Source organism: Haliotis rubra, unplaced genomic scaffold (assembly GCF_003918875.1).
Source record: "Haliotis rubra isolate DU_JTF1 unplaced genomic scaffold, ASM391887v1 Scf68, whole genome shotgun sequence".
Lineage (NCBI taxonomy): Eukaryota > Metazoa > Mollusca > Gastropoda > Lepetellida > Haliotidae > Haliotis > Haliotis rubra.
This window is the reverse complement of record NW_025767390.1, coordinates 700,712-844,890: the sequence shown is the minus strand read 5'-3', so window position 1 is coordinate 844,890 and position 144,179 is coordinate 700,712. Positions and strand designations below refer to the sequence as shown.

The window sequence follows — 144,179 nt, the reverse complement described above, 5'->3', positions numbered from 1 at the left end:
GCTCCTTTGATTTTGTTGCAACTATGTTGGCGCAGAGGCCTTTTTTTCTAGGTTTGGTGGCGTACTCTCCAGCGCGGCGGCTGTTATCTCGATATATTTTGGGTTCGTTTTCGCTCGGGTCTGGTTTCTCCGTATCCCCGTTTCCTTATCAGCCTGACAAATGGTTATGGCATTCTAGATTAATGACAGCAGGGCTGTTTGAATTAAGCATGAAACAGAGTGTGCTTGAATCACCTTTGAGTTACTGTAGAAAGTTACTGTTGAGTTACTGTAGAAACACTCAATTATAAGCACTGACAACTGATAAGCTTGCTGGTCCAGTTAATGTTGACCCAGTAGCCAGTGAGTGCAATAAGTCCCTGTCACTCCGTAATATGATCGGTATACTGTTCAAGCATTGTACCAACACAATTCACTCACCGTGGAGGGTACAGGGACTGCAATTCGAACTGGGTCATTTATGTATGGCCAAAAACTGTGATGATGGGATCGAATTCCATAACTCGCCACCATTATGTTTCTTTGTTGTCAGTATTTAATCCATGACGATGGAGTGCAATATGACGAAGCATGTCCTGCACTCACTCGATATCAAGCCGACACGCCATTATGCAACAAATTTAATCCAACTCACCTCACTCATTCACCAAGGCCATGTATTCCTTCTTGATATTACGACAGCTGTGATCTATATCATGTTATGAAAGATAATGTTCCTTCGACATGTTATATATGATTACTATTACTCTATTTCAAGGCTGTAAAGTGTATGGATTGTCACTGATGTCGTATGAAGGCTACAAAATGATGGTGCATGCCGAGATGACATTCAACGGTATGACCAGGTGGAACTGTTGTAAAAAATGCTTAAGAACTGCCACGTGCCTCAGTTACCAATACGGGTTAAGAAAGAAGACGTGTCAGGTCCACGCTACGTCCTGGCTTGATGCCCCGGAAGTAAAACGTGTCAAGGTCTCCCGAATGTGGTACTTTGTAACAAGAAATTGTGCTTGAAGACTGGTGCTTGTCGTAAGAGGCGTCTAGCGGGATCGGGTGGTCTGGCTCGCTGACTTGGTTGACACATGTCATCGTATCCCAGGTTGCTTAGATCGATGCTCTTGATGACAGAGACAAGGTTGTCTGGTCCAGACTCGATTATGCCAACTGCCTCCATATTGCGAGAATATTGCTGAATGCGGCGATGAGGAACACTTAAATAAAATGATCATTGCCTCGGCGTTTCTACGTTTGCTTTCTGATTGTAATCGGGGCGGTGGGGTAGCCTAGTGGTTAAAGCGTTCGCCCGTCACGCCAAAGGCCCGGGTTCAGTCAGTAAGGCCTACATAGGAAATCGTTTTGAATCAGATTCCCATTTGCTTACTTTAATATGTGCCTACATGTGTGTGCCTTCACCACGACAAGAAACATTAAAATCATCAACAAAGGGCAACCCATCACTGAATCGTGTAAAACCTTTGACAACCTATACATTTGTGTGCTGAATAATGTTGTATAGAAAATACTGCATGGATTCTAACTGCAATAATCAGACAGGGACGAACCCACGCATACTTCAGGAGTTAAAAATGTACATCATGTCGGCAATATTGCAATGAGAACAAGTTGAATAATATTAAACATCTCTCTACAAAGGATAGTAAAACAGTATGTTCAGTATCACAGTTTGGGTATAAAACAAACAAATTCTTTATTAAAAATATACTCAAAGGCAAAAGTTATTATGATTGATATATATATAAGTTAGATATGTTTGCAAATGGCACATTTTTAACTTTTCTGGAGGACACATACTAATGAGGTCACAGTGAGAGAACGGTCAAAATTTAATTCTCTCGGTCAATATGTCCACCATGAGCATTGACACATCACAAGGGACACTAAATGGAGGATCTTTACCATTGATAATGAGTGAGTGAGTTAATATTTATCGTCACATCAGCAATATCTTAACGGGCTATGGATGGGCAGCATCTGAAGACAGATCACCATACTTGGGTCCACGGGGACTGGCAGTACTTTTGCTATCTTCATGCACCCTAGCTGGATTTACATCATACATTCAGGTGTTGGCAATTGTGTTCGACATATTAATATGACCTCTTCAAATCTCGACTGACAACCCAAGAGGTTGTAACAGATAGTTGTTGTAATGTGGTGTAATTTATTGATACCTACTTGGGTGTCCCACTTCTTTTGCATTCCTATTCCCGGATGTAACTGGTTGGTTAATTGCTGGGCCTACTTAAATCATTTGTTTGAGCTTAGTCTTGGAAAATAATGAAAAGTCTCAACAGTGAGTGAGTATTTTAATTATTATCACTGAAATAAGAGAAATACTTTGAAAGTTGCATTAAACAAACACACAATTACTCACTCACCTGCACACGCACGTGTATCTCTGCTCACCAGGCTCCTTTGCCTGGTTTATGCATGTATGTGCATCCCAAATGCGTAGATCAAGGATCATGATGACGGTGACAACTCCATAGCTGTTACATCTGCTACAGACAACTGTTCCATCGCAGATACATTATTCTGTGTGGCGCTGTACAACAAATTTACATGAAACAAAGAAAAAACACTCATCAATACTAGATGCTGAATCTATCACGTTCCCTAATTCATTCAATGACATCCAACAATATTGAACTACGTCGACATGATATTTCTAATTAGGAAAAACAAGGGTCGATTGAGCGTCTCAGTAGATTATGCCACAATTACAAAAAGAACTAACTCTACCACTCCCATATAAACGTATAGTCCACACCTTCCAACTCCTTAATACTGTTTACAACGAAAAGTCACATTGTTCCATTTAAGCATCCTTGAATGTGATCGCTTTGATGTTTTGTTTTTCATGCCAGGGTTTTTCATGACGCACAATTTACTCTGCACATTTCGTTTATAAATGGATTCATTTTATGGATTAAATACGTTATTACCTGCGATCTGCCCTTGATGTGATTTGAAACCTTTCTCTTTACGGTCATCATGTCTCGATTTACACACTGTTCTTTTGTAAAAAACACTGTTGGATCCCGTTCTTAACATGAAAATAGAAAGTTCCCAATTTTTCTGATTATTACTTTATACTCCGAGACAAAATATCACCTTTACTTCTTTAACATCGGTTGTGATCTCATTTCCTCATCTTATTGGTCTCATTTTCACTTTAAAAGATGTTTGCTGTTATCAATAATATATATACTGAACAACAAAAGTTCTAGTGACGCCATTCAAAGTGATATAGAAGAAAAAATAAGAAACCAAATGCAAGACAAATACATGTAATGTACAGAACAGACATCTGGCTTGTGAATTTGCTGATGTCGATGCCACAAGTTCCATACAGTGTTCCTATGGACAAATCGATGAGCAACTTCTCGTTGTGTGGTTCCAAGTGCCCGCTACCGTTCATTTTCAGAAAGCCTTAGCATCAAAAGAGTTTACTTGTGGTTCGAAATTCACTGTAACACTCAGGTAACACTCAATGAACGTGTCTTTATCCATAATGAAAGAATCTATCCGCAACTTATGTTTACAGAGACTGACTCGTGTTATCGTATTGTGGACGTGTTTTTTTATGGTTTTGGTTACACTTCAGCAAATTTTTCCAAAAAGATATGTGTCACAAGAACTTTTGGTGTTGAGTATATATTTAGTGATTGAGGTTTAGTCTAAACTAAACCTTTAGGCGATGCATCTCTTAAACTAAATTGATTGATCAATTAATTCATCTGGTAAGTTTTTTCCTGAATGGGGAAGGTTTCGATCACCAGCCGCGTGAAGAAGACGTTAAAAGATTGAAACTGATGCCCTGTGCTCGGCAATACGGGATTACTACATGGACTGATTGACTGGATGTCAGTAACGTGTATCTGAGTAGCGTGTCAGTGTTACACTACGGCTTTGAGATCGCACAACAAACCAAGCAAAAATGTTAGGCTGTTTGTGTGTACGTTCTTTAACTTTTATGGCCCCCATATGTAAATAATCGAGTCTAAACCAGGAAATCCAGAGATCAACATCATGAGCATCGATCAACACAACTGGGATGTCGACGCAATGACAGGTGACCACCCGATCCCGTTAGTCACCTATTACGGCAAGCATGTTTGACGGACACCAATTCTAACCCTGATCTTCTGGTGTTGGCAATTTATTGGTTTTTCAAAATTGAAAATCGGATTGGAATTTCTAGGATGGGAACAACCATGTGAAGGGTCGACTTCATGGGTAGAGTGGTTTCTAAGCTCAAGGGGGAGCTGGAGATATAACTTGTTTGAACTTTGTGCAAAGAATATATATAACGGGGATCACACAAGATGCAAATACCATGTAGACTTATTCTGCAATGAGAGAAAGTACGTGAAAAACTTAATTTGGATATTAGAGGAAAGACTGCATGTCTGCAGACAATAACCTTAACACAATAGGTCTGTAGTCGAATGGTCATCTTGTTTGTGGGAAACACAAGTATGGTAATCTTGTTTTTACATAACCGAGAGGAGGACTTCATACAGAGTAAAGGCGAAACTATGCATGCAGACAAATGAATATACAAAACAAATGATATGATGTAATGTAACGAGTACTTCGTGGGAACTTGAGCGTGTGAAGATGAAGAGACATTCATTTCATGAGGAAGGCGACGTTTTAGCCACAAACACATATGCGGGAGATGCTGTGCAACACTGCGGACGATGAAGTAAAACTTATTCCAGGTGGGTACGTCAGACTCCCTTGTTCCCTTGTTTCTTGTCTTCCTATAACATGTTCGCGAAAAAATGATGGAACATATTTGGTAAACACTGTTATCACGTCAAACAATGATAGCAGATAAATTCTTAATCTTCTGATGAATGTTCTCGAAAGGACAATGGAAAGATCTTCACACAGTGATAATAGGTGTGTCTAGAACTATTCTGGGTCGTCTTATGAATATTGCCATCACATGTTCACGAAAGGATAATGGAATGTGATTACTTACTGTCAGACAGTGAAATGAGCAAAACGTTCTTTTGTGTTGTGTGGAACAAAAATCATTAGCATAGGGTTGTTCTTTTTCCCAAGTGGAACAAATGTATTTTAAAAGCATTTAATCGTTTTGATCAGCAATACCCCTTCTGAATGAATATATTTGCAACAAAGGTTATATTTCTTCTTGTAAATCTTAAAACATAAGAGTATTTGCAAAATTCTTCGGAACTTGTGAATGTTTTTACGAATGAAATCTGATTTCAGGCGTCAGCTAATTTTCCCTAACTGTGGAATTCTTCCCAATTCGGACCCACTATGTATGCATAAGACAATCCTGCAATATGATCAGGTGTGCGATATGATAGTGCGTTGTCAGCCTGTCCCTTGGGTGACAAGGATTGAGGACCCACTTTGTCCTTTAGACTGACAGAATAGCTCATCAATACGAGTAGCTACAGAAGGCAAATTCACCATACATTAGGAGGTGCTCAAATTCAAACTGAATCTGAAGCAAGCAACCCCTCGATTTATTAACAGGATTTTGGTAAAGAAGATGTTAACTGTTTTGTCATGTGTACCTTGTACACCTTGTAAAACCTCTACAAGAGACACAAGTCAATCTGGATTGTATGCCGAAAGCATTAAAAGTGATAATTGTTTGAATGGATCAGTGAATTATGAAGAATCAATATGCTCTCAAATATCTCCAAGGGGTATGGCAGTAAGGTTCGCTGTACACTGAAGTAGAGGCCTTAGCAATCTTCCAAACCATTCACAAGATATGAAATCGGATTTTCAGTTTTTAACCTTATCAGAGAAGTTACATTTTGCCGCTGGGCAGAAAATCATATTACAAGATCAATTCCATGCAACACGTACCAACTTTTTTGCGATTTGTTTGCCACTGGTGTACAACGTCAATACTTCAGAGATCCCGCATACATGTATTCACCATACGATGGAGGAACGAACTGTTGGCGAGGGATACAGACGAAGTGCACCGCAACCTAAATACAATAGAGCCAAACATCCGATGGTTAAACACAAATTCCAAGATACCAAGACCACCAAGACAGATATTATTTTGGTCTGAAGCGATGTATGCAATTGAGACAAAACGGATCTGATGTATGACGTCAATACTTCAGGGATGCTGCATAGACACCATCTGATGGAGGAACGAACTGTTGATGATGAGAGATAAAGACAAAGTGCACCGCAACCAAAACACAATACAACAAAACATCCATGATAACACCAGTTCCATGATACATTGTACTCAGAACAACGTTAAATGACATTATTTTGGTCTGAAGTGATGTGTGTAATTCATATAAAACTGTTCTTCAACTCCAGCCTGGATGTCCTACTTCTTGGCATGCTACCCTATGCAGGAATAACGTCCCTAATTTTAGATACTGATAACACTTATTGCATGACGATACAAAATGACGCCAGGGATATGTTTTGGCTCCATAATGACAGATAGATGCGACATGCAAACAGGAAATTACCATGAGACAAGAAGCTATTCTGCTCGTGCTGCACGACAAATTGTATGTAATTGATTGTGTGCAATACATTGGTCGATTACAACTATCCCTTGTGAGATAACTGGAAAGCCTCTAAGTGGAATGAGTCGGAGATATCAACAAAGCACTTACATCTACTTAAGATATTTGTCTGACATTAGGGACGTCTACACCGTGTTTTGTTATAATGCTATAATGGTCTTGCTGCTCAGTACAATTTAAAATGTTTTACATGTATGTTTGCCTATGTATGTCTGTGTCAGTTTACTGATAGGAATAAGGACGGATCAACTCTGATAACTGAGCCCACCGCTCTCGGTCCTCTCTCAATCATGAATATATGCCAGTCAGTCCAGGTTAAGCTCTTCTTCATAGACCTTCAGTCTGTACGTTTGAACAAATTTATATACTCTTTATGGTCCCCTGATAAAGCATGTCATACTGTATAATGAAAGCTAAGTATGACACAATATAACATGCCAAGTTTGTTAGACCGAATCTTAATGTTGATGGTGATTTTTTCAATGTCGTTGTCCTGCCGGATAGTGCAAAGATGGGTATAAGCCAGGTGTTGACAAAATTCAAAATTGCTCATAGTGTGTTCTTGGGGGAGCTTTCTCGGCAACACCTGAAATACCCAGACGCCTTTTCACATCATTTGGGATGACGTGGTGGGGCATCAAACAACCACTCTCCGGGCGGACGCTGTAACTTCGCAGGCGGTCAGTAACGAAAATAGAAATAATGGTAGAGTCAACATATCACAATGCGTACAACCAAGGGTACATGTCAATGCTAAAAGGTGCTAGGTTACATAGTAGATGGACTCAGCACTATTCCATTGTCATTGAAGAACTAAAGAAGAGACTGTAAACACGAGTAACAAATCAACGCCATGAAATCAACCATGTCAAAGATATCCTGGCACCCCAATCCCCATCTCGGTCAGCATGGGGTCAGTTTGACACATAAGTCTATCCCATTTTCTCTAAACAGTGAAATCCCTTTCTGGAATGTTTGTTAACGGTGTAAATTTAGATCTCATGCCTTATAGCATTGATATGACTTTATTTCATTTAGCTAATTTCACATTGTGTCAAATGTTACATGTATCTATCTAACATCTTTGAACATTTGACAGTCGATGCAGCCCAAGTCTAACAATTAAAAAATCTGGTTCCGATTTATTTTGGACATTAAGATATAAGGTTCCGATATATTTGGGACCTTCCAGTGACAAGGTCGAGCTTCATTCTTGCCCATTTTCCCAAGTGTCATGAACATAATGATTAAATGTTGAGGTATGGTAATATCGTATACAATGTACGTCATTTCGAACAGACAGCCAGACCAACTGACGACTGTGGGAAGGGAGGCTATTGATCACACGATGTAATCTGAGATATTGTCATTTATGCTGTGTCGGTCTTGGGATGAAAATACTGAGATTCAGAATGCATGTATATTGCAACGGGTTGGGGCACGGATGGTTTCTGATAGTGCATGGTTCACGGGGTCGGAATGTGGGAAGTGGTGTGTGGTCTTTCTGACATTTAGCTAAAAGAGATTTGGTGTTGAAGGACTGATGGGTGATTGGCCAGATGTCATATAGTTTAACTTACGCTTCAGGTAAATCGATGATTTGATATCGAATAACTGTTAATTGCAACTTCCTTCCACTGACCCACCTCAAGTAGAAGACCAGTGAGACAGAGCTCACCAATAATATTCTGAACCCGACTGTATGACAAGAGGGATGGCTTCAAGTGTCCACTAGTCAACTCACCTTACGTAGATCGATGCTCACGATGTTAGTTACTAGATTGTCCGGTCCAGGATAGAATATTTACCGACCTTATTGATATGTAGTTGGAGTGCGGCGGTAAAGAAAAAATAAACATATAGGACAATATGCAGAGACAATTTAAAAAGCTCTGCGCACATATAGTTGAGGAAGCCTTTTAGGAACATTTGGGTTTGTTTGGGGATTGTTTAGGTTTTTATCATAATTTTTTTATTTGTTTTTTGTTTTGTGTTGTAGTGTCAACTTAGCACCTTCCAACTTCAACTTGGTGTCTTAAAATGTCAAGAGTAGAGCAAAAAAGCAAATGAACCTAAAAGGCTTCCGTAGATAATCTGCCAGAAGGGCTGATTTTCGAGATATTCAGGAAACGTTTTTACTGCTTCTTTTTACTTGAACATGAACATAAGAATATGATGATTTACCAGATATAGGAACATACATTACATATTACAACTGCGAGGTTAGGTGACATTTCGCCCACCCGGTCATTAATATTCTACTGAAATGAAGTAAAAGAGGGAGGGAGGGAGTTTAGTTTTACGCCACACTCAGCAATATTCCAGCTATATGGCTGCGGTTTGTAAATAATCGAGTCTGGACAAGACAATCCAGTGATCAACAGCATAAGCATCGATCTGTGCAATTGGGAACCGATGACATGTGTCAACCAAGTCAGCGAGCCTGACCACCCGATCTCGTTAGTCGCCTCTTACGACAAGCATGTGAAGTAAAAGAACACCCGATACTGGTAATTTGCCATGAGATGACAGGCTAACTGTAGTAATTACGAAAAAATCAGGTTTTGTTTACCTTCTAAGTCGTATGCATGGGATGTAAAATAAAGAGGAAAATACTCCTGTTTAAAACACAACTTTCGCCTTTGCTTTCCACTAACTCAATCTTCTAAAAGCTAAAAACATGCTATTAATTTTTCAGAGAATCATCTCTTCGTGGAATTATGTATTAGAAATCAATCCACGTGGACCGTATTAATGAACATTTCATGAAGAAAACATGTTTTTTCCTTAATTCATCCTCATTGCATGCAAGGAAAAGATTTAGTCTGTGTGATTAGTTACAACATGTCAATCTTTTTGCCTTGAAAGTTCCAAAACATATTGATCTCCCAGTATTTAGAAACAGACGGAAATGGTTCTTATCTTAGGAAAGCTGTGCTTAGTGCGTCTGCACTTGGATCACAGAAGTGTGATAAACGCGTGTGACATCTCACAGAGGCAGTTGCTCGTGGTTATCCTTGTGTTCCTTCTTCAAGTCATCTTATCTTCCAGTCTGGCTGTACTTCAGTCTGCAGTCTTACAGACATGTGATGATCGCTTGTGGACACTCTTCAAGTCAACAGCATCACTCAATACAAGCGAGCCACCACCAGTATTGCTATGTTGGAGTTTCACCAAGTGGAAAGGAACGTTCTTGGGTTTCCAGGATGTTAACACGTGGTCTGGAGGTTGAAATATTTGTTGACTCTCCTTTTGTACCTCAAGAGCATGTGTGATGTACTTTTGGGTACGGCTATGTTTATACCAGAACAAATAGAGATGCATGTACTATCTAAATGAATGGTAGTGAGGTTGCAAGGGGTTCGATTCCTGCCATGGTCACAATGTGTGCGAACATGGTTGGATGTTGGTGGAATCAGTGAAACCACGGTACTCCGGACAATGTGCGTGTTTTGGGTTGTTGGGTTTTTGTTTTGTTTTTTTGTTTTTGTTGATTTGTTTTGGGTTGTTGTTAGGTTTTTTTGTGTGGTGTTATTTTTGTTTATTTGTTAGTTTTTTGGGGGGGCGGTTGTTGGGTTGTTTTTTGCGGGGTGTGTTTACGCTGCGACTACCGTAAGTCAATGTTGTTGGGGTTTTTTTGGGGGGGGTGTTTTGGGTGGTGGTGTTTTGTTCTATTTTATTTGTGTGTGTGAGCGAGAGAGACAGAGAGAGCTACAGAGAGAAAGAGAGAGAGTTTGTTTCTCAGTGTGTATGTATTTACTGGGTGGGTTCATGTGTGTGTGCGTGTGTGTACGTGCGTGCCTGTGTGTCTGTATTTTTGTGTCTGTGCGTATGTGTCTTGGCTGTGGGTTTGATCACTGATTCTAGTAGCGTTCGCCGGTTCTGTTTCCTACAAAGTGACAATGTGTGAAGCCCATTTTGGTGCCCCCCGCCGTTATATTGATGAATGTGGGTGAAAGCGTCTTAAAACCATACTCAGTCACGCTCATTCGCCCCAGATATATGACAGTTGTTTCACGTGTACCCAAGCACACACCTTGGTCAAGCAAATAAGCTTCATTATATGGGTGATTAAATTAAGTGTTTTCCTGTTTTAAAAAAATCGCAGTTTCGTTTAGTTGCTGCGTTTTCATATAGGGTATGATTAACAATTGATTTTCTCAATCAGGGATTTTCTTTAAAGACGGCCAAAAGTAAACCTTGATGTTACTCTTGATATGCCACGGCTTGTCTTGAGGGAAAACAGTGATGCAGGGTCTTAGAAAGCTGATATGTTAGTGAAACCAAAGATCTTGGGTAGCGTGATGCAAGAGAAAGAATCTAATCTTTGATTCGTATCCACGATCAGTGGTCCCCTGACAGCCTAAAGTATGCAGTTTCTACACATTGATGAGCTTGTCACGACACCGTCACCCGCTCTCTGAGTGTGTATTATCGCGTATTTTACGACTGATTCGTTTGCCTGTTTGCCTGAGTGACTCACCGAGGACTTTAAGACAAGGAGAATATTTCGGTTGGTCGGTTGGTTGGTTGTTTAAAGCCGTACTCAGCAATAGTCCAGCTATATGGCGGCGGTCTATAAATAATCGAGTGATCAACATCATGAGCATAGTTCTATTGGGATACGATGACATGTGTCAACCAATTCAGCGAGCCTGACCACCTGATCCCGTTAGTCGCCTCTTACGACAAGCATGGGTTACTGAGGACCAATTCTGGCCCGGGCCTGTCGGTCATTGCAAGTTTTCTGTGCGAAGAATAATTACAACAATCCTATTATCTTTAAAGATTATTGTTAATTCCGTAGCACCAAAACATATCATCACTCATAATGAACTGTACAATACGCATGAATTTCTATCTAGTGTGTGTGTGTGTGTGTGTGCGTGTGGTGGAGAGAGAGGGTAGACGCCACAGTGATAAAGTCAAACAATATTATTATTTTAACGCCAGATTCCGGCGGTTTTTCATTTACATGTAGGTTGTATTCTACATGAGCACAGCATAAGAATCGTGATAGTTGAGTGGCGCTTGATTTACGCCTAAAGCTTTGAGAATGTTAATCGTAAACCTTTAAAAGTATATTTTTTTCGCATTCCAAAAGCCATTTGTACACGTTTTCACTCTTTCCTACAAGGGACGCTGGGGTAGCGGAGTGGTTAAAGCGTTCGCTCGTCACACAAAGACGCGGGTTCGATTCCCAGTTGTGTGCATCAAGTGAAGCCTATTTTTTGTGTCCCCGCCGTAACACATTGCTGAAATATTGCTAAAAGCCGTGTAAAATCATTGTGACACACTCTTACTGAAAACATCATATCCCGTTGCTCAGGATTAATATGTTGATTGAAGCGAATGTAAAATCTCAGGTTATCGCGGAGCGGCGAAACAAATGAATTCTGCATGACTTGTAATGACTGACTGACTATGGTTTTACGCCGTTTTTAGCAATATTCCAGCAATATCACTGCGGGGGACACCAGAAATTGGCTTCACACATTGTACCCATGTGGGGAATCGAACTCGGGCCTTCGGCGTGACGAGCGAACGCTTTAACCACAAGGCTACCCCACCGCCCCCGACTTGTAATGATAACAGCATAAAACGTTGCACATGTATTACCTGATGCATAGTGAACATTTTCGTATGTGGAGTCACTCAAAATAACTCCATTTTGCGCATGCGCAGGTTTTGCTTGTTGTTAACGCCACACACAGCAATATTTCTGCTTCCTCCTGCTATATGGCGGCGGTCTGTAAATAATCGACTCAGGACCAGACAATCAATTTGGGATACGATGACATATGTAAACCAAGTCAACAAGCCTGACCACCTGACCCTGGGTCCCCATCCACAAAGCGTTCGTAGCGCTACGACATTCGTAAGCCTATGGTAAACTATAGAGTTACGACAGGTCGTAACGTTACGAACGGTTTGTGGATCGGGACCTGTTGTCTAACCTAAATCTTCATGGGTCTAAACTTTGACATCAGCCTCCCACACAACCTCGATTTACACAAACGCGCCTTCACACATATACCCATGGCAAGCCTACAATAGAATGGTACACTCAACATAAGGAAACGTGCTGAATTGGCTGTAAGAGGATGTGCATTGCTGTGGAGTGCTTGAAGAATGTAAGTGAGGGTGACGACCTGGGCCCTTATTCTCGAAACGTTCGTAGCCCTAAGAATTCTTAACTTTGATCGTAGCCAATGTGTTAAGAATGGGTTTAAGAAGTTCGTAGGGCTACGAACGTTTCGAGAATAGCTAGCCTGATCTCTTACGACAAGCATGGATTCCAGAAGACCAATTCAAACTCGCATCTTCACGGCGGTTGCAGGAGGTATATACTACTTTGCCTTTTCTCGCTACTGTTTTAGCTTTGGAAAGGCCATCAATGCATTACAGGGAAATTTTAACCACAATAATAATTACCCACATATTCTGGTTAAATATCTGGAGAGTCCAATGCATTTAAGTGAGGACTGTTCGCATACGTTGTTACACCCCTTTCTGCAGCCACAGAGACGACCTCCTGACAAGACGTTGATGCGTGGTGAAGTGCTGTCCAGGTGCATATCTACTACCTTCCTGCTGTATCCAGAGTTAAGACTCGGAAGAAGTGACTTACCTCACATATTTTCTGCCTGGTATGCTTGCATGTTCACATGCTGTACAAGAGCTGCATGCGTTGGCTGGGTTACATGTTTTTAGCGTTTCTGCAAGGACTACAACATCTGCAGCTACTGTTCGTAACATAATCTTTTCATGGCCATATTTTGCGGCATGAGCAAAATGGATGATGATGTGAATATCGGTGTGTTGATGACTGCAGGAGACAAGTGAAGACATTCATCAAATGTTTTGACAGTACCAGGTTTCAACTTCTGAACAGTGACAGCTCCGTCAATAATTAAAGTGGAAACAGTTGGCTCTTCTGATGTTGCTGTAATATGTGCTTCTATATGTGCCAACAGGTCGCGTTTTGTACCAGTGCGAAAGTATCCATTTTCTGAAAGGGATGGTGCCTGCTTCTCATGCTGATCAGAATCATCTAAGTTTCCCCACGTGCTGACGCTTAATGTACACTCTGATAAGAGTTTTCTACGTCCCTCTATGTCGTTTTCAGTTCTTCTTTACCCCTTTTACGGCGTTTTTTAATCAACCTAAATTAAAATAATACGTAATAGACACATACTGTTACTCGGCTTTGTTCTGTCCTGAAACTTTGTAAGGTAACCCGTGATGGTCCGGGTTAGAATATTGATCTTCAGTAACCCATGCTTGTCGTAAGAGGCGACTAACGGGATCGGGTGGTCAGGCTCGCTGACTTGGTTGACACATGTCATAGGTTCCCAATTGCGTAGATCGATGCTCATACTGTTGATCACTGGATTGTCTGGTCCAGATTCGTTTATTTAGAGACCGCCGCCATATAGCTGGAATATTGCGGCGTTTAACAAACCAACCGACCAACCTTTGTAGAAGTTTCAAACTGCTCTTTTCCTATGGGTCCAATTTTCACATGATGCGATGGTCATGAACAAAGTGGAGAATACATTTCAAAATTGCAGTACGTGCGCTACAATTCACTGAAATAATTTAAAAGTATTAAAAAGTAGCTTTTTAACAAGACAAGACGCAGACGCTCAGATTGTTTTTATACATGATGACAAGCTATTGGCTTGCATGATGCAGGGATGTCTTGTCGCAACATTGGTGCTAACTTGTACATTAACCACAGAGCTATTAGTGCACATAAGAGGAACCTTGTGGCCTACGAGAAACCACGTGGACACCGGGCAAGTAAAGTGTCGTCCAAGTCCTGTCAGACTGAGGAACACCAATGACCATGATGATCCGATGTAAATTCGCCTGGCACGACATCAGTATGATAAACCATGCGGAAGAGCTGCAATGGGGAGTGGGAATCTCTCAGACTCTCCATCAGCACCATCGGAAGGAGGCTGCGTCCCTTGAGGGTATGTCGTCTGATCAGACGTACCTTCCTCACAGATAGGAACAGGCAGTTCTAAACGTCTGGTGCAAACTCCAAAACTGCAACTTGAGGAAATGGCGTAGGGTTCATTGGTCTCATGAAAGTCGCTTTCTTCTACACGTTGCCCACGGCCGTTGTCACATATTAAGACATCGTATGATCAGGAGATGATCTGTGCAGCTGAACCCATCAGCGATGGGGTGGGGTTGCGTTATGGCTGCAAGTTGGATCTTATTACAGTACCTGGGGAAAATAAACGGCAACGTTTTCGACAGGAAGTATGATACTGGTGTGGTCGCCTGTGGTGGTTCATACAATCAGAACAACCATTGTTTAAAAATTGTGCTGTGCGACGATCAGATTTGTGGGTTAGTCATGGTGACCATACTTTCCAGCATTGTTGATATTAACGTTTTTGTGTATTCTTCTCAGATTGCAGTAATGTGTTACCATGTTTCAATTTCAATTTTGTTTCTGTTGAAATCAGAGTAAAATGTGTCATAGTTACCATTTTAATTCGTGTAAGTTTGGTTTTCCAAGCATATGCACAAACATGTGTCTTTGTACTCATCTAAAAGGGTGGGTTATTGCACGATTACTGCTCATGAGCATGACGTCCAAATTCAATATCGTAACTTGTCACTTGTAGTACAACTGCCACAGGGCTTGTAAGCGAAGAAGATTATTGTGTCACCATAAGTGTTCAATATCTAATATCATATTTTATGAACATAAAAAACCTTAGTGTATTATCATTAACAATCCTGGATACCGAAACCTTACAACTTAATTGTCCTGAACTGGTATTTTCTAAAGGAAACGTAAAGAAAGTATTTGATCTGACATTTTTAAAATCGACAGCGGCAAAACTCACTGAAATGGAATAATTTAATTGGTTTTAAAACAAATATTAAACAATAATAGTGCGGTTTAATAGGGAAACGTAGTAGGGCCACGGTGATTGTTTTTAGTCTCATTATCTCCTACGTAGGTCATAGTGTCTCCTACGTAGGGCCTAATATCTCCTACGTAGGTCAAAGTGTCTCCTACGTAGGTCATAGTGTCTCCTACGTAGTGCCTAATATCTCCTACGTAGGTCAAAGTGTCTCCTACGTAGGTCATAGTGTCTCCTACGTAGTGCCTAATATCTCCTACGTAGGTCAAAGTGTCTCCTACGTAGGTCATAGTGTCTCCTACGTAGTACCTAATATCTCCTACGTAGGTCAAAGTGTCTCCTACGTAGGTCAAAGTGTCTCCTACGTAGGTCATAGTGTCTCCTTCGTAGTACCTAATATCTCCTACGTAGGTCATAGTGTCTCCTACGTAGTACTTAATATCTCCTACGCAGGAGATGAGCGAACATATTGATATAATTAATCTGAAATAGTCGACTTAAATCCCCAGACAATGTCCTGTTTCACTGTGTCCTTCGCTGCTAGAGTCTACCATCATGTGTTTCATTTTATCCTTAGAGTCTACTATTTCATTCACTATTAGAGTCATGTGTTGAACTAATTGCTGCACATTTCTGTCATGTGTTGGACCGACTGTTATACTTTACTGGCTTGCGTTCAGTTTGCCCTACTATTACGCGTTGCAGTTAGTTCGCTGTTGTGTTGCACTTTCTTTTACACTTTACTGTTATGTGTTGGATATTTCAGAGGTCGTTGCATATGAGTCATAATCTGCCTGCACCGACCTTCTTTGACTATCGGTGGCAATCTATGCATGCTTATTCCTACGATTCAGAAGCCGGTAGAGAGTAGTACTTTGAAGTCTACACAGAAAATGTTTGTCAACAATATTTTTCCTGACCTTCCTCCAAGACAATAGACTACGTAACCATCTTCTTGTGAATGAATATTACAGCTTGTTGAGTTTGTGGCATTTCACATCATGGGGGTTCTGTGTTAGAACAAGATCCCATTTACCTATGCTTCTGGTCTGGGAGGACTTCAAGTGGATCGGGTAGGTAAGCTATGCGCGTTATTTTTATACGAGTGACATAATGATTGGTCATTCATTATATGGCTTTTGTGTTACAACGGTATACAAGTAGGTAGAATGACAGTTATTTGCCTAAGTAGGAGATAATAAGTCCTACGTATGAGATAGTAACCATGTCCTACGTACGAGATATTAAGTTTTGTTTCACCGTGACCCTACTACGCTAAAAACATTTTGTTCTCACTATCTCCTACGTAGGACATACTTTCTCCTACGTAGTACTTAATATCTCCTACGTAGGAGATTAGCGATATATATTAATAGACATTAATCTGAAATGGTCTACTTAAATCCACAGACACACAAACAATCATTTCCGGATGCTTGTATAAACAATGCTCAGTGAGTTGTAAAGGGAAACTGAAAAGAATCACGCAGTTATGTATATATACTCTTTCTTTTGAAGTTTAATTGTTTGTGGTAGACATGACGTCATACATATTTTTATGATAATATTGAGACAGTTCTGCATTTTTAGAGGATTCCTTCATCTACACTTGACCCAAAAAGTTGGGGATCTTGGATATGTTTTGGGATCATTTTGGGGGAGTTGTGTGCTCTTTCTTTACTTCGTAAATTGTCCCCAAATGTCTCTAGTTTGGTTTCTTGAATATGTTTCCTAGATTTTCTGATGAAACAAGTTAAGGTGGGTTGGCCTTGTGGTTAAAGCGTTCACCTGTCACTCATTAAGTCCTGAGTTTGGTTCCCGTCATGGGTATGATGTGTGCTATGTAATATTGTTAAAACTGCAATAAATTCTCACTCATTCATATTAAATAAGGATGCAAGTTTTGTAATAAGATGCTTTTTTAAGAACTAATCATTTTGTCACATTTTGTTTTAATTCCTAGCCACATTCGCCAGTACAGGGTTGGTTCTTGGTTGTGCAGTTCTGGGAAAACTTAAAACATAAATCTCGTAAATTCAAGTATTTGAGTAAATGTTTATGTGAGCAGTGTTTGATAAAATACCTTTTTCCTTTTCTAGGGTACTTGGGTATAATTATGAGAGTATGGTCTTTAAGATACAGTCATAAGTAGAACATAAACAAACTTTATGGATAACAACTTCTTTATTTCGTGAGTGCGACGTTTTGATAAAGATTCATGTTCCGTTGTCAAGCAGGAATGAATCAAGAATCTGTATCAATCCACCGTGACAACGGTACAAGAATTTGTATCGAGACGCCACACTCATGAAATGAAGAAGTTGTTATCCATAAATTTTGTCTATATTGTACTTCCTGGATTCTAAAATGCCACTCATTGAAGTCAGCCATAAGTGAATATTTTACTTAGGTTAAATATGCTTATTACAATATGAAGCTTTGTTTTGTAATTTATCTCAACTCATCAGGCAAGACCAAGCGGCAATATACATACTTCTGGCTATGCAGGATTTCTCCCACATGGAAGAGGAAGTTTCGATATAGGTAAAATGTGTGAAACCCACACAATTCTGGTGTCCCCTGCCGTGATATTGCTGACATTTTGCTAAAAGAGTAAACTGAACTCACTCACTACTTCGTTAAGTCTGACTCTAATCCACTATGTCCACTCATCCACTAAGGCGGGTGGTGGGGTAGCCTAGTGGGTAAAGGGTTCGCTCGTCACACCAAGACCCGAGTTCGATTCCCCACATGGGTACAATGTGTGAAGCCCATTTCTGGTATCCCCCCGTCGTGATATTGCTGGAATATTGCTAAAAGTGGCGTAAAATCATACTCACTCACTAACCAAGTTCACACTAACCTGAATGGATGTAGCAGAGACTCAGTTCTCATTAAGACATCCATGGTGACAAAGCCTGTATGACAACTTCAAAAGATAAAGAATTTATTTTTGATGACAAGATTTCTGACGGACATGGAGTACATGCAAAACATTCAGATTGGGTAGTACCAAGATATGCATATACCATCTACCTACCAGACTAGAGACCGCCTCTGTGCTGTAGTGGTTAGAGCGTCCGCCCGGAGAGCGGGAGGTCGCGGGTTCGATACCCGACCGCGTCATACCACAAGACGTTAAAATATGGTACTTGTTGGTCCCTGCCTGGCGCTCGGCATTAATGGGTACATCAAGGACTGGTCGGCTCGGAGTCAGTTTAATGTGTCTGAGTGGGGTATTCATGCTTCACTGCGGCATGGTATCTCAGTGGGCTAGCACTATAAAAAAAAACAGCTTCAGTCTGGCCTAGTACAAGCAGCCGCACATACACATACACACGCATGCACGTCGTCATATGAGCGAAATATTCTCAAGCACGACGTTAAACCCAATTTCACCTCACCTCACCAGACTAGATTTAAATAAAATATATTAAACTACAACTGTGGAGACTGGCGTGAGGAAACGGATCATGCATTGGAAGTCCAAGTGAACTGATATCGACGTCAATATCTGAAATAATATCGAATCAATGCTGCCAAATATTCAAATATCAATTTTGAAATGATATCTAAATATCAAGTTATGATCTATTACTTGCAATTAATCAAACATCATTAGGCAAATTCTTTCCGTTGTATCAGCCATTATTATATGCTTAATATGTTTGACAGGACACTTCTATCATATGAAGTCGTGTCACATATTTAACTAAGTTACATGCTATTTCTTCGACCGATGTACTAATAAATAACAACATTCATAGAGGAATACATTATACATCGTACTGTATTTACAGTTGGAGACAGTTTGGCCACCCATTTTGAACAATTCATAAATACTAACAAACACAAATACTTAAATACTAAAGTTTACAACGCACTAAGATAGAGTTTCTGGTAACACAATATCGAGTCTGGACCAGACAATCCAGTGATCAACAGCATGAGCATCGATCTACGCATTTGGGAACCGATGACATGTGTCAACCAAGTCAGCGAGCCTGACCACCCGATCTCGTAAGTCGCCTCTTACGACAAGCATGGGTTACTGAAGATCAATGCTGTTGGTCACTGGATTGTCTGGTCCAGACTCGATTATCTACAGGCCGCCGCCATACAGCTGGAATATTGCTGAGTGCAGCGTAAACTCTCTCTCTCTCTCTCTCTCTCTCTCTCTCTCTCTCTCTCTCTCTCTCTCTCTCTCTCTCTCTCTCTCTCTCTCTCTCTCTCTCTCTCTCTCTCTCTCTCTCTCTCTCTCTCTCTCTCTCTCTCTCTCTCTCTCTCTCTCTCTCTCTCTCTCTCTCTCTCTCTCTCTCTCACACTCCAACCCGCCACCACTTATTTCTCAGCCCCAGTCAGGCTGGTATTTAACATGCTCCGATGGGTTGTGATAAGACACTCCGCACTAGCACAGACCCCAACCCGGGCCCCCAAATCCTTTGTTTGTATTTCAGCAATACTTCCCTCCTTCTCTTGTGTCCTTTTCAACCCAATAAATCAACAAAGCACTGTTGATACCAACGGCAGTCACGTGACACAGATACGACCCAATGACGGCATGGCGTGCAGACAGCCCGGTGTTTATGTCAGGTATACCTGGGTGTCAATCAATCAAAGAAACGTGTCTATATCTTTCTCAACGCGTCAATGGTAAAACGAGACTGATAGTATCCCTTGTACATTCCCACCGCACTGCTATACACACAGTATGTGACACTGGGTGTGAGATTAGTTATTTGATGAGACATGTTTACTGTCAAAAACAGAAAAATCACACATATTTATATTTTATCGATGTCATTTTGTATTTAGAACTGGTTAAATTATCCATAAAATTGTTCAGATATAAAACAATCACATTTACTCTAACAGCGACGATTGGCGGTGGGGTAGCCTAGTGGTTAAAGCGTTTGGTCGTCACGACGAAGACCCGTGTTCGATTCCCCACATGGGCACAATGTGTGAAACCCATTTCTGGTGTCCCCCTGCCGTGATATTGCTGGAATATTGCTAAAAGAGGCGTAAAGCCAAACCCACTCACTCACTAATAGCGACGATGCGACATAGATCCCTTACCGTTGTCAAGCAAGGCTGTAAAATCTGAGCACTGTTCAGACATGTACAATATCGACTTAAAAAATGTACTAAAAAATGTCTGGCCCGACATACTGCCTATTGTGGAGTATCGAAGCGCATCCACCTTGGAGTTCAGGTTATCAGTATAGCCCATTACTGGGTGTCGATTGCCAATTATGACTGTGTATCGGTGTATCAAGTACACTGTAAATGTCAACTTCACAACCGGCTTGTATATCACCCAGGCACTAGAGATAAACCTGTCGCTGTTTAAGTGAGTGAATGACTTTTGTTTTTCGCCGCTTTTAGCAATATTCCAGCAACATCACGGCGAGAACACCAGAAATGGTCTTCACACAGTGTACCCATGTGGGGAATCGAACCTGGGGTCTTCGACGATCGAACACTTTAACCACTAGGTTATCCCACCGCTCCCGCTGTCCAATAGACTAACAACTAGTCTCTGAAATGAACATATTTTACTGAAAAAAGTTCATAGTAAAAAAAAAAAAAAATATAATGAAAAGGAGCCCTGAGACTTTCTTCATTTTCAGCTGAGGAAATCTAGACTTGCCACATTTTCTAGACTTGTGTGGGCTTTCTTGGATATATTTGCTTCAGGGTCTGTACGACAGACTAGCTGTCTAAGTACAGTTTAGTTTAGTTTAGTGTTAGACGTCACATCAGCAATGTTTCTTCAATGGCAAGACGGTCTGTAAATAATCGATTCTGGACCAGACAACCCAGTGATTGACGTCATGAGCATCGATCCACGCAATTTGGATACGATGTCTTGCACCAACCAAATTAGTCACCTCTTGTACTAAACCTTGTTCACTTGCACCGCGTGTTTACACACACGTATTCGTGGGCACTAATTGGGTGCGTTAATGAATTAAACATCTATAACTTCCACATATTTCCAAATTCCATATTTATTTGTTGCTAAACGCCGCACTCAGAAATATTTCAGTTGTTTGGCGGTATTGTTGTAATACAGTGTAAGATGCATTGAATAATTAATCGGGAGAAATTATTGTATTTCTTCTCATGTATTAGAATATATTTCAAATAAAATAATTAATATGTTTTAATAATATATGTACATTCGTTGTAAAAGAAATCGTCATGGTTCCGATTGTGAAAGAATTCGACATGTAAGCTGTTTCAAGTTAAATCATTAAGAGTAACCCCCCATACACTAAACTACCTTTATAAAGAACACGCATATAACGAAAGGTACTACAATAATGTCATGCTATAACAGTTAACCACAGTAATTGGAAAGAATCGGGTTTCCTTTTACATATCATGAGTACTTTGGGGTCTGCTTAAAAAAATTATAAAAAAATGCAAAATAACGCGGGCCTTCGAAGATATCTTTGTCTCATCCCAAGCGTAATGCTCAGCACAGTGATAGTCTACATACAGGGGTTTGATAATACATGTTAAAGCACGTCTCGCGCTGTGCATTGAAAGCGTTTGTGTTGGATTAATATCTGTCATTCAGTGTCTCTGCGCAGAACATGTTATTCTTAGCGTACACACAGCTCGGGCCCTCCTACCGACACCATTGTGTAAATAATTAGCTCTCTTATAAACGTACTGCTAGAACACATGAAGAAATTCCGAGGCAGATTAATACAGACTTGATATTTTAACCGGATAATTGACTACTGGGCTGTTTCAAGCCTGGGTTCCGACGCTGGGATCGTGGTGTAGTGTGGGTATTGACAGAGCTGTTTGTTTGTGTGTGACACTACCGAGAAACAGTTCGTGATCAGGGTGACAGCCCGTACTGGTCTATTGGGAACTTTTCATGTGGTACGGGAGAAACATTACGGATACTGGCGTTTCGCGTGTGGAGCAAGTTCTATCGACATGGTATGTATGTTGATGTTAGATTGACGGCTGTGACACACCCTGGGGGTTAATCAGACTTAGCCAAAAGCCATACAAATATGGCGCTCATGTCTTCAAAGGACCTCATGTCCGAGGATGAATTAATAAAAAGGCTGGAGAAGCTCTCTCGTAACTATGACTTAGCGACCATGAAGATATTCATAGCAGTGGAAAGTTTAGGTGAAAGTTTAGTATACAGTACTTACAACAACGAGCGAAGGAACAAATGGGAGTTCTTTCTCACAAGGAAAGAAGCATGTCGGTTAGATCTCAACCGACATGAGCGAACGCAAGAGAAGTACAAACAGTTTCTGTACAACACTCCGAGAGAGGAACAGGGCCGGCAGTTCCACGCCGCGGTGCTCGCCATGATGAGGAAGAAAGGCGCCGTGGACATGTTTCGCCAGCTCAAGGCCTACGATGACGTCGACACGACGTTCAGTGGACATCTTTGTAAGCTTTTCGACCGGAAGGTGGAGACATGGTTTGATAGTTTTGCAGCACTTTCGGTCAACCTGGTGTCCCACGTCAAGGTCTCCACATATACCAGGGTCCTGAATGGTCAAATTGATGCGCTGTGCAGACGTGATGGTCATCTCTACGTTGTCAATGTGAAGGTCACGGGGCAGGAGACTCCCCGACCTATAGACATCGCTGAACTGTGTATGTGCAAGGCATTGATCATTCAGAACGGACTGGAGACCCCGGACAAGGTCCGTCTGTCTCTTCTAATCTGTCATCTGAACGAAGATCGTCCAGTTCTACGTCTTTGGTCATACAGTCCCTCGGACGAGATGGAACAAGCAATCAGGGAAGGTGACATTGACAAGATGATCGACAGCGGGAAGACGTCCCAGTATCATGAGTTCTGGAAGGCCAATGTCCATCTTATTGGCGAGGTCAAAACGGACCGAATTTATAACATGTGATGATCATCATGCTTGTGGCTCAAGGATGGAATATACATCCGGGCAACGCCACTTCCGGCATGGTGGATCGTTGTGATACATAGTCGCTGTGGTTTACCAGTGTAGTCACTCAGATTATTGATGGCCGACTGTGATACGTTAACACTATGGGAATTTCGGGTGAAGGTTCGTGTTTTTGTTGTTTCAATCGGAACATCCATCCCATATGTCATTAAACACGGACGGAAATGAACAGTGCATGCGTAGAGATTCAGGAAACTTACACGTGTTTCTGTGAAAATATAGAACAATTATCTGTCAAGATGGATACGGAATGCTTGGTACATAACCCAGCTATTAAACGTGAGCAATATGATCCACGATATTGTGTTAACAGAAAACTGTATGTCAGTGCATTGTGTTAGTATTTAAGTATTTGTGTTTGTTAGTGTATATTTATTTTACCTTTTTCAAAATGGGTGGCCAAACTGTCTCCAACTGTAGATATAGTACGATATATAATGTATTCGTATATGAATGTTATTTATTAAAGAATAACATGTAACTTAGTTAAATATGTGACATATACCCCATATGATAGATGTAGTATGATGCCCAGGGATTAGAGGTTGCTAATTGATATTGACATCCAATGATTGAGGGGAAAATCCAGCGACTTGAGCATGTACTAGTTGTGTGGATATGTGCGCCATATTAATATCCTGTCCTAGGTGACCAGTGAAACATTTCAAGTATATAATAGTGGCTGATACAACGGAAAGAATTTGCCCAATAATGTTTGATTAATAGCAACTAATAGATTCATAATTTGATATTTCGATGTCATTTTCAAAATATGAATATTTGGCAGCTGTGATTCGACATTATTTCAGATATTACAATATTATCTGTTCACTATGACTTCCAGATCATGATCCGTTTCCTCATTCAGTCTCCAGAGTTAAACTTTTATATACGTTATTTAAAGCTTGTTTGTATGTAGATATATATGTATATCATGGTACTATTCAGTTTGAATGTTTTGCATGTACTCCATGTCCGTCAGAAATCTTGTCATTTAAAATAAATAGATCTTTATCTTTTGAAGTTGTCATGCACGTTTTGACACAGTGGATGTCTTAATGAGAAGGGAGAGAACTCTGTCTTTGGTACATCCATACACCACAGTTGATGAGTCAATCTTCACGAAGCAGTGAGTGAGTGAGTTTAGTTTTACACAGCTTTCAGCAATATTTGACCATTGAATATCACCATGAGGAATCTTTCTATATCAAGTATCCTGAATCACCAGAAATGGGTTTCACACATTTTACCCATGTGGTCAAGTATCCTGAATCTTTTCCATATCACATAGTCTGATCTGAATCTTTCTATATCAATCTTCTATATCAAGTATCCTGAACCAAGTATCCTGAATCTTTTCATATCACATAGTCCTGAATCTTTTCTATATCAAGTATCCTGAATCTTTTTCATATTTTGGTCTGTGTCTGAATCTTTCTATATCAAAGCTTTAACCACTAGGCTATCCCACCACTCCTCTTCATTTCATATTACATACCCTGAATCATTTCATATTTCATATCCTAATTCTTTAAATAGCTTTTCCTAAATCTTTGTATATCACATATTATGAACATTTCCATATCGTATATCCTGAAACTTGGCTTGAATATATCCTGCATATCCTGATCACTTCAAAACACAGCTTCTATGTAATTGCAAGCTTGGTCTTGCCTGATGAGTTGAGATAAATTCCTGATGAGTTGAGATAAATTCCAAAACACAGCTTCATGTTGTACTAAGCATGTTTAACCTAAGTTGAAATATTCACTAATGGATGACTTCAGTGAGTGGTATTCTGGCAGCCAGGAAGTACAATATAGACAAACTTTATGGATAACAACTTCTTTATTTCGTGAGTGTGGTGTCTTGATACCGATTCTTGTACCGTTGTCAAGCAGGAATGATACACATTCTTGATTCATTCCTGTTTGACACCGGTACAAGAATCTGTATCGAAATGTCGCACTCACGAAATAAAGAAGTTGTTATCTATAACTTTGTCTACATGGCACTTATGGCTGTATCTTAAAGACCATACTTTCATAACTACATGTATACCCAAGTATCCTAGAAAAGTAAACAAAAATTTCTTTTATCAAACACTGCTCACATCAACATTTACCTACAGAGATAGTAACTTGCCCTTATCAGGGGGCATTAAAATGCAATTGAAAGTTATCAGCAGTTAGACAGCCTGGATATAGCTAAAGAACAGGCAAACACGAACAATGGCAGTGTAATCCCCACAGAAGATAACAGAAGACAGAAAGCTTTCAAGTTTGTGAGCTATCAGCCATGGTGAGAAGGTTGGACTCAGGACACTACTAAGTGAGACCAATCTGGAGGTGATAGATGGCAGCACTGGCAAGGGGGGTAACTCATGTGGGTGACAGATTTAGGGGTATTGGCCTGGGGCACATTGCTGAGATACTGGGATTAGTGTTTATACAATGAAACACTTTCTCTTTACACAGGTAAGTTGCCACAGCTGGTATTAACCTTTCCTGAAAGGGTTATAGAAATATTGTTGTAAGAGTCAACAGACAGTCAATATCGACAAGAAAGTTTTAATAGTAGTACTGAAGATGATTTAGTCATTTTAGACTGCAGGAATTCAACTCAGGTGGCACTTAGGTGAAGGGGCAATCTTGGGTGAGATAACTGACTGACCTACTGAGTTTAGTTTTACGCCGCTTTTATCAATATTCCAGCAATATCACGGCGGGGGACACCAGAAATGTGGGTGAGATACCACTCTTTGTCTTTCCATTGAGACTTACTAAGAGTGAGTGAGTATGGTTTTACGCCGCTTTTAACAACATTCCAGCAATATCACGGGGGCACACCAGAAATGTGTTTCACACATTGTGCCCATGTGGGAAACGAACTCGGGTCTTCAGTTGGATGAGCGAACACTTTAACCACTGGGCTACCCCAACGCCCCTCTTTCCATTGAGACTTACTATGAACTGGAAGGTAAATTGAGATACAAACTTAGTAAGTTAGACAGCTGACTTGTGCTGATGATATGGTGCCTCGCCCTGAGTTCAAATACTGTATGGGTCAAAACCAAGATAGTACCAGAATTTGTATGAGAAAATGCAATCCCAAAAGTAACAAATGTTACATTGGACCACACCCATGAAGAGGCAGGTTAGAATTGATCTTCAGCAACCCCTGCATGTAATAAGAGGCGACTAACGGGATCGAGTGGTCAGACTCGCTGACTTGGTTGACACATGACATCGTATCCCAGGTACATAGTCAGATGCTCATGATATTGATCACTGGATTGTCTGGACCAGACTCGATTATATACAGACCGCCGCCATATAGTTGTAACATTGGCGAGTGCGTCGTTAAACAACAGCCATCAACCAATGCCAACCATCTTCATAGACTCTGAGCGTTGATGTTGTCAATGATGCTGTACTGCTGGGCGGTATGGAGATAGTGTCAGCCTACATTATAAAACTGCTCATAGTTGGTTCTTTGAAAAACATTTTTTTGAAAAACCATTGGGATACCGTGCCACGGTCTAACCTGAATAAGTCATTGTATAAATTGCATCTGGACCAGACACTCCAGTGATCAACAGCACTAAGCATCATTCTACACAACTGATTGAGTGAGTTTAGTTTTTCGCCGCACTCAGCAATATTCCAGCTATATGGCGCCAGTCTGTAAATAATCGAGTCTGGAACAGACAATCCAATGATCAACAGCATGAGCATCGATCTACGTAATTGGGAACCAATGACATGTGTCAACCAAGTCAGTGAGCCTGACCACCCGATCCCGTTAATTGCCTCGTACGACAAGCATGGGTTACTGAAGATCAATATTCTAACCCGGATCACAGGTTCTACACAACTGGTATTCATTGAAATGCATTAACAAAGTCTGCGAACCTGACCACCTGATCCCATTAGTTACCTCTTGTGATAAGTAAGGGCTGCTGAAGGCCAATTCTAACCCAGATTTTTAAGGTTTTGGGAACGTAGCGAACGTGAAAAATAAGCCATTCTTGAGGATGAGTTTATTTTCATTGTACCAGATGAACCTCTGCCACGGTGAACACCTCGACAATGTAACAGGTTTTGACAACAGAACAATGTCAACATAACAATAATCACAAGGTGCACTTCATTGTATTCAAAAAAGACCTTAAGGTATTCATTCTTCACAATCATTATATCATGATGATATCTACACCTATATAACCCAACCAGTATAATATCTATAGAAATAGTGAATAAAACAAAGAACTATTCAGATCATATTGTAAACCAATTTCCTTTTCAAATGTTGCCTAAGGAATATTTTCTCTATAATTTTAATATCATCAAAACAACTGCTCATTTGTTAAATACAGCCATAGAAATTTGGGGAATGTTTAAGACTAGTCCATAGGACAAGTGGAAATCTTATTTCACTTTGTAGCCAGTCGTGCTTGAACGAGACAAAGGTACTCACTACTGTCAGTTTTATCAGTACAAATACCTGGTGAGATTGAAGCATTGAGAACTCATTTACAATTACAGCTGTCAATGAGGACAGCAATTCCTGGATTTTCACTTGTCCTCTGTACAATTTAGTAGTCTTGAGCTAGCAGACAAGCATGAATTTCAAAGGCTGAATGTATACAGTGACTCCTTCTAAATCTGGTAGTACTAAACCCGGAGTTTTCAGATTATCAGTAACAGTTTCAGACTAACAAATCAATGAAAAGAAATATTGCCATTAATATACTGGACAAAATAAGTTAGGGATATTGGTATTATTATGATTTATATTTTATTAGTGGGTCAATGTATAAATAGATTATTATACATAATTTCAAAATTTACACATATCCCTAACTATTTTTGTCAGTATATATACTGATAAGAAGAAGATAAGGAACACCTGACTCTCATATAACTATAGTTAATCTGTCATGGCATAACAGTATAGTAGTACTGTAGTACTGTAGTGTGTAGTACTAAGCGTGTCCGTTATAAAAGTAGATTACTGTATAAGCCGTTACTCTTTAAGATCTAACAGATGTTGACTTCTCCTCATGTAATCGGAGCAATGACAATTCTTTTACAAACAATGTAATTATATTATTAATCATATTGTTTTATTTGATATGAATAATAATTCCATAGCATGTCAATTAACTTTAATTATATGAAAGAACTATGTGTTCTATAACTTCATTCATAAATATTTTTATATACTGGTAGGCATAACCAACAAGATGGCCGCCAGACAACCATCAAAGTTTTACTGTGTAACAACGACACATGGTAACTTGAATGATTGTATCAGTAAAACTTGTATCTTATTATAAATGCTTCGTCACAAACTATGTGCACTCACATTGTTCATTGTTAACAAACATTGGAAGAACATTTTACTTTACATAATTAGACAGGACAACAAATAAACGTATTCCAAGTCTGAAGATCCCCAATCCCAAGATTACTGTATATCAGTATAATCAACACACAAAATTTAAATAAATTTGTTGATGTAGTTTAAAAGTCATTTTTGTAAAATAATACTTTCTCTATTGTCAAAATTGAGATTCTTTACTCAAAAAGTTGAATGTATGAGATTTATGAAGTTTTGGCAGAACTACACAACCAAGCACCAAACCCTGTACTGGCGAATGTGGCTAGGAAGAAAACGAAATTGTAACAAAATGATTAGTTCTTAAAAGATATCTTTCTACAAAACTTGCATCCTTATTTAATATGAATGAGTGAGAATTTATTGCAGTTTTAACAATATTACATAGCACACATCATACCCATGACGGGAACCAAACTCAGGACTTAATGAGTGACAGGTGAACGCTTTAACCACAAGGCCAACCCACCTTAACTTGTTTCATCAGAAAATCTAGGAAACATATTCAACAAAACAAATTAGGGACATTTTGGGGACAACTTATGAAGTGAAGAAAAAGTACTCAACTCCCCAAAATGATCCCCAAAAATGTCAAGATCACGAACTTTTTGAGCCAAGAAAAGATGAAGGAATCATCCAAAAATGCAGAGCCATCTCAATACTATCATAAAAATATGCCTGACATCATCATCACTACCAAAAACAATTAATTAAACTTCAAATGAAAGTGTAAATATATTCCCCTTGTTTTGGCAAATTACTACCATAATTAAAATTTTCAAAAATAGAAAACATGAAAATCAGACAATAAAATATGCTAATTATGCAAAATATCTGGAAGGTGGAATGTTGATTGTATATTGGTGCACATAATCACAAGAAATAAACCTGCAGTCAACAAAAAGGAAAGACTGAAATAGGTACGGTAATACAGAATACCCTCAACCAGGAATGTATTGCACACAAAATCCATCATGAAATAAATACTGATAAGAGACCAGGGTCCCTATCCACAAAGCGTTCTTAGAGCTACGGCATTCGTAAGCCTATGGTAAACTATAGAGTTACGACATGTCGTAACTTTACGAACGCTTTGTGGATTGGGACCCTGTTTCATAAAGTGGTCGTACAGTCGCCACAGTAATTAAGTGTTGTAGTGTTTGTACATTTTAGTGAAAATTATTTGTACCCCTCTTCAAACACGGCATGGGAATATCATGGTCAGCGTGGAGAACACACAGCTTGTGAAGGTGACAGGTGACAGAAGCCTGTAACAGAGACCTGTAACCAAGGTCTGTAACAGCAGAGATGCCAACCCTAATTTAGCCCAGTTAGTATTTTGGCCAAAAACTATTGCAATAATTAGTATTTTTGGGGCCAAAATTAGTATTAACTTTTTAAAGAATTTTCAGATTTCATAAAAAAATATATAGATATTCTAAAAACTTGTAAATTAACATTGTACCTAAATCAGTAGTCGGTATCTACATATAGCTTGATACTGAATAAAATGTGGTTGAAATTTATTGTGTATGGTATGTATGTTACTTGATAATTTTATTTTTTAAATTCGTATATTTTTACTGCTATCGTAGTCGCGTATTTTGTGTTTTTTCGTAACAAAATCATATGGGTTGGCATCTTTGTAACAGCTATCTGTAACAGACAAATGTACCAGCGACCTGCAAACGTATCCATATAATGCTCCGTATGCATCTCTTGTTGAGTGAGTGAATGAGTGAGTTTGGTTTTAGGCCGCTTATAGCAATATTCCAGCAAACATCACAGCAGGGGACACCAGAAATGGGCTTCACACATTGTACCCATATGGGGAATCGAACCCGGCCTTTGGCGTGATGAGGGAATGCTTTAACCACTGGGTTACCCCACCGCCCCTTTAACAATGAGACTTAATGACAGTAAGATAGCAAGTGAGATTGTCATTGTGTAGACTCAAACATGGCACTATCTCAAATAATAGAGGCCTTACAACTGCTTTGTGAAACAGAACCCTAATAATTCACACTTTAAATAACAAAATTGCATCAAAACATAACAAAATGGCATCAAGATTTCATCAAACTCAACTTAATGTTGTGATTGTAGCGTATATAAATATCTAATAATCAGATGTGGTTTAATCTTAAAATAATATATTTACTGTTATACTGTATTTGTTTTATACATAATAGTATATTTTGGCAATGAATGTACATGAGATTAACCAAAGGAGCTTCACCCTCATTCGATATATACATGATATTATACAAAGACACATGCTAAGGAAAAAATATCAGCTTTTCAGTTTTTTGGTCTTGGCAAAATTGTTTTTTTCCTTAATGGGAATGCAGAACAAAGACTACAAGAAAAGTTCGCATATAATTAAAAAAATGTTGCTGTAAATGTTTGTTGGCTATGATTGAAACTTAGTTTCAGCCTAATAAATACATAGATTCACTACAAAAGCATTAACCAAAGAATCAACAAAATGGGAGAAAACAATAAAAAAAGTATAACGATTTCTGTAAGTTATAATATTGCACAACAATAGGATTTCTGTAGTTTATGAGAAATAATAAGTAAAATATTCAAAATCAACGGAAGTATTTCCAACAATTTCTGAAGATGCTGCAAAATAAAACCTATCTTGCAGAGAAGACAAATCCCCAATATCAACACACAGAAACTCACATACATTAAAGCCTTACACTTGTCTTGCATTGACAAAACCTTACAAAGCCCATCTTAACACAACACAGACTGGTATAGATATTGGTTCAACTAAAAATATAAACATTTGAAATATTTATCACAATGACACTTAACAAAGATGGACATTTACAAAAATCAGTTTGATGACGATCACTGCTAAATTATACGTCATTGATGATGATCCGAGAAATATGATGAATCTCACAGCAAGAGAGCTCAAGGGACTTTTCACAATGGAATGAACAAGTTGAGCTTAATGTTCTTTGTGTCAGTTTTCCCACTGAGTGAGTATGGTTTTACGCCACTTTTAGCAATAATCCAGCAACATACACAATGTAACCATGTGGGGAATCGAACCCAGGTCCTCAGCGTGACAGGGGAACCACTATAACCACTATGCTACCCCATCATCCCGGAGGGCTTGTACAATTTCCAACCCTTTACATCCCCACATATTACTCTACAGCCTCGAATGTATGCATTCACATGGACCTTAAACATCTGCTGTGATCACTGTGTAGAGTGAGTGAGTGAGTTTAGTTTTATGCCGCTTTTAACAGTATTCTAGCAATATCACGGCGATGGACAGCAGAAATGGGCTTCACACATTGTACCCATGTGGGGAATCGAACCCATGTCTTCGCATCACAAGCTAAGCTTTAACCATTAGGCTACCCCACCCCCCCTTCAGTGTGGAGAGACAGAGCATCTTCCCCTCACAACCACGACGTTGATGATGCAGTACAGATGATGTTGTGTGACGCTGATACCACTACCTCTAACATCTAAAGTATAAACAAAAACTACTGAGCAGAAATATGACACCATCAGGAATAACATACACAAAACACATACATTACAACACAGATACAATAGGAAAATATACTTTAAAATAGTTTCATAAGTTCTTCATTTGTCGTCAACTGTGTCACATGATGTAACCACAGCGAATGTAACGTAAACCAAGTCGTCAAGACCCTGTGTCCATCTTGGATATCCATCTAACAATGAACTCAGCAATATTCCAGCTATACTCCCCATCAAAAGTTTAGACTCACAAGTGTAAATGTAGCCACTTAAGTCAACTCTTCTAAACTAGATTTTGCAAAAATTTTCATACTGTTTAAAGGTTCTGTTTTCACATGAACTGATGTATTGTAAAACAAATTCGTAACATTGAAAAGATTAATGTCATGGGCTAAAAAAATGTTGAAACTGAGTGAAAATTGGCGAATTTATAACAAAATTTACACAACACAGCTGTTCACATGCACGATATTTGCACATGCTTTTAAGCAATTTAATGCATGATCCTCGTGCAATTCATCTGCATAAAGTTTGCAGTTGGTTCCCCAAAGTTAGGGGAGAAATTCATCTTTGATGTAACTTCACATATATGCATAACATATAGTGAGTGCTTTAAGTGAGTCTAAACTTTTGATGGGTAGTATATATGAACTCAGCAATATTCCAGCTATATGACAGCAGTCTGTAAATTATTGAGTCGCAACCTGACAATCATGTGATTGATATTACGAACAAAGACTGATCTGGCCATCACCAAGCCTGACCACGGGATCCAATTCTCTACCTGTTTGTATCAGCATAGGTTCCAATTCTAAGCAGGAATCATGTACCCTGTAACATGTTCTATAATCAGTGAAAGCTGCTAATGCCACGGTCAGCAAGATTCCAACAATATCACTCAAGCCTGTGAATAAGAGCTCCGACAATTCCGTGATTGAAAGCACGAGCAACAGTCCACACCAGGAAATGTTGTCAATAACATTCATGCTATTAGTAGTTCAAGCAACCCTTCACTTTCTGCTGGTAGAATCACAATACAAACATTTGGCATAGAAATATGATTATTTGATCTTCCAACAAAATTTCAACATTTCCATAGAACAGGAGTGAGTGCGTGGGTATGGTTTTACGCCGCTTTTAGCAATATTCCAGCAATATCACGGCGGGGGACACCAGAAATAGGCTTCACACATTGTACCCATGTGGGGAATCGAACCCGGGTCTTCGGCGTGACGAGCGAACGCTTTAACCACTAGGCTGCCTCACTGCCCCCCATAGAACAGGAACCCAGACACAGAGGTTGCATTAAATAAATCCACATCACCACATCTCCAGATTCTCTTTGGTTACAGATGCTTTCCATCTGTGTCGCTCCAGTAATTACCTAGAAGCTGGGATTCTGGATTACTCAACAAATCTGGTATCCCAATATTGACATTTTCCAATCTAAAAGTAAAATGTCTGAAACGACTGTCGTATTTCCAAACACTTCAAAGGAAATCATGAATACAATTCCTTGACAGGAGACCAACGATAAAGATGACTGATAAAATATGCAAGACATATGTAACCTTCAAAAATACATCTTGTAAACTGATGCAAAGTCTCAGTCAATCTTAAAATGGATATTCCCCATCCCCAAACTAAACATTAGAGCTCACATGTCCTTTAAGACTAAAATCACAAAGGAATTAACAGAAAAAGTACTATTTCATCATAAGACTTCCACAGACGGCTAAAAGCCTATCTCTTCCCTGAAGCCTATCCCTCCTACACTTTGTGCTGCTCCATTGATACCAGGTGCCATAGAAATCCATTATTATCATATAAGCCTTTAAGCCTGCAACCCCAAACCAGCTTCATCATTTTAAACCATTTCCCGGCTACCAGCATGTTTTGTGTGGCATGTTAATCTTATCACAATTAAAATGATATCACAATTGATGAATACAACCAAATCTTCAAAAATAGTCTCCCTGCTAGCACGTGCTGACATCACTCTGTGCTGGCTCCGAATCTTTCGGCTTCAAGTCAACAGGTTTCTCCAGTGAGAAGCCATACATGCTCCCGAGTCTGTAGAACCAGTCTGCCAAGGTTTCTTTCAGCTTGGGGTCGTCAGCGTGACATATGAGCTGGTTGACACAGTTGAAGACTGCGGGGAGCAGGGCACGGAACTGGGGCTGCGGAAGCTGGAGGAACAGACGGAGGATAGTGCACAGCATCTCAGACCACGACATCACGTGTGCCTCACTGTCCTGGAACAGACAAATTGTTACTTGTTAGAGAATCTGGCTGCTGCACTGTCTGGTGTTAAAAGCTGATACAATACCTGGCAGCAAATATGCAAATGACATTGTATTTTGTGTGTATGTGTGTGCTTGTACATGTGTCTGTGTCTGTCTTTCTCTGTATCTGTGTCATTCTGTCTGTGTCGTATGTGTGTGAGCATGTGTCTGTCTCTGTGCCTGTCCGTGCATGTGTGTAGGTTTGTCTATGACTCTGTGCATCTCCTGCTATAGCTAGAATATTGCTAAATGTGCAGCATTAAACAACAAAGCCAAACTGTTTACATCTGTGTATGTCATTCTGTCTGTGTTGAGTTTGTGTGCATATGTGTCTGTCTGAAGGTCTGTCTGTGTGTGTGTGTGTGTGTGTGTGTGTGTGTGTGTGTGTGTGTGTGTGTGTGTGTATGTGTCTGTCTATGTCTGAGTGTATATGTGTCTCTCTGAAGGTCTGTCTATGTGTGTGTGGATATGTGTCTGTCTGAAGGTCTGTCTATGTCTGTGTGTATAAATGTCTCTGAAGGTCTGTCTATAAGTGTGTGTTTATAGTGTGTCTGCCTGAAGGTCTATGTCTGTGTGTATGTGTCTGTCTGAAAGTCTGTCTATGTCTGTGTGTATATATGTGTCTCTGAAGGTCTGTCTATGTCTGTGTGTATATGTGTCTCTGAAGGTCTGTCTATGTCTGTGTGTATATGTGTCTCTGAAGGTCTGTCTATGTCTGTGTGTATGTGTCTCTGAAGGTCTGTCTATGTCTCTGTGTATATGTGTCTGTCTGAAGGTCTGTCTATGTCTGTGTGTATATGTGTTGGTCTCTCTCTCTCTCTCTCTCTCTCTCTGTGTGTGTGTATGTGTATGTCTGAAGGTCTGTCTATGTCTGTGTGTATATGTGTCTCTGAAGGTCTGTCTATGTCTGTGTGTATATGTGTCTCTGAAGGTCTGTCTATGTCTGTGTGTATATGTGTCTCTGAAGGTCTGTCTATGTCTGTGTGTATATGTGTCTCTGAAGGTCTGAAGGTCTGTCTGTGTGTGTGTGTATGTGTTGGTCTGAAGGTCTGTCTATGTCTGTGTGTATATGTGTGTCGTCTCTGAAGGTCTGTCTATGTCTGTGTGTATATGTGTCTCTGAAGGTCTGTCTATGTCTGTGTGTATATGTGTCTCTGAAGGTCTGTCTATGTCTGTGTGTATATGTGTCTCTGAAGGTCTGTCTATGTCTGTGTGTATATATGTGTCTGTCTGAAGGTCTGTCTATGTCTGTGTGTATATATGTTGGTCTCAAGGTCTGTCTATGTCTCTGTGTATATGTGTCTGTCTGAAAGTCTGTCTATGTGTGTGTGTATATGTGTCTGTGTGTATATGTGTCTCTGAAGGTCTGTCTATGTCTTGTGTCTATGTATATGTGTCTGTCTGAAGGTCTGTCTATGTGTGTGTGTGTATAAATGTGTCTCTGAAGGTCTGTCTGAAGGTCTGTGTGTGTATATGTGTCTGCCTGAAGGTCTATAAATGTGTGTGTATGTGTCTGTCTGAAGGTCTGTCTATGTCTGTGTGTATATGTGTCTGTCTGAAGGTCTGTCTGTGTGTGTGTGTATAAATGTGTCTGAAGGTCTGTCTATGTCTGTGTGTATGAAATGTGTGTCTCTGTGTGTCTATAAATGTGATGGTCTGTCTATGTGTGTGTGTATATATATGTGTCTGTGAAGGTCTGTGTGTCTGTATATGTGTCTGTCTGAAGGTCTGTCTATGTGTGTGTGTATATGTGTCTGTCTGAAGGTCTGTCTATGTCTGTGTGTATAAATGTCTCTGAAGGTCTGTCTATGTGTGTGTGTGTGTGCCTGTATGTCTGTATATGTGTCTGTCTGAAGGTCTGTCTATGTCTGTGTGTATATGTGTCTGTCTGAAGGTCTGTCATGTCTATGTGTATGTGTCTGTCTGAAGATGTGTCTATGTCTGATATGGTCTGTCTATGTCTGTGTGTATATGTGTCTCTGAAGGTCTGTCTATGTCTCTGTGTATATGTGTCGGTCTGAAAGTCTGTCTATGTGTGTGTGTGTATATGTGTCTGCCTGAAGGTCTATGTCTGTATGTGTGTGTGTATGTCTGAAGGTCTGTCTGTCTGAAGGTCTGTCTATGTCTGTGTGTATATGTGTCTCTGATGGTCTGTCTATGTGTGTGTGTATATGTGTCTGCCTGAAGGTCTATGTCTGTATGTGTATGTGTCTGTCTGAAGGTCTGTCTATGTCTATGTGTATATGTGTCTGTCTGAAGGTCTGTGTATGTGTGTATATGTGTCGGTATGAAGGTCTGTCTATGTCTGTGTGTATAAATGTCTCTGATGGTCTGTCTATGTGTGTGTGTATATGTGTCTGCCTGAAGGTCTATGTCTGTATGTGTGTGTATGTGTCTGTCTGAAGGTCTGTCTATGTCTGTGTGTATATGTGTCTGTCTGAAGGTCTGTGTATGTGTGTATATGTGTCTGTCTGAAGGTCTGTCTATGTCTGTGTGTATAAATGTCTCTGAAGGTCTGTCTATGTCTGTGTGTGTATATGTGTTTGTCTGAAGGTCTGTCTATGTCTGTGTGTATATGTGAAGGTCTGTCTATGTCTGTGTGTATATGTGTCTGTCTGAAGGTCTGTGTCTGTGTGTATATTTGTCAGTATGAAGGTCTGTTTATGTCTGTGTGTATAAATGTCTCTGAAGGTCTGTCTATGTGTGTGTGTGTATATGTGTCTGTCTGAAGGTCTGTCTATGTCTGTGTGTATAAATGTCTCTGAAGGTCTGTCTATGTGTGTGTGTGTGTATATATGTGTCTGCCTGAAGGTCTATGTCTCTGTGTGTATGTGTCTGTCTGAAGGTCTGTCTATGTGTGTGTGTATATGTGTCTGTCTGAAGGTCTGTCTATGTGTGTGTGTGTATATGTGTCTGTCTGAAGGTCTGTGTATGTGTGTGTATATATGTGTCTGTCTGAAGGTCTATGTCTATGTCTGTGTGTGTGTGTATGTCTCTGTGTATCTGTTTATGTCGTTCTCTCTGTTTGTGTCCCATTATTATATACTGAGGGAAACAAATAAGGGAACACATGAAAGTACAAGTGTTCCTTTATTCTTTTCCAAGTTTCACAAGCTTTGTATTGCACTGTGGGTGAGGATCTTAGAATAAATAGAGGAACACTGTGTTGAAGTGATGTTCCCTTGTTTTCGTCAGTATATTATAGACTATTAGATATTTCAAACTCAGTTAAAAACCCTCACCTTTAATATTGAGTTTTTCTGCTGCTTGTCAATCTCTTCATCCACTGCTTCCTTCCTCCCGAGCTTGGACAGGTCCTTCTTCCTCTTGGTGAACTTGACGAAGGATGGCATGGAGTGCTGCTGCTTGCGTCGCTTGTACTGGGACATGAGGGACTGGATGAACTTGTCCGTGGCCACCGTGTACACCTTGCTCTCGTGCTCCTCCCTCAGTTCCCGCTTGCTGCGGGTGTGTACCGGGGATGGGGTGTCGGCTCGCTCCTCAAACGGGGGAGGTGTCGTGGCATCCACTGGGCAGGTCTCCACCTGGGATTCTGAAATTCAGAAAGTTTTACGGAAGGTGGATGTCAGTGAGGGTCATCTGTGCTTAGACATATACTAGATTTACACAGAAAAATCTAGAAGCTAATACAGGGTACTACAACCATATAGGTTGTTGGAGAACCATCTGGAGTATGGAGGGGCTATATAAGGGGAGCTAACTCTTGCCTCTCACCTCACATCTCAAGTTACACGAGTCATGTGTTGCCATGGTATTAATGGACATATTGTTTTGGAATTTAATTGCATGTTTATATAATATACCTTGGAAGAGTGAGTGAGTTGGGTTTTACGTCACCTTTAGCAATATTCCAGTACTATCAATGTGGCGGGGACACCAGAAATGGGCTTCACACATTGTGCCCATGTGGGGAGTCGAACCCAGGTCTTCAGCGTGACGAGCTAACACTGTAACCACTAGGTTACCCCACCGCTCCTCAAGTTACATGAAGACAGCGTCGTGTGTGATGAACTCTGCTTCAGCAAGATGGATTAATGTTGCTGAAGGTGAACATAACCATCACTGTCTTTATTGCTCAGGGGTGGAAATAACCCATTGCCCGACATCCGAGTCCAGTGTTTTTTTCTGTCGGGCAAGCAGATTTGTATATCACACTGTACCGGTGTCCAGTTGACTTTCCAATTTTAATTATGTTGTTTATTTAAAAAATCAGCAAGAAAACGGTCGGTAAATTGGAAAAAATATCAGGGCAAGTGACTTTACATGTGCCACTATACCGGGGTACACTATCAATTTTAAAGTTATTTACACCCCTGTTGCTATAATCACTGCTTTTGTAATATATCCCAACACGAGTTGAATTTGACGATTGCATTGCTTGCGCTATATCGGGTGAGTACGTGTGCGATCGGAGTGCACAAAAAGTTTCACTGGTAGGGCGGATGCCCAGTCGCTGACGTGAGAAGTTTTATTGACAATGGAAATCGGGAAGTAAAGTTATATAAAAAGCAAACAAACATAAATATTATTTACCCGAGATCGTTAATACCACTTTTGATGCAAAATCAGTTGCCTTTATAACAAAAAATAGCAAGCGAAAATTCAGTAAGATCAGTCGTCTGCTGGTGACAGGCAATTTATAAATAGGAAGCCACGTGATCACAACACTCCCTCGCAGTGCGGAGCAAAAAGTATGGCTCATCGTCGAAAACCCATACAAAATACCCGGATGTTACAAGCGGCCACTGTTTCGCCGATATGATGTCATCAACGCTATTTTTGTAGGAAACACTTGATATTTTTGTGTGAAATAGATGAATATATCCTTTATCACTCGAGGTTAGTAAAATAAAAACTTTAAATGATATCACAGATAAAAATTACGTTTTTGTCTTACATCGTCGAAAACCCCCTGGCACCGGGATACTGCTTGAATCTGTACTCCCACTTTATTTTGTTCTGTCATAATGATACCTTGTATTGATTTGTGAACTTAGTGATTTCCGAATACAATTGTTAATTACATCACGTAGCTTTGTTGTTTGTTGGTATTACACTTAGTTCTTTTATGGACTGATTCCCCGTTAACCTGAAAGTTTCAACTTTGGAAGGGCCGGTGGGGTAGCCCAGTATTTAAAGCTGCCATCATTGCATTGAAGACCCGGGTTATATTCCCCACATGGGCACAATGTGTGAAGCTTATTTCTGGTCTCACTCAATGTGATATTGCTGGAATATTGCTAAATATAAAACTAACCTCATTCACTCAACTTGGAATCAACTAGTGTTGGGATTGGTAAACATCTCACAATTGATAACTGGTTCATTACAATCGATCAGTCATCGAAAATAATAGGTTAGCGCCATTTATCAAATTCTCCTGGTTATGTCTGTTAATGCACAAAAATATAGAAAAAACGTGTAGTTCTTTCGGTTGTTCTTTTTGCAAATTGCACAAAATGCATTTACAAATTTCACATCTTCAAGGATGACTAGTATGGTATGAACCTAAATTTCATGGATAATTCAATCAGGACAAGGAATGAGCTTGTAGTGCTTGTAAAAAGTAACAGACAAAACCAACCTTGTGAAAATAGTTGTTAATGCAAACCAGTGATCCAAAATTGTTTGTGTTCGATTATGAGAAAACATGATCGATTGCTTGGTCGTTTAGTCATTGCGACCAATCTTCGATTATTTCAATTAATCGGACCACCACTTCAATCTACATGTAACAGGAACAATGAGTATTTTTGGACTTATCCAACACAAACACAAACTGAAATCTCTATATAAATAATAACACTAACCTTCCTGTGTCTCCACACCAACTGTTGTCATGGTGACAAATCCATCCGAAGTCACTTCAGTTTTTGTTTCCTCCTCGGACGTCTTCCGTTCGGTTGGTTCATTGAGGTCATCGGGCTGGGCAATCAGGAAGAACAACGACTGGTCAGCCATGCGGTCGAAGCAGGACAACCCGTCCTTGTCCAGCAGGATGTCCACATAGGTCTGACACAACTCGTCACAAGTATTCTGCAGCAACTGGATAAAAGCTGCCGGGTTGGCATCAATCGGTTCCACAGAGCTCCTGCTTTTGATCTTCATGTCAATCTCCCCATTGTCAAGGCTACCCTGTTTGAGCACCTCGTCCAGGAAGGAGCGAGTCCTCTCTAGGGTGAGACTGTTGAGATGGGCACAGATCTCCAGGAGGGAATGGATGTAGAAGATGATGCTCGACCCGGCCTGCTTGTACAGGTTGGCAGCCACCTCCAACCCTGCCACCTTCTGGATGAGGAACTTGAGGCCGGGCCGAGTGTCAAAGTCACAGGCCAGCTTGTAGGAGCTGTACAGCATATCCAAGAACTGGAGGACATTGCGGGTCGACATGCAGGAGATTAGACCTGGTCACAAAACAATGACAATCAGTTCCGCCTAAACAATTTAGAATGTTGCCTTCTGATTGGTCCACCAGTGAGTGAGTGAGTGAGTTTAGTTTTACGTCGCACTCAGCATTATTCCAGCTATATGGCGGCGGTCTGTAAATAATCGAGTCTGGACCACACAATCCAGTGATCAACAGCATGAGCATCAATCTGCGCAATTGGGAACTGATGACACGTGTCAACCAAGCCAGCAAGCCTGACCACCCGATCCCGTTAGTCGCCTCTTACGACAAGCATGGGTTACTGAAGGTTCATTCTAACCCGGACCTTCACTGCTCTGGTCCACCAGTGATATACCTATCTACATTCAACTGATGATGGCAACCCCACAAAGAAACTATTCCTTAAACACTTCCTTAACATTCAAACATGACGAGAAGGCAATATCAAATACTGATATTAATAAACAAGGTGAAAGTTGCTCTTCAGTGTGGCAATGTAATTAACGAGTGAGTGAGTTTAGGTTTACGCCGCACTCCGCAATATCCCAGCCATATGGGGACGGTCTGTAAATAATCGAGTCTGGACCAGACAATCCAGTGATCAACAGCATGGGTGTTACATGTGTCAACCAAGGCGGCGACCCTGACCAACCGATCCGGTTAGTCGCCTCTTACAACAGGTATGGGTTACTGAAGATCAATTCTAACCCGGATCTTCACAGGTTGGCAATGTATTTACAGAAAAGAATCCCATGAATCGTGATAATGAAATTGCATTTAGAAAAACACTGATGTCAACACAGCTTGACACTGATTTGAAAACCTTGAAACCTGAACATGTTTCGATACATTTGATGGGATCAAACTACATTTGAAACCTCTAAACAAAAAATACTGTAGGTTTATGTTTAACATTCGTCATTTACACACTCAAATTATATTTGTGTCAAGATACACCAATGACAAATTATACACAAAAGGACTGGTTCTAGGATTAAAAACTTGAGAAACTTGAGGGGTACCTGTAAGGCCAGAGCCCTTTCTGTTTTCTGCTGACCGGCCTTCAGTGCCCTCTAGCAGCAGGTAGCCGACGGTCTGCAACAACAGCTGGTGGGACAGAAGACCCACTACCACGTTCCGGAACGGCACTCTGGAAATATACTCTCGCTCTCAACACACTAGTTATAGAATGGAACATCTGTGGTCGCTACCTGTCAAATTATTCTCTTCCAGAACCTACAGGTATTACTGAGAACGTTTCAATACAAGGAATCAATTCCTCTGCAATCACAGATCAAGTCGCAAAGACTTGGTTTCAACATTAACACTATTAAACAGCAGAAATTGTTTACATCTGTGGTAGTCGTCCACAGTGCTACCATCACCTCCATGTCTTGGGTAACACTTTGGAATAGAGATGTGAGTTCATGATTTCTATGCAATCTGTGAACCCCATGAACATCTCTGATGTACTCAGCTTGTCCTGCTGCCTACCTATTATCTGAAATTACTTGTGGATATGAGGTCAGGGTACTGGTCAGGGTACTGAGATGTGGTCAGGGATACCTGATGTGGTCAGGGTACTGGAGATGTGGTCAGGGTACTGGGTGTTACCTGGTGGAGATGTGTGGTCAGGGTACTGGGTGTTACCTGGGAGATCAGGGTGGTCAGGGTACTGGGTGTTACCTGGGTGTTACCTGGTACTGGAGATGTGGTCAGGGTACTGGGTGTTACCTGGTAGAGATGTGGTCAGGGTACTGGGTGTTACCTGGTAGAGATGTGGTCAGGGTACTGGGTGTTACCTGGTGGAGATGTGGTCAGGGTACTGGGTGTTACCTGGTAGAGATGTGGTCAGGGTTCAGGCTGTCCTTATGGTTAGGTGGGTACAGCAGGAAGACATATGACTGGTCCTCCTCCATGTCAAACTGTATCTGCGGCATCTGGCACATCTGGCTCTCCAACAGGAACACCTGAAACATGGACAGTGGAGTGCCAAGATACATACAAGCACCTGCTCACACAGACTAAACAACAGTTACAGAGGGACTGCAGTTTAATGGTAATTTCAGGTGACTTCAACAATGGGATTCATCAATTATACCCAAGAGGGTTATTGCACATCAGAATGACAACTTCTCCCTACCTGCTGAGCCAGCTGTTTGAGTCGGAAACATTCCATCTTCGTACAGTCCTTTCTGGTGGCGACCTTCACCTGGCCGATGTCGCCGTAGAAGTTTTCGGAGTTGGCGTGGAAGAGCACCATGAGTTGTCGGATGTTGAAGGTGGTCACGTCCAACGCCCTCTGTAGGGCTGCTGCACTCATCTGCCACATCTCCTCCGTCAGCAGAGGGCCCCCGCTCAACATCACATGCCTGCAACATTCATAGAGTGAGTGAGTTGAGTTTGATCCCACACTGTATGTCAGTCACATCATAGCGTGTTAGTGTGGGAGGAAGCCTGAAGTTATGTAGGTCTTCACCACATGGTAAAGCTCACAAGAAGCAATGGAAAACAAACACTCCTTGTCTTAAATCAGTCCTTAAAATGAAAACACGTAGCAAAACCTTTAAAATAGCAAACTTTTAATTGCCCTTATATTACATTAACTGTGTTGATCAGTGGATTGTCTGGTCCAGACTCAATTATTTACAGACCGTCACCATATAGCTGGAATATTGCTGAGTAGAGCGTAAAACTAAACTCACTCACCTTAACTGCAGGCCCTCTGTCTCCAAATGAGAACTATAAGCCAGGAATATACATGTGGACTTTGCAAGCTACAGGCCCACCATCAGCAGTGACACAACCAATCCCAACAACAAGTGACATGAGTCAGATTGTGACTAAAATTATCATGAGATGACCCCTCTTATGCTGTCAATCCCTGTACCATTGTGTAGCATGGGCAAGTTTGTGCTGTTCCTAATACCGTTGTGAACCCCAACCCCTTTCCCTGCCTCCATTAAAGACGTCAACTTGTACACATTACAACATGTTTCTTAAACGACTTTTTCCAGTGACTCCGTAAGGACGTCCAGAGTGTCGCCGGATACAGCCCGAATATCGTGACTCACCTGACACAGGAGCACCCAAGGCGGGAGATGTTCTCCACGGGCTGAGCAGCACACTCCGTAAGGACGTCCAGAGTGTGCCTGGATACAGCCCGAATATCGTGACTCACCTGAGACAGGAGCACCCAAGGCGGGAGATGTTCTCCACGGGCTGAGCAGCACACTCCGTAAGGACGTCCAGAGTGTGCCTGGATACAGCCCGAATATCGTGACTCACCTGAGACAGGAGCACCCAAGGCGGGAGATGTTCTCCACGGGCTGAGCAGCACACTCCGTAAGGACGTCCAGAGTGTGCCTGGATACAGCCCGAATATCGTGACTCACCTGAGACAGGAGCACCCAAGGCGGGAGATGTTCTCCACGGGCTGAGCAGCACACTCCGTAAGGACGTCCAGAGTGTGCCTGGATACAGCCCGAATATCGTGACTCACCTGAGACAGGAGCACCCAAGGCGGGAGATGTTCTCCACGGGCTGAGCAGCACACTCCGTAAGGACGTCCAGAGTGTGCCTGGATACAGCCCGAATATCGTGACTCACCTGACACAGGAGCACCCAAAGGCGGGAGATGTTCTCCACGGGCTGAGCAGCACCTCCGTAAGGGCGCCCAGAGTGTGCCTGGATACAGCCGAATATCGTGACTCACCTGAGACAGGAGCACCCAAGGCGGGAGATGTTCTCCACGGGCTGAGCAGCACACTCCATAAGGACGTCCAGAGTGTGCCTGGATACAGCCCGAATATCGTGACTCACCTGAGACAGGAGCACCAAAGGCCAAGGAGAATGTTCTCCACGGGCTGAGCAGCACACTCCGTGGGGCGTCCAGAGTGTGCCTGGATACAGCCGAATATCGTGACTCACCTGAGACAGGAGCACCCAAGGCGGGGAGATGTTCTCACGGGCTGGGAGATGTTCTCCACAGGGCTGAGCAGCACAAGGCGGGAGATGTTCTCCCGGGCTGGGCAGCACAGGGCGCCCAGAGTGTGCCTGGATACAGCCGGAATATCGTGACTCACCTGAGACAGGAGCACCCAAGGCGGGAGATGTTCTCCACGGGCTGGGCAGCACACTCCGTAAGGACGTCCAGAGTGTGCCTGGATACAGCCGGAATATCGTGACTCACCTGAGACAGGAGCACCCAAGGCGGGAGATGTTCTCCACGGGCTGGGCAGCACACTCCGTAGGGACGTCCAGAGTGTGCCTGGATACAGCCGGAATATCGTGACTCACCTGAGACAGGAGCACCCAAGGCGGGAGATGTTCTCCACGGGCTGGGCAGCACACTCCGTAAGGACGTCCAGAGTGTGCCTGGATACAGCCGAATATCGTGACTCACCTGAGACAGGAGCACCCAAGGCGGGAGATGTTCTCTACGGGCTGGGCAGCACACTCCGTAAGGACGTCCAGAGTGTGCCTGGATACAGCCCGAATATCGTGACTCACCTGAGACAGGAGCACCCAAGGCGGGAGATGTTCTCCACGGGCTGGGCAGCACACTCCGTAAGGACGTCCAGGGTCTGCTTCAGCATGAACTCCAGGTGAGGGTGCTCCTCCTCCCGACCTGCACCAGTCATAATAATAATACATTTTAACAATAATACATTTGTAAAGCGCCTAATATCAACCTTACAGATGCTCAGTGGCGCTAATACAGTGATAAACCTGAACTTATATACATAAAACAGAGAATGATTATCTACTGGCACACAGACAGAAATAGGTGAGTCTTCAGCTGAGATTTAAAGGTGTCTTTAGTGGTTGTATTTCTGGGGTTTTGGGGAAGCGAATTCCAGAGTTGTGGGCTGACGAAAGAGAAGGCGCGTTCGAAAAGTCCATTTAGTGATTTTGGTTGAGTCAAGAGAGAGTCACTGGAGGATCTGAGCTTCCGCTGAGGTGAGTAAGGGGAGATAAGTTCTTTGCGATAGGATGGAAAGTTTTTATTGTAGAGACAGTCGTGAGTGAGGGCGAGGAGTTTGAAGGTGATTCTTGCAGAGATGGGAAGCCAGTGAAGTGACTGAAGCTCAGGAGAGATATGGTCATAGTGGGAAGAACGGGAGATACATCGGGCCACTGAGTTCTGAATTCTTTGAAGTTTCAGAATTGATTTGGCTGACTATATACATATATACATTTGTTAGTCATATATACATATAGTCACATACAGTCATACACAGTCACACACGTCACGTAGTCATATATGTACATATAGTCACAGTTACCAACAGCTTAATATAGTCTGTATGCATACCATCAAAGTCTCAGTCACATACAGTCAGACATTTACAAATATAGAGTCACATACAGTCATTTACATATTCATATACAGTTACAGTTATATACATATATAGTCATATAGCCTCATACAGTCATAGGCGGTGGGGTAGTCTAGTGGTTAAAGCGTTTGCTCATCACGCCGAAGTACGGTTTCGATTCCCCACATGGGTACAATGTGTTAAGCCCATTTCGGGTGTCCCTCACCATGATATTGCTGGAATATTGCAAAAAGTAGTGTAAAGTTAAACAATCTCACTCACTCACTCATACACAGTCACATACCGGTAGTCACAAAAAGCCATATATAATCACAAACCACAGTATTCAGATACAGTTACATGCAACTACACACAGCCTTATAGTCACAATATACATTACCAAACACACACAATCACATATAGTTACATTGAGGCATTTAGTCATATTCACAACCAACAAACCGAAAACAAACTCAGAAAATACTGAAAAGAAGGCGATTCCTGTTTGAAACCTAATTTCAGCAACAACTATGACTTGCCTATGAATTTAGACAGATATTCCACTACTAGGTCCGACATGTTTCCACAACACTGTTTGAAGTTCACTGCTCCGATTTCCCAGTAACCATGGATACGAGAGCCTCTTCGGAGCCATGACTGCAGCATGGGCAAGAGCAGATGGTTGATGTTGTAAACAGCAAACCGAGGACCTGAAACAACGGACACAAATCAAACTTTAGCTATTTACCTCAATCATTATTATTACAACCAACAGTAGTCATTTGTCTTAAACGTGTCCCAGTTCACTAAATGGAGTGGATATTCCAGAACCATTCTGCAGCTAAAGACCATATTATGATGCCCAAATCTCATAAAATACCGTTCAATCTAGTTACATCAACTATTAATAGTCCACATAATGATACCAATATCTAAAATGATGTTTTTGAACTCTAAAGTTTTTGGATTTTTGAAAATACCAGAGTCCCTACCTGGAACATCAGCAGCTGACCTGAGCAGCTCGAACAGCATCTCCATGGTCTGCGGCTGGAAGGTCTTCGGGCAGCTGGATATGGAAGTGGCCAGACCATCAAGCAAGAGAAACCACACATGCAGGATTCGAGAGGGATTATCCAGCTCCTCCAGAGGCACTGGCCGCCATTTTGTGTCAGCAGACGTCAACTTAATGCCTGAGTCAACCAAAGCGGGATCTGACTGAGACTGGTGTGTTTCTGGAGAGAGAGCATCTAGCATCCCTGAATCGGCTGACGTTATGCTTTGTGAGTCAAACACTGGGTCCGACAGTTCAGATATGTGAAATCCTTTTGGCTTATCATCATCTTGTGAGTTTTCTTTCTGGAAGACGTGTCCTGTTTTAGTTTCATCTGACTCTGTGAAGCTCTTGGAGAAGGACTCAAAGTTCATGTTGGGGATTACCGGGTCGACGAGTCGGACAGTGGAGCCCAACTGTATCCTGGGAACAATTCAGTTTTCTTAATACAATAAAGACTTTTTAAACAATTATTTTTTGGGGTTTTATTATTAAAAAGAATTCAATATTACCACCATTCCTGTGCGGTCATTATGCTTTTTACATGAATGTTGAGTAACACAACACTCAGCCGACAATAATAATCAAGTCTCAACCAACAAACCAGTGATTGATATTACGAGCAACAATACATACTGTTAGGGTAAGATGACGTATGCAACCAAGCAATCAAGCCTGACCACCTGATACATAATGTCACTTCCAATGACAAGCACAGGCTGCAGAGGACCAATTCAACCCAGAATCCCCTTGATACTTATTTTGTACAGATATATCATTTTACTTGTTCTCGGAGAGATGTCACAAAAAAGAAGTAAAGATCTATGACATGCACTTTATTTCCCACATCACACAAACAATGCTGTACTATAACCTGTACTACAATGCTGTACTATAACCTGTGAAGATCCGGGTTAGGGTTGGTCTGCAGCAACCCATGCTTGTCATAAGAGGCGACTGACGGGATCAGGTGGTCAGGACCGCTGACTAGCTTGACACATGTCATCGTATCTAAACTGCGTAGACCAATGCTCATGATGTTGATCACTGGATTGTCTGGTCCAGATTGGATTATTTACAAACCACTGCCATACAGCTAGAATATTGCTGAGTACGTCATTAAACGACAAACAAACATACCCTGTACTATAACTGAATACGGTTTTACACCTAACCCTCGCTTGACTACATCCTTCTCACCTCTGAGCACCTTTGAAGTTGGGGCACGCAGGCATCTTCCACATGGAGGCCAGGATCTGGCAACACCGGCGCAGATACTGTAGCGCGGGGATACACAAGTTCTCCCCTGTGGGGCCACCCAGACCCATGTCACTGCCCGAGTCAGACCCATCGTCACTCATTTCCTCAAACATGCCTGAAAATACACGTTCATTAGATTGACCTGACAAGAGCTCTATTGATGTCCTATTGACCTTCCCATGCACGCATAGAATCAGAGTAAATGATTTGGTTTTAATGTGATTTTTTTAAACCCTCTCCCCTATACATGAGGTTAAGATTTTTTACACCCTCAATTCTGTGAACTTGAGTTTAAGATTTTTTTTAATCCTCAACCCTGTGAACATGTGTTTAAGATTGTTTAAACCTTCACCCTGCAAACATGTGTTTAAGATTTTTTAAACCTCAAACCTTTGAGTTAAAGATTTCTTAAATGCTCATCTCTGCAAACATGAGTTGAACACTTTTTAACCCCTCACTCCTGCGAACATGTAGGATTTTTTAATCCCTCAACCCTTCGAACATGAGTTTAAGATTTTTTAACCCCTCATCCCTGCATATATGAAGTCATCTCACCTGGGCCATTGACATATTTCAGAAGACAGAGAATACAGTCGACTGTAGCATTGGCAAACACCAGCACATTGTCCGTGTTGAGATACACCTCAAACACATCGAGCACGGCTGCCACATGGCTCTGTCTCTGTCTGGCCTCGTTCACTTCCTCGTTAGCTGTGTATTCTATCTTCACTGAACGGAGAGCTCCAAACAAGGGCCGCCACCCTGACTGGATCTGTGCTGTGCAGGCCTCCACCAGTTCACAGATAGAACACACGATCTAGATGAATAGAACACATTGCCATTATTCAATAGAACACACAATCTAGATGAATAGAACATACTGCCATCATTCAATAGATCACAAGATCTAGATGAATAGAACACATTGCCATCATTCAATAGAACACACGATCTACATGAATAGAACACATTGCCAACATACAATAGAACACACGATCTAGATGAATAGAACATACTGCCATCATTCAATAGATCACAATATCTAGATGAATAGAACACATTGGCATCATTCAATAGAACACACAATCTAGATGAATAGAACATACTGCCATCATTCAATAAGATCACAAGATCTAGATGAATAGAACACATTGCCATTATTCAATAGAACACACAATTGGGATGAATAGAACACACTGCCCTCGTTCAATAGAACACACGATCTACATGAATAGAACACACTGCCCTCGTTCAATAGAACACACGATCTGGATGAATAGAACACACTGCCCTCGTTCAATCAGAGACCCAGATCAGCTGCGTATTTGGGTAAAATACGCATAGAAAATTTCCAATTACGCATTAAAATATAATTGTTGCGTACAAAGTACACAAAAGGTTAAAAACAAATGCGTAGGGAAAATATTTATAAAAATCGCTTGCGTAATAAAAGGACATCCATTGCTATCAAGTTGTATTGTTAGTATAGGATGAGTGATTATTTATGAAATCATAAGGCAGAACATACCTGCTTAGTAAACTTACTCAATGACGTAATACTTAGGTGAGTAAAATGACTGAAATACGCACATATTTGAAAGCAGTGGGTAACGGAAAATGAAATACCCACTCAACATTCATAATACCCACTCCAAAAAATTACAGTGGGAACAGTACCCACCTCAGCTTAATCTTATCTGGAGCTCTGTTCAATAGAACACACTATCTGGATGAATAGAACACATTGCCATCATTCAATAGAAAACACAATCTGGATGAATAAAACACATTGCCAGCATTCAATATAACACACTATCTGGATGAATAGAACTATCATTCAATAGAACACACAATCGGGATGAATAAAACACTTTGCCATCATTCAACAGAAAACACGATCTAGATGAATAGAACAAACTGCTATCATTCAATAGATCACATGATCTGAATGAATAGAACTAACATTCAATAGAACACAATCGGAATGAATAGAACACATTGCCATCATACAATAGAACACGATGTAGATGAATAGAACAAACTGCTATCATTAAATAGATCACACGATGCTGATGAATAGAACACACTGCCTTCACTGAATAGATCACACAATTAGATGAACAAAACAGTGTCATCACTTTTTGATCCAGTTCAATAGATCATACTGGCATCAATCGATAGAACAAAGGATCTAGATGAACAGAAGACACTGCCATCATTGAATAGAACATGCAATCTAAATGAACAGAACACAGTGTCATCACTGCTTGATCCAGTTCAAGCGAACATACTGGCATCAATCGAAATTCATTGGTGGATGAAGAACACTTAATATTCATTGACACAGGACACTATATCAATACATGAACTTAAGCCTTATTGAGCAAAACTTTAAGTTTATCATGGCATGAGTCCTTAACATAGGAGGATAGCCATATGTGACATGTCATTGATGGCAACCTGCCTAGTAAAACGCCCATCTTATTTTTATTTTTTTATTTTTTTTATTATTATTCTAAGCATTTAAACGGTTTGGCATGGCAGCGTATTTAGGAGAATAGAGCATGGCAGTTTGACCAAGCCTCATTGACATAGTCTCTAATACAGTTAATGGCAGAGGTATACTTTGTTAACTTATAGAATTCAGTGAGCTCTTTCTGTATGAACTGGAATGTTGGTGGGTAATTATTTACGATTATTTACGATTATTTTTGTTTATGAGATAAAATTTCACAAAGCTAAACTGCACATGAATACATGACATGTTTTGTGGATAACAACTGGTTTTCTTCTTCATGTAATGATGTTTCAGAGCTAGTTCTTGTATTCATCTTCGTGCAGCTTCTGAATGCCTTTCAAGAATTTTAAACTGCATACATGTATACAGTGGAAACCGCCTAAGTAAAGACCGCTTAACTAAACATACCGGATAAGTAAACACTTTTCTTTGGTCCTGGCAAATTTCTTCATTAATTATCACTATTAGAGTTCGGTTAACTAAACTCGGATAAGTAAACGATACCGCTTAACTAAACGTCTTCTCACAGTCCCTGGAAGTAAATTACTTAACAAAAGAGACCGGATTACTAAATTAGTGATTATCACATAATCTGACATGAGAGGCACGTGTCAGTCTCCAGCTAAACAAACGTCCTACTTACAGCTCGCTGGCATTATGCAGTTGACAATACACTGACAACTGGAGGCCAGCCCTGATAAGTGGTTCATTGTTACAACTAAACAATTTTGGCAAGACCCTTGAAATTTTACTCATCAGGTTTCCACTGTAGATAGCATGTACAGACTAACAACAAGATCGTACAGGGCAAGTGGTCACATCTGTAGTGTAACCATGGTTACCTGGTCTTGTACATCCCCATCACACAGGTCCATACACAGCATGTCCTCAAACGTCTTACACAGGAACTCGTTGATGTGGAAGTGTGGCCGCTCCTCGCGGTTACTCAGCATTGCCACAATGAAGTCATGGATGCAGGTGACGGACATCTTGGATATGCTCCTGTCCCGACTGCCAGTTGCCTGGCAACAAAGGACAAGCATTAGCTTGGGTCTGCTCATTGTGTATACTATCGTCAGAGACCATATACCGGTATATGGTCTCTGCTATCATGTATCAAAACATTTTTATTCATAGCCTTACTTTTATAAGTTTACCTCATGAATGATTTCCATTCTGTGACAAGAACTTCGATCTGTGTGACGAGTTTATATTAATAAGAAGAATTTCTATCAACAATGGCACACCTTAACATATCTATCTTACCATGTTTTAAACATAACAATATATATACTAGCCACATAAAGAAACTGTGCACATAGAAAAGGCCTTCATAATTGGAATACAACACAGCAAAGACGAAATGATGTAGACACTTTATAAGCTGAAGTATCGGACCCCAAGAAAATGTCAAAAGAACGTGAACAATATCCATAACGATGACACAGAAGTTCAAAATCGAGTAGGGGGTCACACGACGAAGTCACAATGTGGTATGACCACAGCAGTGCATCAACGACGTATAGAGGCTACAAAATGAGCATTGGAGGCCTGGGAAATGGTCTGGGGCGTGGTCACTGCTGTCTGGAACCTGTATCTGAGATGAGTCACCCGAATCCACCTGTCCTGTCTTGGCGTCGTCACGTCGGGAACGCCCAGAACGTGGGTGGTCGGCGACTACTTTAATTTCGTTAACGCCTGACCCATGCAGATATCGTGTTACGATGGCATTGGAAATGTGCTGCCACCTGTTGTTGGCTCATTCCTGCTCGAACCATTCCAATGGCTTCATGACGTTGAGCACATGTTAATCTTGGCATGATGTGCATGTGACTTCTCATGTGAATTGGTGAACGTTTGAATGACCAAAGATCAAGCTTTCGACAGTGACAGCAATTTCAGAGTTTCACATGTGTGCATCTGTACGGGATGCACGTGCAGTAACACATTGCAAGGCCTTAGGCCACCGTCAATGACGTCACGTTGCCTGGCACGTGCATGAGCGTTTGATTGTCTCCAATACTTGTTATGTTCACAAATGTATTTATGTATAAATACGCTGTGTGCCTATATTTATATTTTCTGTGTGCACAGTTTCTTTATGTGGACAGTATATATGGATACATGAGATAGGCACAACATGACATCCCTATTCACCTCTCGTTTAGGCTAGGAAGGTAGTCCCCAAATTTGAAAACAATCCAACCAATAAGTTACTGGTTGGACAAACTTTTTAAAGTTCATATTTTACATTTCTGTAATTCTGGAAAAAATTAAAACACCACAGTCAAAATTTGCACTGCACTGCTCCATCTGACAAGGAAGTTGGTCACCAAATTTTGAAAAATGGTTTAAAAGTTATTGGCTAAACACAAATGTATTCAGACAGATGGATGCACGGACAGAATTCCTTGGTATAAACTATATAACCTAAAATAGTTGGGGGCATAAAAGAAATGCAGCACAAAAACTAGAGGTACTCACATCGACCAGGTAGGGTGATATGACACTCCACACTCTGACAAGATGCTGAAGAGGTCGTGAACTGTGGACGACCTTCATGAGGACGTCCTGCAGCCTGTAAAGATGAAGGGCATTGGTGGGGAGTCGGGGGACCCCTCCATCCATGTCTGGGCCAGCATGTTTCTTCAGCTGAAGTCGACTTGCCTCTCCTAGCTCGGCAAGGAAACTCAGCAGGGCCTGCAGGTTGAGCTTCTCGGCTGCATCCTCAAATATCCTGGTGGGAGGAGAAAGCATACATGGGCTAGGATACAGAAGTTATTATCACCAGTCTCTCAGAATCATCAGTTTTGCGTTATGCTGATTGGATAACTGCACAGGTATTGTTCCATTGTTTGGATGTGAGGCTACATTGTTGAAATGGGTTCATTTCAAGTTTATGACATCAAAGAAAACATTTCTCATACACCTAATCGTTTTGATGAACTGGTTTTTTTTGTTCTGCTCAGCTGCTAAACAATTTCAGTCAGAATGCATATAATGAACTACAGCCATAACGAACAAAACTTAGTGATCCTTTTGAGTTCATTATAACTGAGGATATTATAGAGTATACTGTATTACATGCTTGGGTGATATGTATAGAACTACTTTCTCTCAACCTCAACACCGATTAACTGTCCTTCATAAACAGATAGACCTGTGAAGATCCGGGGTAGAATAGGTCTTCAGCAACCCATTCTTGTCATAAAAGGCGACTATGCTTGTCGTAAAAGGCGACTAACGGGATCGGGGTGGTCAGGCTCGCTGACTTGGTTGACACATGTCATCGTATCCCAATTGCGCAGATCGATGCTCATGCTGTTGATCACTGGACTGTCTGGTCCAGACTCGATTATTTACAGACCGCCGCCATATACCTGGAATATTGCTGAGTGCGGCGTAAAACTAAACTCACTCACTCACTCATAAACAGATATTGAAAGACCTTTGCTACAAGAAATAGCAAATGTTTGAGAACTAAATTACAAAAATTCGTCCATTCAGGACAGACAGATAATTCCACAGGTTATTCTTCAAATAGGTCTTCTTATCCTTGAACATTATGCTGATCTTATCTCATAGTATTTTGACATCAAATTGTTGAAATGATTGAGAGAAAGTTCTATATACTAGGAATTACATCAACTTAATTTCATTACTCACCTGTCCACTTCTTGTGACAAGCCACACAAAGCTTTGGATGCCTGAGCAGGAGTCAACACCCCTCCTCCTGACAATGCACTGTCCCAACCTGACTCTATACTACTCTGTCGGATGAGCTCTGCCACGTTGATACGAGGGGCCACAGGTATAACAGAAGCCACTGGACTGGCATACAGGTCACACCTGAAATGAACAACGCCAAAAGATGTGTGACAGTTAGTTGTTTTACATCTAGTAACACAGCACTTAACCTCAAGTCAAAACATGGAGGGATAGCCTCCCAGCCTCTGTCAATACTCTCCCTGGTGGCTTCCCAATTTCTAATAATCTCAGATCCCTGGAGAGGATACAGACCAAGCTTTAGGTGAGGATTTTGTATTCTTATTTGCTGGAGGTGCATTTAAAAACAGGCCACTTGCTTAAGGAAACACCTCATCTACAAAGCAAACTAGAAAAGATTCTCAGAAGGGAATAATAAACAATAAAGTCCCCAAATTTGAAAACAATCCAACCAATAAGTTACTGGTTGGACAAAGCTTTTAAAGTTTATGTTTTACATTTCTGTAATTCTGGAAAAAATTAAAACACCACAGTCAAAATTTGCACTGCACTGCTCCATCTGACAAGGAAGGTGGTCCCCGAATTTGGAAAAATGGTTTAAAAGTTATTGGCTAAACACAAATGTATTCAGACAGATGGATGCACGGACAGAATTCCTTGGTATAAACTATATAACCTAAAATAGTTGGGGGCATAATAAACAATAAAGGTCCCATAAATTACATGTTACATTACTCCAAAGTCACGATTATCAGATGTGAATTACATACACAACAAAAGTCCACTAAAATTTTATCATCCATTACATCACTCCTAATCTAAGCATACATCCTCAATTTCAAATACACTGGTGACCCCTACCTCAAATAGCGTTTTACAATATGAAGACACTGATAAATAAAAGACTTATCAGTTTATTTCCCAAGAATTACTCTTTCTTATGATTCTTTCAAAAATAATCTTTGTATATGAACAGGTCATTTATTCATCGTGACAGCGCCTTGTAGAAGATTATATCTGGCAAGATTACTGTACTTACTCAATCTCTGTGCTTGCGTTGAGTTCAGGGTTTTGTTCCTGGTGCACCTTTGGGAGGCTGGACTGGTTGTTGCCACCACTAAAGTAGGTGTGCTCCAGTTCAGAGATGTGTGCACAGCACCTGTAGTCACAGATGTAGCCAGTCACAAGTACAGTCACAGAGAGCCAGTCACAAGTACAGTAGTCACAGACAGCCAGTAACAAGTAGTCACAGATGTAGCCAGTCACAAGTACAGTCACAGAGAGCCAGTCACAAGTACAGTCACAAACATAGTTTACAGACACAGACAGTTCAGGTCAGATTTTTGGCTCTCATCTCTCATCTCAAATGCTGTGGTAACTTCTGCTGGCCCTCTTATTCTGCTATGACATTTTCAAGACACACCCTCCCTATATTCTCATATGCTTGTGGTAGTTGTTAGTGGCAGCAAATAATTGAACATTAAGTTAAACAGTACTGGGACTTCCCAGAATGGTACTGTACTAGGATCAGAGTTATCTGCCCTTGTTGGGTACATGCACTTGGCAGGCGCACTGTACCTAATAAGACTGATCAGAGGTGAATTCAAGCATTTGCAAACATGACTGTTACTATTCTACTTGTCAACACCAAATATCTCCCAGCTGCTAACATTATTTTGGATTCAGGAATAGAGACAGTGCTGTTTCAAGACATTTAAAAAGACAGTTTGCACTAATATGAATTCTCGGGCCTGTTTCTTAGTGATGCTGGCATTTATTTCATCCATTGTAGTGTCATTTGGAATATAGACCTACAAATGTGTGTTTTGTAAAATAAATTATTGAATATTCAATGATCTTGCAAAGGTTAATTACTGATTTCACAATTTATATATGAGCAGATTTCTTGGTTAACTCGGAACTACGCATTAAATCAACACCAACCTATCCCAGTAAAAGTGAACCAACCTGAACACATGTTTCCAGCAATCAGCAGCATGGCTGCCCATCTCCAGCCCAGTTGTCATGACAACATCCATACTGAGGACATGAGCTGCATGCAGTCGGACCAGCTTCGGTTTCCCTGGCAACACAGAGGTCTTTCCTGGAACCTTGGCATCACTGGGCTTAGGTCCTACTCTCAAGTCCTCCTTCACACAGGACGTGTTTGCCAGCTGGGTGAAGGCGCTGCCACACAATTCCTGTAGACCTGCAGAGGAGTAGACACAGAATAGTGAAAACAGTACTTCATAACATATGTACTGATCAACTTTGTCTAAAGGAAGTCAACAGGTATCACCAAAAGCCTGGGAGACCTAACATAACATGTTAACTAAACGCATTGATTGAACACATCTCGCAAAAGAAAGATTCATAAGAAGAAAACCCCTCTGACAATAAACATAAGCTTAGTTTTGGATCAAGCAGAGCTTGATGGCCACCTGTAAGGATATCTTCAAGTAAGTCTTCATATTCACTGTGCAGCTCCAACAATCATGTACCATAAGTGTGGTGAAGGTATATTTCAAATCAATCAAGTGCTGATAAATGATTACAATAAATACTTAAAAGTCACATTCATGACAGAGTGCTTTCCAAAAGACAAGAGTATTAGTTCCAGTTTATTTAGAAAACAAATATGATGCATCTATGATACAACATGGACACTGTAGTGGATATCGCAATGCACCTGTACTGCAAACAGTATACCAGTGAAGCATACGAGAGACTGACCGACTGACATTTCAACACCCGTGACAGACACTCTATCCACTATACCTCCAAATCTGTCAAATAATGTGAAAGATATTCAGTAGTCTATGTGTAACCTGGTTATGATAATATGTAAAGACAGCTTTCAAGCCCTGCGTTCCATTTGATTACATACCCATTTGTCATCATCAATACAGCTGTGCAATATGGAAACTTCCATACAGCACACTGAATTCCGTATTGCGCTCGCGCGGCAGACGGATATGAAAGACAGTGATCTCTAAAGTGTGTCCCAAATGAAACTTTTGAAATAATTTAGTTAAATCTGTGTCCTTGAACTCCACCATGACATTTCCTCATTCAATGCATAAGGTCTAAATGCACTTGATTGACGTTCTATATATGTACAATCCCCTGCTACAACTTACCCAGGATGCAGCAGAGTTTGGATGCTCTCTGGAGTCCACTGAGACTGAGACAGATGGCGTCCCGAGCCCTCATGCTCTCCTCCTTGGCCCCCTCCGTACCGAACATCAGGGCCAGGCTGCTGGACACCCCACAGGAACTCTTGCCATTGAGCAACACCGACAGCACGTCCAGCACCCCTTCCCAACACACGGATAGGATGCGGCGAGACAACTTCTTGCCTGCACACAAACACAAGGATCTTACAAGGGGTAGGACCTGGCTCAGGTATTTATTGGCTGTCTGTACATCTGTCATGGTAGTAAAACTGTTAAAGCAGTCCACATTACATATCTTACACACCGGTGAGATAACTGGTACCGAACGAATGTGTCTGATCAAATTCCAGCTCCGTGATTTGATACTCAATGGTGATGACATCCTTTTTTCTTTTTTTTTTGATATTAATATTGTATTTCTGTTACATGCAGAGCCAGACATCCAGGGTAGTGCATGGCCCAAATCATGTAAGAAAAGATAGGCAAATTTAAAAGAAACAAGAAAGATTACACCATAGTTGAAAAGGCAATTGTTATACATATTAGTTCGAATACTGAGGTTCATATTATTATTTAAATGATGGAATACTTTCCTGATTGTAAGTTATTGGTAAGTTCTGTCATATTCACCTACACCTGTGTCAAAAGATTGTGGTTTTAGAGTGTCATAAATGTTCTTTAATCTTACCTTGTGTACATTATCATCACTCCTTGATATCCACAGATATTACGGTAAGTAAACTTAATGGAGGATAACTCTAGTCATAAGCAGGCTTGATGACATCACAAATGACCATTGTGTTAAGCATTAATGCTCATCTGTAATCATGAGAATTGACACAACATGCACTGGTTCTATGCTTATGATATTAGAGTCTGTGATTTTCATTTATTAGATACCCTAGGAAACAACTCAGTATAAATAAATAATATTTGATAGACACTCCTGAATTAATTTCTCAACATGAACTTGTCCACATGACCAAAGAGGTTACCCCGTCAGGAAGCTAACAAGGTAAGGATGTTATCTGTGAGATGACTCCATGCCTTGCTACATAGTATGGTGTAGGGGATGTACTGACCTGCCTCGACCTGGGTACTGTTGACCTGTTCGTGTTCCACACTGAGCATGTTGTCCCCACCTCGACAGCTACTCATCATCTGGCCGCCCATCTCGTGGCTGCCCAGACCATCGATGTCTGAAACAGTCACAGGTTATAAACAGCTGACAAAACAAGCACTTAGATACTGGTAACAAGACATCACAAGTTTCAGATGATGAAATCATTTCAGTAAAGAAATTCTATATTCACATGGACAGACTTTTTCACTGTACCCAAGGAAGGAATCGTACCATGGCTGTTAGCGTGATAAGCGTCCAGGTGAGAATATGATACATAACACGATACACAGACAACCACTTAGAAACTTGTGTGAGTGAGTGAGTTTTATGCCGCACTCAGCAATATTCCTGCTTTATGGCGGCGGTCTGTAAGAAATCGAGTCTGGACCAGACAATCCAGTGACCAACAGCATGAGCATCGGACGACACAACTGGGATACGATGACATGTGTCAAATAAGTGGGCAAGCCTGACCCAATGATAACCAGCACTGTTGTATCTCATCTCCACTAATAGTGTCTCCTGGTTGTCCACCTACCTCTCAACATACACACTAGCTGTGTGTTCTGGTTGTACACCTACCTCTCAACATACACACTAGCTGTGTGCCCTGGTTGTACACCTTCCTCTCAACATACACACTAGCTGTGTGTTCTGGTTGTACACCTACCTCTCAACATACACACTAGCTGTGTGCCCTGGTTGTACACCTACCTCTCAACATACACACTAGCTGTGTGCCCTGGTTGTACACCTTCCTCTCAACATACACACTAGCTGTGTGTTCTGGTTGTACACCTACCTCTCAACATACACACTAGCTGTGTGCCCTGGTTGTACACCTACCTCTCAACATACACACTAGCTGTGTGCCCTGGTTGTACACCTACCTCTCAACATACACACTAGCTGTGTCCTGCCAACTGGAGTGTGTACCTGTGTCCAGGATTATACACCTTCATCTCAACATACACACTAGCTGTGTGTTCTGGTTGTACACCTACAATCTCAACGTACACACTAGCTGTGTGTTCTTGTTGTACACCTACCTCTCAACATACACGCTAGCTGTGTGTTCTGGTTGTACACCTACACTCTCAACATACACACTAGCTGTGTGTTCTGGTGTTGTACACCTACCTCTCAACATACACGCTAGCTGTGTGTTCTGGGTGTACACCTTCCGCTCAACATACACACCAGCTATGTGTTCTGGTTGTACACCTACCTCTCAACATACACACTAGCTGTGTGTTCTTGTTGTACATCTGCCTCTCAACATACACACTAGCTGTGTGTTCTGGGTGTTGTACACCTATCGCTCAACATACACACTAGCTGTGTGTTCTGGTTGTACACCTACCTCTCAACATACACACTAGCTGTGTGTCCTGGTTGTACACCTACCTCTCAACATACACACTAACTGTGTGTTCTGGGTGTTGTACACCTACCTCTCAACATACACACTAACTGTGTGTTCTGGGTGTTGTACACCTACCTCTCAACATACACACTAGCTGTGTGTTCTGGTTGTACACCTACCTCTCAACATACACACTAACTGTGTGTCCTGGTTGTACACCTACCTCTCAACATACACACTAGCTGTGTGTCCTGATTGTACACCTACCTCTCAACATACACACTAGCTGTGTGTCCTGCCAGCTGGAGTGTGTCCCTGTGTCCAGGATATTTCTGTAGGTCACCTGGTTGTACACTTCACTCAACCAAGACGGTGACAGAAACAGCATCACCCCACAGCTGAGGACGTCATCCATGAACTCTTTCTGCAAAAGTTGGTTATTATGTTTTGACATACTGAAGCATACACACATTTCTTGAACCTAATTTCAATTTGGAAATGACTCCATCCTCATTGGTTAATCAGCTTGTAATCAGAGGGTATCAAATCCCAATTCTGGCTGATTCAAACAGCCAATCTGACAACAACATCTCCACAATAGCACCATCTAGTGCTAAGATAGCTATGTGGAATATGGCCCTGGGCCTGGATTTTCGAAGCCCTCTTAGCGCTAAGATAGTCGTAAGTGCCATACATTAACATTAACTTACGACTATCTTAGCGCTAAGAGAGCATCGAAAATCCAGGCCCAGGGCCATATTCCACAAAGCTATCTTAGCGTTAGCATGATCTTTAGTCCCATACTTTATTATAGGCATATGACAATCTTAGCACTAAGATCAGTTTGTGCAACAGCTCCCTGGGTAATAACATTCAGTGAATTCTTCCATTTGGGATCTTGGGATATATTTTCAAAACACTTCCTATCTGAATGTAGCTCCCCACCTCGGACAGGACGAGACTTGCAGGATCCCGCGTGGTGTAGTAGCCGCTGACGGTAAGTCTGAGACTGAGGATCAGTGTGACCATGGAGGCGATGTAGACACCATCAGCGTTCAGGATCACGGCCGAAATCACTTCAGGGTCGTCTTCAGGTCCTTCTTTAGACATCAAACCTGAAACACCAAACAGTCATCCATACTGCAGCTGCTGATGTCAACGATCCGCTACATGAGGGTCCAGATGGAAGGAACCAAAATAATTCGGGAACTTTATTATTATTTTATTTTTTTTATTATTATTATAGGATATTTATATAGCGCACATATCCACGCACTAGTGCATGCTCAAGGTGCTGGTATTTATTCCCTCGAAATCATTGGATGTCAATATCAACTGCACATCGTATTAGCAATCTCAACTCCCTGGGGAGCATACAACCCTTGCTGCCACTAGGCACACCGAGTTATTGTGGCTTTCTCATCCTAACTTTAGTGTGTATGTGCACTTGCCCTTTTCCCAGTACAAGAATGGTCACTGTGGCGACAGCTGGAATGTTTGGGTAAGGTGTCTTATTTATGTTTCTAAAAAGGACAGACAGAGTATTCATTCAGGGATCGAAAAAATGTAATTTTCTGACTAAAAATGATATTTTATACTTATCCTGACTCATGCTAATTTTGCTTGTTTCCCTTCTCTTGCGAATGATAGTGGAACACTTGAAATCCCTTGAAGTTTCCTTCTAAAAAAGCGGACGTAAACTCACTCACCCTCGAGTAGTCTCCCTTTCCTCCGTTTTGACGCCCTTTTTGGTCACATGACCAGCCATGTTTATCACTCTCTCCGTATGTATGCCCGACACCCGGATTTACAGGGAAATCCAGAGTGCCATAAGAGGGGAGGTTGGGAGGGCTAACCTCATGAGTCAGGATAAGTATAAAATATCAATTTTAGTCAGAAAATTACACATTTTTCCTTATCCTGACTCATGCTAATTATGCTTGCAGAATCCGTCGGAAACGGTGGTGGGTCAGGCCACGTTCTGGATTCCCTGGTTGTAGATTTACGTCCTGTATTACCCCCCATGGGAACTTATGACGGCACTGTTGAAGATTCTTTTCTTTCAACTTCTCTCTGATGAGTCTGGGGGGGAACCCAAACTTGTCAGATTTCTTCCGAAACTTCTGACATTTTCGTGTGGATTTTAGATATACTAATATTCCATCAGTTATCTATTGCAACTACATCTCTTGATGCGCACATCAAGTGGAGATGCGACCCTTCTTCATGTACGAGTATGTCCTATACAAGTACAGGGTCTATCACTCATGCTAGTCTGTCCTAGACGTGTGCATGGACTTATAGCCATTGCTCTCCAGAGCGTTGGTTTTCACAAGTCACGTGATAAAAGGGGGTGCTACACCAAGTGGCCCAAACTGGTGAATGCCTGAGACGTCTTCGGTGGCAATGTCTCTGAGGTAGTGGTTGGCAAACACTGTGTTCGATCTCCAAAAGCAGCCCTCCATTATAGTTGTAATCGAGCAGTTTCCATGCAGAGCAAGTGTTGACGCCAGGGCTCTGACTTCGTGTGGGTTGGAGGCTCGTGGAGGCTCAAGTCCTGCTGCTTTACAGGCCTTTAGTATAAGGGCTCTCATCCAGATCGATATCATTGTCCGTGAGTCTTCCGTGGGCGTCTCAGTGGATAAGGGGATGAATAGGCGCTTGAATTTTTGTCTCCTTGTTTAAGTTCTCTGTAGGTAGACTTTAAGTGCTCTGACTGGGCATAAGGATAGATCCTGCATATCCTGTGGCCCAATGACTGTAGATAGTGCTGGGATGTGGAACTGTCTGTCAGGCTGACCGGGCAGTTGGTTCTTGGATACTGTTCAAATCTCTGCCACTTGTCGTCGTACAAGTTGCAAGTTGATCTACGTAGAGCTAGTGTAACTGCTTTCGCTGCTCTGGCGGAGCACCCTCTGGTCTTCAGGCAAGCTTTAATACGCTCCACGCGTGTAGCTGGAACAGTGTCGGGTTCCCGTGAGTTTGCTTGGTGTGTGGATGGACGAGTAGGTTCGACCACTCTGGTAGTTTCAGGGTTGGACTTCCGAGTTCTTGAATGAGGACAGGAAACCATACCCTCGCTGGCCAATAGGGCGCGACCAAAATCAGTTGCAACATAGTCGTCTGCTTGAGTTTATGTAGTACTTGTGGTAGCAGTGCAGGAGGTGGAAACGCGTAAGCGTTTAGTCCTTCCCATGAGATGCTTAGAGCATCTGTTGCCCATGCCTGAGGATCTAGAATCGGTGAGACGAATGTTGGTAGCTGTTTGTTGAACTTTGTTGCAAACAGGTCTATTAGTGGGGATCCTATAGTCTGTATGATGAACTGGAATGCTTATGGATGCAACATCCATTCCGTCGGGGATGGTTGTAGTGGACAAGATAGGGCGTCTGCTATGACATTATTTGCTCCCTGAATGTGGCCTGCCTTCATGTAGATGTTCAGGTCGTCGACTATGTTGAACAGGAGAAAGCTGAGTTGTAGCAGACTTGTTGATCTTGTTGACCCTTGTTTGTTGATGTAAAACGCCACTGTGGAGTTGTCCGTGTGTACCATGAGTCGTGCGTTCTTTAGTACGCTGGTCAAATGTTGTAAAGCGTTGATTACTGCTTTCATCTCCAACAGATTGATGTGGGACTTCTGATCCTGACTCGACCACTTCCCTGCTGCCACTTTGTTGTTGAAGTGCGCACCCCATCCACGTAGAGATGAGTGTTGCAAACCGGCTCTGTCAAAAAGGTTCCTCCGCAAACATTCGACTTCCGAGTCCACCATAGGAGATATGGTTTCAGGCTGTCCGGTAGTATTAACGGATCTAGGCTGTCTAGGTGGGCGTTCACAAATACTTGTAGTGGGTGCAACTGTAGTCTCCCTCTGCGAGTCATGTCTTGAGCTGAGGTGAGTAGACCGAGCATGCTTTGCCAAGCACGTAGTGTCAACAGAGAGAGCATTGCTTGAGATATCATCTGTTGTATCTTGACCCAACGATCCTCTGGAACGACTATGAGATTCACTGGTATGATGAGTCGAATTCCTAGAAATTGCAGATCTTGTTTCGGCTCCAGTTCCGACTTGACGAGATTTACTAGCCATCCTAGTTGAGTGAGCAGCCTGATGGTGAAGTCTAGTTGCAGTCTGAGTTGACTGGGATCTTGATGAGCTTGAATCCCGTCGTCCAGGTCGAAAGCACTGCGTAGACCTCGACGATGTAGATATGTGATGATGGGCTTGGTCACTCGAGTAAACAACCAGGGAGCCGACGATATTCCAAACGGTAGAACCTTCCACTGGAAGTGATGTCCGTTAAAAAGGAATATAAGGTATTTCCTTTGAGTCTGGATGAATCGTGATGTGGAGGTACGCATCTTGTAAATCTACGCTGGCGAGGTAGTCTGCTTGACGAACGAGATGTCGGATCTGAGGAAGATGTATCATCTTGAATTTTGCTGGTCTGCGTAGATACTCTGTTGATTTTCCTCATGTTGTAGATGAGCCGGAATTTCTCTTTCGAATTCTTCTTCGATACCAAGAAATTTGGGGAGTAGAACCCGGGCGTGATGAAATCTTGATCTATCTCTTCTACTGCCTCTTTGTCGAGTAGGGTCTTGATAGTGTCGTCCAGTTTCTCTATCTGGTCGGCTGCATAGTTGAAGGCCATCGGGTTGCTTGTGAGCGGCGGGGTGGCTTCCAACTGTATCTTGTACCCTCTGCGTAGTATCTGGGACACGTAGTCTTCTTGTAGGATTCCCCAATTTTCCCAGTATCGTTGAAGACGTCCACCCACTGTCGAAGGTTGTACAGGAACGGCTGGGGGTGGAAGACTCCAGTCGTTCCAAACCTGGCCTTCAGCGCTTGATTTCTCTTGCACTCCTAGGTGCTCGGTCTCTTCCGGGGTTACCTCTAGGAGCTCCGGTTGGGCGACGAAAGGAGCCTCTTCCTCCTTTCATGCTGGAATACTTCTTTTCTCTGGCTCTCTGGACTCCTGCAAACTTGGATTTGTTGGAGTAGCGTAGGGACGTCTGACACATCACATTAGCCAAGGTGTTGATGGATTTAATCATCATAACCTCCCTTGAGTCGTGAGAGACTTCTCTGGCGACTTCTTCAATTCCTCCTCCGAAGATGTAAGATGCTGACCATGGGGCTCTGTATAAGGACTTGGTGAAGCGTTCACTCCAAGTGCATGCTGAATAACCCTTGTCTTCTCAGGAGAGTCAGGCCCGCTGATGTGGATGCTAGGTGCTCCGACATAAACTGATGGTCCCTCTTCTGTATTAGTAGAGAGGAGTATATCATCCGGTCTTCTTCGGCAGAGGAGTTCTTGAACTTCGAGATGAGTGTTTTGTTGATAGCCCTCGATCTGGCTAATCCGAAGAAGATACGTCTGGTGGTTGTATCCAGCTGCGCTAACTTCTTATCCTCAATCTTGTAAGTTCTCTGACGGGAGTTGGTGATAATCTTGTAGTCATCATCAACCTCTGAAGCCTTCAGGAAGGGTTCCATCCTATGTAGAGGGAATTTCCTGGTGCTGAACGTCGGGATGTGCTGATTCTGAGACTTGGTGGCTTTATCAAAAGCTCCGCCGAGGTTGTCTGGTACTTGAGAGATCGGGTCGATCGGTGGAAAGGTGAGCGTGTCGAAATCATCGTTGGACATCTTGTAGGTAAACGCCTCATCTGTGTCCTTAGAAGGTGATGCTAAGTCCAAGCCATTGGCGATCCATGAGTTAACTTCCTTATCGGAGAATATGCCTTCACCTTCTTCCTCTGATTTGGACATCTCTCGCTCTATGGATCCACGACGACTTGAGTCTCTATGGGATGATCTGTATGATGAGCTTCACGCAGGCAAGCGATCGCGATCCGATCGTGTATCCTTTCTAGAGTCTTGAGATGATTCTCTAGGTCTTCGTGAAGGTGGGTTTCTGGAAGTAGCTTCCCCTCTGTAGGAGTGTCTTCGCACAGGTTCTTGATGGGCTTTAGAGTTCGATGGAGATGAAGACTCATATCTGCGACGTCTGTGGGGTTCAGGAGAATGCCTAGATTCCTTCCTGCGTGGAGACTTCTTAGCAGCAATCTCTCGAGCGTCTACGGCTCAACTGACGTTGGTAGCGGTGTCCAGACTCCTCACTTCAGATGGGGAAGATCGTTGTGTCCGTGAGCCTTCACGCAGGCTTCCCTCTTCATCCGGATGCGGTGGAGAGACTGTAGAACCTTCACGCAGTCTAGTAGTCGTTGTAGAGGTCTTCATAGCAGCCTTCTCCTGAGCGAAGCGACGTTCCATCATCGACATCATCTGGTCTGTAAACTGTTGCATGAACAGTCCCGGGTTGAAGTTCTTCGTTGTCTGAAGAGACTGCTGCAGGGACGATGCATCTGATACTGAAGAGACGTCATCTAAGGCTCGCTGCACTTGTGAAGAGTTGATGCCGCTGCTATCTCTGGTCCCGATGTCTGCGTTGATAGAAGGTCTTCTGTCAATGTCTGTGCTGATAACAATGCCAATGTAGCTGTAGAAGCACGTTTCGTGTTCTTACTGACGATGGAGACTTCAGGTATGAGGATGGGTGGATCATCATAAACGTCTGCTTCTTCCGGAGGAACAATCTCGGCTGAGAAAGACCTCGTCTTCTGCGTAGAGCTGAGCATAGACTTGATGAAGTCTTCATGATAGTAGCCTTTTTCTTCTGCGTAGAAGATGATTTAGCCTTCTTCATCTGCGACGAGGTCAGCTCAGTAGACAATGATCTCTTATGGCCTCCGGCGTTCACCACTGGTACAGCGACCTGCTCCCGAGAAACGTTCGGCAAATCACTGGAATTATGAATGTCTGCAGCAGTGGTTAACACACGGTTATCAGCGCAATCACTTGATTTAGACATGACTTGTGAATACCTTCGTACCCAGTCCTTAGCACGTCTATGGATGGAAAAAAGGTATTTAGTAAATTCAACAGAGGTTAAATTTACACAAAACTTACAGCGAGAGCTGAAAGAACATGAAATAGTGCAATTAGGACATAATAAATGAGGGTCAGCCGCAGACACTCGGTACCTACAAGGAACACAGGTTTTCATCAAATGTAAACACACTGAAAAAACATATCAAACAACGGAAAATTAGATCAAATTTCAAACCGTAATGTAGAATATAATCCTAAAAAACATAAACAGCAATAATTTTGATGTAAGGTCCGAAAATATAAAAGGATATTTGCCGTATAGGGACCCAGGTGCTCTCACAATCGTCCTCAAGGGCAATGAAGGAGAGAGTGACAAACATGGCTGGTCATGTGACCAAAAAGGGCGCCAAAGGGAGGAAAGGGAGACTACTCAAGGGTGAGTGATTTTACGTCCGCTTTTTTAGAAGGAAACTTCAAGGGATTTCAAGTGTTCCACTATCATTCGCAAGAGGAAGGAGACAAACACAATTAGCATGAGTCAGGATAAGGAAAAATAGAACATTTTAAGATGGTACAAGTTTCAAAGAAATTGGAGCACATAGTAAGTAAGTTGTGAAAAAGTAGTGAACAATTTTTCCACACAATATTTTTTTGTTAAAAATGTTTCCTACATGAACATTTTGTGAAAAATCATCTCAAAGTGAATGTAGATCATGTAAACACAAGCATGTTACATCTTTTAAACACAACCTCCTTACATGTGTTAGGGTTAACAATGTCAAAGACTCTACCTGCACAGAAGTCAGATGCGAACTTCTGCAGCGCCTCGTCCACCTCAAACACGCTGCCAAGAGTCAACAGATGAGGCAGGATACCCTGCAGCTTCTGCATAAACTCCTGAGCATTCTGCCGCTCCACGCTCTCGAACCTCTCTCGCAGCAGCTTCTGTCGCCTCACCATCTCCTCCTTCAGCTGCGTCTCCAACTGGGACTGAATGGTGGCCTGGATTTCCATCTCGCGGTCACTCTCGCTCTCATACTCCTTTACCCCGTCCGAGGTCTCCGAGCTGGTTCTCCTGGTGACATCAGTCTCATCTTTTTCCTGATCAGGTTTCTCGATGGTAGCTGAAGCGTCTGTGGTTTCCGGGACGACCGGTTCTTTGTCTGGTATGTCTAAAGTTTCCGCTGATCCTCCATCACAGCTGCTTGAGTCCTTCTTATCAAACACTTCTGTGGAAGGTGCATTTAAACATGAAATTTATAGAATCTGCAGGAATATTACACAACATTTGCAGTTATTTGTGTCTGTATAATACTATGGCTGATACTCGGATTTACTCATTGTTGGACAAGTGAAAGATATAATCCTGAAATTTGGGAAATTGTTTCAAACATAGATCCTGAAAGACAGCTGAAGAAGCAGAAATATCTCGCAGTCACAAGCATGTGTGAACTAACAGGTACTCTTCATCATCATCATCATCATCATCATCATCATCATCATCATCATCGTCGTCATCATCATCATCGTCGTCATCGTCGTCATCCTCGTTGTCATCATCATCTAATACCATGATGAACAGCTTGCATATTGCCCACAATAATCACTTGCTCGACCTAAACTAAAACTTATGTTGACTGTGGTGATGTTTCCTAACAAATCTTACATCATAATTTTGAAACCACTAATGACCAGCAGTGATTGCTGGGAAATCTGCCACAGGGAGATTTTCAGTGTGAGAGCTACAAACCTTTACTAAAGGTGGGGTAGAGTTTGTTGATGTCTTCAGCCACAGACAGAGACAGGTTCTCCCCTCGACTCAGCCTCTCCAGAGATCCCAACAACTGGTCTACACACATGACGCTGGTGAAACACACACCGGAATCATTGCAGTGGATACACTCCTGCACACTGTCAACTATCCTGCAACACACGGTAACCATGTAAGGGGGGGACCTACACTACAGCAAATAAAAAACTTGTAAGGGACCGTTGATAATTTATGGCTAGGAGGTGATGATGATAATTTCAAGAGAGAGAGTCATCAATTTTGTACACATGTACAAGGGGTAGGTCAGCAATTTTGAACATGACATGCAGAGGGGTTCACTTACTTTGTACAATTCACTTTGTACACGCCTCTCCATAAAAATCATCATCACACCCCCTAGCCATGAATTATGAACGGTCCCTAGTGAACCACTGTATTTACTTGAAAACATATAATCCATGTATATTACATAAGAAATGATCTTCACACATTGTACCCATGTGGGGAATCGAACCCGGGTCCTCAGCGTGACAGGGGAACGCTTTAACCACTATGCTTGTACAATTTCCAACCCTGAACATCCCCACATATTACACTACAGCCTGACATGCATACATTCACATGGACCTGAAACAAATGCAATGCTGTGATCACTGTGTAGAGTGAGTGAGTGAGTTTAGTTTTATGCCACTTTCTGCAATATTCCAGCAATATCATGGTGGAGGTCAACAGAAATGGGCTTCACACATAGTACCCATGTGGGGAATCGAACCCGGGTCCTCAGCGTGACAGGGGAATGCTTTAACCACTCTGCTACTCCACCACCCCTGAGGGCCATGTGGGGAACTGAACCCTGGTGTTCAGCAAGAGAATGAATGCTTTAACCACTGGGCACTGCCCTCAGCTTCAAGCAGTTTACTTCTGTATACCACTGACTGAATGTGCAGACAAACTGCTTCTCCCTCTGAGCCACAAAAGAAAACAGACAGTCACAGATTCAAGACAGTCTACCTTTCAATGTGTGTTGAAGGGTTTTGTCTAAATGTCCCATCACTAACACAATCAACTTACAGTTTGAGCAGCGCTACATCGGAGTGGGTGGCCTTGCCTGATGGCTTCACTTGGTTGTCTTCTTCTGCCAATGGAGCTGACAGATCTATCACTCTCTCACTGTCTCCTAGCAGCTGGAAAATAGAGTAACATGGAAACTATTGAACTCTGGAGTTCAGATTTCCCTAGAATATGAAAGAGTGATTGAATGAGTACATGAGCATGAGGGAGTGCTTGTACTTAAGTGCATGAGTGAGTGAGTGAGTTTTACGCCACACTCTGCAATATCCCAGCTATATGTCGGCGGTCTGTAAATAATCGAGTCTGGACCAGACAATCCAGTGATCAACAGCATGAGCATCGATCTGTGCAATTGGGAACCGATGACATGTGTCAACCAAGTCAGCGAAACTGACCATCCGATCCCGTTAGTCGCCTCTTACGACAAGCATAGTTGCCTCTTATGGCAAGCACATGGGTTGCTGTAGACCTATTCTACCTCGGATCTTCACGGGTCCTTAAGTGCATGAAAACTTGTGAGTGAGTGGGGGGAAGGAGGAGGGATGTTTTGGAGTCAACAGATTTTATAAAGCAAGTTTAAGGTCTGACCCAAGTCTCTACTGAAGTATTGTACAGGGCCCCGTTTCACAAAGCTCTGGTAAGCCCAAGGTCTCGTAACTTTTCTCGTAGCACTTTGTGAAATAGGGCCCTGGATGGTAATGTACTGAATACTGGAGACACAGACATAAAACATTTAAACTTTCACTCACAGTCAAACCCCACTGTGTCGAAGGTGGAAGTACGTAAATACTAGTTATCAATGGTTTGACACTAGTGCAAAATGATGACCAAATGATGAATACACAGGGGGCAAACAGGAACAATTAGAGAAAGCCGAAAGCTCAACATTATCAAAGTTTGACACATAAGTGTTTGACAAAATATCAACAAAGGAATAAAGTCTGAAATCTTGGAATCCATCCATCTATCTTTCATGTACAATACAACAACATGACTGTAACCTAATTCTGGAAAACACATAATGGTAATCATGGCATCACAACTACCAACCTCCTTCATGACCTTGAGAGCATCGAGTCTGTGCTGAGGAGGGGGGTACAGCAGCATCCTGTGGAAGAGGGACTCCAGCACGGGTCGCAGTGACCCGATGTTGCCCACCAGTCGTACAAGCTCCGCAGCAATACTGGGGAGTGGACAATAGCGAGTGACGAATTAGTCAGATAATGACATGGATGGAGCTCCAGTATCTGGAATCTGTGTGTAATGAGTTTTAGTTTTACACTGCTTTTAGCAATATTTCAGCAATATCACGGTGGGGGACACCTGAAATGGGCTTCACACATTTTACCCATGTGGGGAATCGAACCCGGGTCTTCAGCATGACGAGCAAACGCTTTAACCACTAGGCTACCCCATCGCCCCCCTGTGTGTAATGAGTTCCTGAACAAAATGAGTGACACATCATAGTGTTACATACCGAAACAAGCTTGATACTATCTTTGAAGGGCATTTAGAAGTGGAATGCATAAGAAAAGCAATATTCATGGATGTCAACTTTCTTATTGTGAATAACACGATGTTTCAGAGTGTATGCTTGCTCCTTCATCAGGTGAAAGGTGATGAAGGAGCAAGCATACACTCCGAAACATTTGTGTTATTCACAATAAGGAAGTTGACATCCATGAATCTTGCTTTTCTTAAGCTTGACACTAGACTAATTAAATGCCACATGTACATCACTGGAAGTAAAAAGTAACACACCCTTTTCTGACTGAGCTTACAAAACAAATCGCCGGCCACTATTTCAGCAAGAGAAAGACATCTTAATGTCTTGTTAGTTGATATGTTTTCATCTATAAACCATTTCTCATCAGGCGATGTAACAGATTTTGAAAATGTGTATTGTCATAGCCCATGGTACATTATGACTCTTCCACTGAGGTTGTTGGGCAGGTGCTATGCAACCAATAGTGAATAACTTTCCTGCATATGACTTCATCTTCTAGAATGTTGGTTGGGTAGGTGCTGCGCAACCAATAGTGAATAACTTTCCTGCATATGACTTCATCTTCTAGAATGTTGGTTGGGCAGGTGCTATGCAACCAATAGTGAATAACTTTCCTGCATGCACATGACTTCATCTTCTAGAATGTTGGTTGGGCAGGTGCTATGCAACCAATAGTGAATAACTTTCCTGCATGCACATGACTTCATCTTCTAGAATGTTGGCTGGGCAGGTGCTATGCAACCAATAGTGAATAACTTTCCTGCTTATGACTTCATCTTCTAAAATGTTGGCTAGGTACAATACTACCAATAACAGACTCACCTGTATACATATGACTTTATACACTGAGAATGTCGGCTAGGTGCTGTCTTGTCACTATTTGCCTGCATATGACTTCATACACTACAGATGTTGGCCAGGTGCAATGCCACCGATAACAGACTCACTCACCTGTATATGACTTTAGCTGCTGAACTGAGAATGTTGGGGGCTGAGGAAGAGCAGCCCGAGCCCCGCCCCATCTCGTCAGCCTTCTGCAGGAGGGAGCTCTTCTCTGCCTTGGGGGTGCCCAGCAGGGAGATGATGGTGGGACACAGGTTCTTCCTGAAATCAGATGGTGGCAGGTGAAGTATGGTGAAACAGGATTTGTACAAGTCCATTGGGGACGAGGAGCATGCAGGCATGAGAGCATTGTGTCAACAATGTCTGGACTATCAACTTACATTGTCCAATAACAAGATTTCCCTGTATGGGATTATTGGACATAAATCCTGGAGTTGATTCTGGGAACCAAATAAGGTAGTGAGTATGGTTTTACGCCGCTTTGAGCAATATTCCAGCAATATCACAGCAGGGTCACCAGAAATGGGCTTCACACATTGTACCCATGTGGGAAATCGAACCCGGGCCTTCAGCGTGACGAGCTGAAGCTTTAACTGCTAAACTGCCTTCAGGGCCTGACCTAGAACAGAACTCACCATACCAGTTCATGATACAGGGGTGGAAATAACCCATTGCCCGACGTCCGAGTCCAGTGTTTTTTTTCTGTCGGGCAAGCAAATTTGTATATCACACTGTACCGGTGTCCAGTTGACTTTCCAATGTTAATTATGTTGTTTATTTAAAAAATCAACAAGAAAACGGCCGGTATAGTGGAAAAATTATCAGGGCAAGTGATTTTGCATGTGCCACTGTACCGGAGTACACTAGCAATTTTAAAGTTATTTCCACCCCTGTGATAACTCGAGTCTATTACAGGACTCACCACACCAGTTCCTGGAAGCTGTCGTTGTTGCGGAGGGTCTGGGGGGCCTGGCTGAGGATGGCATGGATGCCCTCCAGGAGGAGGGGGGAGAGACTGCTTTGTTTGGCTGCCACTGTACAGGGACACACAGAATAAACACCACTCAAGACAAGCCAATTACCACAACAAAAATCAACACAAATCTCCACATGGATCATTGACAAAGTCAAACACAAACAACAGGGAGTTATAGAGTGTTACTACAGCTTACCTGTCATGCAAGAAAATGTTAAATTTCTTTAACTTATTTTGTGTTGTCCAAAATTCATGTTATGGCCTGTTTTCAACTACATCATATTCACGTTTCACTTAGCTGCCAAACAGAAACATTCTCCAGAAATCCCTCTGCCCATTTAAATTATTCAGCTACAAATATCAAAACTGGAATATGTAGTTCATTGTTCCCTGATCACTAAGCAGGTTCAAAAGCAACTGATTGGGTTAGAGTCCTCTGAGTGTGAGTGAGGGTACCTCTGCAGCCCGACAAGCTTGTCACAGAGATATTTGAGAATAGACACCACGTCGTCCATCAGACTCTCCGTCGTGCTCAGCTTCCCTCCAGATGGTCTGAAGTCGGCCAACACATCATCTCCATCCTCTTCCTGGAACAAAAGTGTGATGCATTTAAAGAAGGAGCTTACCCGTGAAGATTCGGGTTACAATTAAGTGAGTGAGTGAGTTTAGTCTTACGCCGCACTCAGCAATATTCCAGCTATATGGCGGCGGTCTGTAAATAATCAAGTCTGGACCATACAATCCTGTGATCAACAGCATGAGCATCGATCTACGCAATTGGGAACCGATGACATGTAAATCAACCAAGTCAGCGAGCCTGACCACCCGATCTCGTTAGTCACCTCTTACGACAAGCATAGTCGCCTTTTGTGGCAAGCATGGGTTGCTGAAGACTCTACTCTACTCTACTCTACCCCGGGTTACAATTGACCTTCAGTCACCCTTGCTTGTCGTAACAGGCGACTCATGTGATCGGCCATATAGCAAGAATATGGCTGTGTGTGGTGTTGAACAACAAACAAACAAAGAAGGAGTTTGGGCATGTTTCCAGTGGCCAGTATGTCAGTTCAGTCTACGCTGCATCGAACAGCGTTTCAGTTCACAGTGTCTCAGCTAAATTTAGTTAGAAAAAAAAAACGATGTGATACAGGTATCAGATTTTTACAAGCGAATGATGCAGAGAAGCCAGGGATCTCAATAATGGCAAGCCTGGGAATTGAACAGATACTCATAAGATTCTGGTGCATGTAAGGGATACAACTGCACAGGCAAGTACAGCTTTTTGGATGGGCGCAAATAGGCCTCTTACTGGCCCACGTCGCCCTAAAACTATAAAACCAACCAACCAGCTTTTTGGACAGTTCATTCACCAGGTGTAGAGGTTGTAATTTGTGCAGTAAGTATCTGCTTAATGTAAGGGATGAATTACTATGAATCACACAATATAAAGCAAGAAAATGAATTTAAACTTTATATTTTGGACAGGTTGAACTTACCACTGTTTCCTCAGCATCGGAGAGTTTTTCAGAGAACCTGGAAAGCACCTGTGTCATGTTGGCCTGAATGGCCCCCTTGACACCTTGGGAGCTCTGGACATGAGTATCAATATACACCTGCAACCAGCATGAAGCACCATGTGAATGAATTTGACTTGCACCAATATCTAGCTATATTTATATCAGCCATAACACACACAGCTTCCTGTAAATTTGGAAAATATCAGTATTAATCTATGACACCCACCCATCTGGAACCACATTAAACTAGTGGTTGATACCAAGAGCATGGATCCATGTCATCTGGGAGTATTGAGACACAATTATCCAGCTAATACATGAAAACAAGTGATTGATACACTGAGCATTACTACATGCCTTTTACATAAACACAAAATGCATCAATAACAATGGTCCAAAATATTTTAATGCAACAATACTGAGATGAATTACTTCAGCCAAACATATATGATGTAGTCACATGAAAAAATTAAACACAACGCTGAACATGTAGTCTCTTGATTAGCATAAACAATTGCAATGAAGGTCATACAGACTATGTTAATAAATTTAAACAACAAAAAAACACAATTAAAATGCAACTCCAAAACATCATATTGAAAGAGTCTGTTTCCAGATGTATTAATGAAAATAACCCACAAATGACAACTGGCAAAATATAAATTTCATTATCATTAATAATATATTCTAAAATAGAAAACTGGGATGCATTCATGTATTATTCATTATTTATTATTATTGGATATTTATATAGAGCACATATCCACGCACTAGTACATGCTCAAGGCGCTGGTATTTTTTCCCTCGATCATTGGATGTCAATCTCAACGGCACATCTTATTATCAATCTCAGCTCCCTGGGGAGCATACAACTCTTGCTGCCACAAGGAGCACCGAGTTATTGCATCTTTCCCATCTTTACGAGGTATCAATTCAGATGCATCAAACACTCTAGTCTGTATCTTCCTGAAAATTCAAATATTTCTTTTTTAATTTTAATACATTCAATCTCACTAACCGATATAAATGTAAGAAAAGAGCATTGTATCAAAATACAAATTTCCACTTTACACATCCAGCCTGCTTCAGACATAGGACATATGACTAATAATCACACCATATACAGTATATTAATATATCCAGTTTATTACTCTGCAAAATGAAATAGATACAAAGGCGCCTTTGTTGCAGAAGATAAAAGACAAGATTATCTGCTCAGCCAGCCATTATTTGTTCATTCTCATAACATACTACAGTCTGACATTCAATTGACACTGCAGTTGATATTATACTAACTTATGTGATATGCTGAATGTTGTACTAATGTATACACTGTCAAAGTCTCGCAACAATCAACTGGTAACAGCTGATGTGAGTGGTTTAGAATCCATAATGTCGTGTCCGGTGTGGATAGCAGCCCGCAGATGGTGCTGTAGCCTTTTCTTATCGGCGACACATAATAATTTGCAAGCTTTGCTGCTCTGCCTGACAGAGCATGTTCTAACAACAGCCATTACAAAGCCCAAGGGTTAAAGGAACACTTCTGCATGAACAGTCAATATAACCATATATGGAACACTCTATTCTGCTAGGATGCCATAATTTGAATAATCATATGGATGTATACGCATTTAAATTTATTTCCTGTAATTTTGTTACTGGATTTGGCCTGAAAGAGAATATGTTTAATGGGGTGGCTATGGGCCCCTTGGTCCAATGTCCTCTGTGAAACGGACAGATTTTTTTCTGTGCAATGAGTGAGTAAGTAAGGTTTTATGCCACCTTTATCAGTATTCCAGCAATTTCAGGGGGGTACACCAGAAATGGGAATTGCACCTTTTACCTTTGGGGGAATCAAACCCAGCTCTTCGGTGCAACAGGCAAGCACTTCAACCATTAGACTACCCCCACCATGCCCTCTGTGTAACAAGGGTTATAATTATGTTCTAAATTTATTATCAACAAAAGAGTGTGTTTATAAACCAAATCTTGAATGACCCAAATCAAGTCACTCAGGCTAGAACCCATTTCAAAATATTTTTATTGCCCTGACATGACTTTTAGACTTCATTAGATACAATGACATTATTGCTAGAACCCTTATTTGGTTTGCAACGTTTCATCTCCCTAAAGGCAATCAAAGATAATTATAAACATAGAGATTTCCAGGATTCTCAGCAATTAAATACACCTCAAAGGTATCGATACAAACATAATCATTATGAATGATGACTAAATGGGCAAATTACTGTTGTTTGGATCACTACCAGAAATTATTGAGAATTTTAGGAATATGTTTAATTGGATTTCTAGTATAAACAACCTTGACCAGCTATCAAGTGCTTGGTTTCATTCAAGAGAGACAACTCAGTTAATCCTTTTCCATTAGTTTGTGAAGAGTTATCCCCCTTTGCTTACTTGCTAGCAGACGACATTTTCAGTGATCCTCAGTATGGATGATTTAGAGAAGAGGAAGTTGATTTTAGAGTATTATAACAAGGACATCAGATCAGCTAAAGTGATTTCTAGTAGAACAGGCATCCCTTTGTCCACTGTTTATCCTGTTTTGAAAAATATTGCAAATGGATATGGCACTGAGCACCAGGGAGGCGCAGGTAGGCCCAGAAAATTAACTGTCGGTGACAGGAGGCGGCTTGGTATTCTTGTTTCTAAAAACAAACGAAGGAGTTTAGAAAACTTAAGGCTGGATATGATTGATAGAGGAACTGTGGCTGTCTGTAAGGAGACAATTAGAACTGAGCAGCATGCAATGGGTTGGCAGAAAAGTCGAGGAATTCCATCACCGATCATGAAACCTGAACAAAAGGAGCGAAGGTTGAACTGGTGCTTACAGCATAGAAATTTTAACTGGGACAATGTGATTTCTCAGATGAAAGTTCTGTGTGGCTGGTTCCTAATACACTGAAATTCTGGACCAAACAAACTGAAAAACCTTTGTATCAGCCCCCAAAGTACAGTCCGAAATTTAACGTGTGGGGTGGCATATCTGTGTAAAGGGGAAACGCCCATCTGTGTATTCGAAGGGAATATGAACAGTGAGCGCTACACAGATATTCTCGAAGGACATTTACTTCCATCTGCTCACATGTTCTATGGAAATCTTTTGATTTTCCAGCAGGACAACGACCCAAAACATCGTTCAAAGCATTCACAGGCCTGGTTTCGGACCCAAAATATGACATTATTAGATTGGCCAAGCTATAGCCCTGACCTAACTCCAATAGAAAATGTTTGGGGACTTATGAAGGAAAGTGTCAATAAGAAAAATCTGACAAATATTGCTGAAATGAAAGAAGAGGTGGTCCGATATTGGGACAGCATGAACCACGACTTTCTAACTTCTTTGATCAGTAGTATGCCCCGCCGCATTGAAGCCTGCATTGCTGCCCATGGTGACTTGACAAAATACTAACTGTTCACCTGTCTTTGAATCTGGAGTTATGTTCTGCTAAAATTCACATTTAATACGTGAGTAATGAGTGAAAAAAATATAAAAAATTACAATCTTAAATTCTCAATAATTTCTGGTTGTACTGTATTACCAACAAATGGAATAATAACATCATCAGTACTTGTCATAGACAAGTTTTTAAACTTAACAACTACATGTATAGATTCTTAATCTGTAAAGAAAGAGCACTTAAGCGAAAATGATAAACAAACTTTATGAATCATCATCCCTGCGACCTTGACCCTATACAGAGATCATTCATTTAAGAATTGACTTGCGTGCCTTTATTGGAGTATAAACTTCCTAGAGTGGGGGCCAGTTTGTATGAATGTTTGAGTTTGCAACATGGTGACGTTGTGATGTACCATGATGTACCAAGTTAAATCCTCATTCAAATCACCCTTCCTTCAGGCTCTGACCTTAAGGATGACCTTGACCCTTGATAATGACTACTTATTATGTCTAAAACACTCCCCAGGTCAATAAAGCAGATATAAATGATATTGTGATACAGCAGATACCCATCACAGCACTTAATTGTTTCTTCAACAACCACAAACCCATAGTCACTGATGAAAGTCACGGCTTCTGGAAACTGTCTTTTCAGCGTTCTATTTAAATTTCTTGCTGACTTTCAAGTTGTGCTGTGAAGGAGACAGCCAACATGAACAGATTATTGATTGCTGCATGTATAGCCAGCTGGCACACCTGTCTGATAGGTGTGAAGGTGTATGTGATGTATGTACTAATCATTTCTACTCCATCTGCACAGCTCCCATCTGCTCCCGGCTGCATCCATCTGCATCACAAACAGTTCTGGCCATTGCCTTCCTTGTGTATACTGTATAGTGCCTGCATTTGGCACAGAGCAGATATTTTTTCCAACCATAGTACAATAGTTCAGTTAAACTCCATCTTGATCAGTGAGTGAGTGAGTTTAGTTTTACACCGCACTCAGCAATATTTCAGCTATATGGTGGTGGTCTGTAAATAATTGAGTCTGGACCAGACAATCCAGTGACCAACAGCATGAGCATTGATCTACGCAATTGGGATACGATGACATGTGTCAACCAAGTCAGCGAGCCTGACCACCTGACCCTGTTAGTCGCCTCTTAAGACAAGCATGGGCTACTGAAGATCAATTCTAACCCAGATCTTCACAGGGACACCAGAAATGGGCTCGCCACATTGTACCATGTGGGGAATTGAACCCTGGTTTTCGGCGTGGCAAGTGAACGCTTTAACCACTGGGCTATCCCACTGAGATGAAACAGTAAAAATATTTGAGGACAACCTCCAAAAGCCTGAAATTCTACAAACCCTCAGGATAACTTCAACGTTAGACTAGCAGGCTAGTGTCATTCCTGATTTCTTAAAACAAGACATAAATAACATTTACACAATAACGCATCTTCTCCCGCTGTACTGATCAGAATCAAGGAACTACAGACTCCATGGCTGTATTTGAGTGTTACCTGACATCCCACTGAGTGAGTCAGATTTTATGCCTGTCAGCAATTTTCCAGCAATATCATGACTGTGCACACCAGAAATTGGCTACATTGTGGTGGTGGTGGTGGAATTGGGTTTAACGTCGTGCTGGAGAATATTTCGCTCATATGACGACGTGCATGCGTGTGTATGTGTAAGTGCGGCTGCTTGTACTAGCCCAGACTTAAGCTGGTTTTATAGTGCTAGCCCACTGTGATACCATGCCGCAGTGAAGCATGAATACCCCACTCAGACACATTATACTGACTCCGAGCCGACCAGTCCTTGATGTACCCATTAATGCCGAGCGCCAGGCAGGGACCAACAAGTACCATATTTTAACGTCTTTTGGTATGACGCGGTCGGGGATCGAACCCGCGACCTTCTGCACTCCGGGCGGACGCTCTAACCACTACACCACGGAGGCGGTCGGTTACATTGTACCCTATTGGGAATCGAACCCAGGTCTTCAGAGTGATGAGCTAACGCTTTAACCACTAAGTACCCTACCACTCCACATCCCACTGACAAACATGTCACAATATCATGACACTTTCATGACACCTTGTCAAACATTCCTTCACCAGTCGTTAAGCCTTCTCATCCCTGTAACACATCAGGAAATATTGGCTTGACAATTAACGGTAAGCATAAGCACCATCACCATCCTGCACACCACTGACACCCGCAGTGAAGTCCCACACGTGTATAACATTGTCATGCAACACCAACCGAAGCTAGGTCCCAACACATCAGCTGCCTCATCAGATGCAATTCAGTTTGTTTATGAACAAATTTCCTTTTCAATTACTTGATTTATGCAACTGTTTGACATTTCAAAAACATTGAATAAAATTAAAATTTGTATTAGTCTCATTTTCTGTCTCAAGAGTTTACAAAATTTGGTCATGACAACAAATTTTACTGGGTATAGTATACAGTTAGCTCTTTGACTTACCATTTTGTATTCTACACAATTATTCAAGATGATGTTTCAAAACACAGAAAAACACTATTTATTAAAGATTTCTTTGACCAGCAACCGGTAAGGTTTTGAAAAAAATTCAGTGCCAAGTGAATAAAAAAGGATACATGTTTCATGAATGCTACAGTGACAGTTATTTCTGGGGTTCAATCTGTTATTTAACAACAATAACAGTGATCCAACTATTTACATGTTGAGAACTGTGGAGTGCTTTAGACTGTCTTTGTTACAGTTTTACTCTCCACTATCAACAATCGAATACCAATATTCACTCATTTGATCATGAAAAAAAAATGAATCAATGAAAAAGAAATAAAAAATATTTCTTTTATTAAAAAACTCAAATATATAAAAATTGGGGAAAAAATAAAAAATTGAAAAATATTAAAATGATCAATTCACATAGAACAGCAAAATATTCAAAAAATCATAATACTTTCACCTTGTACAACTGTAGAATTAAACAATTTAAGAATGAGATAAAATTCCCAAATTGACTTGATTAAACAAACATGAATTGCTGTTCCTTATTACGCCCTGCAGCCAACAAAGGGAGGGAAGGGGTACCAGGAATTACCCACGTAACCAAGGTTACCTCCTGTGCGTGGGTGGTCATGCTGGATTTGTTTTGAAGTAGGGCAAGTTGTCGGCCATAATAGCCTCCCAGAATGTGTACAAAGTTGGAGGCTGCTTCTTGCCCTGCTTCACTTCTAGGAGAATCTTTATAGCAGTCTATATACAGCTGTCAATGTAAAACAACAACTGGTAGCACACAACCTTGGCACAGGACGAGAAACAGAGCAGAGAGATTGGGATAATATCTACAGTCAAACCCTTCATCCAAAGGGGAACATTCTGGCTAAAATTGTCTGGGTGAGGCATTTCCAGTTGAACACATCTTCAAATACATGTATTTCAATATTAATGAATCAAAGTTTCCAAATGGTCACATGAAACACGTCATGTCATGACAGGTTTACAATGGTCACATGAAACACATGTCATCTCATGACAGGTTTGCAATGGTCACATGAAACACGTCATGTCATGACAGGTTTACAATGGTCATATGAAACACATGTCATGTCATGACAGGTTTACACACATGAAACACGTCATGTCATGACAGGTTTACAATGGTCACATGAAACACATGTCATGTCATGACAGGTTTACAATGGTCACATGAAACACGTCATGTCATGACAGGTTTACAATGGTCACATGAAACACGTCATGTCATGACAGGTTTACAATGGTCATATGAAACACATGTCATGTCATGACAGGTTTACAATGGTCACATGAAACACGTCATGTCATGACAGGTTTACAATGGTCATATGAAACACATGTCATGTCATGACAGGTTTACACACATGAAACACGTCATGTCATGACAGGTTTATAATGGTCATATGAAACACATGTCATGTCATGACAGGTTTACAATGGTCATATGAAAGACGTATCATGTCATGACAGGTTTACAATGGTCATATGAAACACATGTCATGTCATGACAGGTTTACAATGGTCACATAAAACACATGTCATGTCATGACAGGTTTACAATGGTCACATGAAACATGTCATCTCATGACAGGTTTACAATGGTCATATGAAACACATGTCATGTCATGACAGGTTTACAATGGTCACATGAAACACGTCATGTCATGACAGGTTTACAATGGTCACATGAAACACGTCATGTCATGACAGGTTTACAATGGTCACATGAAACACGTCATGTCATGACAGGTTTACAATGGTCATATGAAACACGTCATGTCATGACAGGTTTACAATGGTCACATGAAACACGTCATGTCATGACAGGTTTACAATGGTCACATGAAACACATGTCATGTCATGACAGGTTTACACACATGAAACACGTCATGTCATGACAGGTTTACAATGGGCATATGAAACACATGTCATGTCATGACAGGTTGACAATGGTCATATGAAACACATGTCATGTCATGACAGGTTTACAATGGTCATATGAAAGACGTATCATGTCATGACAGGTTTACAATGGTCATATGAAACACATGTCATGTCATGACAGGTTTACAATGGTCACATAAAACACATGTCATGTCATGACAGGTTTACAATGGTCATATGAAACATGTCATGACAGGTTTACAATGGTCATATGAAACACATGTCATGTCATGACAGGTTTACAATGGTCACATGAAACATGTCATGTCATGACAGGTTTACAATGGTCACATGAAACACATGTCATGTCATGACAGGTTTACAAGGGTCATATGAAACACATGTCATGACAGGTTTACAAGGGTCATATGAAACACATGTCATGTCATGACAGGTTTACAATGGTCATATGAAACACATGTCATGACAGGTTAACAATGGTCATTTGAAAAGCATGTCGTGTCATAACAGGTTAACAATGGCCATGTGAAACACATGTCATGTCATGACAGGTTAACAATGGCCATGTGAAAATATCAGGGGTTCTTTAACATCTTTTGAGTGGTATGCATGTAAACCTTCTTAGCAGTAACCATCAGCTGGGTATCCAGATTAAGAGGTCCAGAATAAGGAGGTATTACAATATAGTGAGTGAGTGAGTTTAGATTTACTCCGCACTCAGCAATATTCCAGCTAAATGGCGTCGGTCTGTAAATAATCGGATCTGGACGACACAATCCAGTGATCAACAGCATGAGCATCAATGAGCGCAATTGGGAACCAAGTCAGCGAGCCTGACCACCCAATCCCGTTAGTCACCTCTTACAACAAGCAATATCAATATTCTAACCCGGACCTTCACAGGTGTTTTACAATATATGAAATACAGCGAGGAGCAATTGTTACTTGATACCAGTATTCAATATTTTACCAACATAGATAATTTAATCAGCCTGTAAAGACTGAAACAGCAGATGACTGAATGTGGCTCTAATGTGGAATGATAAACTCTAAAACTGATTTTTCTAAATTCTAGGTCAAATGATACAAAGAACATATGTACATGTATATTTTGACCAAAATCTGATATCATTGAAGAATACTTGAATCATCACCTTGTGAGATCTCAATACACTATAAATAGAATACGAACTGTTAAAATTAACTTCTTTAAGAGAAGAGGTCTTTAGCACCAATCAGTAAGCATGTCAGAACAGAAGGATGTGGTGGAAGAGGGCAACTAGTTTTAACAAAAGTCAAAAACAAAATTCCATTTCATTGTCCACAAAAAAACTTTGAAATGTATTTGTAGACATTGACGCTGTCCCAACGTAGTGTTTTCCAGAAGACCTAAAAAACCATTACATGTTATTACCTCTAAAGTACTGTTGGAAAAAGAACAAAACTGTTCTTAGGCTGTTACTCTGTATCCCTAAAATTTACACAATTGCAAATAGCATATGTCGAAATAACCCATATCCTTAGCTACATCCTTAATAGTTTCAGTATTATTTTGTACGTCAGCTATCATTTATAATGAAGCTAAGTTTAATTTCAAAATGGAAATTTAAAAAGTGTCCTTTGTAATACAATATCATTACTATCACACTAATTTGCATAAAGCCATGGTCTGTTCCAAATAAGTCGCTTTGGACTTAGAAAAACCTCGCATTGCTCATTTTGCACTAATCTCTCCTCAGTAAAGTCCTTTTTCTACATTTCCTATCTCCCTACCATTGTGACTGTAGTTAGGCCGAACTTAGTTTAACAGATATTTCATACTTTCACATGTTAACGACTCAAACTGTAGATATAAATGCGAAAAAAGTTTTTTCTATTTCCGACAGTACTCTAGTTATGAGCATGCGTACTACAACCTGATGTCCGGTTAAATGACCTTGATGACAAATTTCTGGTTTGGGAAATATATACTTATGATATCCCCTCCAGTTCAACACATGTCTCGTATAGATTGACCCTACAGCAATCCAAATGCGTACAATGACCTTAGTAACTAGTTGTGAGTACTTCCAGTTGTATTTGGCCTTCTTGTATAAAAACATTTATCTCATATCAGACTACTTCCAAACAGATAAAGTCTATGTTTCCAAATACTTTTATACGAAAACTATCTGAACCCTAACCTAACCTGACCAAAAATACTTAGAAGAAATCGCTTTTTAAGAATTTTGTAACATTTTATTGATGTTCATGAAACTGACCCTCAATTACGGCCAATCAAACGCTTTCTTTTTGGAAGAAAATAAACATGCATGCTAGGTCTCACAAACACAAACGCAGGGTTCAGTTTAGGCCACAAACATACAGAGCCTTGACCATTCTAGTGACCTTGACCTTCATTAAAGGTCATTCTGTTTAATATGGGAGCAGTGACTCATAATCGGTTTTGTACGACACTTACAAGTAGCACCAAGCACATGAGCTCCAGAACAAAATCAGGTATAAGCTTTCAAAGAAACAAGCATACAAGTTTCACCTTCCTCTATCCTCTGGCTACTAAGGAAATAATGGCAACAGCAGATCCTGGACAAGCAGCCATTGATTGAACTTACCTGACATTCAGTACAGGTGAGATTAGAAAATTCCTGCTTCGCAGATTCATTCATATTACTGCAGTGAATTTGTCTTCCTTAACTTATTTTGAGTAAAATATAATTCGAAAAATATACCAAAATTCTAATCCCATTTCTCACAGAATATTTTTCTCATCTTTCTTGATACATGAAGCTAATTACATTGTCAAAATTATCTCCATTTGATTAACACAATTATACCTTCTGAAGAAGAAAAATTGCAATGTGCCAACTGAAAAAATGACATGCAAATAAACAATAAAAATTCTGAACCCATGCAACTGGCATAACAAAAAAGGGAAATTGAATTTAGAAGCATTTAAGAAAATCTATTTCTTTCAGATACAACATACATACACTTATGCTTGTGTCATTCTTCAAATATTGTTAATATTATCTATTGAAGGCCCAGTTTTCAGTTGTATTATTTGCTATAAGTCTTAACATAACTTATTCATAACAAATGAGATCAAAAGATTGTTCTGTGTATATAACCCTGCCTGGCATTTTGGGGATAAAACGAGGAAAGTCTTACAATTTGGCGAAATCTTGGGTATGGTGCTCAAAAAACAAGGATCACAAATCATGCAAATAGATTGATTCAAACCACTGTCATTGGATCCTTGAATCCCTAAGGGAGGCAACTCTGTAAGTAAACTGCTAGGTGTGAATACTGGAGACTGTGAATTCAGAAAAGGTTTCTCACAATCTTCTGCAGTAGTTCTGCAGGGGGACGTATTACAAGGGATGAAATGATAGCTCACCTGGCAAACTTTGGTGATTATTTTGGCATTCATACACCAGGTGGTAGAGAAAGTCATATTCAGCAGCAACTGAAATACAAACAACACAGGGTAATAACAACAGACTCTCTGTCTCATGGTGTATGCGTTTAGATGCATGTCACTCTTGTGATTAATTATACACTAATTCACCCATGAAGATCTGGGTTAGAATTGGTCTTCAGCAACCCGTGCTTGTCGTAAGAGGCAACTAACGGGATTGGGTGGTCAGGCTTGCTGACTTGACTGACACATGTCATTGTATCCCAATTATGTAGATCGATGTTGATCGCTGGAGTGTCTGGTCCAGACTCAATTATTTACAGACCACTGCCATATATATGTGGCAGCATGTGGTCCTGTGCACACAGCTCAGTTGAATCACTTGAAGTTAAGCAACGTCGAGCTCGGACAGTCCTTGGATGGGTGACCGTGTTGTGCAGCTTGAGTCCTGAGAGTTTCTAGGACTTCAGTCCTGCCCCACAACAAGCACATGTGATACATGTGGTCTCACCTTAGGCAAGTGAGTTTGTTCAAAATTGCCTCTGTTCACCCAGCAGAAAATGGGTACCCGGTTGGATAAAGTTATGTGACTATAACCTTCTAGCGCCTAACAGGCAGATGGGTTATCCGGGGTAATAATCATCAGATTCTGATTAAGCGCCGCGAGCAGGTGTTTGGAGACTGTGTGCTATAGAAGATGACGTATTATTATATAGCTGGAATATTGCTGAGTGCGGCATAAAACTAACCTCACTCACTATACCCTACTTCAGTGACACACCAGGATCAAGGTCACACCAGGTCTTCATCAACCCATGCATGTCTCAGTGGTAAAAAGCTATTAACAGGATCACATGGTCAGTATCATAATATGCATAGATAGATGCTCATCCAGGATGAACTAGAGGGTCCAGTGATCGATATTGCGAACAATGACCCTTGCCCCTAGCTGATAACACACAATCAGACTAGTTACCTGACCACCCAATCCAATATAATCGGCCCTTATTAGCAGCGCAGGTTGCTGAACACCGATTCAAACCAGAAATCCCTACATGAGAAATCTGTGAGGATTTCTCATTGGCCATTTAATGCAGAAAACCACCAATAAAAACACATTCTTGGGTCTGTAGGTTATAACCTGAGCCTACATTGCCTTGAACATTCTAGTGACCTTGACCTTTAGTGAAGGCCACAGTGTCTAATATGCAGGGATGAGAATGAAGTCTTGAGAAAAACTCTGAAAACTAGCCGGGGTCTGAAAACTAGCCGGGTCCAGGGCAGCGCCTGGTGAGGGGACAAGGGGGGCGAAGCCCCCAGAAGCTCCTGATATTTAGGCATTTTAGACCTTTACATGTACATGTGGTTGGATATTCTGGAATCTGGAATCTGAATGTAATAATCTGAAGACAAACCAAACATACAAGGCCTCTTCCAAGGAATATTACAGAAACATGCCATTAAAATTCTATAACAATATTTACAATATTACAATGGCAAATACTTCCCTTGTCATACCTCTTTGCTATGTTTTAAAAATGAGATCGTACCTTGATGATCTCAACCTGTATGTCTTCGGGGAGGTTTGGTGTGCTGTACACTGCATTGAGGATTTGAACTGGCAGCAGCTTCTCCTCATTGTTGTCAGACTCCAAGTTTGATTGGAAGCGCTCATCTACTAAAATTTGCTGAGGAAAAAAGGTAAAAGTTCCCAAATGCAGTGTCTTTGTTCAGAAATCCAGCAATCTCTTTCCTCTTATCGAAATACATACTGCGAGGGTCATCCATGGACCACAAGATCAACATTATGGCAAGGGATGACTGTATACAACTAAAATTTTTCTGCACATATGGTTCCACATATTTATACAGATTTCAAGACTTCCACACAAATCACTGACAGCTAATTATCAGATGCATTTTATTTTTGTGATTTTTTCACTCAGTTTTACAGGTTAAGTAAATTACCAAATGAAAAAAGGCTCAATTTTGAGAGCAGCCTTTCCTTATTCACCTCAGCTCTGTTAACTAATCTCACTACTTAAAAACATCATTGTATTTGTTCTTTACCTAACCTGACCGATTGTAACAATTTATTGATGCTCATGATCACTGGATTGTCTGGTCCAAACTTGATTATATACAGACCGACGCCATATAGCTGGAATATTGCTGAGTGTGGCATTAAGCAACAAAAACAAACAAATATTTCATATTTCTGTTTATTAACCATGGGAAATGGGTTCATAAGCAGGTTATATGTCCCACCTGTAGCCCTGCCACCGCATGTCCAGCCAGCCTCTTGGCCCGTGATTCCAGCGCCGTCTGCAGTGGCTCGAGACATTTCTCCCGCAGATCTGAGGCAGGGGTACACGCTGTGATCCCCCCATCTTCCAGCAGGGCTGAAACATACAACAGGTCAACTGTAAGGCTTCACTTGCAACATTTCCAGATCCCCATCTCTGATCTATTCATCTGTTGTTTTACGCACACCGTATCTAAGGGTTCTTTTTCACCCACAACCCAGAATAATGCCACATCCTAGAAGATGTTGATATGCTACATTTGAATTACATTTTAAGGTACAGTTATAGCACATTTTGGTGAGTATGGGAAAGCACTAAATCGAGCCCTGTAAAGTCAGCGATCTAACCCACTCAGCCACCACAGCGTCCACCAAAATGGAGGTCTGACAACTTGTAGTCTAGATCATGTACTTTTGCATACCCCTCTGCCATGTTGCATTGTGTGTTAACAGGAGATGTTTTACTTGTCATATAAACAGCCACTGGAAAAACACACACATGGTGTCCAGCCTTAGAAATAGTCTGTGAGCTGTGACACAACTTTGCGCTGATCACAAGTAAAAACCTATAATGGTAGTTCCCCAAAACAAGTAGCACATCGTATAATAACAGTATTTGGATTCTGAACCAGTTCACAGAGTTTCAATCTCGTAACAACAAAACTTACAGAAAATGTAAACAGTAAACATTTTTGTATATTATTCAGGCAGGACCAGCTTTAGTTTCCATTAATCCTCTGTATTAGTTTAAAAAAAGGATTAATTTCTACAGCTGGATGTTGTATAGTCTATGTGCTAACATCATGCACATATTTATAAGTTGGTACATTTATCCATCGACTTTAAATCTTTCAAATGTAGAATATAAATACAGTTTTGAGAACAGTCTCTTCTTCCTCCAGTCCAGTGTGTTCACTTGGATCAGTAACAAAAATACTTCACAAACATTTTGGAATCAAACGCACTCTTTGACTCCTAGTTGTACATATTATACATCACCTGACCGGCAAGTATATAAAAAAAATATGTTTCAAATTATATTTTCATTTCCACTACCAACCATACACTATCGGCAGAAAGGTATGTCAATGATTGTCATCAAGTATTTAAAAACAGAGGCTAACTGAGATAACAGTATCCATAATGATGATAATAATTTTGTATTCTAACACGACCATCATCATCAAAGTCATCATCACCATCCTCGAACAGTGATGCTACAGTGAGCCTTCATGCACTAATTATTAAGCATTGTCTTGGATAGAATATATTAATACAATCATAAATAACTATTATTCAGATGTTATTGTAGCACTGGCACCAAGAATATCAGTTTCATGTATTTCACTTATCAGTTATAAATCCTCTCATTAATAGATCAGGGTTTTGTGGGAAGTCTGAAAATGTCGTCAGTAACCATTTATTTCTTGGTTTTGATGAGAAAAGTAATAGCTTGATAGGCAATTTCAGTTGCTACAATACCTGGAATACAAATAATCCCCGAATCCACAAATTAATCAGGTCCATGGTTATTATGTACTAATTGGATTGAATAGAATTAGGGTCATTATTTTCATAAAATTTTCATAGTTATTAAAATTTCTGATATTTGAAAAAGCCGATAAGATATCACATATTCATGTTCATTACCAAGCTGTCTGTATTGTATTTTTGAATTATTATTTAGAGTATATCAGTGTGTATATACCTGTGGATAAAAAGTAACTGTGCTTCATATAAAGTGGTATTAAAGAAAAGGACAACATAATTGTTTGTAGTTTGTCACAACTGGTGTTGGGAACTGGTTGAACTCTCATAATTGATGATTGGTTCATTACCAGCGAGCAATCATCGAAACAAATTGGTTAGCGTCATTTTGCAGATTTTCCTGTTCAGGTTGTTAATGCACATAAGTATACAGAAAAAAAACATAGGTTTTCTGTTGTTTTTGTTTTATTTAAAAACTGCATAAATTCCACATCCAATGTAAAAAGTTTTCTAAGAATTAAACACGTTTTCATGCCCTGACAACTTCTAAGATATGTTCCATCATCAAGTGTTTCAAACACTAAAACAGTAGTTCCAAAGTCGTTTGTGATCGATTATGAGAAAATGTGATCGATTGCTTCGTCGTTTGGTCACTGCGACCAATCTTCGATTATTTCAATTAGTCGGACACACTTGTCACAACAATGTTTTGTTACAACAAATACACTGACAGAACCCATATCTGGTTACAGGAGATGGGGTGACACGCCCTAAAAGGGTGGTGCAACAACTCCGTCCACAATGTCAATGCAGGGTGTGACCATCATTTGCATTGACACTGTCCAGGCATTAATGGCGCATCAGATGATTGGAAACAGAACAATGTTGTGCCAAATATCACCCAAAGCTTTGCCCAACTCAGCTAGCATAACAGGCTGGCTCTGGTTCTGTTGCAGATGTCATTCCATCTCAGTGTGCGAAATTTACGCTGGTCCTGTGGTCCCTGGCTAGTAAAAACTCAACAGGAACACTAAATGATAAGTTTGTAGTTGTCCTGGCAGCCAGTGAATTTGTAATGGGCTGCACAATATAACCGGTTTACCGGTATTTACCAGTTCAGATATGAAATCGATACGTATTGCAATACGCTGATCGAAAACCGGTATTTCAACATGCATTTGGAAAACTTTGTAACACTCGGAAATTTTCGAATATTTCCGTTTGTCACACCAGAAGTCAAGTTAAGTTTGGTTTGAAGTTGTGTTCTTAATTTTTGTTCAAGTGTTTCGCAATGTTTTGGATCTGAATGTTTTAAATATTTACTCATTAATGACCACTGATCTCTGACTAGGTCTAAACTCTCAGGGCTTTTTTTTAGAGTGGAGAAACTAGTTCAAACTAGTAACCACTGTGTTGATGGTAAATTGTTCTTTTCCTTGTTTCATTTGTGCCAAATATTATTTATTTTGTTATGATTAAAAGTTTTCAATAAAGCATAATCAAGAATAGTGGTTTTGTTGTGTTTTTACTTTATAAATCAAGCATTAACTCGATTATAAATAGATTTTGTTACACAAAAACATTCTTGCAATATATTGCAATACATATCGCAATATGTGCTTTCGTATCGCAATATATCGCAATATGAAAATTCTCTGCAATACCCACCCCTATTTTGTATTGATAGTTAAGTAAATCTACGAATGTTATTTTTGGGCAGTGAAGTACAGAAAGGGCCACTAATTATTGTCCTGCTATAGTGACTAATTCAGGGCAGGCATCGTCCAAATATTTCTGAAGACCAAAAACTATGTAGCCAAGCCATGTGAGACTTAAAAGTCTCTACCAGTAACAAACCAGTAGAGACTCCGATTGCAATCTCTACTGGTAGAGACTCCGATCGCAATCTCTACCAGTAGAGATTGCGTTCCGAGTCTCTACCAGTAGAGATTGCGATCGGAGTCTCTACTGGTAGAATCTCTGATCCTACTAGAAGAGATTGCAATCGTAGTCTCTACCAGTAGAGACTCTGATTATATAGAATAACCTATACAATCGCAATCTCTACCAGCAGAAGCTCAAACCTGATCCTACTAGTAGAGATTGCAATCTAAGTGAATATTTAGAAAATCAAAATTTATTTTCATATATTGTAGAATGACATCTTCCATTCAAATGTGCACACTGTTTGTCCAACATGATGTTTGTTACAAACATGACAAAATGACAATAGCAACATTTAGGTCCGTCATAAATGTGACATTATTTGTTATCAATAATCACTGATGTGTGCACTTTTTTCGAAGATATCGAATACAAACATAAAACAATATGTCACAATAGTGAGTTTTGTCAGATCCATGTCACCTTCTTAACATGTCTCTGATTTCACCTCTCTGACCAGTAACTAGCTGGTGTAATTGTAATTGTTCAATCAAACTACTGACAATATTTTTGTGTTGGACACTATTATCTCTAAATATTTAGTGCTTCATTATTAAGGGTAGAGTTTTTCAATCGATAAAAAACATATATTTTTATATAAAGTATGTGTCTCACTAAATGAAGGCTTTATTGATTTCTTTGAGTGTATGTATGGCGATCGTCAGGGCTATCAGTTGTCACCCTAATCGAGGAAGGACAAAAGATCGGCCTGCAATGGAGCAAAAGATTATGCCCTTTTTGTATTGTACCCAATATCACTTCTGCTTAGAATGTAAGTTTAATCTTCGTATGGCCCTGCTCCCTAAGTATTATTACTCTTCTCCATCTCTCCATAAATTTGTACAATTGTTGTCATCTTATAATGCTTCTCTTCTTAATAATCTAGCTAAATATGTATTTCTAGCTTTTAAGAAACGTTCACCAACTAAATTGATGCAATGTGGTATTTTATCTTATTTTATTTCATCTCTTATACATCATATTCTATGTACCTGTATAACGGGCCGGTGAAATAAACACAGTTTCACTGGAAACAGTCTAGTACTATATCTGAATAAAATGCATATTATTGTTCAGCAAGGAAAGTGTCATTGTTGTTTGCCCAAAGATCAATCAGAGTTTCTACCATTTGAATTGGAAATTGTACTGGTGGAATCTCCGATAATAATTAATATCCTCTATATAAAAGGAATATATCCTTTTATATAGTACTAAGACCCTGTCAGTGACAGTATATACCTAGATGTCAGTTTTTAGCGCTACATATAACTTACAAGCCCCTGTGTAATGAACAATACATCAGCTGCTGACAATAGTTGTCAGTTGTTGACAGGGTAACATCAACAAGTTGTCTCATTTCAGCAATAGTATATTGTTTTCAAAAACAGCAGTAAATAGCCAGGCATGACTTATTTGATTCTTCAGGTTTTTATCTCTAAACAAAATACCTAACATCAACACCAGACTTCATAAGCCAGCTGGCGTTAGCTCGATTCCATGTGTTTAATGAGCCCGAATCCGTCCATCTAATCATAAAGTTATCCTGAAGGCTAGCAGGATTTAAAGTTTTTTAACATGTGTCAGGAGTGTTCTTAAACAATGTGAGGGGGTGGTGGGGTTCGCCTGTCACAGTGAAGACCCGAGTTCGATTCCCCAAATATGTACAATGTGTGGAGCCTATTTCTGATGTCCCTCGCCATGATATTGGTGGAATATTGCTAAAACTTAAGTGGTGTAAAAATAAAACTCACTCACTCATAAATGTGAGTGAGTTCAACGTCACTTTGAATAGTGTTCCAGTTATAGACTGTGAATAAAAAGTCGCCCAGTATATTTTGCCAATATAAGTTGTCTCATAGGAAATCTTTCAGAAAAAAAACAACTATTATGATTTGGTTTAGTACTTTTAGTTTAAAACAAAACCATTATGGAAATTATCTTTTACTTTAAACAGGATGTATGCGCTTTTGGAAAACATGCAGTTTACCTTCTTTTGAAAAGTGAAAATCAGAAAATGAATGTTATATGGTCAATTGATTGTCATTTTTGACAAGTGAAACCTCAGTTCAATAGTGTTGTACAAGCAGAATAGGAATAGTTATTTTGCTTTAAAAAACAGTGCAATCATATCTTTAACAATATTTCCTTTAATTGTAAATACAAATGATTATGATATCCCAAAATCAGTTACCAGATGAACCTTCTCTAAATATGGATTGATCTTCCCAATTATTTTAGCTTAACATTTCCACAGCTTCACATCTTAGTTTTGAAATAGGCTGGCGCTTAACTTTTTATTCTCGGTATATAACAGCAAGTCAGCTTGACGAGGGAGGAAAGCAACAGATGTTGCAAGCCTTATGTACAATGACCACTTTGCTGAAATCCGTGAGTTATGATTGCTGACAACCCTCAAAACATAATTAAGGCAAATCAGAATCCAAACCCATGACCAAAGGTCTCCCAAGGGACACAACTCTGAACAGCAAATAGAACACGTTAGACGATTCGGCCAATGTTGTTGTACTGTTAATAGATCACAAGGCATGCATTTTGCATAAGCATACAAACTGTGATGCAGATTTGGATTGGGGATCTATTAAGAAAACAATGTTGAACAGCCTGTAGCTCTGTGTAGTGACATGTCAATATTAAAATCATTCATAGGAAGCAGCTAAGTGAGTGAGATTAGTTTTACCATGTTAACGCAGCTGTTAGCAATATTCTAGCAATATCGTCAAAGGGGAAACCAGAATTGGGCTTCACACATTGTACATATGCGGGGAATCAAACCTGGGTCTTCCGCATGTTGAACGAACTCTTTAACCACTATGCTACCCCACCGTCCCAACAGCAAAGAGTAATGGTTACAAATGCTTCATTTGGATTATGACAAGGATCCCATATATCTTCAGTTTAATTTCTAAACATGTTTGATACGACAGATTCATAGTTGTGGATGTGTCATTAGATATCATATAGACAGACAGAGCACTAACAGCTACTACAGGACATACAGCTACATGCAACCTACCTAAAGCGGCTTCACAGGACTGTCTTAGTGCGCCCATCTTCGGGGCTGATGCATCCCTGGCCAGATGGTTCAGCACTTCCTCCATTGTCCTCATCTTGTGATGTAGTTGTATCCACTTGAGTTACAAGCAAAGACTATGCAAACTCGATGTCTGCATTCTACAGCTTTGTGTGAACAGCTGTCTCCATATCGTTTGTTTCAAAACGACCGGCAAACTAGTATTAGGCTCATATTGTTATCGATGGTGGGATGTTGTTTATCACAGTGCTGCTGACTTCATACAAGTTAAACGTATGTCCTGTGTTTAACAGTAGCAAAGGGCCAATACATCCACGGGAATGATCCAAATGAGAAGTTATTAGTAAACTCGGTTCTATCTACTCCGCTGGGAATTTGTCCGTGGTCACTCAGTCACTGACCAGTCGTTTTGACAGAGTCACAGAAAATCAATGTAAAATCGATTGATTAATATCAAAAACGAATAAATGCCACCACTTCTTGCACTAACACAGAACCATTCCAATTGTTCTGCCGAAATACCTGAGTAGATGGTGTCACAAGAAATGGAAGAAATATGGTGACAATTACAGCGAAAACATATTTCTTCTGCTAGAAATTTGCCAAATCGCACCGGGTCGCTTACGATCTGAATAAGTTCGATTTGCTGTCGCTTGTATCATAACAATTTTCTTTTATGAATTACCTCCCTTTGACCAAGCTAAGGTTGTCTTTAGCTCGCCACAACATAAACAGAATTAATATCGGGAAAAACATTTGGTGCTGTTCTTCTATATTTGTTTTACACAAAGTTTTTATTGTCTTTGCTTACAAACGCAAAATGTTTCCTTAAAACCAAAAGGTTTTTTGGGTTGGTTAACTTCTTTGAGAGGAATTCAGAAGTTGGAGTAATTTATTAAGGATGGATAACAATATATGGATGAACAACTTCTTTATTACAATGAGGGGCTCGCCTCTTACGACAAATGTGATCGGGTGGTCGGGCTCGCTGATTTGGTTGACACGTCATCGTATCCCAATTGCGTAGATCGATGTTGATGTTGATGATCACTGGATCGTCTGGTCCAGACTCGATTATTTACAGACCGCCGCCATATAGCTGCACAGTGGTTGATAAAGAGATCGACATTTGCGTATGAAAAAAACCGAAAAGAAACGAGAACACACAAATGATCTTTATTCATAACTAGATGGGTTTCATCAGTATCTCAGTAAGAAGTTAGAATTTGCAAATTATTTACATGTCAATGAGTTAGGTCTTTATTAGGAGCCATTTCGGTATCATCAGAACAGACAACTGACGAGAATGACAATTTCAGCATGGAACACACACAACCTGTCCTTGCTTTACGTCTTAGGAAGCGCTTTGAGCATATCCCTGTGACGTGGAAAGGCGCTATATAAATGGCCTATTATTATTATTTCAAGGAATTTTAAGTATTTGCAATATTGTGGAATTCAGCATTTCAATCAATGTATTTTTCTGGTACAAATACGTTTATTTACCGAACGACGCCACGTAGCTGAAAAATTACTGAGTGTGTTAAACACCTAAGAGACGTTATTATACACAAATTCTCCACACAATCTGAGAATTCCTATATTTGCTGACCTGCAGTTGCATCTAGGTCGTCTTCTTTCTGGTTATGCAGTTTGCAAATTTCCTTCTTATGCATTGATATTGCTGGAATTTTGCTAAAAGCACCGTAAAACCACACTCACTCTCTCACTCAAATGTATAAACAATTGATTTCTCAGCATCTGACAACTGCTGATTAAGTGATTCCCGCTGGCGGCATTGTTATCGTTACAACTCACAAGGTCAACGCACATTGTTTTACTGTAGTTTCCTGTTCCCTAAACAGCTCACGCTATGTACAGAATGCCGAGGTGTGCGCTTAATTCGAAACAAGTACACAAGGAAACAACAATTTTTATTTGTCTTCGGAATCTCATCCTTCTGAACATCCGAGCATTAGTATTGTATGAGTGCGTTCTATAACGGGCAAGTTATTATAGATATTCTAGTACTTCCAATGGTTGGCGAATTAAGGGAATCATATAATAACTTCTGTCCGTAACTTAAAATGTACAATCTGTAATCTGGCCATTTCTTTCCGAGTTTACATTAATAGACTGGAGTGAGTGAGTGAATATGGTTTTACGCAGCTTTTCACACTATTCCAGCAATATCACGACGGTGACACCAGAAATTGGCTTCACACATTGTACCCATGTGGGGAATCGAACCCGGGTCTTCGGCATGACGAGCGGACGCTTTAACCATTAGGCTACCCCACCGCCCCTCATGGCCTGGGGCTCCTTTCACGGAGCAACTTTTACTAATGTTAGCCTCAACTCCCATTCTTTAACATTGCACTAAGGTTACCTTAATGAGTGAGTGAGTGAGTGAGTGAGTTAGGTTTTAACACGCTTTTAGCAATATTCCAGCAATATCACGGCGGGGGACACCAGAAATGGGCTTCACACATTGCACCCATATGGGGAATCGAACCCGGGCCTTCGGCGTGACGAGCGAACGCTTTAACCACTAGGCTACCCCACCGCCCTTACCTCCGTGACTTACGATCACCTTAAAGTGCTTCGTGAAAGGAGGCCCTGGACAGGTAGCCGAGAGCCGCGATGAGGACCGCATCGCGGCTCCGGCTACTGGGCAGGAAGATGGCGGTTTCCCCATTGGTGAGAAAGTAATGGTGAATTGAGAACAACAAACAACGTTCGTTCTCGCCATGTCCACTTGTAACGTAAATCTAAAGAAGCCAAAATGTACTTTGAAGGTTGAACGTACAGGATGTACTTTTAGAATATACATTCCATTTTGAATAAGCGATTCATGTTTCATCATCTGTCAAACGTTTAATGAGGTTTAATCATGAAGATAAATATTTCCTATGTCTCATTCCCACTGGAACCGCGGTGGGGTGGCCTAGTGGTTAAAGCGTTCGCTCGTCACGCGGAAGACCCGGTTCGATTCCCACATGAGCGCAATATGTGAAGCCCATTTCTGGTGTCCCCCCCGCCGTGACATTGATGGAATATTGCCAAAAGCGGGGGATCTCACTATCATCTTGAGTGTATTCTTCGAGAATACAGAATGTACCCTTCAAGGTGTGTTATCTCATCTGTGTGTCATACCTAAAGGAGTTCCCTAAACATAGACGTCAAGGCGCCATAACGTCTCATTTTCATCCCGAATTATACTTCCAAGTTGTCTCATTCATCCTCCTTACAAATTTTAAGTGGTCCCATTCCCATTCATATATTCCCCTGCAATATGCACCTAAATTTCGCATTTTCATCCTGAATATACACTTCTGGTCTCATTCAGTTCTTGGGGGTTTATCCTTATCCTCTATGTAAACATCCAGTGAGTGTGGGAGTTCAGTTTTACGCTGCACACAGCAATATTCCAGCTGTATGGCGGCGGTCTGTAAATAATCGAGTCTGGACCAGACAATCCAGTGATCAACAGCATGAGCGTAAACATCCAGAACTGATGTTCCCATGTTGAATGATTCCCATATTGAGTGATTCTACAGGCCTGGTCCTGAAAGTTCTCTTGATGGTCTCATTCTAATCCTGAATATATTCAAGAAGTTTCATTCCAATCCTGAATATTCCCTTCAGGATGTCCCATCCTAATTCTGAATATACCCTTCAAGAGGTCCCATTCCTATCTTGATTCTCATCCTTAAATTACACTTCAAGCGGCCTCATTCTAATCCTGAATATACCTATCAACAGGCCATCTTAAAAACAACTTGTGGGTCACATTCGGAATATACCTGCCAAATATACACTTCGCGGCATCGTCTGGTGTAACGTCCGATTCCTCTTTGACAACTGTTGGAATGGCTCCATTGGATGATCCTTGCAAATTCTTTCAAGCACTTTTTTGTCTGCCCCAAACTCGTGCATAGTCCTCCACAATACAGACATACAATTCTGCATAGGGCAAGCTAAACAAATACTCATTCACTCATTCAGTAAAGTTCTACTCAGCAAGAGTATGGTTTTACACAGCGATATTCCAGTCATATTAGAGCAGGGACGCCAGAAATGGGCTTCACACACTGTACCCATGTGGGGAATTGAGCCCGGGTCTTCAGCATGACTAGCGCGCTTTACAGCTAAGCTACCCTACCCTCCCCAGTTCTATTAGAGGGTCTCCCAAATGTGCAGAAGCTGGTGGACCTGGAGCTTGCATTCCTGTTTTTATTAGCTCATGTAAAGATTCCTTGGCGGATGATGTTTCTACAGTTATGTTCTTCTGTCAAAATGACCACAGACATGTGCTATCTGTTTTGAAATATTTATTGCCAATCGTGATAACATAGCATACTCGATGAGACATCTTATGACTATATGGTTATGTAGAATGTTCTTAGTCAAACTGACCCAGTACCAGCTATTACCTTTCATGTGGACAAGGTACAGTCTGACCCATTCTCATATTCTGTATAGCATGGGCATTAAGTGGCGCTTCTAAAGAATGACAAACAGAAGTAAAAAAATATCAATGAAAAAAATAAATAAAATAATTTCCGCTATCAATTTTGGCATAATTAGTCATCAAGTTACTATGTTTTTTCTTGCACTTACGCAGAAGTCATTCTGGAAGCCTCTAAAGTCTCTGTACAGATAATGCTGAGGACAAGCTTACACAAAAGACAGAAAACAGAAGATAAATAGTAATTGGAATTATTGTTCAATTTAATATCAATTTTTTCTTTGATACATTCTTCAAGAATAGTTCCATCCATTTTTATTGAACACTATTTGAAAATTATTCTAAAAATCTCATATCAGAAATATCAGAGTAAAATAAGTTAGAAAATGCAAAGTAAGCCTATAGTATAATCTGTATACAAGTGCTATGTTACATTACAGAGAAAACAAAAAATCCAAAAGACTTCATGTATATAGATTTTTGCTGAATATGATTTCCTTTTGATGGTCCAGTATCTTCTCATTATAGCCACAACACTATAACACCAGATGGCACTCCTTTCAATGAGATCACACAAATGTGGTTTGAAACACAATCCTCAATACAATTTCCATTTAAATTCAAACTGGACAGCCATCAATGATAAAATATATTTAAACGTTTGCTACAAAAATAGTGATTCTGTTATGTTCCCATTCATAAAGCGTCACAAGCATTCAAAATCAGAAAAGTGAGTCTTTATAAACGGTGCTCCAAGAATAGCAGAGGAATTAATTTTGTTCACCAGCTGAAAAGGCTGTTCTTGCTAAGAAAGAATTCCATGGTCCATACAACCAAACTGTGACAAAATCATTAAAATAACTGGCCATGATATATTGGTCGCTCAATTTTCAACAAAGAATATCACAGAAATAACTGCACGGAGACATACTACATTCATGTAAAAAAATGAACTCCATGCATATCTGTTTTCAAAAAGACAAACTGCTAACATCGGCACTTTTTCTAACCTTGATGGCAATATATATATATATATATATATAGTTTTGCCTTTAGTATTCATGAGAGAAACTGCTGCCGAAAAGACAGTATCCCATTATGTGTTTCCCATCAGCTGTGCATGAACTACAAGGAAATTCACAAAATGGAAACTGTAGAAGAGAACCAGTCCACTGGAATTTGTCCTAGTTTGAACAATTACCAAGTTGAAGAGCGAGGCCTGAATGACAACCCTGATGAGATGTTTGTTTGGTGTTGACTGCATGACGGTCCCATGCTTACACACAGCTAGCACCCAGAACTAAAGCACAAACAATGTACTTGGGGTATTAAGCAATTGTTTATCTGTACAGTCTGGTTACAAAATATCAATCAGATACAAAAAGGCATTATTGGATACCTAGTCAGCTAAACAAGTCATCATTTTACATATTTAATGACAAGTTTGACAACCCAGACATAACCTTTGCACCATGCTGTCTTGTGTAATTTTGATTTCAATTTGAAAAATAGTTCTTCAAACATGTTATCTTGGAAAAGTCCTAAGTCTACTAAAAATGCCACTTTGGTGACCTTATGGAATTAATGATTAATAAAATCCATCTGGAATATTGAGTAAACCTCCAACCATGCCTGGGTCAGTGATCCCTGCACGACTATGCTGTCACATTGTTCTCCATTCATATTCATGAGGCAAAAATTGCTTCTCGGCAATTAACGCACAGAATTAGCCTCCTTACGATATATCCTGAGTGAAAAGACCTCAGTCTAGAGTGATGGTGAGAGATAGTAGGTCCATAGAACAGTAGATAGAAATGTGGCTATATAAACTGGTACATCAGTTCTTGGTAGTTCCCATAATAAAACATTCAGTATGAGAACCCAATTCACAGTGGTAGAGTGGATTGCCCTCTTGGAGAGGGTAGGAGGTTCCCAAGATCAAGGTGACGATAGTACTTGTTCACATGCTCTCGAACTCATCCACTCGCCGTTTTGTGTTGCCCTGACGGATCTGTTTTAGAGTTTTGTATTTGTCACGGCCAGCTCTCTTGTTGTCAATATGGAGTTGGTCCATCTTTGTAATCTTCTCCTCATGACGAGCATTGTCCAGCTCAGAACTCAAAGACTGAAATTACACATGGGATCAGTTGTAATGACATTAGGAGAATCTGTTGTCATGGTTTTAACTGAAAGTCAACTGTGCAAATGCTTTTTATTCATACCGTGATTGTTTAGCACCTATCTGGAATAATTAAAAATTTCAACTATGACGCACAGGCATACGATGGAAATCAAACGTTTTTCAAAAAGACATGATTCACAAACTCTGTAATTCGCATGAAGGCTTACAACAGAAAATTCAGTTGATGAATATTCAATTTCAAAATACCTTTGAACAGCAGCTTGAAAGAGCTATTATTAAATTGCTCTCTGAACCTAATAAGTACTACAATTATCAAGTAAGTGCGAACCATCTTCACACGACAGCTCCCCATCAGTTTAACATAAATCTTAAAGAACCTCCCTTCAGTTATAGTAACATGTGTACAACAACTGAGCAATATAATATATTTTTTAGGTGTCCTGGCCATTTGCTGTAAATTTAGTCGAATACACATACAGGGTTTTACAGAACGCGTGATTCCTGCGTATTGGACGCAGAAATTCGATGAAGTACCCCCAAACTAAAATCATGTGCGTCCTTGTGGACGCAACATCATTTTTTTCTGGTAAATAACTTTCTGAGTTTGTAATAATATCCCATATTAAAATGTAAATATTCTGTTTACAACCATTATTATAATGACATTGAAAGTAACACATATTATAACATAATCATTATTAAATGGGAAGCGTCCATGATAATTGATTTCATGCAAATTGATTGACTCCCAATTTTGGAAACGGACTCCCCCCAAAATATGCCTCGAGTCCCCAGGACTACCAGTTTTGAAGAGCTACGTAAAACCCTGCACATTATGAATAATGGTAATAACAAAACTAAAATCAGTGGTCCCCTGATATAACCATAGTTACTGTACTTAAATGTACCAACCCTAAGGATTTCACAGTAACCTATTGAGTAATGTTCTCAATTCCTTAATGGGTTCAGATAACATTGCACCTGTAACCTACCTTTAACTTGGCGCTGAGAGACTCGTTAGTATCAGCTATGACTTGACGACTCTCTTCAGGTCGAGCCAGGTTCATGTAGTTTTCTTCTACTTGAAGTTCTGAGGCTGAAAAGGAAGAAACAAATAACCAACATCTACATTTCAACAGCAACTGTCTTGGGGTCAAACAAGCATATCACCTTGCTATTTGATTGAAAGTCTCACAAATAACATTAATTCTTCCAAGAGGACAACCAGTGCTTCAACCAATGGAAATGTCACACAGTAGTAGACCAAAGCAGATGATGCTTTCGGTCATTTAGAAACAGGTGTGTATATATTGATAATAACACAGTTATAGTATAGATATGTGAAAGACAGATTTAGTGTGTGAGTGAGTATGGGTTTACGCCACTTTTTGCAATATTCCAGCAATATCACAGCAATAAAGGGAAAACAGAAAAAAGGGTTTCACACATTGTACCAATGTGGGGAATCAAACCCGTGTCTTCGGCATGATAAGCCAATGCTCTAACCACTTGGCTACTTGGGGTGGGCGATAATAACGGTTAACCGATAAATTGCAATTCGAACTTCACAATACGATATATTGCAGTACACTTTCCGCGAACCGGTTCACCCGACACGATCGGTAATTTTCGTGATGTAGTCAAAACTACTAATAACATTTGAATTTCCTTTATATTATTATACATTAATAGTTTTGAGAATGTCTATTGGTCATATAATTGCATTTGCGTGACTTTTAAACCATGTAAATAAAAAATAGATTGGTACCGGCACTCGTTATAAGGATAAACAAACCAAAATGGCGGACGACGTTCCAGACGCTTTTTCTCGAGTTCCAAACTTTAGAGCAAGTCTTCAATTTGGAAACATTTTCAAAGGATCTCTTGTACGATCAAATCTGAGTCCTGCCAGTGGCATTGTTTCAAAAGAAAGGAAACAGTAATTTCATTACCTAAATCCGTGTGTTACACTTTCACAATATATTGCAATACATATTGCAATACGCCAACACCAACACATCACAATATATCGCAATACGAAAATCTTGGCTATACCCAAACCTATTGGCTACCCCATCGCCCCTGAAGATAGACCCATTTCATTCAGACGACTGTTGCAAGTTCATCAAGTGGATGCTTCCATTATTCAATAGATATCCACTACTCTTCACTTACGTTTTTCTGTTTAAGTAATAAGCCTGCCTGAGTGTTCTAAAATAAATCCAGTCAGCATATTCCAACTCAATGATCCCAACTTACAGCCATGTTCCTCATTATCATCCTCGTGCTCGTGCACATGGACAGCAGCAGAGAGCCTCTCTTCCATCTCCCGACGCATCCTCTCCTGCTCTTCCAACTCGGCCAGCTGCCGTGCCCTCTCCTCCTCTCTCACACGCAGCTGTTCGGCCAGTTCTCTTTCCTTGGCCTCAGCATCTGCCTTTGTCTTGTCAAGGTCCTCCTTCAGGTTGTTGACAAACAGCACCTGTTCCTGAAGCTCACACTGCCGACTCTCCAGTGCTTCTTTAGCTGCCAACAGCTCTTGTTCCTACAGAGAGAAAACATCTTTTCAGAATTTCTTTTAAACCAAATTTAGACTGTTTTATCATACTTTTGAAAGAAAGCAAGACAAAGGTATAAAGACAAAACAAATACTGACTGACCTAGTTTGCTTTTACGCCGCTTTTAGCAATATTCAAGCAACATCACAGCGGGGAACACCAGAAATGGGCTTCACACATTGTACCCATGTGGGGATTCGAACCCGGGTCTTCGGCATGATGAGCCAACGCTTTAACCACTAGGCTACCCCACCGCCCCACAAAACAAATAGAAACTACTATGGAAAAAGAGTTTCAATATACTTGGGTTATACAAGTGCTAGTGCCTAATCCATGATAGTGAAAGTGGCCTTCAATCTCACATTTAGGAGTGCAAGTTGAATACCAGCCTGAGCAAGTACAACTTCAAAATGTACTTGCCCTTGGGCAGGTGGGAAGTTTGGTATTTGAAAACCCCTGACCGTTATCAACTTCCTGACTATTATCAAACCCTCCATGACGCTCCCAGCAGGAACTACATACCAGCTGTAACCTTTCTTCTTCCTTAAGACTCTCAGCTGCCTGCATCTGCCTCTCAGCCTCTTCCTTCTCCATTCGGGTGCGCTCTAGTTCCTCCTGGAGACGACCTCCTCAGCAATGGCAGCCTCTTGAGCACTCATCTTGCTCTGCATTTCCTCAAACACTGTAACACAAATCAATATTCCAAAGTGTAACTAGACAATATTCCAATTTATCATCCAAAACTGTGTTCCACAGGAGATATCGCTTGTGTGAGATCAGGCGATATCTCCTAGGAGATATCGTTTTGACAGTAGATTTTGCACAATGCCCTCACAATGCTATGACGTCATGAACTTGATGACGTCACAATGCTATGACATCGCTGCACTGCAAATCTTATGGCAGTACTGTGTTCAGAGATGTACATTTTTCATTGAAAATTAATGAAGAGTGATTTTGGATGATAAATAGAATCTCACCCTCGTGTCTTCTGATATCAAATATATCAACACTCGTTGATAAAAGTAAAAATATCCTCGGCAAGCCTCGGATATTTGTTATTTTATCAACTCGTGGTGATATATTTGATATCAAAAGACACTCGGGTGAGATTCTCTATCTGTACCACAAAGAGATATTCTAATGACTAATGAGACTATTCAACAGTGAAACAAGATGTTTAATACAAAAGTATTGATGCTTTTTATGGCTGAGTTTTGTCAGCCTTCATTTGGTCATCAGATTATATCTCATTCCACTTTTTCAACAAAAGGCATTGACTAATATAACACACTTGATATGGATGTGCAACTTCTTTCTTATTTACACACGACGTTTCTGGGATATTACTTGCCCCTTAATCAGGTGAATTGACTAGACTATTGAAATGTCACCACTATACCTTGGACATCGTTGGACAAACTTAAATCCTGTTAAACAGGCATAAGAGGAAACAAGATATTGTCCGTCATGGGGGACAGGAGGTGAAGCCTGGTTAAAGTCATGTTGATGATTATTTCACTCATAGTAACATGCACCCCTGCTTGTTCTTATCTGCCTGTTCTATACCACAATCCAATTGAGAAGACATGTCAAAGTTTAGCTTGGCACCATAGCCACTTGACCACAGTTTATCACAGCCAGGAAACACCTACCCTTCTGTTTCTCTAGATCATCCCGCTTCATCTGTTCCCGCTCTTCCTCCAGTAAGCGAAGTCTCTCTTGCAGCTGCTTCTTCTCACGCTCCTCGATCTCTCGCTGTTGTTTCTCTCGCAGCAGCTCATCCCTGCAACCAAAACCCTTCATACAGTCTACAGCTCAACAGCCTTTGATAAATTTGAATTTGCTGATGACTTATTCAATATTTGGAGGGACATGGGATTTTGGGTTAAAAAGATAAAAGTATTTCTGTCATTGAGCAAGGAGAATCCAAACAATTCAGTGGGGAGGAACCACAACAAACTTTACTCAGGGCGTCCAGCACTTGCATTGGACGGGCCATTTTGGGGAGGGTCGACCCAAGGTCAAGTCAGGTTTTCTATACATTTCCTGGAATCAGCTATTTAACCATCCTCGATGATCTCCAGGGTATACGTTACGATCACTCTCCACTATACCCTGGATGCATCCACGGCTTGGCCCAATGATTTTATTACCTCCCTTGGCTGGCTTTTTATCCAATCAGGTGTCTACGCTGGGAAGTTGAGCGAACCAATCACAACTCGCTTTCACTTCTTAAAATTATCTAACCGTTTAAACTTGGCAACACAATTGATGCAGAGGTACTTGGAAAGATGTAGGAGTTCTTTAATATATTTTTTTGAAAGTTTCAGATCTGTCAATTTGTCTGTATTATTTTCCCAAAAATCTGAGTGGTACTGCCAACAAACCTTCAAGACTGCGACCGCAATCTTTGTTGACACTGACAAGCTCGGATGTAATGGCGGCTTAGTTGATTGGCTACGATGAGAATGCGGAGCCAGCAAAGGGAGGTAATATAATTATCTGGCCAAGCCGTGGATGCATCCAGGGTATAGTGGAGAGTGATCGTAACGTATACCCTGGAGATTATCGAGGATGCTATTTAACCAGAATAAACAAGTACCAGACCCACCAAACATAACTACAGTTCATTAGTCTTACCACAACAACCATTATTGTTAAGAAAATGGAGGCTATTTGAACGTATTTAAGGGACACAATCTGGAGTGGTCTTGGCATCCTCACCTTTCCCTCTGTCTGGCAAGTTTCTCATCTCGGGGCCTGAGCTTTCATCTGCTGCACTTCAATTGTATCTGGCTTCCTCCTCCTCATGTACAACTCATGATTTCCCATACACAGAGCTAAAATTCTCTTGCATATCCTAAGGCGAGGAGCGTAAAAGATGAAGTCCTGGAAATCAAAAACAAACACTTACCAACCAGTATGACTAATATGGAATGAGAGACATTTACTTATCCAGGTAAAGTGCAGATCAAGGATCTTTAAACTGTTTGAGAGGCATTCCAATTGTGAATAATAGGAATGACAAGTCTTTATGGATGATCAATTCCTTTATTGTGCAATAGTGGCGTTTTGATATAGATACTTATACAGTTTTCAAGGAAGACACATCGCTATTGCACAATAGAGAAGTTGATCATCCATCAAGACTTGTCATTCCCAAGGATCTTTCATTAAAATTAAGATAATCAAGAGAATGTAGTGTAATGCTCCAGACTTATATAACATCTTGTCGACTGAAGATTGGATACAGATTTTTTTAATTCAAACTTTAGCCACTGAATAATAGACTGACCTTTCTTGCTCAGGTATAATCATGTACATATAGACTGACATGTCAACTTTCAAAGAAAGATTGTTAACTTTTAATGTCCTTTTCTAATTTTCTAGCTTGTATACTCACTGGTGCTTTCTTGTCTATTGGTTTAATGACAAACTTCTTGTCATTGAAAGAAATGTTCCGGATTTCACTCCACGGGAATCCGATCTTAGGTGTTAGTCTGAAATGAAAGTAAAAGAGCAAATAAACACTGCTGCAGAGCTGAAAACAGTCAACTTCCAGTGAGTATTCAAAATTAAGCATCTTACATGTGTCATTGTGATTTCAACAGCATCATTTCACTCCTCCGCAATAAACTTCAAATATTGTTATCCCACTGTCAGTGTTTGAATTATAACAAGTCAAAAGGTCCTTGTATAAAAAAAAAAATAGCCTTAAAAAATAACCAGTTGTTATTTGTAAATCATGACACTGAACTTTCTAATTTCTAAGTCAATTGTAAAATGACATTTTCACAGCAACTCCTGACATTAGTTTGTCATATTTGTTAATGGAAAGAGTGAGTGAGTGAGTTTGGTTTTACGCCGCTTTTAGCAATATTCCAGCAATATTATGGCGGGGGACACCAGAAATGAGCTCCACACATTGTACATATGTGGGGAATCGAACCCGGGTCTTCGACGTGACGAGCCAACACTTTAACCACTAGACTACCCCACCGGCCCATTAATGGAAAGAAATGACAGCTGAAATACTCACTTATCATCCTTCTCATACACATTCAATCCAAGTGCGTCTACTCCTAGTGAGAGTTCTGTCCCCTTCTTGTTTCTGATCTCAAAGTAATTCACACCGTACATCTCCAAGTCCTGTGCTATTTTCAGGTATTCCATCATGGCATCTTCTCTGTAACAGAAGGTGGACAGTTAATCCAAATGAATTGAGAGCACACTTCCAAAAGGAAGTCACCATGTGACAACATACGCTGAAGCACCATGTGACAACATACGCTGAGGCAACATTTTTTTTTGTCAAGTGTTTGGGTTGGGTTTCTAACAGTAGTGTTGTGTTTCAAAGAGTGGTTTTACAGGTTGTTTTTTTTAAAAAGGACTTAGGTCTGTTGCATGTGTGTTGTTGGTGTTTCTGTTAAGTGACTTTCTGGGGTGGTGGGGTGGGGTGGGGTGGGGTGGGGTGGGGTGAGGTGGGTTAGGGTTAGGGTTAGGGTTAGGGTTGGGTAGGGTAGGGTAGGGTACGGTGTGTTTTCATTGGGATGATAGTACTGCTTGTGGTTGTTGTTTTAGGAGGGAGGGTTGTGTTTTTGGTTAGTTGGCAGTGTTTCTGGTGGGAAAGTCGTGTTTCGAATGGAGGTGAGGTGAAATTGGGTTTAAAGTCGTGCTTGAGAATATTTCGCTCATATGACGAAGTGCATGCGTGTGTATGTGTATCTGCTTGTACTAGCCCAGACTTAAGCTGGTTTTATAGTGCTAGCCCACTGGGATACCATGCCGCAGTGAGGCAAGAATACCCCACTCAGACACATTATACTGACTCCAAGCCGACCAGTCCTTGTTGTACCCATTAATGCCGAGCACCAGGCAGGGACCAACAAGTACCATATTTTAACGTCTTTTAGTATGACGCGGTCGGGGACATTTGGAATGGAGGGTAGTTCATCTGGTGGGTGGGTGGTGTCTGCAGTGTTGCAAGTTAGTATATCCAATGGGCTGGTGATACTTGAGGTGGCTTATTTGTAGACTGTGGTGTTTTTGGTGGGAGGGTGGCGTTTCCAATGGGACCGCAGAGCATCGGTTGGGTTGGTTTTGTTTCCCATAGTCGGATGTTACAGTATTTAATTGGATGGTGATATTTCTCTTTGGCTGGTGATACTTCTGGAGGTATTCTGGATGTTTGTGTTTCTGGTTGATGGTTTTTCTAGCGGTTGGTGTAAAGTTGCAAGACACAAATATGACAGCCTATGTGTAACTGAATATGTAAGGTAAACACTTGTCAACTTACGGGGTCATTGATTTGTGTTCACAGTACCAGGTTGTGATTCGTTCTTCCCACTGCTCTCGGCTCAGCTTGTGTTGATCATATACTCTGAAGAAGTACAAAAACAGTCATGCATTACACTATCTCAACATATATTACAATGCTGATCTTTATCACAACGTCTACACTATTAGACACAAGTTGTACCTAAGGACACCACATTCAAACCACTTCCCAAGTGTTCAAGGTCCAATTCAAATTGTTGCACTTATACAGTGATGGGTTGCAGTGTTGGGAATCGATTAAAATCTCATAATTGATGATTGGTTTATTAGAACCGATCAATCATTGAAAATAATTGGTTAGCTTCATTTATCACATGTTACTGGTTATGTTTGTTAATGCACAAAACATAAATAAAGAACATGTAGTTCTTTTGGGTGGGGGGTTTCAAATTGCACAAAATGCATTCGCAAATTTCACATCTTTAAAGGATGACTAGTATGTTAGGAACAAATTTCTTTAAGATAAATTCAATCATGACTTGGAACAAGCTTGTAGTCCTTATGAAATGTAACAGACAAAACCAACCTTGTCAAAAATATTGTTAATGCAAGTGTTCCAAAATTGTTTGTGTCCGACCATGAGAAAACATTATCGATTGCTTGGTAATTTAATCACTGCGACAATTCTTCGATTATTTCGATTAATCGGACCACCACTAATTGGTTGGAGATTGTACCAGTGTGCACTAATGCTGTTTTATAGTTCCTGTCAGTTTTGGTATGATACTGCCAAATCATCTGCTCATAAGGCAGACGCTCTATACACTAAGCCATGGTCTGCAGTTGTATTGCTTTCACTAGCTTCCTTGTTGCATAGGAATATGGTTATCTTCTTATTTATCACATGATTTATGGTTAGGTATTACTAATATACTGATCAAACAACATCATTCCAGACTTTAAAAGACTGAATTATGTTGTTTTATGAATAATCTTGCTAACTGTGGTTCGACAACTCACAGAAAACCTGATACAAATAGTAATCAGACAGAAAACTGCTGATGCGACAATAAACTTTTAGCTGATATTCAAACGGGAGAGTCAAAACATGCACCAACTGATTGTACCATTAGTATAACAATCTCAGTTTAATCTGTACACCACACATTTAACAAATCTCTAGCTATTGTTAAACCTGAACCAATAAATCCAGTCACTGATATTTGGAGCAACAAGCCATGCTTTAGACAGTGACATGCTATCAACTAAGTGGCATGATCCATTAAGTTGCCTATTAAAACCATCAATTCTAACCTAGATTACCCTCAGTGCACTCAAGCTGAGAAGGCCACAGAGCATATCAACGAACAGGTCTTACCTCTGGGGCAGTAATCTGTCATTGGAAAGGAACCCTGGTTTGTGAACGTCACTGCTGTAATCATGATACTTTGCTTGACAGCTATAGGAAGCTAGGAGGACTGCCGTTTCTGGTGGGCAGTAAATATCATCATTCAAGATGCCCTCTTTCACTTGAAGGTAAAACATTCTCTGGAACACAAAAAACAATCATACTTACAATCATTGCACTGATTAGATTTACTTCAGATTTATCTGGACTATGGAATAAATAGTTCTCCTGAAAACATAAAACTCAATTCCATGAACCCGGCTGTTTGAAGGCAACCTGATGCACGACACTATGGTGGCCATTTCAAATCACAATCTAGACCGAGCAATAAGAGACTTAAAGTGACAGTTTCATACTGATTAAAAATGTCCAAAGCTAGGATTTCACGATCATCACTATTTTAGCTCTTTTTACTGCTATTGCACAAACCATTAAAAACTCACAAAATAGACAAACACTAAGCGGTACATTATTGCAAATAATTCTACACATTTGGAACCAAAAAGAACCCACAAAAATGTAGTGGCTTATAAATTCCCAGGTGATGTTTGGGATTAAAGGAACTATGCATTAAATGAGATAATTATTTTAGTCAAGAATATCATATACAACTGTAGTAAGAAAGGCTTCATTCCAAATATTTCATACATCAAGTGACAATATTATGGTACCACAAAATATGTACACATTAATCTTGACTAGGAACCCTACTTCCTAAAACTATGGTCCAGTTTATACATGCTATTTAGAACCGTTGAGTAGGTAAGTTGTTTCGATGTACATGTAACAATGTTATTGACTCTGTACAATCATACTGAAGTATTATCAACCTTACACGTATGTATTCAAGAGTATACTTTTACACATGTCAACCTGTACGTATACCTGAAGAAAAAAAACGAAAAAAATACAAAAAATTAAAATTAAACATGTAGTGGCTTGTCACATGCCTCACATTTGAGTCAGTGAGTCAGTGAGTTGGGTTTTACGCCGCTTTTAGCAATATTCCAGCAATATCACGGCAGGGGACACCATAATTGGGCTTCACATTAGAACAATGACCAGTGTCAACTACTCAATCAACATACTGCATTACCTGTGTGATCTCCTGAATAAGTTCTTCTGATACATCTTCTGGGAAGAATTTTGCCCTGAATTTAAACTGTAGAGGTTGTTCTTTCTTAACATCCTGAGTTAGCACCTGGAAAACAAATAACTGGTGTTCATAGTCCATATTTTATGTGACATCAAAATGAGTGAGTGAGTGAGTTTAGTTTAACGCCGCTCTCCAGTTATATGGCGGCGGTCTGTAAATAATCGAGTCTGGACCAGACAATCCGGTGATCAACAGCATGAGTGTCGATCTACACAATTGGGAACCGATGACATGTGTCAACCAAGCCAGCAAGCCTTTATTTCAAATAAATAGACACACACACCCTTCAAGAAACACATACACTCTGATATTTAAAATATTTAAGACTCATTGGCTTAATAATCAAAACTGTATCACTTGCAGAAAGCAACTGATTACAAAACACATTCATATCAAAATGCTATCATCAGCTGAAGATCTGTAATTACAGTGTCTGTCTCTGATAAACACCAACCATGCAAGCATGACTTCACAAATAGCTTAATATAAACATTACAAACTCACCTTCTTATTCAACTTTAACCAAGTAATACAATTCTTATTATCTATGTACATAAGTCCGAAGAACCAAATCTCCCTCAGACCAATTGTTTTGACCACCTAGAAAGAAAAGAAAGTGAAACATTTACTACATTTCATATTACAAAATGTGTTTAGAACATCAATAACTAACTACACGAACTGTACCCCAAGTGCTCAAAGTCGTGATGGGGTGTCGTGATGAGGTGTCGTGATGGGGTGTAATGAGGGGTGATGTGTTTAACACTTTCAAAAAGAATTTCAGTCATACTTGGGTATTCATGCTTGTTGTTTAACATCGCGCTCGACAATACTTCAGCTATATCAGGGCAATTTGTCAATAGAGCTAGGACCAGACAAAAAAGACACGGTAAGCATCGATTTACTGAACTGGGCTTTGATGTCATGCATAAATTCAGTCAGCAAGCCTGACCACCTGATCCTGTTAACTGCCTCTGACAATAGGCCTGGCCCCGATTTCTCGAAACAAACTGAACTTTTTACTCAAATTTCAAACTGAGTTTGACAATTTGAAACAGCTGAATTTTAACTCAACTGCATTTTATAAATAAAAAATCCCAAACAACTTCCGTAATCTATCCTCAAAACTCAAATTGTCTACAAAGTTTGAGTTTGGTGTCGAATTCAGTTCATTTTGGGAAATGCATTTTCTAAAATTTGAGTAAAAACTCTTACTAAAGTCAAAACTCAGACTTAAGTTTGTTTCGACAAATCGGAGCCAGGTGTATCCTGGCATACAACTCTGCACAGAATTAATAATAATAATAATAATAATAAATATACACTTGTATAGCGCTTGTTTTCAATATAATCAACTCCTCAAAAGCGCTAGTGAGCAATGAACTGTCCTGGGAATACACAGTGTAACAGTAGCAGACTTTAAACAAATGTGTTTTCAGTAGTGATTTGAATGATTCAAACTCAGGGGCACTTCTTATTTCAAGTGGGAGGGAGTTCCATATCTGGGGGGCTGAGATTTCAAAACTTCTCTTGCCAAATGATGTACGAGCTGACAGAAGCTTCAAAAGACACTGGTTACAGGAACGTAGAGTTCTCTCAGCTTTGTACTCTTGGATGAGTTCAGAGATGTATGGAGGAGCATCGCGGTGGATAGCACAGAATGTCAGAGTCAGCACTTTAACTCTTTCAACACCAGAGGCTTTTTCTGCCATGACACCAAGTTCCCAGAGGCTCTGAGGTAATATCACCTTGTAAAAGATTATTGCTCTACATATCATACACCATTTGAAAGGTCTAATCCTACTGTTTATAAATATGAAATTTATTTTTGATCATATTATTCAAATAATCCAACCACAACGTAATTAATTTAATTTTTAATGAAAATGCAAGCTTAAAAATTTACAATGATAAACCACGAAGGGAGCAAAAAATGCGGTAAGTTTTTCCATTTGTAATATGTCATAATATCCTCATACCTTTTTCTTCTATATTTTCATTTTTACGTAATCGAAAAATTATTTTTAAAAAGATTTCTCAAATAATATGTATGGTCGTCTATTTCCCGATATCAGTGACTTTCCGCTCAGCGGGAAATACGTCGGTTTTTGAAGCTTCGTATGAATAACATGTGAGGCAATTCGTTTGATGGCGGGTATCGTTTGAAAGCTCTGAACATCAATGTCACTGTTCCCTTGCCAAGAGTATTTTCACAGTTGTAAGAAGCGATTTTATTGGATAAAAATTGGTTTCTAATGACGCTTTATCGCCACAGTCTGATATAAGGATTGTGATTGGTCAAAATTGTACACGTGACCTAAGGCAGCCGATCACATTACAGCAATGGATAACGTCCTCGTAAACGAAAACTAATGATTCAGGCGAAAGTTTTGGGTAAAATCACGCTATTCTGAACGTGTTGCGCAATAAATCACCACCTATACGCATATTATGGAACTTAGTGGATGTATCGTGCTAGGTTATGACCTGTGACAAAAATGCTTGATGCATATATTTTAGCATTAAACATCATGTCCGAGCATGAAGTTCGAGGCGACGAAAGCCAAGATGTCACTTGAATTACATTACACGATCGCTCAAAAAGATGGAAATAGCAAGTTATAATATACGTTTGACAACTTTTATGAGTACGGTTGTGGATTTTAGTCTTCAGTTTATTCAGGTTGTTTAATTATTTTCTCGAAACATCGTTACTTTGCTCTTTGACAACTTTGCCGTGGACCCTTGCCGAAGCATGTGTCTGAGAATTGTTTATTTCAATAACATTGCGAAAAAAAGTTTATAATTCTAATCCGGTCGATAATATATGGTCATTTGAAATTTAATGAGTGTTTTCAGACATTGTGAAAAGTGATAGATTTGATAAAAGAATCATATGTTAGTTAGGTTCCTAAAATTATAGATCATTTTGATGTGACTACTGCCTGGCCAGGTTTCCGGCCTACGGTGTCTGGGGACTCGTGATGTCTTGGCCGGTTTTCCGGCCTACGGTGTTGAATGGGTTAAACTTGATTCTGTCCTCAACTTTGAGCCAGTGGAGATTTTTCAGGATTGGGGTGATATGTACTGATCTTCTGGTTCTTTTGATTACAGCTCTAATCAGCATCATTGATTAAAACACCTGCAGTGCAACAGGTGCATTATTGTTATGTTTGTTTCTTATTTCCGCATAATCAGCAATATGACTGGGATAGTCTTGTAAGCAATTTTGGATCAGTGAGTTAGTTTAAGTACTCTAGTACTTTTGTTGGGTTGAGACCCATCTGGGATTCGAACCCACACCCTCAGAGTCAGGCACCTAATCGCCAACACACAAAGTCAGCAGCCTAATCCGCTCAGCCACCGCGACTTCCACAATCCTGAATGGGAAGTACTAGAATTTGTACTTTACTAAGAAAGTGTAATCCCAAATATAACGTTACATTTGATCACTTTCTAAATGGCATTGTGTTAACATAAGTCACAGAGTCCATTACCTGGTGCAATAAGTATTGGTAGAGGTTCTGATGTGTAGGGAAAAACCAAAACCATTTATGCTTTGTATTACATATAACAAATGACAACACAGGCAACAGGTGAACTCATGTGTTTTGTGACGAGTATTCAACTCTTATCGCCACAATGATGCAGGTAAGAGATTTACCACTTGGAGGAAAAACCCATTAGTTCTGCTATGGTGCGAACAAAGCTTGAAACATAATAGATGAGAGGGAGCCATGTTTCATTACTTTACAACACCTGTGACAACTCATACATGATATTGCCTACGCCACCATTAATTGTCTGCCATTCGGCCTAGTTTGGGTTTTTTGACAGAAAGAAAACAACTCCTACCTGGTCAAATAACTGTTTGCCAGTTGTGTTTGGCTGGATCGCGAACTCCAGTTCTGCGTCCATAGTGACAACACGGACATTGACCTGCAAATACAATATGTGCAACATCACTGACTTGTTGTAACACTGAGTACTCAAACATTCATTCTCAAAATATCAAAAGAATCGTTCACATCTGCATATATTGGTATGAACTTCAACCTTTTCTCAACATTTTGAACATGACAGACACATGAATGCATCTAATACATTACAAGAGATAGAAATGAATGAAGGTGCTAATTGAATAAGTTCTTTAGAATGCAATTGGGGTAACAAATACTTTTGATCAATGATATTTCACGTTCATACAAACTGTCTTATATTCTTGTAATCAATACTGCCCTATACTCAATGTCATTATAATACTGAATAACAGTTGAATCAAGCAGAACACTTTCAACTCAACAGCTATCAAGAAAACACTGGTTACGGTCTGGATCCAGAAGTTGCTGTCTATTAATCTCATTCTATCCACTCACAACATAACATTTTACCATGCCCTGTATAATATCCAATAGTATCCAAGCACTCTTTAACCTGCCATTAGAATTGAAACCATGTCATTTGCACAAGGAACTTCTAAGCTCACTACTACATTTTCAGTGTTTGAAAGAAAGTATGACACTATGGGTCCATGACATTAACTTACGGTAAAATCTAAAGATTTATTCAAGCACCATAGATGCCCTTAAATAGCTTCATCAATTTCTGGGTTTAACTAAAAACCATCTGATCCAATGGTACACATCCATGCATACATAATCATATTCTGTGGACGTGAATGGATTAGAACTCACTTAAAAATCACATAAAAACTTATTTCACACTCCCATACAGATTCTCAATGATGCCTCAAGTCACGGCAATGTGTTTGAGCAATATCCTCATTAAATCCATGCTCGTTATTGGAGAGGACCATCAAACTCAACTTGAGGGTCTCTGGACCACCATTATCGCATGTGACATGTTCTGATTGAAGAACAATAAAACAACCTACTTATCAGCTCTTTCAATAAAACTCGCTTAACACTATACATTTGAATTTGAAGATTGATTGACAATGTCATTTTCATTAATTATTCAGGATGCAATAGGCTCCAGGAAGCAGGTGATGAAGGAGCCAATGGCATGCACATGAACGCTCAAGACTGGGTCACCTCGACCTTAACTAGATCTCATTAGAGGTGAGAGCTGATCATGATATGTAAACAGAGTTGTCTGGAATTGCTGTGTGTAACACGATGGCAACTAAGGATCACTAGCCATGTAAGACTTCTAGTAATAACACTGGTTCACACACACTTAAAAAATTGCAAACATTACATCAAGGAAAGAATGGGGCAATTCTATTGATCAAATTAAGGGAATGTCTGTGAACGACAACCAGCTCAATGACTCTTTCTCATGCACTCAACTTGAAAGGCTGCTGACACATTTTCAGAATTATATTCACAGCAGCAGATTTGAGTATGTGGTGTCTTGTGGAAAATGAATTAGGCATGTGCCAAGATATTAACAAGGTTCCATTTACAATCACATAAATCTGACCCATATTTCATTCAACAAATGTTACAGGCTGGTTTTATAATATACTGGTTTATTCACAGTCAAACATCTTTTAGAGAGACTTAAGCCTTTGCAAATGGCAGGCCTGCTTTTGAAGGCAGAGGGAGCCAGAAGCAAGCTCTTGTTTCAAATGTTCATTGTTAGAGCTATTCAAATCACGGTCATGTGATGACTCATGAACGTCAGCTCAGCTGCTAGAACTTTCAGTTTGAAAGTTCAAACAATCACCCGTCCCCGACTCAAACTGATATAACTATATTCTTTCTCCAAATTAAGGAAATGAGGTCACATTAGTTTAATTCAATAATGTGTGTATAAATTGTCAAACCGGGATGGTTTGTTTCACAAACTGTTGCAGCTAGACAGATGGTCACTCCCTATGTTTACATAAGGCAACTAGGCCACACAAGAGGGAGGTATTTATTCTGACTCTGGGTTAGCCATGTTTACATCCTTAGAATTCAAAGATACATTCTTATCTTTACAGAGCTTTTCTTTCTTTAACCTTTTTCAAAATACATAGGTATTTCCAAAACATACATGCATTCTTTTAAAAATAAGCAAGGAGTCAAAGGGTTTGGATCACTACCCTAACATAATGGTTTAAGAAGGGTATGTAGATTCAAATACTATGAAACCAAACCTCAAAGTCCCCCTATTAGTATTACATTCAAACGAGACTTTTTTCTGAGCATTTGGACAAACAGTAATCAATCATGATCACAGGGAAATACAGGAGCATTACACATGCATGAAAATTGACTGCACTCATGCGTTTTTTCCTGAGAATAAGTAAACCAGCGAAAATAACTTATTTAATGCATATCCACTACTCAATATGTACTGAACTGCATAACAAAACTTAAATGAATGTACAACAATGCTAAAACATGTGGAGTAGCTTCAATTTTCATCATGCAATTAAATATATTAACAATCCAAAATACAATAAATTAACCCCACAACACGCCAGTCTCGGTTATAATCAACACAAACTTCCCTTCCAAACTATCTAAAACCAGTGTAAATATTTAAAAGAGTACTTACCGGCTTCGGCATTTTGATTGTATACCCTCAGCCGCCGTCTAAAACCAAAGAGTGTTAGAGATCCCCCTAGAAACCAGATTGGTGTTGAAATCCCTGCAAAAGAAGAGTGAACTGTTGGAGTGGTACTTCAAGCTAGACATACAAAGGGTGTCAGCTCATTCCTCCCCCTCGATACACTACAACAGTGACATCATCCTGTGGTGTCCATGTAGACATGAGCATGGGTGTGGCCCTGCTATATATATATACTGCTGTTCGTAAAACACACACGAGACCCACCTCAAATTGCATCATTAATCAACTCACAATGGTAATGTTTCATGGGTGGTGTTATCTTGATAAATCTGTCAGTGAAAAGGGGGTGGGATCAAGCATATGATAGCTGTTACCAGTCATTGCTAGATTCCCGAGAAATAGGTTTCTGTAGGCTAGTAGAATGGGTTTTATGTTTTGTTACTCTGTACTAACACACGAATTGAATTCATTTCGGTATGCTCAGAATAGACAGATTATACGAACCCCATGAAAGGGTCATAACATACGATATCAGCTCTGAATGGACACTTTTGCATTCAAGTTGCAATTTGCAATATATTTTCAAACCACTGTCAAACACTTTCAAACTCCTGCTGATGAACTATGTTTTATAATTTAGATGACTGGTCCTGCAACATCTATCTATCGAACTTTGAATCTTGAATATGTACTCCAGGAAAATAACACCACTACTATGCTTATTGAAAAAATGTATTTCCTTTAGTTTGATTTTTACACTTCGTACATTCATGTAACCAATAGGTAAGTAACACTTTGTAATTTCATCCCTAAATACAAATTTAGTTCCCCGAAGAGATCACAATCAATGTTCAAAATGTTGAACGCTGTGCTGTCAAATGTGTTAGAGTCATACAAGGAACAAACGTTGAGACGACAGCGAAATGGCTTTGCTAGCAAAAATCATTCAAGCATAAAATAGGTCATTCAAAAAAGGATCCAGTAGGGGTGTGTCCACCCTCTCCAAAGGTAGTCCTCATCTACATACCTTACGTTTCCTAACAAAAATCTCTACAGGTATGTTCCTTAATGAACTTGGTGGAAAGTAAAAAATCCTGAGACGCTGGAGGATGGGCAAAGTCTTTAAATAGGCCTGGTTTTATTGAACTATCCCCTAAAAGAAATGTCTTTTCATTATTTCTAAAAATAACACTCAAACCACGATGCGTGTTCCGGAAGAAATTAAGGTCCATATCTCTCTACTGCGCAAGGAAGGGATTGTATCGAATATTTCAACGGGTTAGGAGCAGCCTAGAAAAAAACACACACAAAAATCGGCAGCTTTAACAACTTATTTGCGCCATAAGCCACTCGGCTCAAATTCTGTGTCGCCTCCCTAGAAAATCTCTCACACAATCGTGTGACACGGTCTGGTGGGGGGAGAGTGAGCGACACCCCCGCCTTAGCTCCAACGGTCGAGCGCTCTAAAAGAGTAATCCGAATAAGTAAAATAAATCCAAAACGAACAGTCAAACACCGCACAGCACAATTTAAACTTTCTGGTTACATCCATGTGCGCGAACACACCTCAAATCACAAGTTATAACGAGTGACAGCCTTGCCAAGTATCCAGCAGAAAAAAACTAAGCTGTGCACATCGTCAGCAATATTCGAGCATATTCCACACTTGTATCGCAAGAAAGAGTGATGATAATCACCGTACTGCAACTTGTGAGGCCGATTTCAACTCACCCTGGAACTGTCAATGCTGAATAGCCTAGTTTTGTAAAGCACCGGTTCGCAATATGGCCGTCATAGGGTGGGGACCGATGTCAATCAATAGCTAGACCCCTCTACGACGTAATGCCTCGTTCTGATTCACGCACCTTGACTTCCGCCGGAGGTAGACGACGCCCCGCTCGAGGTTTTTAAAGGTCTAGTCACTACATAATATTAAAGTTTCACAATATTTTCAATAATGAGTGAAATTTCATTGAGCTCTTATATGATTTCATCAGAAAAGAAAATACAGGTTACAGATACAAAAACAAAAAGTAGCCAGGATTATAGGAGGTTGGGATGTTTATTTAGCTCATAAGCTACTTAAAGGCTAAATAAGCTATCAGTGACAATATTTACTTAATAGCATACTGGGTAGTGATTTCGTGTGACGTGATCTCTAATGCTTTTACACATGTGGACTTGGTGAACATGTAATAAGCAGGCTTTGTATTATAGTGGCTGTTTATTTTCGTTGATGATATTATATTTACATATTATTCTAACCGTATAATCCTTTCTGGTATTAATCAACAATATTGCAGTGAAAAGTACCACTCATGTCAATTAATATTTTCAGAATATTAATACAATAAAATATAAAATGCTCGTGCGAATATATATGTTGTAATATACATGTATTGTCATAAATTATGTTATCATTACACTGGATTAGACATAAACAAATGTAAGTGATTCAACAATTCAGTTATCAGTATTCCACGAACGAAACACCCAGCTTGTGGTCAATGAACTGAAAGTATTACAAGTATAAGCATAATAATTAAGCTACTAATTATTGAAAAGGCATGCTGCATGAGTGTCACGACCGGGCATATGTAATTGAATTATATGCTGGGAATGTCACGATATATGTGTCTTATTATTGACTAAGTTATTAGTTATTGTTTCATTCAGGGTCGGGTTTTCCTGCGTGCCAGTACCACATTGGGACTGCTCGCGAATAGCTGCAAAACGTTAAGTAATACACTTTCACTCACTCACTCGCGAGTAGCTGCAAAACGTTAAGTAATACTCTTTCACTCACTCACTCACGAATAGCTGCAAAACGTTAAGTAATACTCTTTCACTCACTCACTCACGAATAGCTGCAAAACGTTAAGAAATACTCTTTCACTCACTCACTCACGAATAGCTGCAAAACGTTCACTTTCACTCACTCACTCACGAATAGCTGCAAAACGTTAAGTAATACTCTTTCACTCACTCACTCACGAATAGCTGCAAAACGTTAAGAAATACTCTTTCACTCACTCACTCACGAATAGCTGCAAAACTTATAAATGCGGCGTTAAGTAATGCTCACTCACTCACTCACTCACACAACATCTATGTCTTACGGTGCAGCATTACATGTTGATAACGTGCAAAGTGATAAGTATCGGACACAGCATTTAACCGGAATAGTGAGGGAGTGTTATCTATCGCAGCAGTCAGCGTTATTCCGTATCTATCACGACTGTTAATAACTGAGTCGTTACCTGGCAAACGAATGGTTGACATAAGGAGCAATTATGTATGAAATACACAATAAACCAAGTCAAACACTGCGAACACCGATGTGAAGGTGGGTCGGAGGTGGCCATGGGTTAATATTCCAGTCTGTAATCCTTCGTGGTTAGAACAGAATCTTCCATAATGAATTTACCCCCGGAAAATGACCAAACACTCAAAACACTAAAACACAAGCGTTATCAAAATTTGTTTGGGAGGCATTTTAGAACCAAGTTCTATGGATATTTCACTCATTGCAATGCAGAAGTTGACTGCACTCCCCTACACACACACGCACGCACACACAGTTTTCAAAACGTCAGGTTTGACACCTTTAAACATTGATGAAAACTTTACTTTGCCCGCAAGTTAACTAAATTTTCTAGAACAATATTCACATGATGTCCAAAAACATTAAATTTAAACATATGCTAATTTTATCTTCATGTCATAGTTTTGCCCCATCATATTGTTTTCCCTCCAGTACATTATAAATAAGCCCCATAAATTACAAGTCTTTGATCATCCAGCCATACGTTGTACATTTCAACAATGGCGTTCTTCGTCACAGTTACCTATTGTTTCTACAATAATGCCGAACAATAGACATAAGTATATTCATCGTCACGCCTCTAGGTCAAGTGTCCAGTTACGTCCTTCAGATGTTGGTCAGCCAGTGTCACCTGTACAGGTAGATCCCGTACCTGACAAAACGTCACAACGTTACACTATCCGTGCTCATTGCTCTCCCAGCCAGCTGTCAATTACGTGTATAACTCACGTCAGTCTGACAAGCGATCAATCATTATCATTATGTGTCAATTTCAGAAGTACATAACATTACCTTCAATGACTATGGGCAAATATTTGCTGTAACTGCCGAACGGCTTAAGCACATTTCTTTGTTGAAATTAACATGACTGTTATTCTTAATGGATGGTACATGTCTGCATTAATAAAGTAATGTGCTGTATCTGCTTTTCCATTATCAAAGTCATACGTAGCTTTACGCCTGAGGCCACAGGCCCATAGGACATTAAAGTTGTAAAATAAACAAACATGTTTTACAAAAGCATCATATAAACACTTGTCCCAAAATTGAATAGATATGCATACTGATATATATGTACAAAGCACATTAATAAATATAACCTTTTACTACTATTACAGTTATTTGCGTTGTGTACCATAAAGTTTAAAAGCAATATATATATATTTCCTAAGATTTAAAACAGTTTAAGACAATTTGAGTTCATCAAACCCATAGGTATATGAGTATACAGAAAGCTTATTGTATATCTTGACCCTGGAGAATATTCATTTAAATGTCGGATCAGTGATTAAGCATACTTGGCTTTTTGTCATCAGCCCAATATTTCATGCAGTTCTTGGTATTCAACAATTAGAATACTTCCAGTTATTTTAATATACAGACCTAACATGTGTTACTGTAGAAAGTATGCTGTTACTTAGTCTGTCATACAGACCCTGAAACAAATATATCCAAGAGAATCCATGCAAGTCTAGAATCTGTGACAAGTCTAGATTTCCACAGTTTCAAGAAAAGAAGAAAGTCTCTGGTCTCCTTTTCATTATATTTTATGTTGATAATTTAGGAACTTTTTTTCTGTAAAATATGTTCATTTCAGAGACTTGTTGTTAGTCTAGCTGTTCTTGCGACAGCTCGTTCAGTCCAACGATTTGCCAAATCATCGATAAATCGTGAGGACACGAATAAATAAATCGAGAGGGTATTTTGGGGAGAAAATGAACTTTAACAAATATAACAATAAAAAATTCTGGAGAAAACATACATCCTGAAAGGATGTAGTATTTTGCCATAAAACGCGAAAAAATCCCTGAATTTTACAAATTACTAAATCCCCCAAGGACAGAGGGCGGGGGTACGCATAATACTTGACTGCGTACCATACTCAAGAAAATACGACAATGACGCAAGGTGTATTAAAATGTTTTTACAGCGTTTCTAGGAGTTTTGTTTGATGTTTAAAAGACTTTGTCATGACACGTAACGTTTGTTTCTGTACCGTACTCAGACTTTACCATCGAGATAACACTTTATGTCTGACTGTATGGTAACTGTGCTGATGGCGTGGATGATAACCCTGGCGTTGCTGTCATCAGTGGTACTTTAATACACTCAAGTACCACTACATTAGCATGCAGCGATGTAACTATGATATCACCCTCGCCCGATAAGCCCGGGGCTCCACGGCCAGTAAAGCATTACCCCCATGGGCTAAATATGACCGGTTCGACATAATAATGCCCGAAGGCCTGTAGGACATCGGATCTTAAACGTGCGATTCTGCGATTTGGTAATAGCAAGGCAAACGTTCATTGAATACATTCTTTTTCGAAGATGAATACTTATAATAATGAGGAGGAGGAACATTGTGGTGGTGATGGTTGCGATGATGATGATGATGATGATAATATAGAAGGTGTTGATAAATCGGAACCTAAACGTGCAATTTGGCGATTTGGTAATAGCAAGGCAAACATGCATTGAATATGTTCTAATTCGAAGTGGTGTCCAAGATTAATAATACTGACTGAGTATGGTTTTACGCCGCGTTTAGCAATATTCCAGCAATAACACGGCGGGGGTCACCAGAAATAAGCTTAACACATTGTGCCCATGTGGGGAATCGAACCCTGGTCTTCAGCGTGACGAGCGAGGTGGTGATGGTTGTGATGATGATGATGATGATGATAACAAAAACGGTGTTAACAAAAATGTATAATTTAAAAATAATATAAGAGTTCATCATAACGCGGGGACGTGGATGCTCATGCTGTTATTGACCGGTGTGCATGATCTGGACGCTATTATTTGACACTAGATAATTATCAACATATAATACATGCTTTGGGTTGGTTTTCTGTCATCACAGGGACAAATAATCTACAATGATGCCCATACTTGTCAAAAAGGTTTCGATTTTAATCTAAATGAAGACGACCTAACAAACAGTTGTATTTGTTTTATCTGTGTTTTCTTGCATTGGATCGCCTGTCGTATATAAGAGCTGAACAGAATGGGAATCAACATTGCCGTACATTGATGACGTGTGTTATTACTCATGATATTAACCAGTAGTTTGCTTGGTTTAAGTGCAGGTTTGACCATGAACACGAACAGGAGAATACGTAATCTTGTCCTAGTACATTGATGACGTGTGTTGATGCTCATGATATTAACCAGTAGTTTGCTTGGTTTAAGTGCAGGTTTGACCATGAACACGAACAGGAGAATACGTAATCTTGTCATAGTACATTGATGACGTGTGTTGATGCTCATGATATCGACCAGTAGTTTGCTTCATCTAAATGCAAGTATGATCACCAACACGATTGCGTAAGCTTATCCGCACACGCACACGTACACGCACACGCACACGCACACGCACACGGGCACGCACAGTAGTGCAGATGCCGTTAAGAGCTCTACGGTGGTAACCCGTGAAGATCCGGGTTAGAATATTGATCTTCAGTAACCCATGCTTGTCGTAAGAGGCGACTAACGGGATCGGATGGACAGGCTCGCTGACTTGGTTGACATGGTTGACACATGTCATCGGTTCTCAATTGCGTAGATCGATGCTCATGCTGTTGATCACTAGATTGTCTGGTCCAGACTCGATTATTTACAGACCGCCACCATATAGCGTGAATATTGCTGAGTGCGGCGTAAAACTAAACTCACTCACTCTACGGTGGTACGTTTATCCTGTTACACAGTAGCAATGTAAAGTTAAACCCTCTACATGACTACAAGGGTCGCAATAACCTTCCAGGACGTGAAATGAACACCCCTGCTTTACGTTTCCTTGTTACATAAAACTAGGGTGAGGTCATTGTATACACGACTATTTATAACGGTCTACAGTAGGCTCCTGACTACTTAATATGTTGACAATTGTTCGTTTTCTCCCCTTTTGAACCTCCACATCCTCCTCACTTTGGGTTGTCCTCTCACAAGATGACACGTGGTGATATAACACATAACTCGTAGTGCTATAACGACTGACACGTAGTGGTATAACAGCTGACACGTAGTGGTATAACGACAGACACGTAGTGCTATTACGACTGACACGTAGTGCTATAACGACTGACACGTAGTGCTATTACGACTGACACGTAGTGCTATAACGACTGACACGTAGTGGTATTACAGCTGACACGTAGTGGTATAACGACAGACACGTAGTGCTATAACGACTGACACGTAGTGCTATAACGACTGACACGTAGTGGTATAACAGCTGACACGTAGTGGTATAAGGACTGACACGTAGTGCTATACCCACCGACACGTAGTGGTATGACGACTTACACGTAGTGCTATAACAACTGACACGTAGTGCTATGACGACTGACACGTAGTGCTATAACGACTTACACGTAGTGGTATAACAGCCGACACGTAGTTCTATAACAACTGACACGTAGTGGTATAACAGCTGACACGTAGTTCTATAACGACTGACACGTAGTTCTATAACGACTGACACGTAGTGCTATAACGACTGACACGTAGTGATATAACGACTGACACGTAGTGCTATAACGACTGACACGTAGTGGTATAACGACTGACACGTAGTGCTATAACGACTGACACGTAGTGGTATAACAGCTGACACGTAGTGGTATAACGACTGACACGTATATAACGACTGACACGTAGTGGTATAACGACTGACACGTAGTGGTATAAACTGACACGTAGTGGTATAACAGCTGACACGTAGTGGTATAACAGCTGACACGTAGTGGTATAACGACTGACACGTAGTGGTATAACGACTGACACGTAGTGGTATAACGACTGACACGTAGTGCTATAACGACTCTCACGTAGTGACATAACGACTGACACGTAGTGCTATAACAGCTGACACGTAGTGGTATAACAGCTGACACGTAGTGGTATAACAGCTGACACGTAGTGGTATAACGATTGACACGTAGTGGTATAACGATTGACACGTAGTGGTATAACGACTGACACGTAGTGGTATAACAGCTGACCCGTAGTGGTATAACAGCTGACACGTAGTGGTATAACGACTGACACGTAGTGCTATAACGACTGACACGTAGTGGTATAACGACTGACACGTAGTGCTATAACGACTGACACGTAGTGCTATAACGACTGACACGTAGTGGTATAACAGCTGACACGTAGTGTATAACAGCTGACACGTAGTGCTATAACGACTGACACGTAGTGCTATAACGACTGACACGTAGTGCTATAACGACTGACACGTAGTGCTATAACGACTGACATGTAGTGCTATAACAGCTGACACGTAGTGGTATAACGACTGACACGTAGTGGTATAACGACTGACACGTAGTGCTATAACGACTGACACGTAGTGGTATAACAGCTGACACGTAGTGGTATAACGACTGACACGTAGTGGTATAACGACTGACACGTAGTGGTATAACAACTGACACGTAGTGCTATAACGACTGACACGTAGTGCTATAACGACTGACACGTAGTGCTATAACGACTGACATGTAGTGCTATAACAGCTGACACGTAGTGGTATAACAGCTGACACGTAGTGGTTTAACGACTGACACGTAGTGCTATAACAACTGACACGTAGTAGTATAACTGATTACATGTAATGCTATAGCTGACAACAGCTAGTGATCTAAGTAATATTTTTGTATTTTGTTTGTGTAGTTATTAAGTTATATGTTTATAAGTTATTCGAGTGGACGATGTCGAACGTTACCTGAAAGACTAGAATGCCTGCACGAGCACATGACGTTTTTGTCTATGGGAAAACCCAAGACACGTTAAATATAGTACTAAAATATACAAATCATTGTGTGATTAACCAGCAATTGGAAAGAGCGTTTGATGACTATCTTCAAGGGAAATGAACACAGCCTGTCTACACCCAGTCTGCCCAGTAAGCCCTAAAAACTGTATAAACCTACACACAGTCATTAATAACATACCTGGCGCAGGGCGTTTTTCTAATCATTACAACACAAAACACTTCCTCATACCGACAGCGCAAAGGTGTGTATGCTACCTTTACGATGTATGCATAGAAAATGAATAAGCCTTCAACTTGTGTCCTTAAAAGGCAAACTCTCCAATACTATTGTCCTCACAACATATCATCGGTGTGTGTCCCGTACACGTCATCTCATGCGTAGACACTGACACTGTGAGAAGGTGAACACTCGAACTCAACTCTTCTGTTGAGGATTTCGTCTGTAATTTCAGGCTTCATGAATTTGTCAATGCAGGTATTTTTAATAAATCTAATCATTTTTAACATGTCTGTTTTCTAAATTGTAATTCAATTAGGGATTTGGTTACACCAGCTTTGACATCATTTGAACTCAAGCAATATTACGATAAAATTACAATTAATTGTTTGATTAAAAATAGTAAAACATAATCATTAGTTTCGTGGAAAATAGTGTAAGGAATTCTGATAGAAAGTGGTATAAAGCTTACAAGTGTATTCAAAATACATATGCAAACATAGTCATATAAAAAGGCAAATGGTATTCATTCTGTCATGGACGTAATACGAATTCTATCGATCGAAATCTAAACTGCAAAAATCTGAATCGATTTGAAGGTCAAGTCAATTGATAAATATTTCAAATGTATGTAAATATGATTTGCCATGTTACACAAGCATGTTCTGACCCAGAGAGGAACACTCAAAGTGTTCCCATAGTTGCACATGACCCATGACAATTAACCGACACTTGTAAAGTATAGCTGACAGCGAGCGTTAACATCAAGGGACCAGGACAAGACGAACTCAACAAGATTGTATACTACCGAAAATCCACCGGGGACAAGTATATGAAAATAGGCTATCTAAACAGGGAATATGTAAATAAATAAACAGGCAAAGCCTACAAAGCGTGTACATAGACATACGCAGCTTTACCGCTCAGGTGACAAGTTTGTAGGTAAAGCTAGCAGCTCGGGGTGATCCCCATGCACAGGCAAACACTGCGACCGGTAACACAATCAGCCTGAGACCCCCGATTACCTGACGAGTGTATGGCCAAGCACGGAGCAGGTAGTTGCTGTACCCACGGTGATGATCCCCGAGGTTACATGACCCCTTCCCCCTTAGCCTCCCTTCCCACCACCCCTCCCTGACCTTCAGCGTCACCCAGGGAAGTGTCGCAGCTTGTTACAATGTGCTGACCCGACATTCGTGCAATGTATGGGTACAATGTGTGAAGCCCATTTCTGGTGTCCCCCGCCGTGATATTGCTGGAATGTTGTGAAAAGCGGCGTAAAACTAAACTCAACCGCTCACTCATGCAATGTAACGGTGAGGTGAGGTGAAATTGGGTTTAACGTCGTGCTGGAGAATATTTCGCTCATATGACGACGTGCATGCATGTGTATGTGTAGGTGCGGCTGCTTGTACTAGCCCAGACTTAAGCTGGTTTTATAGTGCTAGCTCACTGAGATACCATGCCGCAGTGAAGCATGAATACCCCACTCAGACACATTATACTGACTCCGAGCCGACCAGTCCTTGTTGTACCCATTAATGCCGAGCGCTAGGCAGGGACCAACAAGTACCATATTTTAACGTCTTTTGGTGCAATGTAACGGTGAAGTGCTGACTGTAAACTAATGCTTAGTGTCTGAATATATAGTCTTTTGATAGAAACAAATAAAAAAAAATTAAATTGAAAAGGAGACCCAGTGAGAAGGGAGATTCAAAACCTGAGGAAATCTAGACTTGCTTCATTTAGGTCTCTAGTATTACAGGTAGGGCTTGGCAGAGGGGAGAAATACTGTGGTTGTGGAGACTGTGCGACAGAATTATGAGTCAACGAGTGAGTGAGTGTAGTTTTACGCCGCACTCAGCAATATTCCAGCTATATTGCAGCGGTCTGTAAATAATCGAGTCTGGACCAGACAATCCAGTGATCAACAGTATGGGCATCGATCTGCGCATTTGGGAACCGATGACATGTGTCAACCAAGCCAGCGAGCCTGACCACCCGATCCCGTTAGTCGCCTATTACGACAAGCATGGGTTACTGAAGATCAATATTCTAACCCGGACCTTCATTGGGTTATGAGTCAACGAATGTTTCAGTACCATCTTTCATGGTTTCTCTGAGAAAATAGAGTTCCGCTTGAAATCCCAATCGATGTTACTAAAGTTTTCTCATAATTTCATTGTGTTGCATTTTGTAAGCATTTTATTGGTTTTTATTGCATTGGAATTTGCTGAAGGATATATTTACATTTTCAATTGACCGTTGGTACATTTAAAAACGGAGCATTAGTGAAGTTATAGTCTGTTTGCAGTTAAAACGTACCGATGAATTTCACTCTAAATATAAAAACATTATGTTAAATTGAATAAAGTGAAATTAATCATGACTGCAAATCCTCATAATTTTACGTTGCCAATTGAAAATTTATATCTCAGAATTTTATTCAACTTAGGCTAAAAGTTGTTTAACAAACGATAATAGATTCAAATCGCACATTCTTCAACAAACGTACGGTACAAGAAAAAAAACAAGAAAATGCTTACAATTAAATAAAGTACAGTAAAATGAAATTGTATGTGTATATGGTTCAAATAAAACAAATCAAAATGGGTGAATAAGTACTTCACAGTAATGCATCCGACCTTATTAAATATGTCAGTAATGAAAAAATATATAGAAACAAAAATATTCACTCGTATGGCGTTTTCACTTCAATGAGCTAACATGTATGACCAATGACGCGAGGCTCACCAATGTGAAGTAAACGAACTCGAATGTCGGGCTCGTTAGAGCAATAGAATATGCATAACTTGCAAAGTCATATAAACTATACGTCCGTTGAGGTTACAGTGATATTGTGTACAGAGGTGACTTGTCAAGTCTGCAACTCGAACCGTGACCACACTATCGCTCCTTGATGGCTCGGATCAGAGAATGGGTGTCTTTCTAAAGACGGCTATGCATGGACGTGGTCTACACAATGAAGCATTTCATTCATATGGCGCGTCTACTACACAGATATATAGCCATTAAGAGAGCCATATATGGATACAACTGCGCTGACACGGGTGTGTGGGTGTTTATTAGTGGTGGTCCGATTAATTGAAATAATCGAAGATTGGTCGCAGTGACTAAACGACCAAGCAATCGATCATGATTTCTCATAATCGAACACAAACAATTCTGGAACACTTGTTTTCATCAACAATATTTTTCACAAGGTTGGTTTTATCTATTACATTTCATAAGCACTACAAGCTTGTTCCAAGTCGTGATTGAATTCATCTTAAAGACACCAAGAAATTTATGTTCCTAACATACTAGTCATCCTTTAAAGATGTGAAATTTTGCCAAAAACGCCCCCAAAATAACCATGTTTTTTTCCTTATTTTTGTGTGCATTAACAAATTTCATAAATGACGCTAACCAATTATTTTCGATGATTGATCGGTGGTAATGAACCAATCATCAATTATGAGATTTTAACCAATTCCCAACACTAGTGTTTATATATGTATTCGATGGTATACAGCATTTTACCTATACGAGCTGTTCATACATATATATAAAAACTGCATCTTGCTTAACGTACAACACACTGATCTAGTTGAGACAGACTCGCTGTTTGATGCTATATATGTTTTGGTCTGTTTTGCAATATACTTAGGCTTTTGGAATTAATGCTGGTTTATGCCACTGACGTTTTTTTAAGTTCTACCATGGATGGTTTCTACTAATAGAGTAGTGGTTGACAACATGCTACATCGTGGTGAAGGCAGATGGGGTCTAGTCTTGGCCTATTGGAAATATGAGCTATCCTAGTCTTGGCCTATTGGAAATGTGATCGACCCTAGTCTCGGCCTATTGGAAATATGAGCTATCCTAGTCTTGGCCTATTGGAAATATGAGCCATCCTAGTCTTGGCCTATTGGAAATATGAGAAATATGAGCTATCCTAATCTTGGCCTATTGGAAATATGAGCTATCCTAGTCTTGGCCTATTGGAAATATGAGCTATCCTAGTCTTGGCCTATTGGAAATATGAGCTATCCTAGTCTTGGCCTATTGGAAATATGAGCTATCCTAGTCTTGGCCTATTGGAAATATGAGCTATCCTAGTCTTGGCCTATTGCAAATATGATCTACCCTAGTTTTGATCTACTGGAAATATGATTTACCCTTCTCTTGGCCAATTGAAAACAAGAGCTATCCTATGGAAAAACATTGTAAACAGTACGAGATAGCAACTCCCTAAGATTGACCTATTTGAAATGAGACCTACCCAAGTCTATTGAAAATAGAAGGAAACCTCGTCTTGATTGAGAAGCTTTCAGGTGAGCTACAGTGACAGTATTCACACGGTATTGTAAACATCAGCATATTAAACATCTCCCAATATCCTCAATGAGTCTGAACAACCTTCCAAGAAGTCGATAGTATACCAGGGCCGAACCGAAGGCTCCCACAAACCGTGTCAACATGGTATGTGGGCTTTATGAACGTGGTGTTTGCCCACGTACAGGTATGATATCGCCTGTCCTTTTGATGCCCCGAATGGTGTTTGAATAGATACTTTCCTATAGAAATGTCTATGTTAAACAGTTATCCTGGATGAAATATCGGGTGTCAAATATACAGACGTTAAAACCACCAATCCCCCCCCCCTCTCTCTCTCTCTCTCTCACACACACACACACACACACAGAGCTGAAATATTGTTGAGTGCGGCGTTAAACAAACTGCAACCACCGCCACCGCCACAACAACAACAACAACAACAACAGCAACAACAACTACCACTACTACTACTACTACTACTACTACTACTACTACTGCTGCTACTACTACTACTTCTTCTGCTACAACTCTATAGCAGCAGTAGTAAATCTTACTACTACTGCTACAACTACTACTACTGCTACTGCTACTATTGCTGCTGTTGTTGCTGTTGTTGCTTCTGTTACAACTATGATAATAGTAGCAATCTACACTTTTTGTCCTCTCTCATGACTTAAGTACACTTGACACTGTAAATGAGAATTACAAACTACAGCCAGTTTATGACACACCCTCTAGCAAATAATATTTAAGAAAAATGTATATGGTTGCTATAAATATCAGCTAGAAGATCTACAATGGTATGTGTATACTTGACACACTTGTGAGTGTTAACCTGTGCACATTCGGTAGCCTAGAGTTGATATCTCGTTCTGAATCTAATGCAAAGTAGGCTACAGCTCAACAGGTGCATAACATCTTTTGCACGTGCAGCACGCAATCGTCCACGAAGCGTAATCACGTGATCAAATGAATGAATTTCATTGGACAAGCATGTACCTACTATGGCCGTAACAAATATCAAGAAGTAGAGTAGTCGTAGACGTGCTTGTGTTAAAAATATATGAGACAAACGTGTATATATATACATATGCACAGATTATTTTGGGCTTTTTATTTCGTTTTTTATCTTCGGCAACAGTTGGTAAAGTTTACCGCGTTTTTCATGGACTCCGATCGATGGTGACATCAGATACGCATAAAACTACATGTTATTGACATGTTGGATATAGAGACGATTGTGTTTACCTTCATATTTTACTGATGTTTACTTTCATCTCTGTTGCCTGTTTATGCATGATTGTGTGATCTTGTATAAACAGGACTGGTAATGTAACACTTTAGCTATCTCCGAGTCAGATTAAAGAATCACTTTAAAGCCGCATTTTGTGTTTTGATTTTATGTGCGACACAGAATATTTTCATAAAGATTCATTACCCATCGAGAAATCTACTTATTTGGTTAAACCTTCCGGGCACAATATATTTTCCATATAAAAATAAACCACGACCACAACCACGAACAAGAACATATTGACATAATCCTGATGAATCGTGGATTCGAACGAGGAGGAGAGGATCCTGGACAGCAAAGGGAAGCAACTCTTCTCATCGAATTACGGACCTTTGGACGTCTGAGCCCCCATGTCCCAGAATGTGATGAGTGAACAACATAGTATCACTGCTTGGTCAGTTTTAATAAGGGCGGTGGGGTAGTCTAGTGGTTAAAGCGTTGGCTCGTCACGCCGAAGACCCGGTTCGAATCCCCACATGGGTACAATGTGTGAAGCCCATTTCTGGTGTCCCCTGCCGTGATATTGCTGGAATATTGCTAAAAGCGGCGTAAAACCAAACTCAGTCAGTCAGTTTTAATAATTATCGATGCTTTTGGATACACGTGTTTATGATATTTAGTATTCACAGTCTGACCTAATATGTAATTCTGGAAATTGACGACCTCACCTACCTGCGCAATCACTCATAAGAAACCATGTAATATAATAACAACAATTACACATCTCTTGTTGAAAGAGTGGGCATGGCAATTCGAGAATTTTAATTCTATGTTTGGTATTTTGTGACAGAGTTAAAGGCAAAATAGGATCGCAAGTAGGAATTTATCCTTTGACATTTAGTTGTTAGTGTGATGCTCTGGTAAAGCTCATTCGCGAAACAGTTATTAATCTCGAAACAGTGTAATACAACACGGATAGATTCAAATGGCAAATGATTAAAGGTAGTCATCGACTGTAGGACATAAAGTATCACGTGGTACGGATACATCACAATGGAATCCCCACCCTGTATACGTCACACATACATCTTGCTATAGAACGCGTCTAGCAAAACAATAAACATGTGCCCTGTGTTCTTTTGCTAACCTCAAAACATTTCGTGATACGAGCCCAGTGGTTAAGGTGTTCGCTCGTCACGCCGAAGACCTGGGTTCGATTCCCCACATGAGTACAATGTGTGAAGCATATTTCTGGTGTCCCCCGCCGTGATTTTGCTGGAGTATTGCTAAAAGCGACGTAAAACTAAAGTCACTCACTCAATGAGTGCCGTAGATGACGACGTTTAACATCAACAGCCAATAAAGTCTCCTTGAATACTTAATTACGGGGGAGTGGTTGGAGTGACTTCTGCGTTGGATAGAGTGAATGTATGTTGTGTAATGCCGCAGTCTACAATAGTTACCATCATCACAATAGCAAAATATGCAAGCAGTGTCAGTATTTGAAATCGTGAAAAGATGTCATTGTACCCATCCGATCCACATAAGTGATAACCATGTGTTTCCTAGCACAGGGTCGTGTCACGCTTAGAAACAGCGTTAGAAAGACATATAGGTACATAGACCCTACACTAGTACTATATAGAAGGCCTTCTTTCTAGGGTAGGGTCTATATACCTATATGTCTTTCTAACGCTGTTTCTAAGCGTGACACGCCCCTGTGTTTCCTAGGACTTAGTGAATCTGAGCGAAAATGATAGTCAATACAGGTAGATGACATTTATAACGGTAGAGATAGGTTTTTATTGCTTATTACAGTCCCCGCAACTCGTTTTCTGCATTTAGCAAGATAGGTTTCTAACATGCTGCGGCCCGTGAAGATCCAGGTTAGAATTGATCTTCAGTAACCCATGCTTGTCGTAAGAGGCGACTAACATGATCGGGTGATCAGGCTCGCTGACTTGGGTGACATATGTCATCGGTTCCCAATTGCGCAGATCGATGCTCGTGTTGTTGATCACTGGATTGTCTGGTCCAGACTCGATTATTTACAGACAGCCGCCATATAGCGGGGATATTGCTGAGTGTGGCGTAAAACTAAATCCACTCACTCACTCACTCTGACATGCTGCTCAGAATCTGCTCCGAGTGTTTTGGCTCTGATGCTCATGATGTCATTTACTGGATAGTCGGGGCGGTGGGGTAGCCTAGTGGTTAAAGCGTTGGCTCGTCACGCCGAAGACCCGGGTTCGATTCCCCACATGGGCACAATGTGTGAAGCCTATTTCTGGTGTCTCCCGCCGTGATATTGCTGGAATATTGCTAAAAGCGGCGTAAAAATAAACTCAGTCAGTCAGTACTGGATAGTCTGGACCATAGTCGAATATATATGTATGTGGGTATGTGTGTGCGTGTGCGTGTGCGTGTGCGTGTGTGTGTGTGTGTGTGTGTGTGTGTGTGTGTGTGTGTGTGTGTGTGTGTTTGTTTGTATATTCCTTCATCATTATGTATCGTATGGATATATAATAGATACTATAAATCCCATCATTAAACACCAGGACGTAGATGTTATATCTATAGTCTGTTCCAATAACTATCCTGGATCCGTTCGCTATCATAGTCTCTCACTTACACATAAATATCGTAAACGGTGCAAAAGCAAATTCACTCCTTCATCCGCTTATATTAGGAAGCAAATCGTAACATGAACGAAATTGGAAACGTTGCGAGAAAGTCACGATTGCCTGCAACATGGCCGTGATGAGGAGGTGCTTTGTATTTCAGCACGACCAGAACCTTCCGTCTGATGCAACATCTGAATCACTTCCGAGGAAATCCGTGACTTGGCAAAGCTCCCTCTACCGTTGGTTATCCGAACCACATGAATCAGCGACTCCCGCCCAACAACCTCCATGCCTACTGCAGTCGAGCAGGCTCGCCCACAATGGATACTTTATTGACGTTGATATCCGCGTTGAAGAGAAGAGCGTAGGAAGAGGATACAGAAACTGAAATTGTTATATACCACTTAAAGAAATTAGCTTCGTATCGATTACGTTATTGGTTTTGTTTGTGTCAATGTTTGTTCTTAATATTTTCAAATACATTTAGGGATGTAGGAGTGTTGAAACTAAATATTTACGTATATCGCAGGGTCGATATCACCTGTATAGTTGAACCGTTCTGAGCTCCCAGTGGTTAGAATATTATTTTTCAGCTTTGAAATGCTAATATACAATCACAATGGTAATCCGAATTGAAGAACTGGCATAAAGAAAACTCTAAAAAGCGCACTGCAGCCAAATCTAAATTTGTGTTTTCTATTTGGGATATCAAACGCTATCACAATCCCTAAATGACGCTTTAATGTTCGTGTCATGTTGTTATCTTCAGAAATGATATATTACAACTACATATTCAAGTCGAACCTGACATTCATACCCAGACTCAACGTCAACATCAACGTCTACAATACGGTCACGGTAACGTCGATTTAAACTATTTTGGAAATGAGATACCCCTTCAAAATAAATTGATCTGAGAAGAGATCTTAATGTATTTTTGAAGCCCCGATATAATCCAAATTTTCTCTTGATTTTTGGCACCCTACGATTATAGTTTAAATATATTTACCAATATAAATTAATATTCCTAAAAGAATGGAGTCCTGCTTGAATATTGACTCACATATAAGAGTCTGCATGTGTTCAAGATTCAATCACTTATGATATCTGTCCATACCGTACATGTATATGAAGTATGAATGGGGATGTCGCACAGGCAGTTAGTGTGAGGAGGCCGTTGCAAGGACGTTGGTGTGTGTTGACTTGCCCTATATCAGGAGATATTGGTGCCTTTATGCCACTAGAACGAATGAATGAATCTACACATCACATGGCCTTTGAAGGAATCTTTTGAGGTGGTCTCAACACAAAATGTGGTATTTATTTTGGCCTAGTTAATGAACAGAACGTTAGAGTAAATGAATACTGAATATTCTCATAAACAAATTCCGTTTTGTTGTTGAAATTTTTTATGAATGGATCAGTAAAATCAGAGATGATACCAGGCCTTTCCATGGTTCAAACATAACCTGCCCTACTGGTAGCACCCACCATTCACAGTATTTGTCTGAACACATTTGGAATTCAATATGAGGAATGTGTATATTCGTGGTTTGGGATATGTGGGCTGATGACCTTGTGAATACATGGCGTGGGATATATATGTTCATTACCTAGTGAATACATGATGTGGGAGATGTTTGTTCTTGATCTAGTGAATACATGGTGTGGAATATGTATGTTCATTACCTAGTGAATACATGATGTGGGATATGTTTGTCCATGATCTACAGTGAATACATGATGTGGGATGTGTAATATGTTCATGAGCTACTGAATACATGGCGTGGGATATATATGTTCATTACCTAGTGAATACATGATGTGGGAGATGTTTGTCCATGATCTACAGTGAATACATGGCGTGGGATAAGTAATATGTTCATGAGCTAGTGAATACATGGAGTGGAATATGTATGTTCTTGACCTAGTGAATACATGGCGTGGGCTATGTATGTTCAAGATCTAGTGAATACATGGCGTGGGGTATGTATGTTCAAGATCTAGTAAATTCATGGCGTGGGCTATGTATGTTCAAGATCTAGTGAATTCATGGCGTGAATTCATATGTTCAAGATCTAGTGGATATGTAATATGTTCAAGATCTAGTGAATACATGGCGTGGGGGGCTATAGTAAATTCATGGCGTGGGCTATGTATGTTCAAGATCTAGTGAATTCATGGCGTGGGATATGTAATATGTTCAAGATCTAGTGAATACATGGCGTGGGCTATGTATGTTCAAGATCTAGTAAATTCATGGCGTGGGCTATGTATGTTCAAGATCTAATGAATGGCGTGGGCTATGGCGTCAAGGGATATGTAATATGTTCAAGATCTAGTGAATACATGGCGTGGGCTATGTATGTTCAAGATCTAGTGAATACATGGCGTGGGGTATGTATGTTCAAGATCTAGTAAATTCATGGCGTGGGCTATGTATGTTCAAGATCTAGTAAATTCATGGCGTGGGCTATGTATGTTCAAGATCTAGTGAATACATGGCGTGGGGTATGTATGTTCAAGATCTAGTAAATTCATGGCGTGGGCTATGTATGTTCAAGATCTAGTAAATTCATGGCGTGGGCTATGTATGTTCAAGATCTAGTGACTACATGGCGTGGGGTATGTATGTTCAAGATCTAGTAAATTCATGGCGTGGGCTATGTATGTTCAAGATCTAGTGAATACATGGCGTGGGCTATGTATGTTCAAGATCTAGTGAATTCATGGCGTGGGCTATGTATGTTCAAGATCTAGTGAATACATGGCGTGGGGTATGTATGTTCAAGATCTAGTAAATTCATGGCGTGGGGTATGTATGTTCAAGATCTAGTGAATACATGGCGTGGGCTATGTATGTTCAAGATCTAGTAAATTCATGGCGTGGGCTATGTATGTTCAAGATCTAGTGAATACATGGCGTGGGCTATGTATGTTCAAGATCTAGTGAATTCATGGCGTGGGATATGTAATATGTTCAAGATCTAGTGAATACATGGTGTCGGATATATATGTTCAAGATCTAGTGAATTCATGGCGTGGGATATGTATGTTCTTGATCTAGTGAATACATGGTGTGGGATATGTGTGTTCAAGATCTAGTGAATTCATGGCGTGGGATATGTATGTTCTTGATCTAGTGAATTCATGGTGTGGGATATGTGTGTTCAAGATCTAGTGAATTCATGGCGTGGGATATGTATGTTCTTGATCTAGTGAATTCATGGTGTGGGATATGTATGTTCAAGATCTAGTAAATTCATGGCGTGGGATATGTAATATGTTCAAGATCTAGTGAATACATAGTGTGGGATATGTAATATGTTCATGAGCTAGTGAATACATGACGTGGGATATGTATGTTCAAGATCTAGTGAATACATGGCGTGGGATATGTAATATGTTCATGATCTAGTGAATACATGGCGTGGGGTATGTATGTTCAAGATCTAGTGAATACATGGCGTGGGATATGTAATATGTTCATGATCTAGTGAATACACGGCGTGGGGTATGTATGTTCAAGATCTAGTAAATTCATGGCGTGGGCTATGTATGTTCAAGATCTAGTGAATACATGGCGTGGGGTATGTATGTTCAAGATCTAGTGAATTCATGGCGTGGGATATGTAATATGTTCAAGATCTAGTGAATACATGGTGTCGGATATATATGTTCAAGATCTAGTGAATACATGGCGTGGGATATGTAATATGTTCATGATCTAGTGAATACATGGCGTGGGGTATGTAATATGTTCATGATCTAGTGAATACATGGCGTGGGGTATGTATGTTCATGATCTAGTGAATACATGGCGTGGGATATATATGTTCTTGACCTAGTGAATACATGGTGTCGGATATGTGTGTTCAAGATCTAGTGAATTCATGGTGTGGGATATGTATGTTCTTGATCTAGTGAATTCATGGTGATGGATATGTGTGTTCAAGATCTAGTGAATTCATGGCGTGGGATATGTATGTTCTTGATCTAGTGAATTCATGGTGTGGGATATGTAATATGTTCATGAGCTAGTGAATACATGACGTGGGATATGTATGTTCAAGATCTAGTGAATACATGGCGTTGGATATGTAATATGTTCATGATCTAGTGAATACATGGCGTGGGATATGTATGTTCAAGATCTAGTGAATACATGGCGTGGGATATGTAATATGTTCAAGATCTAGTGAATACATGGCGTGGGGTATGTATGTTCAAGATCTAGTGAATACATGGCGTGGGATATGTAATATGTTCAAGATCTAGTGAATACATGGCGTGGGATATGTATGTTCAAGATCTAGTGAATAGATGGCGTGAGATATGTAATATGTTCATGATCTAGTGAATACATGGCGTGGGGTATGTATGTTCAAGATCTAGTGAATACATGGCGTGGGATATGTAATATGTTCATGAGCTAGTGAATACATGACGTGGGATATGTATGTTCAAGATCTAGTGAATACATGGCGTGGGATATGTAATATGTTCATGATCTAGTGAATACATGGCGTGGGGTATGTAATATGTTCATGATCTAGTGAATACATGGCGTGGGGTATGTATGTTCAAGATCTAGTGAATACATGGCGTGGGATATATATGTTCGTGATCTAGTGAATACATGGTGTCGGATATGTGTGTTCAAGACCAAGTGAATACATGGTGTGGGATATTTCTGGCCATGAACTGTAGTGAATACATGGTGTTGGATATGCATGTTTCCAACCCAGTGAATACATCGTGTGGAATATGAATGTTCATGACCGAGTGAATACATAGTTCATGTTATGAATCTCATTGTATCATGAAGCCATAGTATTCCAGCATGACGTCATATATGTTTCACAAATGTTTGAGTACGCGCAGAAATCTAGTGCGAAAGAAAATTGCCGCTAACGTTTTGCTTTTACAATGTCCATGACCATTATACGCGTGTTCTCTACACTCGTGTGAGTTATTGATTATTTGAAGCTCTGAAATTCATTGAGCTTATTTGACACCCTGAACATGTATTTGGAACTGACGGATATCTAATTCTCAAGAACACCCTCAATTCTGACGTTTATGTTTATGTCGGAGTGTGCCTTTAACGCACGTCTAACGGAAGCACACAAGAGAAGCTGGTCACGTGATACCAAGAACTCGGCATTGGCGCGCGTTTTGTGTTTGAACGCAGTATTATATCTGTTGACAGAGCTCGGCGACTTGCCATGCTCAGGCCTGGCTGGTAACACTCCTAGACTTGCTTAACGCCCCTTTGCAATCTGTTAAGAGTCTCGAAACCACGCCATGTTGCCACAAGTCGACAACATCCAGAGGCAAGATTGCAAGTTTCAAACTCTTTGGAGAACACTCACCAAGAGTGGTGTAGACACATAACGATGCGATGTCATTGGGAACGCCGAAAGGAATGTTCAGGAAAGTGTATATGTCTGGTGATTTACTGACAACATTGGTTGATTGTGTGGCTGTTTCCGTGACGAAAATAAAAACCCATTTTGTTACTACCTTGAGATAACAGCCGTTACTATCCCACCCCACAACCCCTCACACCATCACCCTCCACCCCTCCGACCATTCCGTCCCCCACCTCCTCTGTATCAAGTTTTGTTGTTTAATTATAGTCAGATTATGTTTAACAATCATTTATTCAATAGATCATTCAATAATGAGTCAAAAGTTGTAATATTTCACATAGTGTTGCTTAACAGTTTAAGTCCCATCGAACAGCCTTGGCTTAATCACTACATAATTTATGATATATTGATCCATTTGTATCGATGTTTATATGCTGTTTTCGAATGCAGATGCCATGATGAAGCCGCTCTGTACCACGTTGCTGTAGCTGTTGTTGTTTCACGCCGCAGTCGGTATACCAGAAATATCCCAGTTCAATTAGGAAGTCTGGCTACGCGAACCAGTGTTGTAAAATCATTAACGTGAATTAGTCGAGACCATATTATTCTGAATTAAAGATTGTGCAGGACATTTACGACCCGAAACAAACTTTCCAGAACTGTCAATCGATCCGAGCCCACCCAGCTCCCAGTGCCACCATACACCTATAATCAATCGTAATTATTTCAAATCTCATTTACAACGCCTGAACTGAAATCGACACCTCACCGCCACCTCCCGTTCAGTGTTAAACGCCGGGACGCGATGTTTATTTCTAGCAATGTACATGCTATAGGCGATGTACTTATTCAGCTGGGGGCCATGTGGGCCCGTAATAAGGGAGTCTCACAAAGCCCACCGGAAACCCTCCATTTCTATGAACTGGCTGATACGAACGGCATCCAATACAATGCTTATTGCCCGACGTCATTGCACAAGAAGCTAGTGCACGCATTAAATTTGAATTTGAATGGGGCCATCATTGTATATTTCATCTCATCCGTCAGTTGTCGCGCTCCGAACAGGGGACGGTAATATGCGTTACATAAAATTAAAAGAAAACGATTTTTATGCACCTTCCACAAGCTGATGTTGATGAAGCTGAAAATAATTCCTGAATATTACCCCAGCTGATGATTAATATGTTTTTGTGAGGTTTTGATTTCACTATATCAATCAAATAATAATTTTACGTTTTAACACCGGAGGATTCTTATCAATTGATAATTACGGTTTATACAGATATCATGTTACGGTCATATACTGGGTTTATAACACTCTTACGTTTTGTGATAAATGTTTGGTTTATTTACAGCAATATCACTATGAACCAATGATCGATAAATAGCTTTTCATAATATTGTTTTTCTACAATCACAGATTCATTGTATGAATGAAATTATGTTAGCGTGTCGTCCGTTCACGAAGTGGACATGGCGTTGTTTGGGCTGGACATCAATAACACTCGGGCGTGGTTTTGTCCAGAGATCAATAAAAGCAGTAGGAAATCAATCAAAAGCTATTCTATTCTACTCTATTCTCTGTAACGTCTCAATGGACTGTTTCTGTTATCAGCTAATCTACTGGACATTTCGTGAGTCGACGATAATATATTTCCTGATTTTGGGAAATGAATACTGAAACTGACTGACTGTTGACGACACTTTGGAATCGAAATCTTGTTCGAAGCACTTGTCCAAGCTGTGGACAATCTACTGGATAAAGGATCGGTGATCTATTGTCATATTATATCGTCATTCTATTGTGAGAGAGTGAGTGGGCTTAGTTTTACGCCGTTTTTAACAATATTCAAACAATATCACGGCCGGGGACACCAGAAATGAGCTTCACACATTGTACCCTAGACTAAGGCTTAGTCTCTGAATATATATAATTTTGATAGTAACAAACAAGCCCATTTATATTGAAAAGGAGCCCTAGGGAGACCAGAGATTCAGAACCTGAACCTGAGGAAATCTAGAATTGCTTTATTTAGGGCTTGGCAGTACGGAAATTAATGTGGTTCAGGGACTGTGAGACAGACTAATTGTACCCATGTGGGGAATCAAACCAGGCGTGACGAGCGGCGACACAAGCGAACGCTTTAACCACTACGTTACACCCTTACCCCCAACCCCGAAGACCCAGAGCTTATGTCTGATGTCCACCGCCGTGATATTGCTGGAATATTGCTAAAAGCGGCGTAAAACTTAACTCACTCACTGTTATACAAAATGGCGACATGTTTCCCCGGACAGTCGAAGATGATGAAATTCCTCCTCAGACAGCAACCGACTCGGAAAAACTTCGGATTACAATTATTCTGTGGCAGTAAATCATTTTCATAATCATTGTACCTCAGGCGTAGGGATAAAACTATATTCTTTATTGGCTCTGCTGTAGATCTGTATCAAGTCTTATGTTG

At 40.4% G+C, this 144,179-nt stretch overlaps 3 protein-coding genes across 3 annotated transcripts; 1 reads left to right on the top strand and 2 right to left on the bottom strand.

Annotated features, from left to right (window-relative positions):
• The first annotated feature begins 22,072 nt into the window (after window positions 1–22,072).
• LOC124257978 lies at window positions 22,073–24,455 on the top strand. Its single transcript, XM_046692055.1, has one exon. It carries the CDS (start codon window positions 22,513–22,515, stop codon window positions 23,380–23,382), a length of 870 nt encoding a protein of 289 aa, XP_046548011.1. The 5' UTR covers window positions 22,073–22,512; the 3' UTR covers window positions 23,383–24,455.
• An 8,553-nt stretch (window positions 24,456–33,008) lies between these two features.
• Window positions 33,009–95,887, bottom strand: LOC124257997 (brefeldin A-inhibited guanine nucleotide-exchange protein 3-like). The gene is given in 33 exon segments (XM_046692074.1): window positions 33,009–34,622; window positions 37,895–38,205; window positions 40,484–41,077; window positions 42,084–42,211; window positions 42,898–43,031; window positions 43,205–43,433; window positions 45,574–45,691; window positions 46,922–47,092; window positions 47,375–47,856; window positions 48,634–48,808; window positions 49,249–49,510; window positions 52,054–52,233; window positions 53,696–53,948; window positions 54,878–55,060; window positions 55,977–56,096; window positions 56,906–57,146; window positions 58,078–58,296; window positions 59,196–59,312; window positions 60,870–61,026; window positions 61,548–61,717; window positions 68,294–68,731; window positions 69,253–69,425; window positions 70,345–70,457; window positions 71,395–71,527; window positions 72,803–72,955; window positions 73,617–73,702; window positions 73,704–73,728; window positions 74,127–74,257; window positions 75,167–75,283; window positions 86,457–86,525; window positions 88,028–88,165; window positions 88,746–88,879; window positions 95,249–95,887. Coding segments are annotated over 33 exon segments (6,324 nt in total). The 5' UTR covers window positions 95,343–95,887; the 3' UTR covers window positions 33,009–34,346.
• A 3,698-nt stretch (window positions 95,888–99,585) lies between these two features.
• Window positions 99,586–120,673, bottom strand: LOC124258015 (radixin-like). The gene is given in 17 exon segments (XM_046692090.1): window positions 99,586–101,862; window positions 102,873–102,976; window positions 104,140–104,425; window positions 104,961–105,005; window positions 105,047–105,120; window positions 106,094–106,224; window positions 107,166–107,197; window positions 107,199–107,330; window positions 107,845–107,941; window positions 108,481–108,627; window positions 109,738–109,821; window positions 111,097–111,266; window positions 112,223–112,327; window positions 112,787–112,882; window positions 116,138–116,221; window positions 118,793–118,885; window positions 120,539–120,673. Coding segments are annotated over 16 exon segments (1,764 nt in total). The 5' UTR covers window positions 118,805–118,885; window positions 120,539–120,673; the 3' UTR covers window positions 99,586–101,697.
• Between the last annotated feature and the right edge of the window lie 23,506 nt (window positions 120,674–144,179).

Excerpts from the sequence above, each read along its gene's own strand:
- LOC124257978 (XM_046692055.1), top strand. The coding sequence starts at position 22,513 with ATGGCGCTCATGTCTTCAAAGGACCTCATGTCCGAGGATGAATTAATA.